Genomic DNA, 126,115 nt, shown 5'->3' with positions numbered 1-126,115 from the left:
GCCAGAAAGATATGAGCTGCACTAACGCCGTTTATTCTTATTGAAATCGTAATTGATTTTTGCATTGTGCAGCCCCAAAAAATGTAAGTTCTGCATTTTTAGAGGATACTGCAAGTAACGAATCCATTTACCTACCCTTTTGGAATAGTTATGTGCGCTGTACTTTTCATTTTCTTTTACTTTATAGCTGTACTGGAAACAAATGAAATTTTCATTTTTCTAAATTGTTTGATAATGCTTCTCATGATTGGAGGTCCATTAAATAATGCCAGCATCCTGAGTTGTGCTCGATCATCGGCTGCGCTGGCATTATGTTTCTCTGCATCAACTTTATTTTCAGCTTGCTGCCTAAACAAATACCATCATACCATGGTCATATTATGCAGAGTATTGTTATCAAATGACAGCTGAGCTCGTGCGGCTTTTCTCGCATTCTGGGCTTTTGCAGCAGTGCACATAATTAAAGACAATAACATGTAGGAGACCCACGTTAACGGCCCTGCATTTCAGTACAGTAGGCAGTCGATGGTGCATATCCATCTGGGTGAAAGTTCCAAGGCAATAGTCTTGTTGGCGACTGGCCTTTGATTGTTAGCCTCCGATTTTGTCGACGTATATGTGTCTTCGGGTGTGTCGCGTCAAGTGTTGAACTGGTTGAATTCTGTCGGTTTATCGACTGTGCCGGCACTGTTGGTGCGAGCGCGGCTGTTTGCAAAGGCTAGGCCTACGGTCGGTTTGTTACGTCACATGATCTCGGGTTAGGCACAGGTTCAGCGTGGTGTTCGAAACGCACAGATTACATCTATACAACGGTGCATGTGGAGCAGTTTGTGACGTTTGATTTCGGGAAGGTGACGGGAGTTTACGTGGGTGTCTAGTTTCAAGTAAGAGAGAAACCCCTAGGGGGGCCGGTACGCTTTTTCTATCAGTTCCTAAGACGACAGTGACACCTTTCTATGAACGCGGTGGTTATGCAAGTCTGCTAGGTGAGCTTCGCAAGCCCCAGTAAAGTTGGACTTTATGATCCACGATTCTGGGCAGAGCGTGGAGAGGTGATACCGATTCCAGGAAAGTCCATGACTTAGGGAGAGGTAATCAGACTTAGCTACGGCTTCTTCATTAAGGTTCTTAACCTAGTGCGTCCGTTTTGCTTTTGTGGTTGTTCAAGTGCACAGAGCAAACATTCCTCGTCACTATTTCAGTATGAGATGTGAGCGTACAATAAGGTGGTCAAGATAGTATATATTAGACATCCATACTCCCATGCCTGCTGCGCTCTCACTGATGGTGCTGGCACGTAAACGTGACCACCCCGATTGGATTTCATAGTTGTTCATATATGCTGTAGGTTGATGCAAGAACTTGACATATTCTTGTTTGATGGAAAAGTGCATCTGCTAGTGTTTGGTTTCTTGAATCAACATAGTCTATGATGGGTCTATTACCGGGCAGCGCCAGTGTAAGCGGTGCTTTTTTTCTTCTTAAATTATAAAAAAAAATTTGACATGTAATGCTTGATTGTTTTGATTTTTTCACACTTTGCCATTCATTGAGGCACAGGCACAGAGTTATACCGCTGTCACACGGGCATTTCGAAGGCCTTCGAACCGACATCCTATCGATTTGAAGGCCCTCGAAAGCTGCCACACGGGCGTTTTCAATGGCCATTGAGTCGATAGTCTATCGAGTCAATGGAACAGCTCAGAACTCTATCGAGATCTCGAAGGCCTTCGAACATCGCGCAAGGTTGCTATCGTTGACCCGAGGAGCGTCACGCACACACGTGCACAGCGCGTTTACGATACAAAAGCGTGAACAAGCGCTATTATTTTATATCTTTAATTTACGCGGTAAAATAATAATACCCGTAATAATTTTAAAATAGCATCGCTGTTTTTTTAGGCGTATTACTTATGTAACCTCATGCACTGCCGAGAAAAACAAACACAATGAAAAGCACGGTCGTATGAACGCCAACGCCTTAAAAAAAAGTTGTCCTTGAATAACAACTAAACACCTGCAGTAACTAAAAAAAAGGTAACAGTTATATTTTATTTTGCATTTATAGAGAGATTTTATTCCTTTAAGCAAAACCGAAAGCAACGATATTGGCGCCATAAAAGTTTGGCGCCAAACACCAGAACTATTTCAATAGCCTTAGAGTTTTGCCGTGTAGCAGTGGCACAACTCCTTCGAGTTCGATCGCGATTGAAAATCTCGAGGGCTATCAACTCAATCGCCTTTGAAAATAACCGTGTGACTGGGGTATTAAAGAGCTGGTTTAAATGAATATTTGATAGAAAGAAAAGATGATCGACTATATGTAATCGGGGGCACAGAGAACACATTCACTGACTCGGCTGCCTCTGAGGTCGCCTGCAACGGCCATGACCTGGTGCTGGGCCTAAGGCTGCAGATGTGATTTCTCATACTGTACTTGCAAATCATCGTGCTGTGAAGCAATTGTGAACAGTAGTAGCTCTGGAGTACAGCTATTGCGATCGACGTATTCCTGGCGAAGTTTCGCATGTGCGCAATGTACCATAGCTTTGAATCACTTCTTTAGCGAGCACTTTTTTGTAGTAACAAGCAACAAAAAATATGCACACAACATATAGCGTCAGGATTCAGAACAGTTCCTCACTGCTGCTGTGGGTAGGGCAGAATGACACGGGCAGAAAAGTATTCGAGTCTCGCTCCGATTTGTTCTTCAAGAGGGCACGCTTGACTAAAACGCCCACATGTACTTCAAGCATGGGCGTGGGCAGGGGAATATAAAAGAGGCACTCCTCCCCTACCCCCTCTTCCCAAGCTAAAGCGAAGAGGCTTTGGGGGGGACAATCTCTGGCAGACTCCCATGTCTTCAAGTTTGCATGCTGTGGGGAAGCTGCCGCTGCTATTTTAGAGTTTGCTGTGCACCTGCTGACCTCCTCCATGTTTCTTGGCATGCTTGGCTGGAGTTCTTGTCATCACTCCATCAACCGGCCCTGGTCCTCCATGGCACCTCCTTGGCACCTTGTTTTTCAGCCAAATAAAGCTGATTGGCTCTACTTGCAAACTGAGCACCCCTCCCCCCCCCCCCCCCCCCACCCTACCCGGCTCTTCCAAATCTCATTGCAGTAATTCAACATGAAATGTATGTTGTGGAATCGAAGAGCAACATTTAGAAAAAAAAAAAGGACACTACTAAACACAATATTCTGCTGAGTGTAACATAGCCATGCCTTTTCTGTATCGGAAATGACACATCCTTTCTAAGGAAACCCAGGTGCTCCAGCATATAGCTTCAAAAAATATACTATGAAGAACAAACTCTGCCTTGGCGGACATACTTTTTTGCAAAACTCTTCTAACTGTAACTAAAACGCTCATATTTTGATTAACGCAGTCTGGTTAATGACAATGGGGAGTTTGAGGTTGTGGAAAAGAGTTTTTGAAGTGAAAAAAAAAAGAATCTAATGTCCCGCAACGCGAAGAAATCCAGGTTTTGTTCACAAGAAAGCGAAACTGGACGCACGCGAATTAGTTGCATACGTGACGTCGTCAACGTCGCTGGCTGAGATGTCGCAGTGTACACGGCGCCAAATTTTAAACGCGTGCTCTATCGTGCCCTGTCATGCACTCCAGGCGAAAGCATTACTTGGCTCACGAGTGGCGCGGAGAGGAAGTGTCCGCAGAAAGCGACAGTTGCCGCGCCTCACTTGCGTCAACTTTCAGTTAAACCGCGCGCAGTCAGCATCGCACACGCTGATTGGTCCCTGCAATACACTATAGTCCTGCGTATAGAGTCCACTGGCATTTAACTGGAAAGTGAAGGTAGTCGTCCATCCACCGAAGCGGCGGTAGGTGTCCGAGCCTTTAATGGCCCATGCTGTCGGCGTTCGTTCGGTCATGCGCACCGGGCAGTGTTCCACCAGATAAGGAGGCCCCCTAGTCCCCGCCCCCGGCACGCAGGCCTAAGGGACGGGAACTGGGACCTCCGCTACAGTGGCTAAAACTGTACCTCCGCGATCAAAAGCAGGCAGAGGTCTTAGTTCTTCGCGACTTCTTCCGCCAGGCGGATGGCTTGTTGCTGTGAAGCAGGGACCTCGCTCCGCAACAGGGCTTCCCAGGCTTCTCTACAATTTATATTTGCTTTAGCCCCCGGGGAGCAAACACATTCTCAGACTATGTGATCGAGGGCCCCTCTCTCCCCACAGGGCTTGCACTTATCGCTTTTTCTATCGTCCATTTGGACATAATATGCCCAGACCGGGTTTGCGAAGTTCCCAGCTTGCAGGCGCCGCCATGCGACTGTCTCCCTATTGTTTAGGCTTTTATCCGCTGGTGGCACCAGTCTCCTGCTTTAGTTGTAATTTTCGAGAATCTCTGTATAATTTTGCAGACGCTCGCCCATGTTCCGGCAGCCGGGCGGCTCGCTTCTCCCTGTCGCTTCATGCCAACGCGGTTGCCATGGAGGCCACCGCCGCTTTTATCTTTAACGCGGTCAATGAAGAACTATAGTCAGTGGTAGATATATAGTGATCGATAATGATAGTGATGGTTAGTGATAGCGATGATGATAATGACAAATGTGCCGCCATCATGACATCACATCCGGTCATGTTAATACTCGGAACTGACGTCACATCCGATCATGGCATCATTCATGCCTGGCGTCCAATCCAGACATCCGGTGGTGGTTATAACATTTATTGAGGGAAACGGTAGATAACAAGAATTGGTATGGTTCCTGATCCTGGTTGGTGTCTGTCAGGCCATGCCTGGCAGCGACCGCTTCAGCCCAGTCAACCAGCATCTGCTGGGTCGGAGCTGGAGCCGGCGTCGACGATTAGTCATTGAAGCCATGTTCTTTACTGTTACTTGAAAGTGTTGGCCGCCCATATGATGGGCTCAATGAACTTCGGGTAAACCCGCTATTGAGGCCACCGCGTCGACGACGGTCTCTGGACTGGTCCTAGCAGGGATCGACTACATCGAAGACCAACGTCGTGGGGCCTCAGGACCCCACGACGTTGAGTGTGTCATGGCGAAAAAATCATGGGACGCGCCTAACGTGAAACACACAGGGGCGCCCGCTAGACATCTTCACCGCAACTACGATTTCGCTCATGCATATGCAAGCTTTATAGAGCACACACCAAGAACAAAAATTATCACTTATTGAAGCTACGGTGTCTACACATCCAACATACCACCCTTATGGAAGAGCGTGTACGTCTCCCTTTCGAGTGCAGACGCGCCCTCCACGTACACCTTCCTAACATGACACGTGAAGACCACAACGGCCGGTACCTGGCACGGGCGGAAGCCTTGGGCCGCCATTATGGGTCGAAACCCGGCATTTATTACGTGGGTGGCCCCCACCATGGGGGATGGTATACGGCCGTATTGGTCCACCAGTCCAAAACTGTTAACGGGCTTACATTTCGCGCCCGCGACAGATCTCCCGCGGAGGAGGTCGCCATTGGGCTACCCACACTGATTTCAAAACAATTATCTCCGACTCGCGAGGGGCCTGTCGGAACGTCGAGCAAGGCTGGGCTTCATACTTAGCCTACCGGCTACTTCAAAATTGCCTCTATACTATACCGGGGACCCCGCTCACCGGAAAATAGTATAGGCTCCTTCTCATATGGGTCTCGAGGGGAATGAGGCAGCCGATGCCGCCGCTCGCGCGCTTTCTTTCCGGGCTTCCCATCTCGACCCCCTAGATCAGGATCTCGAATTCGGACCCGCGTATTCCTTTAAAGACATTGTTCTTTATTATCAATCTTGCCATAGCCTTTACCCTCGTCCTAGTAAAAGTCTAAAACTGAGGAGCGGCTTCTACTCTGTCTCTACCAACACTCTGCTGGGCCCGGCAGCACTCAAACATTTTAATCCTTCCTCTACGGGAAGTTGTCCGCACTGTGCGAAGAAGTATTCGAACATCCACCACATGGTGTGGGCTTGCCCATCCAACCCAGTTATTCCTCCTCACCCCAACCCCACTTGGGAGGACTGGGAGGCGACCTGCTCGGATGCTATGATCTGCAGGACCAAAAAGCCTTAGTCGTCGAGCGCGCCCGGGCAGCGGCGGACTCCACTGGGGTCCCGTATTAGGGACCCCACTATTTGTAAAGGATGGATCTTCAAAGATCCAGCACATACATACCTCCACCTCTTTTAAATAATTAAACGTTTTTCACCACCACCACTATCCTAACTTCCCAGTTGTTTTTCAAAACGCGAGCATGTTTAAGGGCGTATCCCAAATTTTGCATGAGATAAGTTTCGTACGATGCCTGAAATTTGAATCGATGGTGAAAATAGCAGTTTATCCCTCCTGATGCTTAACGTGTACTGTTAAACAAAATGCCATGCGACTCCTTTCTTTTCTCGAATGCCGTATAGCTGCGCCCAGAGTGTGTTCGGACATGCCATTCTTTTATGAAAGCTGCCATCATCTCTGATGTTTGGTGTTGCGGAGAATAAAAAGGCGTGGTAATTATCTCCTCCAGAATGACACTTGCAGCAAGGAAAAGGAGCAACGACAAGAGCGGACAGGTGCATAACCCTCCCGTTGTGGTTCGTAAATGAGAAAAAGAAATTGGGGGGTTTCAGCAATGCTTAAACCAGGTTTACGCATTTCTTACACCTAGTGATACGAGCGAAAACTGCGAGTAGTCACGGCAACCGCCGTAACACCGTCTTTCAGTCGCGATTTTCTTTAAATGGGTTTAGAGGAAAGGAACGGTACAGTACTTGTCACGCTTATGTTGCGGACACTTGACCCGCGCCCTAAGGTAAGCAGGAAGGTGGAGTGAAAGCGGAAATATAGAAATGGGTGGTGGTAAAAACATTTATTGAGGGAACCAGGGTATACTGCAAGAATTAGGATGGTTCCTGATCCCGGTTGGTGTCTGTCAGACCCTGACACCGACCGCTTCAGCCCAGTCAACCAGCATCTGTTGCGAGGTTGGGTCCGAGCTGGACTCTGGAGACCGCGATCTCCCAACCCTTTTGGTCCGTGAGGCCCCAGTGGGGCGGTAGCTGGAAATCTCTGCATATAAACATTGTATTATCGAAGGTGGCTCTAGGTGTGCCGCATAGAGGGTATGTGGGGTCGTACCGCCCTTGCATGACAAAGCCAACAAAGCTGGGGAGGAAAGTATTTTGACTTGTAGCTGTCGCCAGATTATTTGATGGGGTTTTGAGAGAGAGGTGTGAGGTGGGGCATAGAAGAATCTTTGTTCTCGGTAGTGAAGAGTTACACCCTGATAGTTGAGAAGCCTGTCCCACGTGCTTCCCCAGTCTTCGGTATGCCCCGCTCGACTGTGCGCTTGAGCAGTTGAGTGGGGTGCCTATAGCTGCCGGGGTTGCCTGCATGGCCTGGTACCCAGACAACGTGAATCGGTCGGGAAGCTGTGGAGCCAGAGGTTAAGATTTGATCGACGACTGGGTATGGCTTCGCGCGGTTGCATAATGCATTCTATAGTCAACCACCAACCAGCCCGCCTTCGTCTGTTACATGGACGACTGGGTGTATCTGCCTTCTTGTGAAATTTTGGATGGCCGGTTTAGAATCGCTGAAAATCAATTCGACAGTGGAAGAGGAGATGGTTAGCGCTATGGTTGCCTTTTCGGCCGCTGTCGACGTTTTTGCTTTGACAGGCGGGAACTGTATGATGGAAGTTATACCAGTTATACGAAGGTACACTGATGGCATATGCAGCGGGGTGACTATTCGACCGCGTCTACGTAGGCCGCTTTGGTGTCAGTCGCGTGGACTTTGTGTGATGCCTTGGCTGTCGTGCCTTGTGGTGAGCAGGATGTATATTCTTAGGTAGTGGTTGTATGGTAAGGTCCCGGATGTGTTGGGGGACTGGGTGGCTGTTATCGGAGAGTGGACCAATTGTTGGAGTTTTAGTGCGGTGAGGGGGAACCTACCAGAAATGTTGATTTGAGCGGTACGATGAGCTTCCACTAGTTCTTGGATTGTGTTGTCGACTCTTATGCTTAGGAGGCGTGTGTAAGGAGTATGTTTCGGTAGGTGAAGTGCTGTTTTGTATTCCTGACGAATGAGTGCGTCCACTTTCTCCGTTTCTGTCTTTATAAGATAGAGGTATGGGAGGGAGTAGATCATTCGGCTGATGACGTATGCCGGTACAAGGCGCCGAAGATCATGCTCTCGCATGGTTCTGTGCTTGTTCGCTATTCGTTTGATGAGTCTGATAGTTTGATGGGTGATGATAGTCAGTTTGAGGACATAGTTTGTGTCGAGTCCATTGTTTTGCAGGAACATTCCCAGATCTCGAAGTTTACTGACCTCGGGTACTGGGAGTCCATCTATGATTATGTGCATGAAGACATGTTTTTGCTTGGTAAGGCAGGGGTTTGGGTGGTGCAACCGGAGCTCGGATTTGGTGGGGGAGCACGCTAGAGTGATGGACGCTGCGTGGCCACTACGTGCGCTCCTGCTTGAAGAGTGTCCTCTGTTTCCTACATTTCCCGTGGTTGTCCATAGGATAATGTTGTCCGCGTAGGGGGAGTGGGAGAAGTTTGGGTTATGTCTAGTGGTTTGCCTGGTTTGGACTGAAGATGACTTGCGTGTGTCCATTCCGGGGGAAAGGTACCTGCCTTCCATTGCTGATTGAAAAGGTCTGTAACTGTTTGGACAGAGTTGTCGTCGAGGTTTCGCAGCGCTTTGTTCGTTATCCCATCTAGTCCCGGGGCAGACACAGTGAGAAGCTTGTGCATCGCTGCCCAAACCTCCCATGTCGCTATGTCTGCATCGAGATTAGGATTGCTTGTCCGTATATGAAGGGAGGAGTGTTCGTGGCGTAGTCGTGAGGCATCTGGCTTTCAGTGTTTGTATTAAAATGGCCTCATGAATCCATGTTGAAGCCGTAGTTGAGACGAGTTACGTTGCGATGTTGAGAGCTTTTGGTGTGATTAGGTTCTAGAAGACACTTCAGAAGCTTCCACGTGTCTAGAACTCCGAGGTTGCCTTCCATGCGGTCACACACTTGTCCCCATCTGTAGCCGGGTTAGCTGCGCTGCATGTGACTCTGTGTACTTAATCAAGGCTGAGATCCTTCTTTTCAGGGATCGGTTATGCTTTTTGAGCCATCGCTGTTGTGTGCCTCCCGCATATGTAAAAGGCGGCTATCGGCCACGTCCGACTGTTTGGTGTTCGGGATCTCAGACGTGGCCGCGGCTACGTCGCGGGTTAGGTCAGTGACTCAGTTTACGAGGTGATCTTTTTGAGCGGGGCCATCATTTCGGTGGTTTCTGATCTTGTCCCAGTCTATGATTTTGAGGCGCTTTCTTGCGTATGGGGTGATAGAACTTAGGGAGAAGGAAGCTCGGGACATTCAGTGGTCGCTACCTAATGTGTTATGCTTGTTCGACCACTGGCATTATGTGAGATTTTTCGTAGGTGTGAGATCAGAAATGGTGTTTTGCGGCACACTGTTGCCATTACGCGTGTGTTGTTGCGGTTAGTTGACCAAAGTAAAGCTCTCCTTTTGTAGGAGCGCCCAGAGTTGGAATCCTTTGCGCAATTTGATATGTAGCCCCAGTTGCCGTGTCGAGCGTTTAAGTACCCGCTGGTGGAGTGCGCTGATCTGTAATACTTTTCGTTGTGCTGCCTTGAGGGGAGCTACTTTACCCTTAGGGTGGCTATACATGTTTAGGATAAAGAGACTGGAGCTCGTTCTAGTTCGCGGTAAGAGTTCAATGAGATGACAGAAGATGTCTTCTAATTCCATCGGGTGATTCTTAGCGGTGTAATTGCGGTGTGCCAATGTAGCTACTTTATGTACGGACGTGTTATGTGGGGGGAGGGGGGGGGGGGGGGGGGGGGAGTCTTGCTGGGTGTACTTGTATCAGTGTAGCCAGGCCGGCCTGTGGCCGAGGTGGCGAACGCGTGCTGGGTTGCCTGGGCGTGAGTGGCTTCGGGTGATTCAGCGTTCGAGCTCCAATAGTCCTAATCCATTTCGGATCGGTGTCAAGTCTTTCAGGAGTGACCGCTTCCCCGTCGGCTTAATGGGCCATGCTGCTGCGGGTAGGTTCACGTATTGGCAGAGGGTCCAGTTGCGGGAGGCGAAGTCGCCTACACGAGGCCTAGCGAGCGGCCGCTGCTTCGGGTTGAAGATGGATGTTTGCCGACAAATTCGTGCTCGAAAGTCCCAAAAGATAGTCGTAGGAGGTACAGAGCAGCTTCACAAAGCGTCTGCAGCGCTTGAGTTCATAGGGAGTCGATCAGACCGCATAAATCAGCTGAAAAAGTGTGGAGTCGATGCGAACGCGTCCGCATCGCTGGAAAGGGGGAGTGATGCCTGTTGGAAGTAAGGTTGAAAGTTGGGCGAGTTGAATCTGGTTCATTTTGAAGGTAGCGCGAAAAACGAGGAGCGCTTGTGTTGTGTCCTTCCACTCTTGGTCCTCGTTTTTCGCGCTACCTTCAAAATGATGCCTGTTGTTGAAGGAATACTGCTACTGACTTTGTAGCTGAGCCATTCCTGCTGCCTCGTGCGGACAGAGGAGAAAATAGAGAAGAAAGAGAAAAAATAAGAAAAGGGAGAGAGAAAAACGCGCGTCGCACCAGCCTTCGTCCGCCACCGAAGCGGTGGCGGTTGCAATGACGGTCTACAGCAGGCACAACCACCTGTGGCAGGCGAGCCCCCGCTGCAAACGGCGGAGACCTACCATTCCCAGCCCCATAGGGCCATGAGCAGCCACTCCTCTCCTCCTTGATTCATGCGATGTCAGTGCGCGTTGATAAACTCTAGATGGTCCAGAGTCCTCCACTATGGCGTCTCTCACAGCCTGATGATGGTGGTGGTGGTGGTAAAACTTAATCTCCAACAGGTACAGGATAAGCATCAATCTATCAACCTATCCACCTTCACGGCGGTCTGGAGCCCTTGGACCCGGGCGGCGTGTTCGGCCAGTCGAATTACACCTAGTTGAGTGTCAGGGTGTGAGCTCAACAGTACTCTCCCAAAATTCTTCAGGTTCACCATAAGAGTGTGGCGTCGACGCCACTTTAGACCACATTACATGGGGTGCGCGGCCTATGTGCCATCCGCCGATTTGCTACTAGCTCCATCTAATGGAGGAGTGGGAGGCCGTGCTGCGCTGCTCGGACCCGGCCATCCAGGCTCGGGTCACTGAGTGGGCCGAAGAGATCACCGACAGGACACAACTGGCGGCCATCTGGCGCGGCCAACAATCAAACTGAACCCTCACCTCTTCAAGCCGATGAAAATAAATGTTTTCTCATCCATCCATCCGTTTTTGTCTGTTGATTTATATTTTCGATTTCTGGACAAGTCCATATCATATGTACCAGATCCGTATTATCCTGACATAGTTTGCACCTATCCGAGAATTGTTCTGGGCACCACTGGCTTAGGGTAGCTGGATTTGGAAAAGTACTTGTTTGTAAGCGCCTCCAAATGCTTTCTTGGATTTTATTTAGTGGCCTATCTGCCGGTGGGTATTCTACCCTGTTTAGCCGATAGTTATCAGTAATCTCTTTATAGCTGACTAGCCGGTCTCTGCTAAGAGTGTACTGAGGGTCAGAGCTTACCCGGAAGGTAAGACCACGGGCAAGCATATGAGCTCCCTCATTTCCTTGAAGCTGGGAGTGGGCTGGTGCCCCTATTAGCCAGATTATTCCGTCATCCTGACACGTTTTAAGTATCTCCTTTACCTGTGGAGATACTGTTCTCGAGAAAATTGCATATTGCTGTTTTCGAATCACTTATAATTGTAGTAGCCATCGTCCCTGCTGTCGCAGGGGCAATGACCATCTTCAGCCGTGTGAGCAAAGCTCGTCATGACCAAGCCGCTTATTCTTAAGTTTTGATCATCTGCCACTACCACAAGCATAACATGCCTGCCCTCATACTCGGTGGTGTCAACATAGACCACGTCCTGTCTTCCTTGATATATCTTCTGCAGCGTTTCCGCCCTTTCCTTCGAGTCGCTTTGATACTTTAAACCGTACAAAACAAACAAGGTATTCAAAATTATTCCCCAGCCTTCCACTATGGCAGCTCTTACCTCTTCTTTCACTCTCTCCTTCCTCCCTTCCATCACGGCGCGGTTCAGGTGTCCCCACAAAAGTGTGACAGATATTGCATTTCCTTGGCATCACCCTAGAACGGCGTTCGTATGGAGGGGTCCCAGACTACCCTCTCCACTCCTCCTCTACACGGACGCTGGCGTGGCGCTCGTCAAACATGGTCACGTGGTGCACCCTGTTATGCAATGCATTCGCACCGTTGCCATAACGACCGCCATTTACGATTCGCAGAATAACGCAACCTTTGCGCAAGTGAGCAGTATAGCTACGCTCTAAAAAGGATATGTAACTTCCGAGAATACAATTGCGTATGTGCATTGGTGTAGTGAGGAAATAGAACTACCGCACAGGTGCCACTCGACTGGTGTTGTGTACGTCCACTGCAGCATGTATTCGGTGTTCTAAACGCAGGCACTCATGACCACGAGAGCGATAGATGCTCAGATGTGTCAGAGGCACTCGCTTTTACCCTCTCAGGCACTCATGACCATGCCTCGCCGCGGTGGCTCAGTGGTTAAGACGCTCGACTACTGTGCCGGAGTACCCGGATTCGAACCCAACCGCAGGAAGCTGCGTTTCGATAGAGGCTTTTCGCCTCCATCGAAAAGCGGCTGCCGAGGCCGGGATCCGATCCCGCCTCCTTGGGAACAGTAGTCGAGCGCCGTAACCACTGCGCCACCCCGGCGGGATGCCGACGTTGATTTAAAATTCATAATTTATGCACGGTACAACCCATAATCCGGGGTGATTAAATCATTGCTTGTGTATGCACCAAACCCTGTACTATCTACCCCCCGTGGGCATGTATCATGTCATCAAGAGGCCAAGAAGAAGAAGTCAAGAGGACTTGCCGAACCTGCGCAAGTGACCTGTCCGGTCTCGACCTTAATTGTTTCGCCGGACACAAAGGCTATCCCAATCCAGAACTGATTCCGCTCTATACGTTGCATGGCGGTGTCGCTGTTCGTGCGTACCCAGTAATGGCTCTGACATTTCAAGAAGTGGCCATAAAGCCCCAGCTGCGCGCGATGCGAGGGCTACTGACAAACTAATATGTTATGCATTAGCGCACACAGCTCTTTCGCTCGAAAAGTGATATGACGGCGTGTGGTGCCGGGATAAAATAAAATAGATACTTAAGCTCTGCGTTTAATTGGACAGTGTTAATGGCTCCCGCTTGCTGGCTCCCCTTGGCCTAATTCCATTTAAAACAGGGTGGACACAGCCGCGTTATAGCCACTGCTCTTAAAGCGAAGCTTAAGCATCCGCCTAATGTTCTACAAGGTATCCTTGTTGGCCTGAAATATATAATACTTGTAGAACATCTGAGTTCGCCAGTAAGTGGACATGACAAAGGCGTTTAATGGATAGAACTGATAATTAACAGTCAGTTAAGCAGAAAGAGTAGTTTAAGAAGGGCAAGAATACGTAATCTAATCGGCCATATAATATGCTTGGATAAAAAGCTTACGAAAATTGGTTCAGTTAGTGGGTCGCATGGCTGGATTTGCATTGAAATAAAGGGACAAGTATAGGTGACGGAAAGGACGCTGACTCGTCAGACACAAAGTCCGTCACCGGAAGTTCGTCCGCAAAGTGCGTCGACCAGAAATGATTGATTGATTTCCACGAGAGAGCACACATACATCAACCAGATATATACGACAAATATTTCACGGACGTGACGTTACACGACGTCATCGCGACCGTTGTGACGACCGAAGTATGCGTGACCCGCAAGACGGCAGCCGCCGTACGCAGCGAGGTCCAGTGCGTTGTCCTATAGCACCGGCAATCGTTCGTGCCCTCGCCATCAACGGAACCATCATAACCACAAGTACCAATCATAACCACAAGTACGGACTCTCAGGTGGCACACCCTCCAAAGCTCGAAACCAAAAATAGCCGCTCGCATACTCACCCACTGCGTGTGCACCCGAACACACCATGACCACCACATGCGGGCCTGCGCACGAGAGTATTTATTTACTGTGATGAAGGCATCCATGCGCATTACCGAGAAATCTATCTCCACGGCACCGATGGAATCCTCTCCCAGTCCGACATGCGATGGCGGACTTCACGACTACCTCGTAGTCACATACCTTAGGCAACACACACGCCGCTACTCGCCGCCCCGCCGCTTTCTAGATACGAATGAAACGCGATCTGGAGACAGCTTCGGACGAATGTGTACCTATAACCCGTAGTGGCGCACCGAATACACCCCTCCTTACACCTCTCCTGCTGCACCACCTGCCAAACCGACACAGCTAATATATTACGTATATCATCCAGCTGAACTTAAAGCATTTGCAAAACTCATTCCCGACCCCATTGTTTTAATTTTCGACGCTATATTACTCTTCTGGTCGTATTAAATGGTTGTGCCTTCCATGAGTAGTATTTCCTTACTGGTTTGAATGCTTCGCAGCGTTTTGTGAGATTTTGTTTCCTTCCTATAGGGTGTCGAACATTACCTTAACACACTATATTAGCGCGTTACCAATAAAAGCCTCGTCGCGAAGAAAAGCCGCGCCCAGTGTAGTATTTTGCACCACCTGTCCCACTTGCCACCCGTGGCAGGTGGGAAAGAGGAAATATCCTCCACTTATAACGAAGAGCAGGGACAAGCCGAAATGCGTTTGGCAGGAAAAAGACCAAAAAAAGACATACATATGTATTAATAAAGAAGCATTCTGCGTTCAGTAATGATAATGACTCCGCAAGAATGAAATCAGAATGACTGAGCAATTTACTTAGGATGGCCCAGCAAAAATGATGACAAAACATGACTCAACAAAGAGCAAAGTTGCTCAGTTAGTACTTCAAAACAGCAAAGAACCTATAGTGAGCAAAATACACGGCAACGTATACCAGAAAATATATGATAAGTAACCATCAGCGAAGAAATTAAAAGCAAGGACAAGACCTAATGCTAACGCAGTGTCGTCGCATAATGATAATTTGGAGCTCCCTTAATTTTATTATTTTTCTCACACACCGTTTTGCTTCTCTCGTCTCTGCCCTCGGCCATCACCTGTGCTCCCTTCTACGAATCACCCAGTAATGTGAAGTTTAAGAAACTACGCAAATCAAGAAAAATGCAGCTTCAATTCAGCGAAACCCATAAGGGCTCGGTAGCATCGCACAGCCTTCAATAGCGTGGGCGAACTCGAGCCACACGGCAGTCCGAACACTTCGGTGGCATTTTGCAGACGACGCTGACGGTGCAGACGACGCTGGCGCTGCAGGCGTCATACGAACAACGATGGATTCGTCCGATGGCGAGTAACGGGTGGGCGCGGGATTTCAACGAGTCACGCAGGTGTCCAAAAGTGGGAGTCTAATCTTATCGTAACCGCTACGCGTTTAGTGCGATATAGATCTGATTAGTGGGGTGGAAACTGTTCTTGAGCACTTCGCAAGATTCTGCGCTTCAGTCGTGGTTTTGTAGGCCGACGCTTGAAGCTGTCTGGCCACTCGTCTACCGCGTCTGGAGTGAACTGAACGCCTCTTCGCGTGTGCCACGGCCACGTTCAGCGCGGTTGCATTGCGTTCTTGCCCAGCGAAACCGATTCTTGAGCCCGTAAGTCGTTTGCACCTGCGGTTTCCGCATGCCAGAGTTTGGTGATTTGGTTCATAACTGTGGACTTGGTTGCAGATTTGAGCGATGCTCGTGTGTCATTCGTCGCTGTCTCGTTTCTTGCCTTGCGCACAGTGTTTAATTTGCCAACGCAACTTAGCATTTCTGGCATGTATTTTATGGTCGTTGCTTACTTCTTATGCTTCTGTGCAAAATGGTTTTCGTAAATTGCGATTAGATTAATGACAATGTAGTACGGAGTGCATATTTTGTGGTTGGGCGTTTGTGTTGAGTCGCTACGTTAAATATGCATTTGTTTTCGTTTTCTTGGTTCTCTTGAATGTTGATTGTCCTGACTATGAACATATCACCTTTCGGATTTACAACTTCTCTTTCTTGTCACATGGAGTTGTTCGGCAGTTTTTTTAATGCTTCTTTCTCTTTTTTTTTTTTTTTTAGTTTTACATAGCTGCACAGCATACCTTGGAACGGAGGGATTGGCTGTAGGGTTTAGGTGTCGCACTAGTTCCTTTCAGCCAGCCGTGCTTGAAGAAACATTATGAAAATAGGGAAATGATGATGGATGTGTTTTCGGTGCCTCCCAAATCTCTTCAAGATGTCCTAAACTACGCCTAAAGAGGTAACTGTAAAGTGGGCGTTAAGACTCGCGGCTTTGCCTTTGACCAGTGATGATCCCAATCCGCAGACGCAGCTCATATGTTAAGACAATACCGAGCTTTCCTGTTTAGGCGTTATTTCATTATAATATGCCTATGCTGAAGTCGGTCTGGCTAGAGTTACTGGAATCACTAGAGTTGGTCTTGCGCCAAATCGTACAGTAGCCATCAAAACATGCCATGAAGATCTGCAACCACCTGTCCTAAAGGGTCCATGAAAAGATGATTACGAAATCTACAAAACACTCAAGGGCAATAGGTATTCCATCAATCGTCACCTCAAAGCAAAAAACCCTTAAGCTACCTTTATTAGCCCCCAAAATACGCTCGATGGATAATGATGCTCCTACTCTCCTTCCTCAACTCATCGCGACGGCGCCTCAACAGGCCACGCGTCCTGACCGCGTAACTTGCGTCCGATATTTGAACGAGCGCGCTCAGCGAGCCCATATGTGAAGTCACATGGGAGGTTTGCGCGTGGTGCGCGCGACCTGTCGCCCCAATCGTTGGCCAGGGATCGCTAGGAGTACCTTTTAAAGATTTGTAAGTTATATGCTCACACGCAAAGCTTTCAGATTTGACTCGAATGCTCATAAGGACCACCTTTATGGATTTCTTGCATTAGACTATCAGTGCATATAATATTGCAGGGGCCGTTTGAGGAGGAAGCCTTTCTTGGCTCTCGGGCTGCGGGAGTGTTCGCAGGATAGAAAAATACTCTCCATCGGGAATCGAACCACCTCCGATCCCTAGCCGAGCGCGCAAATCACTACTCCACGCCGGGCTTGTAAGAAACGGAACGTAATTCTCCTTTCCTAGCATAAAGACGATAGTAGCGATGACAATGACGGTGCAGTTAATGATAAGGAAAATGATGGCAGTAGCGATGACAGTGACGATGCATTTAGTTTATAATGATAGTAGCAATAGGGATGATGATGATGGTAGCAGGGATGAGAATGACTATGCAGTTAGCGAAAACTGTCAAAGTGGTTGGCTTCCGCCATTCGCCCTCCTATGCAAATTTGAGCGCAGGCCTGTCATTTTTCAGGTTCACGCGCAAAAGAACGCATTCTTCATATGTTGCGCTGGAAAAAGTGAGCCTGTTTCTAAAGAAGAGCGCACCGCATGAACTGCGGAATGTGGCAATAGTCGGCACATCTGGTACCGCGTGTAGGGTACCTGTATTTCTTGATCCTTTCTCATTTGGCTGTAAACTGCTGCTCAGCTCTAAGGGATAGATTCGTAAGCTGAACGTGGCGAAGCGTGGGATCATTTAGGAGGTGGGAAAATGATATCACACCGGAGACAAATCAGCAACTATAGTACCCAAGTCCACTTAGCACACGTGACGTAACAGGACAAAAATGTTGGGATTAACGCCGAATTTGTCGGAAACCTTCTTGTGACCGAAGAAAAGTCAATGAGCTGAAAACTCGGGTAATTTTGCAGGGTGAGAATAGAACCTGGTCCTGTGGGTTGCGGCCCAGGGCCATGGAGGCTCATGCTCGCTGGTCCAGGCTGAATATGGGCGGACCTAGTGAATGCGCGGTGCTGTCAGTAACTGTGACAGTGAAGTTAAAAACAATAAATAAAAGTAACTAAATGAAAATCACGATGAGACATTCGTGCCCCAGCCTTCACAGCCCGTAAGCACTGTTAAGTGTCTGCCCTCAATTTTCTCACATTTATGCATCCTAAGAAAGCATTAAATTTATGTCTTACAGCTTACAGAAGCATAGTCGTAGTGTCGCAAACGTTCTTCAGCACTTACGTTAGCATTGGGTCATAACTGCTAGCAAATAAGTGTAGTTTGCGTTCGGTCTAATGGATTGTTTAACATTGGAGTAATAATATTCAGGTGCTTCATTGTTTAAGAGGAAAATAAGAGGAACTAGGAAAGACGTTCAAGCTAACTTAACCGCGTTGAACGTCATTCCTGGCTCCTCTTATTTTCCTCTTAAACAATGCAGCACCTTAATATCATTACTGGAAATTAGCATAGCTTACAGGAAGAATGCAGTGATAACTCGAGATGTAATTACACTACAGACAAAGGGCAGAGGTCCGTTCCGTAATATGCTGTTGTGAAATAAAACCAAGAGCAGCTTTCTGTGTTTATGCTGTGAAGGCTAGGCTGGAAAGAAAAGGGGTGCGGTGGGGGAGCTTTCGAGAGACTGTGCGAGGTCCGTAGCACTGAAATAACCCATTCTCCATGGGACGCGGACGAGAGCCCGTGACCTTCACTTTCCTGCCTAGCCTTCGCTGTCTACTAGAGCTGCAAAATGCTGTCAGCGATTATAGTTACTGGTTCTACTTGTTAGTACTATAAATTTTTAAATATTGGTGTGAGTTTGTATGCTGGCTGTGGCTAGTATTAGTTATGAGCTGTACTTATTACTGGTTGTGCTACGGTGTGAGTTGGTATACTAGTTTGGTTTAGTATTAGTTATGGGCTCTACATATTAATGGCTATGATTCTTAAGCCGCATTCACACTGGCGACTCGCGGAGGTCGCGCGATCCGATTGGTCACAGAGGGGGAGACCTGAATAAGTCGCCAGCGACCGGTTTAAGGGTATGGCTCACTAACGGATTTTCGCGACGTGGCTTCAAGTTGCAGAACTGCTCAGCCAATACGCGGCGCTTCCGCCTCCTTCCTATGGCGGGAAAATTCAAAGTGCATGCGCACGCAGTTGTTGGGCGCTCATGTCAAGGATCACCGTGAGAGTGAAGCGCGCTCACTGGTGTTTGTACTTGTATGCTTCGTAATGCGCTCGAAGCTGGACATGAGGCGATTTCATGATCTGCTACTACGCGAGATCGCAAAAGGGGCGAGCAAACCACCGCTGCTTCCGTCTTCGTCAAACTAGATGTGTTTATGGCTGCCGAAACAGCCATGCATATGGACACAGCCATATTAGATCTTCCTCGCTGTAATAAATGCGCATATTAATACCTGAAAGGAGTCCGAACTTATTTGCCCTGAGCGAGGCAGCAGGAGAAAGGGGGCGGAAATGCTCGGAAGTCTGCTCTTTGTTCAAATCTTGTTCGGTGCGAGGGTTGTCGTGAACCGAGTCGGTGACGACCGGCGCTTGTCGCGGTTCGCCGAAACTCTGTCGCGCGACCTTCGCGAGTCGCCAGCGTGAATGCAGCTTTAGAAATAGCAAGCGACTTTGAGAATAAATGTGTTGAGTGGGATTATCAAAGTTCTTCAAAGGAATACGCAAAGCAGATGTAAAGTGACATCGAATGAAAACGTAGTGAAGGGAAGGGGCGATAATGATTGCGGAGTTTAATCTAATGAAATGTAGATCGTGAGGTCAAGAAAAATTTGCTTTGTATTCAAATTTGAATCGGTGAATTCTGACAGCTTTCCTTGGAGAACTATACAGCCGTGCTCTCGGGTAGCGTATTTCGAAGGTTTGGTTTGGTTTGTAAGGTTTGACGCCCCAAAGCGACTAAGGCTATATGAGAGACGTCGTAGTAGAGGACTCCGGAAATTTCGACCACCTGGGGTTTTTTAACGTACACTGGCATCGCACAGCACACGGACGCCTCTTCGTTTCGCCTCCATCGAAACGCAGCTTCTGGTGGTCGGGTTCGAGCCTAGGTATTCCACCACTGTAGTCGGGCATCTTAAACACTGCACCACCAAGGTGGTGCCGTATTTGGAAAGGTCACTCCGTAATTGGAAGAATTCACTAAAAAGAGTTCACCAGCGCCACCTTTTATGTAGGTAGATGACCATTTGGCTATATAGAAGAGCATTAATGCGAGCTCTTGTGGAAGAGAAATTAGTAAATAGCGTCATGTTCTTCCCCAACACACGCTAGCACCATTTAATAGGGGCTTGTTCTGTCCCTGTGTAAAGCTTGGGATGAAGATTCATGACCAGTGAAGCTATGTTTCGGTCCGCTTGTATGTAACTGCATTTATTATAACCCCGTTTTCCCTGTTTTCACGAGATGTCCATCTCGAGAGAAACTCACTATGAATATTTATTTTCTTAGAAACTTCAAAGCGCCATCTATAATATCAATGAACATTAGCTGAACAATTTGCGCTACACACGGTAGAAAATCGCGAGTTAATTTTCCTTAATTTGCTCCATGTAATGCAGAGAACTTTGCCAAATCTGACTTCGAGCTGTTTGGTCGAGTTTCCGGCGAGTATACATTAAGAGACTGATGCCTCACTGACATTAGTTTCTATGTATATATAGAGGTAATGTTCTCAAGAACGAAACGGTCAGCCCTAACATATTCACACACGCAAACAGCAACAATAGAAGTGCTGTCGGTCTATTGACGCTAGGGGTCAGTTTCGTAAGAGTGTTCAGTATCCAAACTGTACTGTATACTTGCACCCTATAGCACAGTCAGCATCTGTAGTGCGTTAGCATGTAGCATAGATGTGCTACGGTCGCATGGAACTCAAAAATAAGATGAAAAATGGTCATCTAATGAGGATCTTCAGCTACTGGCACAAACCTATTGTTATGGCGTAGTGGACAAACCGCCCTCCGCCTGCTAGCATGGTATCTGGCAGGTAACCGTCTTTGCCATAAGTAACCGAGCAGTCACGCCGGTGTCCGGAGCACATCCTCAGCCAAGCGAAGGCACTGCGGGCGCTGGTCACTGCTCCCTGGTTGATTGATTGATTGATTGATTGATTGATTGATTGATTGATTGATTGATTGATTGATTGATTGATTGATTGATTAGGTGGCTGTAGGAAATGGAAGGGGGAATAACACTGACCTGCGTGATAGCCTAATCGCCACTACCAGCTTGCTTATAGGAAAAGGTAGGACATGGGAAAAGGGTGATGGAAGGGAGGGTATGTCGCATGCCGCGCCATGCCAGCGACATATGACACCTGTTACTAGCCACTGAGTTATAGTTAGCCGTTTAGAGACCAGCGTCCTCCAGAAAGGAGAGTCGAACATGCGAGACTGCATGTTGCACATGACAGCCGTTTACTTCTTTAGCATGTAAGAAAGGAAGGACATTCCCATCCCCTGTGAATATTATCTGGCCAAGAAAATCCTCCAGGCAATGACAGCCCAAGGGCTCGGTGGCCGGCCCTCAGAATTGCACGCTGCGTTGCGAATGCGGGCCACTCACATATGAGGGGCTCCTGGGTATCGACGGAATGGCCGCATAACAAGCATGCCTGAGAGGGAGAGAAGCCGCCCTCAAAGAGAACCCAACACGCGTCTTTGCTCAGCCCTGCTCCCTGGCTGTGAGCGTAAGCTACTATAGTTGACGTGCGTCTCCACCCTCTCTCTCATTCCTTTCATGCTAAATAAGTAAACGGCTAGCATATGCAACATGCAGACTCGGATGTTCGGCGAGGGCGCTGACGTATTTACACTCGTATGCAGGGTGCCAGGGTCAAGCGCTGAGGGTCGAAGCGACGATGCTCGGTCTCGAGCCTGCCCTGGCCGCCACCATAGCTACCCGTGGTTATATTTGCAAAAGACGCTATACACACATTGACCGCTACGTCAGAAATGTATATCAGAGGTCACATGTAGGGACGTTTGCTGCCTTTTTCTTGTCTAATATTTGGTTATCGCAACCAGCGTGTCCAGCAAATTTCACCCGAGCTTATCTACGATCTGTAATTGTCATTGTTAGCATATCGTAACGCGCGTTCCTCTCTCGTGATCGGTTTATGTTGGACCGTATTCTATCTCGCATATGACAACCTCGCTCTAATCCGCGCATGCTCAGTTGGCACCTCACTTAAGTGGAACGCTGTAACGCATCATGGTCGTACTTTCTTAGAACGATGGTTTTCTCTCTCGCGTTGACTGACCCTTGTAACTAATGTTCACACGATAGCGTCATAGGCCCCGGCTGTTCTCCAGACAATCCATGTATCAATCTTGTCGGTGTTGTGAGCGAAACATTTCGGGCATGTCTCTGGCAGGTGTTATACTTGGCAAGCGGCACGGCAGAGCGCTGATTGATCGCCGGCTTTTGTGACGTCACGGAACAACTATGACCGAGTTTGCAGTAACTGCCAGCTCTAGTCACGGCTTTAAGGTAGAAATCAAAACATCCGGGGCCCCTGGATACAGATGGAGACACACTACTCTGCAGGCCTCTTACGTACTGCTGTGTAAAGCGGGACTTTATATTCACATCGGAGGGTCTTTCACGTAACGTGGTAGCTGAGGAAGTCATAAGGGCAGTACAGCACTCGGGAAAGCAAAGAAGTGCTTTCTAATGAAACTCATTTATTTTGTTGACTTACGCCCACTATGAAAACTCGGCGGCGGTGATAGTAACAACCATGCTCTGCTGTTGTCGAACTATTGTCGGATGCTCTCGGAAAAGATAAATTTCAAAGCCGGCAAGGAAACAGCCAGATAAAGTCGCCAAATGGAACAATGTGTAAGCAGTTGCGTGTGGCTACGATCCTTTGAGATAAAGCCATGGGGACGTCTTGCGTAACAAAGGAAGTGATAAAGCCGAGCCCGGTGGCTTTGAGCGTGAACAAGCAAACAGAACAAAACTTCGCGGCACTATGCTGATGTGTATGCATGAGACAATAAGTCCACATATTAAGCGAACAGCAAAATGCATATTCGTGAACGAAAATTCACAAAGGGCGCCGCAGACTCCTCCATACCCTTAGCGACAGAGCTTAAGTGTCCCCGCAGTTTTTCCCGTGAAGTTGGTCTCTTTCTGGCCTGCAAATAATAGCAATAAATGCTAAAGCATCTAAAATTTTAGTGTAAACTTAAGCTCGGTACGATGGGGCATCATTAATGGCTTCTGTCTGTGGCTCCACTTGGTGACCGTTGTTCTCGTACGTGCATCTTGCTATTCATTGAATCACTCATCATTTAATTTGTGCCGCTCTTATCCCACACGTACTGTCGTATCCTACCACACAATGTGAAAAGCCACCCAGCCCCGCTTAACAAAGCCGTACGAGCGTGCCTTCGTGACCAGAGGGGTAGCGTGCCGTAACTTTGCATCCAGTTGAGTGTCCTGCAGGGTTAGATTGCCATCTCACCCTCCCACTTAAAGAAGCTGCCGAAGCTGTCAGCTCCTGACAACTCGGTCAAGCCATGTGGTCTGATGACGACGGACAATTTGCCGGACAGTGGCCGGCAGTGTGGCCTGCTGCAGGGATGCTCGTTATTAAGGCGAAAACCTAAATTGGTTATGTTTACGAAAACGTGTCCGCAAAATGGGGAAGCAATATGTAACATGTGATATGACGTCACATTAAGGTAAGACTGATAGTCATGAATGTGTATGCAGTGACAAGTGGTATATAAATGTCATGCCATGCCTGTCGTGTCATGAGGTATAGTCTAGTTAGATCGGAGATTCAATGTGCATGACTTGTGTATAGTCAAAGTCGTGACCATAATTGTTGTCTAGTCGTGACTCTCGAAAGTGCTGAATCATGACACTCTATAGGAGCTACTAAAGAGCAGCCAACGCGCATGCTTTCGCATTTCTCAAATGCAAATCTGTACAGTGCTCTGTTTTTTTTTTTTTATCCTTCACAATGCAGTTCTTTTTTTTTTTTTTTAGAGGGTGTCTTCAACACTATCTCGTTAATATATTCCATCCTAGAGAGTTGTGGTATGGCGTTAGCGTCACGACTGAAATAAGGGATATTACGTTAGCAGGCCGCAAGCAACAATTAGCCCCAGATAGTTTTAGTGCAGCGTTCCGAAGCCGTTAAACGCGGTCTACTTTTCATGCAGGTAAAATGCCCTTTATCGGTGGCTGCTGCTGCTGCTGAGTTGCAAATATGCTGACCATTTTAGAGCCACTTAATACAGTAACTCATTTCCGTCGTCATAATGCTCAAGCAATGTCATAGCAACCAAATTATGTGCAATATGAAAAGTGAACCTAGTGGGCCCAGTTCAATAAATTCAATAAATAAATTCCACTAAAAAAAGTATACTTTCGGATAACATGCAATGCTCAAAATATTTTCTCAATTTATTACAGATTGTCGTAATAAAGGAGACTGCAGCCATGAAATTAGGAGACGCCTGCTTCTGGGAAAGAGAGCAATGGTTAGCCTTGACCGCCTAGTAAAGAGTAGAGACATTAGTCTGCCAACCAAGATCCGTATAACTCGTGCTATGGTCTTTCCAGTTGTGATGTATGGATGCGAGAGTTGGACTGTGAAAAAGGCTGACCGCCGAAGAATTGACGCGTTTGAATTGTGGTGTTGGCGAAGACTCTTGAGAGTTCCTTGGACTGCCAGAAGATCAAATCAGTCGATATTGTCGACCATAAACCCTGACTGCTCATTGGAGGGTCAAATTTTAAAGTTAAAGCTCAGCTACTTTGGTCATCTGATGAGAAGAGAGGAGTCGCTGGAGAAAGAGTTGGTGTTGGGAAAGGTTGAGGGTCGCCGGAGAAGGGGTAGGCAGCGAACGCGATGGTTAGATGGCATTCTCGAGGCACTGCAGATGAAGTTATGTGATGTTAGGAAGATAGTGAGAGACCGGAAAGCGTGGCGTGACATGGTCCATAGGGTCACGAAGAGTCGCACACGACTGAACGACTAAACTGAACTGATATAAAAAAGCCCCACCACAAGCTCCAAGCCATTTCTATTACCTCCTACAAATCTATTGTGCACCGCTCTGAGTAGCTGCAGACGATAGATGGAGATTTCATTCGATTTCCGGGGGCCATAATCCATGATGTGTCTGCAAAAATGTGCGCAATTGAACCTTAACGTGGTCGCTGAAGAAGGTCATTCATAGCAAAAAGCAGCAACGCCAGTGGCATTGGCAAAAGTGTTAGACACGCCACGACGACTCCTTAAGTGTTAATTATTCAGCTAAAGCAGGCAGCTCTCGCTTCTAAGGACGCCGTCATATTTTCACTCTAAGTACGCAAAAGCAGCAAACCTAACTTCTGAAATTTTCGTACATATACGCAAACGTTAGTACTACGTTAGCGTTCTGCGTATGTCCACTTTAGGCCTGTTATTGCGCTAACATGGAGGAAGGAAAAAAATATGCCTCGCTGTTTATTTTTCTTACTCTAGTATATGTCTCTCACTGTATGCACATAGGCAGTGCACGCAGCCGCATGTTTCATCAAATGCCAAGTTTATTAAAAAATTGTTTGTTCTTTAGTTAGAATTATGTGAAATCTTTCTTCTTAATAGCATCAGATGCGAAAATATATTATTTTTTATCCCTATTGGGCAGCAAATATGTTTGTTCCCGATGGTTATGCGTATATCTTGGTTCATGTATATGTATGTGTAGCGCATATCCCATGTCGGCATCTTCTAATTAACTGTAACATGCGATTACTTGTTGCTGGTCGCATCCTAATTATTTCAGCACCTCTGCGCGTAGTCTCGCTCACACGAGGCGTCGATAGGATTACTCTGACAGGCGGGTTTGGTCTGCGCGATTGCGATATGTCTGTTTGATATAGTATAGCCCCTGCTGTTTTTGCTGGCCCAGTCGGTATACCTTTCTTTGTGGAGTCACGTCTCCTAATAAAAGTTTAGCGATCGCTTCTGCGCGCGTTTCGTTTCGAATGACGACGGCCGCGCTTCTTCGATGCTCGATCTAGGATAATGTAGCTCGTAGTGTCGGCGCGCGCCTCAGACGACATATGTATCTTGTTACAAACGAAACTGGGCACGGTTTGCGCGTCGGCAGCCCTCTCAGTGGTCGTCGGTTGTTGGTAACTTTCTTCAGCGGTCTCAGTTTTATTTTTACTTCGATCGCCTCTCAGCATCTCGACTCGTATCGCATTTCGGCACATCTGCGTGGCGTATGTCCTGCGTAGGTGGTGGTGGTGAAAACATTTATTATTATAATACATATAGGTATGTACACTTTTCATCGCGGTACGCGCGCGTCACGGCCCATATGTTGTACAAGGCGCTTTCGTGGCGCGCCTGTAAGGTGTCAAAATCCGTATATCGTCTACTACAGGTTTAGCGCCGTGGTTCCGATGTCCGTATACGTGTTTAGATCGAACGACCAGGGCCGTGCGCGCAAATCGTCAGAGCGAAGGCAGGATGCATATGTGCTTGCGATTACATCGCGTCAGGGGCAAAGTCGTTGCTCCTAGTTAGTGTAGGTTAACTTTTCGAGTACGCGCACAAACACCCGATAACGTAATTGCCGGCAGACCTAAAATTTTTGCAGCATTAGTACTTTGCCAAAATTAGATATTGTACGTGAGGGTTAGGACAGAGGAAGACAGAGACGAGAATTGCTGTTTAAGCTAGAACAACCTACAACAGACAGCGGGAGTTGTACTGCCATCGGGTCTTCATCATCATCATCAGCCTGATTATATCCACTGCAGGGCGAAGGCCTCTCCCATATTTCTCCACTTCACCCGGTTCTGTGCTAGCTGCATCCACTTGACCTTCTTAACCTCATCTGCCCACCTAACCCCTGCTACGCTTTCCTTCCCTTGGAATCCAGTTTGTTACCCTCAGCGACCTTCTCCTTAATTTCCACTAGAATGTCGGTAACTTGAGTTATTTCTCTGACCCACTCTGCACGCTTTCTATCTTTATGGAGCTTATCATAGGAGGTTGCGGCCAGTTACTGCATCAGGGTGGCCTACTCCTGTTCTGGTGAGGGAGGGCGTTGCCGGAGGTGTTCACCGGCATCAGGTCGCACCCCAAACCTGTTTTATGCAATTGCATCGACACGCAGATTTCTTTCTTTTTTTTTTTTTTCATCCTGTGGAGAATTGCGCGGCACCGGGATTTGAACCCCGGTCCTCTTGCATGCGAGGCGGATGTTCTACCGCTACGCCACCGCTGCAAGACCGCTGGGTCTTGCTCGGGAATAAATAGCTACATATGTGCTCTTGGTCAACAGCACGATGTACCGATGAGCAATTTATCAAGTTCCGGTGGCGCGGGGTATGCATGCATGCATCATTCGCACTGCCAAGTTACGCTCACTTAAGCTCACTTAATTTGCAGACTCATTAAAACAGCAGGGACGTTGCAAAGAAGACCTCGCAGTAAAATTGAAATTTGCATATTAGTTTGGTTTGGAGAGTTTAACGTCCCAAAGCGAATCAGGCTTTGAGAGACGCCGTAGTGGAGGACCGGAAAATTTCGACCGTCTGGGGCTCTTTAACGTGCACTGACATCGCACAGCCCACGGGCGCCTTGCTTTTCGCCTCCATCGAAAAGCGGCCACCGAGGCCGGATGCCGCGCCCTTGGGAACAATAGTCGAGCGCCCTAACCACTTGCCCACCACGGCGGTGAAGTTTGCATATTGGATACGGGCACTGAACAGCAGTGTAGCTAGGAACGGCATCTTTCTGTAGAACTCTTAGAAGAGACGTCCGATCAAAATCTTCTTTGCGAAAGTGTTTAGAGCACACACGTGTTTCGATGGCTGCCGGTCTGTTCCGGCATATCGAACTGCTTTGCCCAGCCGTTCTGACGTGTCGTGTCTTTAGGAAACCTTTTTTTTTTTTGTTGTTGTTGTTGTTTTGTTTTATAAGCGCGAAAATGGCTAAGCCATACAACCGTGCAATAAATTCAAAATATGTGTACACCTTCAATTTATTTTCGTTCGGTGTTGCAAAGGTGAAGCGAAAGAAAGCGTATCTGATTGGGAAAGATGTACCGAGCATGATTTTTCCTTAATTACGTTAGAAATGCCAATCGACGAGATATGTCGCCTTACACACTGCGCTTTTACCGTCAACGCGTATTATCATACATATGCGAAATAGCAGTTTGACATGTGCTTTACTTCGATTTTTTCTGCCAGACAACAAAAGCGATAATACGCGTGGTCAGCGACGCCCAGGTCTTTACGCGCTGCGCGGGACGTGCGGCCTGACACGCTGCAACTATAGGCGTGGTTCCGCTCAGGCGGTGGTAGAAGCTCTGCCCGCCTAAATGTGATCCCGCAGCGGGATACGTAACGAGACCTTGCAACTCGTTTACTACTGCAGATGAACGCCAGCGCTTCTCGGCTACGTCGCTTTACTTTCGGTTAACAGAACGCGTTGCGCGAATGGCGCGGAGAAGAGCTCCCTGTACAGACGACGCGCCGCTACCGCTGTTTTCTATCGGCGTGGTTCAAATATGTTGGCGATTCTTATTTCATTTCGGTGCATGTTCTCGCCTGGACAGCGGCCGTCTGCTCTTTGGCGTGCGCTGATCGGATGTCTCGCTCGCGGCGGCTATTCGACACTCTCCATCAGGGCCTTTTGGCACATGGGCCTTGGCCATGTGTGCTTTCGGCGAGTCGGCGCCGTTCGGGTGGTTCGGGTGTGCCGCTTTTGTTTGTGAGGTTTTGATAGTTCGCTCGGTGTGTGCAGTTAGTACGCAGTGTTTCGGCGAAGTGGGCGAACGTGTGGGATGTATTGAAGGGTTCTTGTCGGGTGGTCGGCATAGTGTTGTGCACCTCGATCATTTTCGCTCGGTGCTTATCGTGTGTATAGATCTACTGTGCTATAGAGCTGTGTGCGACGGCGACGGAACAATGGGTGAGCTGCAGTATGTACAGTGCTGAATTTGCGCGGGAAGGGTGAAAAAAGAAAGGAACTGTTGTTTACCTGTGGGTCGTGCACATTACCTGGAGAAAAAGGACAGGAAGACGGCAGTATAGTTCGCTTATTTAATTAACACTGACGTAGAAACCGAGCAAGTGCGTGAGGAACTTGCTGTCGAACCGCGCACTGCGCTGGAGAATGGCACAGCATTGGGTTTAATTCACAATGTAAGATGTCCTTGAAAATAACTGTTTTTCGAGCTATAAAAAGTTCGCGGAGGTGCATGCTTTCTTTACGGACTTAGCCCGTGCTTGCGCGTACTTGAGTGTCAGTTGAAATGATAGCTAAAAGTCGTTTGCACCTTTGTTAATTCCCCTGAGCGTGTTGAATGCTATGCTTGTTTATTTTCGCGTATATTGTACACCTGTTCAGTATCTGCAGAGCTTTGATTCGAGAGGGATGAGGAGGTACAGTCACGGACAAGAGAAAACAGGGCATATATATTAGTTCAGCGAGCATGAATTGCAAGAGATAAAAATAACTAAATGGGGCAGCCTATAATTATAGGTTGGAAATCGTGAGCTTTGGTTAAAGCGTTGTTTCAGGCGGTTAGGTGGCTGCACTTGTTTCTAGTATTCAGAGCGATTGCTGCACCCAAACTTAGGAAACAGAAGTGGCAAAAAACGATAGCGTTAACGATAAGTATGGCACGGTGTGAATTCAGATGACAATGTGCTTTATTTATGTGAGAAAGCAATTAAAATCAGAAAGGAAGCCACATTGTGGTATACTAACCTTGAGATGACAGTCAGTAAGACATAATGACATAACCAAGCGGTAGGGCAACACTTTATTCAGTTGACAACTGTAATTTGAGCTGCTCAGACCAGCGCTGAATTCTGGAGTGATGAGAAACGATTAATGTTATTAACTGTTAATACCAGAAGGAAACAACAAAGAACCTGGAGCAAATGCACAATGAAAATGCATTGTGATTTCAGTCTCGCTACCTAAATATTAAGCATACACGGGTAAGGAAATGAGGAGTTGTTGACGATACACGCACGCTATCGTTGGCGTGTTTCCTTTCTTCTGCATGACAATCATTTAACTCTGAGGAAGAAATCGTTACACCGCCAATTTCTGATTGTTGAACACCGCAAATAATAATAATAATAATAATAATAATAATAATAATAATAATAATAATAATAATAATAATAATAATAATAATAATAATAATAATAATAATAATAATTTTATCATTTTCCGCGTACTTTTTTTTGCTTTTCAGTAGATGCTGGCTTAGCCCCTCAGAGGGGAAGGGAGGGGAGGAGGCGGGCGATTATGCTCTGCTGGTGTTGAGGCTGGCGCAGTGCGCTTGTCTCAGAGTCGCATGCAGTGCGGCGCAGTTCGGAGCTTGTAGACGGGGTCTCATTTTGCTCACGGCAGTACTTAACTATTTAGGCCCCGCCGCGGTGTTGCAGTGATTACGACGCTCGACTGCTGACACCGAAGACGCGGGATCGAATGCCTCGGTAGCCGCTTTTCGATGGAGGCGAAAAACAAGGCGCTCGTGTACTGTGCGATGTCAGTGCACGTTGAAGAACCCCAGGTGTTCGAAATTATCCGGAGTCCACCAATACAGCGTCTCTCATAGTACGAGTCGCTTTGAGACGTTTAGCCCTACAAACCAAACCAAGCTTAAATGTTTACTGTCTTATTTTTATGCAGTATACAATCAGTATTGATTGTAAAAACTCTAAGTTCCACGATAGGCATTGATAAACCTGTTCAATAAACCTCTCAACTTCAGGTGACGGACGCAAACATGGAAGTGACACCGGCAGAAGAGAGCGGTCCAGTGCTGCCATCTTGCGAAGTTGAAGCAATTAGTAGCAGTCCCCGCAGCAGCGCGGCTGCAGTTCTGTCCAGTCTCGACCAGTGGTCTGCGGCACCGTACGAAGTCGAGCCCTCGTCGTTCGGTCCCTGCCGCCCTCAGGTGCCTCAGGGATCTGCTCCGCAGGCGGAAGACAGCGCTGCCTCCCAGAACACCGTCCCACCGCAACAGCAGCTGCAGCTTGCCGTGCAGGGAAGCACGACGACCACACAGTCGATGGCCACTAACAGGTGAGCGGGAACGATTTCTTCTTGCACTGTCCGCTTACGTGAGATGACAACCCGGGGATAAGTTTAGTCGAGTGCGCTTTTTGTTTGCGAGTTTCTGTTCTCAGGGATAAGCGCGTCGTAACTCCTTTTCTATTCTCGGTATGCAATAGGGAACCATGTGCTAGACTTTTCTGCTTCTGCGCACTATTAGCAGCGCCGCCGTCTTGTGGCCGTCGCGCGATTCGCTACGACGCAACGACTGCGGCTAGCCCGGCAGCTTCACAAGCAAGCGAAAACGCTAGCGGTTTTCACCGCTGCGACGCAAAAACCTGTTTTCAGCTGCCGCGGCCGTTAAAGCCTGGTTCACATGGAAGTGAAAACGCTAGCGATTTCCGCCACGGCGGCGCAAAAACCCTGTTCTGAGCTGTCGCGGCGGCTCGAGCGGCGAGAGCGACGTAGTTCCAATTGAAAATTTTTCGCTCTTGTCGCTGCCGCTTGCCACTCAGTTCGCTCAATCGCTTGCATCGCCGCTAAAATCGCTCAATCGCTTGCATGTGAACTAGCCTCCAAGGCTAGTTCACATATAGTGAGAGCGCGGTGAGAGCGACGCAGTTGCGATATGCTGGAGAGTTGTCGCTCGCTCGCCGCTGAGTTCGCAAAATCGCTTGCATGTGAATCGCTGGGCGCTCGAGCCACCGGGACAGCTGGAATCGCCGCGGCAGAAGTCGCGAGCGTTTTCTCTTGTGTGTGAAACAGGCTGTACGAAATGGGAAGCGGCACAGCTAGATTCGTGAGGTTGAAGGAGTACGAGATCGTTTTGCTTGTCGTTTGTGCGCTGCTTTATTGCGCTTCATAATGCGGCATCTATTGTCGCACCGTAGGTAAATGACGTTTTGTTTATTCGCTGGTCTTATTTGCGCAGTCTCTGGTTAGTGTGAAGAGCGCCTATTTGAAATCCGCCCGAGTTAGCGCTTTGCTCAGACTGATTAGACTGTTGAGGTGTCTCGTACTCTCCCGTGGGCCGTTTCGAGGTGGGCGGGAATTAAGTCGCAGTGAACAACAGGAGAGTGGTGTGTGGATTTTGAAAGCATTTAGACAGCACACCGAGGCAGACAATGGCGTATGCAAATACGCAGTATTAGCTACGTACATACGTAATGCACCAACCGGCATATGCGTTGCGTTGACATTTTTTTCCTGCTATATACCATCGCAACTCTCATAGTGATCGCTTATTTTTATTTTTTTTTCGGTAATGAACAGCTCCCCATAACTGCTCCCCGACTATTGTATGCTGTTAGCTCCGAATAAAATGTATGTAGCTTATTCCGAAAGCACTTTTTTGTTTTCAGGTTACTTAGACATTCGAGTTTCACCTTGCTTACAGGTTGCTAAAAATATTCGTGCAATATTTGGATTAGCGTACTACGTACTTACGAATCTCTGGCAACTAAGCAGATTTTCTTTCATCAAATCCGGAGCGCTGTGATTGTTGTAAATATTGTGCTGTAGGCTGGTTGCTTCCTAATTAATGGTAATTTTAAGGCATGTATACTGCTAATTGAGGCATCGTCGTTTTCCGTGTTTGTGGCCGCGAGATTCTCTACGCCGGATTTTTGGTCGTAGAGGGTGCACGCATGGATGGCGGGGCTTACGTCAACGTATACGGTCGTACACGTACGTCACACGGGTAAACTGATGACTGCCGTATACTTATTATGCAGGGAACAATGCATAGTAACTTTAGTTTTTAAGTTTGCCATGATTCTCTTCTGCATTCACCGGCATTGGATGCAGGTTATTCTTGGCTTTTAGAGATAGAGAACGCATGCTAAGACTATTACAAGGCTTGGAAACTCTCCTTCACGTTCTTAGATTGCAGGCCTCCGACAACTGGTGCTCGTTGTTTATCAACATGATGATCGCGACTACATAATTGCTTACAGCTAGTAAGACAAAAGAGAGTGTTTCAGATGAATAATTCGCCATGGATCTTGGTGCTATACGCATCAAATAATAAACAAAAGACCATTAAATCCATCTAATTATAATCTTGCGTGGTCGTAAACGTAAGTGTTGGAACGCGACTACAGGTTTTAGTTTTTCTACAGATGTGTTCTATTGCTTTGCTCTCGCAGACACTGTAATATATTGTAGACAGTGTAGTTTATTGTATGTATTGTATTACAACAGCTGAAGTGCAGGCCTAGTGGGCAATTTTTTTTTTTCTCGGTGAAGCTGTTTCATTACACTGGAGGGCGCCCGCTTGTCTGAGAGCACTTTCGAAGTGCTCTTGAGTGCGCCTGCTCTCCCACTCGAATTCGCCAATAGTAGGGCACAGTAGGGAGTGGCCGGGATGTGTGGCTGTCCGGGGAAGGAGCACCCTCCACCCCCAGTAAAAAGCGATTTTGTAAAATTTATATCGACTAACAACGGCTGCGAATACCCAAGCAAAAACTAAAATTGAAAAAATGAAAAATTGAACGCCAAAGTATGAAAGCCCTTCATTCCAACAGAGAGGATAGAACTGGCAGAGCTATCAGAGGTAATCAATAGTTGCACAGTGTCCGATTAGGGACACGTAACATGGAGGAAATCGAGCATGCTTTAAAGAACGGTCGCATAATTAAAGCAATGAACAGGAAATTAGGCATAGGCAAAATTAAATGTATGCGCTAAAGGACAAGGCGGGCAATGTCATCACTAATATGGACAATATATTCAAAGTAGGCAAGGACTTCAATACTGATATATAAAATAGCCGGAGTATTCAGGACAGTAATAAGATTGACAGTAGTGAAGAGCAATCAGACTTTCCGACAATAACGAACGACGAGGTTAAGAAAGCTTTAGGAGCTATGTAAACAGGGAAAGCAGCTGGGGAGGACCAGGCAACTATAAATTTGTGGAAGGACGGGCTATTATCGTGATATAAAAACTGGCCGCCCTGTATATGCAATGCCTAGTGACATCGACATTACCGGATTCATGGAAGAACACTTACATCATACTTATTCATAAGAAAGGGGAGGCTAAGGACCTAAAAAATTACAGACCAATCAGCTTACTATCATGTTGCTTTGTGATGGAGCCGAAATGGAATGGCGTCCTTCTGCTGTTCGATATCAGTGCACGGTAAAGAACCCCAGGTGGTCGAAATTTCCGGAGTCCTCCACTACGGCGTCTATGATAGCCTGAGTACCTTTGGGACGTTAAACCCTCAAAACCAAGCCGAACCAATCAAGGTATCTACTGAGGTAATCTCTAATAGAATCAAGGCAACCTTAGCAGACCTCAATCAACCAATGGGTAAAGCAAGTTTTTGGAAGAGTACTCTACTATCGATCGTGTACACATTATCAACCAGGTCGTAGGAAAATGCTCGGAATTTAACCAGCCCTTATACATGGCATTCATTGATTACGAAAAAGCATTCGACTCAGTCGAAACCTTGGCCAGTCGTACAAGCATTACGAAATTAGTGTGTAGACGAGCCGTACGTGAAAGTGTATTGTAATATATCTATAACGGCTGAATGGTTCTGCTTTAAGAAAGTAATAAAATTGCCGTAAAGAAATGTTCACAGCTTTCTTAGAGGAAGTATACAGAGGCTTGGAATTGGGTTGATGCAGAAAACCTCAGTAATCCAATTTAGCCAATTTTACCTCAGTAATTTAGCCAATTGGCTTTGGTTAAAAAATAAAGCATTTGAAGTATGCCAGGGAAACCATTTGCATACAGCTGCCAGCCGTCTGATGCACCATAGGCAATTTTTCGCTTTGTAATTAATGAACTGGTAATTAAGAATTCCTGCGAGGAAGTATCACGTCTATGTTTTTTCCAAGCTCCGAAGCAATCCCGTGAAATGCGGAAACTAAAACGTGACTATAGAGCATTCGCGCGCCACGATTGTGGTTCGCTCAGTCGTGGCTTCAGTGAACGAAAATAGCTTCGGCCGTGACTCGTCAGTCTAGTCCCAGCGGTAGACTGACGGCCCGTTCACACTTGCGACTCGCACCGGTCGCGCGACCGTTTTGGTCGAAAAGTGACAGTCGCAAATGGTCGCATCGGTCGAAAAGCGACAGCCGCGGGCCGTTCGGGCACTGCTCGATTTCCAGTCGCGCGACTGCTGGTCGCAAACCGCTAAACCAATCAGCGGCTCAGCTGACGTGAACGTAAGTTAGCTTTACTCTATGTGGTGAGCAGTCAAGAGGGGCATTTGTTTAACCTACACCAGCTACACCAGTGTAGGAAATCTCCTATATCTACAATGCATTTTTGCTGCGCTAGTGTAGCTAAAAATCGCCCTAAGGTAGACACGATGTGGAAAGCAAGTCGCATTTGCAAGTGTGAACATCGGTTGCTCTCTGGTGGCATGCGACTGCCGGTCGCGCGTCTTGCGCGAGTCGCAAGTGTGAATAGACCTTGATATGTTGGCCGATGGTTGGAGCTAGCTCACCGCGCCCGCTGTAACTTGCATCGTCACGTGCGTCGACTGGCTGACGCGGACGAAGAAAACCGTCGCCGATATATTGGCCTGCCCCTGTAACGGGGCGGGGGAGCCACGGCCGCAGCGTACTTTGTTCAGTCAGACGACGAGTCGGAGTGCACGATCGTGGCGCGCGAATGCGCCAGTCACGTGGTAGCTTTTTTTTTTTTTTTTTCTCGCTAGGTTTCTTTGGAGGTCGGCATAAAAAAGGTGCACCTGAGGTTTTCTTTATCGCAAATAAATGGAATGGGTGTTTCTGAAGGGGCCGTCCATCTTTGCAAATCACATTTATTTCCTAAAATCAATATATATTAATTTATAAGAATTACCTTCCTTACTTAACAGCTAGCTGCAAAACAAAAAAATTGCTTTGGGCTCTATGAAACTGGTTCCCTGGCATACCTCAAATGCCAATTTTTTTAACCTTTCGCTGAAGTTAGCCTGTAAGTACACTGTGTATAGCATTTGCATCTTACCTGTGGGGTTGAAACGTGGGTGCTAACGAAAAGAGTTCTCTAGCTGACAACGCAGAGAGCCATGGAACGGAAAATGGTAGGTGTAACGTTAAGAGATAGGAAGCGTGCAGAGTGGGTTAGAGAAATAACTCGGGTTAATGACATTCTAGTGGGAATCAAGAAGAAATGGGCATGGTCATCTAGTGTGAAGAGAAGGTAAGCGATGATCGCTGAGGGGAACAAATTGGATTCCATGGGAATGAAAGCGTAGCAGAAGCAGGAAGTTGGCAGGAAGTTATTTGGGCGGATGCGTAAGAATTTCGCAGGGGTCAAGTGGATGCAGCTAGCACAGAGTCTGGTGGAATATGGGAGACTCCTTCGCCCTGCCATGGGTATAGTCCTACTGATGATGATGGGTGTGAAAAGTTGGGCATCTGCCTTTTAGTTTCGACGGGTTTTCTTCATCTAGGCGCATTTATTCGCCGCATTAGGCAAACCGCACTAAGGTAGTCGTCGGTGCATCGCAGGTACAGCAGAGCGCGTCTATTGCGTTACGCGCCGCAAGCATTTGCTACTTAGCAAATATCCGTATGGATTCCACAGCCGTTTTAATCGCACTACCTTGGAATACGGCTGTCCGCTATGCACAGCATGATGCGTACAGAGACTCTTCTGCACATCTTACGCCAGACTACGCATTTGCTTGTACCATTTCACTATTGCGACGACAGACCCAGACCTTTCGCAAGACAAGGTATAATGGCGGGCTGTGACACTTGTTTTTGGGAGGACTGCTTTAAGTTGTGGTCAATTACATCAGTAGAAGGCCATCGGAGTTATCGCGGGAACGATTACGCCCCATTAACTGGAGCGTGTCTCGGCTGGTAACACCACCGACGTGTCCAGATGGCCATGACCTGTCGGTATCATCCTGGCATGAACTAGACCCGGTCGCGAACAGTGAGTCATCGCCCGCTTTCCTATTGCTTGCTCCGGTTATCCACCGACGGCGGATCCTGTTGCGCTTCAATGCTTCGTCACCTAGCAAAGCCAGTGCAGCGTCCGTAGATAGCGCATCGTTATCCTGTGTTCGGTGACTCAGTCGTGCTCGCTACCAGCTCGTGGCCGTATGGCTAGTCCTAATATTCTGCCGTTGAGAAGAGCGTTCAGTTTACGATGTGGCTTTTCAGCGTCAACGGCAGCCGGCCTGTGATGGGGCCCAGCAGTTCTGGAGATCAGCAGGCGAAGCCGTTTTACACTGGGGACATTGCGGACGCCTATGACGAGTCTTTCAGCTTCTGGAACATCTTGGAGCAGGAACTGGAGCCAAAGGTGCGCTGAAACCGACTCTGTCGCTGTCGTCTGTCGCAACGATAGGGTGCTTTAAGAAGCATCAACATCCAGCGGTCTTCTTGTACGAGCGATTTGTCAGAAGACGGCGATCTGTGAATGATTGGTTTCATATACTAGCGAGATACGGTTAGGAAACGCGCCAATGTTCGAACATTTTTTTTTTTATAACAGTCGAGAATTGCTGTATGGTGCCGAGAACAGTATCCTAACGTAACGACGGTCTCTTTAGACTCACTGTGTAGTTACAGCTCTTGAAATAATTGAGCTAATCATGCTGCTGGCAGTTTCGAGCAATAAAGCTGCTCGCCGCGGTGAAGCTGCCCTAGACACGGCTCTTGGTGAAATATCGTTGGGCCATGTCACTCATGCCAGCTATGTTTATGTGACGCGGAAGAACCTTGTGTGATCATTGGGCTTCATTTGTATCGACTTTGTTGAGCGACAGGCATTAGCGTTAATTGGCGGTCCGGCTTGGCCGCGACAGTGCGTAGCGACTGGCAGCTATTACTGACCGAGAACGTGCGTCCTGGCAACCGGCAGTATTCACCAGCTTTAATTAGATGCTTTTAGCTAAGCGGGGACCAACTAACGTAGGTGCATACTCTCTTACGCTCGTGCTGTGGACGAACCTTGCCCCACTGCTGTCATTGCGCTCGCGCACGAAGCGTCCGGTAACCGATATATGCACATGTAAATTTCTCCGCTACGCAAAATAGTCTGTATGAGTAGGTCTTACGTTTACATGAAAAGTTGCCGTGCTAGTTACTTCGCTGAGAAGCGGTTAAACACTTCAAAAGGACAGACGTTTTGTTAGCTTGCTCGGAGTTAGTGCTCTGCTGCTTAAAGGTACCAGATATGTGAATCTAGTGAGCCCAAAAAGTTCGATCTAATCCTATAGCTGCGGCAATAGCATATAGATGGAGGCTAACTGCAAATTCTGCTGTGTGCTTTGCGATGTCAGTGCCTGCAAACACCTTGCAATATTCGGCATTTGTTTGAAGCTCTCGAATACTGGTGTATGTCATTGGTTGACACTTGCTGAACTTCCGGATATTATAAGCCACGAATTCCTCGACGCTCTATGGAAGGACGTTTCAGACCTATTTGGTAGTGTGGTACTATATTATTTTTTTTTGCGTGCTTCTGCCGTTACCAAGAGTGTCTCCCGCTGAACAGAGATCGCATGCAGTTTATCTCCTAAACGTGATTGACCTCGTCTATGAAACTCTCTCGCCTCCTGTGTTCTAAGTAGGCTTCTCTTTTCGCAAGGAGATCAAACTGGAGCCGCCGTCGCCCCCCTGGACGGAGGCGGACTCGACATCGTGCTCCCCTTACGGATCTTTCGGCTCGTACTCGACGCCCTCGTCGGCCTCTCTCGAGCACCACCAGACTTTGCGATACAGAGACAGGCGACCACCAGTGGTATCGGACCTTGGACAGGGAGCGGCGACCACGGCAAGCTGCTATTACGAGCTGCAGCCCCCGCAGCAACTGCCAACCGCTACCAGGGACCCGATAATGTGTGCCCCGGCAGCTAATTACTGGCCGGTAGGTATCACTACCTTTCACCAGAAGGTCCCCAGAGATTTCAGTTCGCTTTAGTGAACATTTGTTTGATCTGATCATATGGAATTATCTGAAATATATAGAAGTCCAAATGTTAATATCTTCTCTGTATAGTTTTCTTGTTCTTTCCATAGTGTTTCTATATTGCCATGCAAAGTGTGTATATTTCCATATACGTAGCCCATATGGTCCATAATCACTCCATGCATTCCGTATGCTGTCGATATAATCCATGTGAAAACGTGGAATTATTGGACTCCTAATTAAAAGCTTCGCTATGGTGGAGGGTCATTTACTGAAATAGACTTAAATTTCCGGCAATAAGCGGGTTTAATTAAACTATTTCCTTGAAAGCTCGAGAAAAAAAAAAGTAGATCGCAGCTCGGCTGTAGAAGTAGACCGATGGTAGAAAGTGATCTATGGTTAAGGAGGGGCTGGCCCTTATTAATGTAGTCTCAGCGTTTCCATTTCCGTAACGTCGCTTTGAAGTAACATTGTTCGAGGCCTTCTCATGGAACAGGGTGGTGCCGCTTGCTGCAAATTCATTGCTGTTTTTCTTTTTAGCTCTTTCGGCCGTGTTTCGACACGCACTCTTTGCATGCTTGCAAGAAATTTGTAAAAAAAAAAAAAAAAAAGGACTTGTAGACTTTCCCGTCTTTTAGAGTAGCGATGACCATTAAATTCATTCCTGGGAAGGCTTATACTTAAAGGTAGCCGCACACTTCTACGTGCCAGGGCCTTTTGTTGTTGGTCGTGCCCCTTCGCGTGCTACGCAAAGCGCTTCCTGGGTGCTTCCGCGGATCGAAGAGCCCGAACCACCGTGGCCCGAACAAAGGCCGCTTTTCTTTACTGGACAGATAACATGCTGTGCTTCTTTCGCGGATTTGAGCGCTTTACGCGTCGCCACGTTCATTCACCTCCTGTTCTTCGGGATGGGCAGCGTGTGTCAGCGTCATCCTTGCCGGCTGTCGTTACTTGGCACGTCGTAGCGTTCGCCCGCTCTTCATCGGCCCCGACGATGCGCTTTTGGCCGTCTTCCTCGCCCTCTCACAATCGTGTTAGGCTACAGAAAGCTGCCACAGCCGAGCCGCTCTTCACCTTGATTCAAGCAGCTTAATACGTCACAGCTACGGCGACAGCATACCGGCTTCACACTTTTCGAAACGCGGAACGATAAAGGAGGCGGAAGGCGAAGATTTTTTTAATATTTAGCGCGTGAGGCCGCGAGTTAGAACAGTCCATGTGAGTGAGGGTGTGCATAATACATTATTTTTCTTTATCAATTATCACGTATGACTAAACTGGCCGATTGCTTTTTGAGCTAAGACACATACGACAACTAATGAAGATCTCCTCGGACAAGAAAACAGACAGACTACGATGCAAGGCCGCAACAGCGTTTCGGCGCACGCCTTCTTTCCCGCCACTCCCGTGCCGTGGGGGATGCCGGCGAGGAAACACCACCTGCCTTGCTCCACTGGGAGCTTGAAATCCGTCGGCCGCGAATCTTGGTTAGCCGGGCTTCGCTGCGGGCGCTTCGGCTTTGTGGAGTACGCTGTGTCGTTGCTGTGGGCAAGTGAGCGGTATGCACAGCAAAGCGACCGTCTGCTGACTGTTGCGTTAAGCCACTAAGCATAGCTCTGCTAATGTTTTCTCCTTGCAACCAGAGCCGTCGCTGCATCGTTATTGCTGAAATGATTTATTGGATTTATTGTTTTGGCGTACACAAAACACTGGAATAAATAAAAATCCCGTCAGATTATGCCTGGTTCGGTATTCTGAAGCGACGCAAAGTGGAATAAACCTTTGCTAAAGCGGGAGTTAAATATTCGCCCTAGGTGGGCAGCCTCAGTCCAGGAAGCCGTCTCCATCCCCACAGTCCGGTCCTCCTCTCCCTTGTCCATAGCCCTAGGGACTTGAGCCATCTCCTAGTCCGGTCGATGAGACTACATTGATCATTCAGGCTGGGGCTTGACAGCTGGGTCTCCTACTGCTCTTCGGTTAGGTCCCCGGTGGTTACGGTACCATGTGATCCCTAGAATCCCCGCACAACACGGTGTAGGGCGTTGAAATTGTTTTAATCTTTGATCGTTTTTTTTTGTCTTCGTAACCAGATGGACCTCTCCGTGCGAATGGGTGGCACCGATCCCGTTTACCACAGCCCGCTTTCGTCGACGATGCCACCTCCGAGGTTCCACCACAGCGCGGCAGATTGGGGCCACCACAGGGAGCAGCAGCAGCAGTTCGCTACTGCCAGCGCGGGACCTCCTCGCCTCTCGCCGATGAGTCGCAGCCTCCAGCCCTCCACTTACTCCGCACCCGACGACGCCTACGGATTCGAGATGGCCAGCGGTTTCAGCTCGAACCAGGTTGGTAACACGGCAATCCTGTAATTAAACATTACAGTGAGCGGACATTAGCAGAGGCACTGAGCGAGGCGATAACAAAGAATTGCAGTTTCTATTTCCTCGATGCAGATACAAATACGATCAGCTAATTTTAGTCAAGAGTTATAAAATACCTAAAGCATTTCAGGGGGGCCGGGGAAATAAGTTACATGGAGCTACCAGCCGTCTTGCGTACCACATGCATTTGCTTTTGCTTTGCATTTAATTAGTCACTAAGAATTTTTCTATATGACTAAATATTGAGTTTACACAGTAAATGTGATTTGCAAAGTTCGAGAGCACCTTCAGAAACTCTCATTCCGTTTATTTGCGATAAAGAAAGCCTCACGTGTATCTTCCGATCTCCAAAGGATGTGTGCGGAAAAAAAAAAAAAAAAAAAAACCACGTGACTGCTGCATTCGCGCGCCACGATTGTGCTGCGTGGCTCCATGGCCTTGTCGCAGTTCTTTACCCGGACGCCCGGGTCACCCTGCCGGCGCAAGTGCCGGTGCAGCTTGTAGTGAGCTGGCTTCGACCATCGCCAAGATATCAGCCTACCGCTGCAACTGGGCCGTTGAGTCACGCCGTAGCTTATTTCGTCCTCTCAAACCACGATTGTTGCACGCGAATTTCGCGGGCTTTGTTTACAGCTTCGATGGATGGAAAAACTTTATTTTCGCCAGAGAGCATGTGTGGTCGATTCCGTGTTAGATGGCCATCAACCCATGGCTGACGGCGACCTGGGTGGCCCACTCCACGGCCCTGGTCTGGACAATCCGGTCTGAGCTGGCCAACACGGCCTCCCACTGCTCGAGGGAATGATCACGCATAATATCCGTCGGTGGCGGTGCTATGCTGCAGCTCCATAATATGTGGTCATAGGTTGCCAATTCCCGACACCATTTGCACTCCGGCTGAATGCCCGGGTAGATTTTGCTCAACACGTATGGGTTGAAGAAACATCTAGTCTGCAATCGTCGCCAGACGCATTATCGGAAGTAAATGAAAGGGGGGTTTTAAAAGGTGCTCTCCAACTTTGCGAATCACATTTATTTTCCCAAGGCAATACTTAGTAAATGAGAAAAGTTATCTTAATTAATGATTAGTAAAGTGCAAAATAAAAATTGCCTGTGGTGCGGCAGACGGCTGGCAGCTGTATACAAGCGGTTTCCTTGGCCTACCTCAACTATTTTATTTTTTTAACCTTTGGCTCAGGTTAGCCGAGACACCATGTATAGCTTCATCGTACCCTTAGCATATCAGACCGTGCTATGCCAAGCCTTAACATGCCTCATCAGGCTGTTACTGAGCCGTTATAACGAGCGCATTTGCATTTCATTTGCTTACAGGGTTGGCACGGGCAACAAAGCGCGGGTGTCTCGTCGGTATCTGGCGGCGCAGCTTGCGGGACGCTTTCCCCAACGGACGCCTTCCTCAGGCGCTTTCCCTACGTCGGCTCACGGGAGGACACCGCGGCGACTTCTCACCAAACTATGGACGAACTTCCGCATTTACTGCCACCAGCCTCATCGACCATGGCGTCGCACAGTACTTCCACGGCGCAGGGTTCCGATGACTCACGGTTCTACCACTGCAACGGTGAGAGTCGCAGGAAAGTGAGCGCGTTTCTTCGCCACAATTAGGCGCATTTGTGGGTCTTTATGTATTAAGATAAAATTACGAGGGTCTTTATCGAATAAAGTAGTGAAAGGCGAAAGCCTGAGTGCCGCATTGAGCTACGCAACTGGCGCTAAATATGAGATAATTAATCGTAAGTAGGTAATAAGTAATCACTTGATTGCTCATTTTAGTAATCAATTAGTCTTTAATTAGTAATTGCTCACTGATTGCCATATGGCCATATAAGGCACGCATTCGCGCGTGCTGTGGTGGTGCTCTGTGATTGGTCGATACCTACGACGCCATTCTGCCTCGGCCAATCAAAGCCGCCTCAAAAGCGGGACACATTTTGTCCATGACAGCATGAGCCATTAGAGGCTTTGGCCCAAAAAGGAACGCCGACAAAAGGTTGTTCAGAATACGAAGACGTTTCGGCTTCAATAAGGAAGCATCGATCACTGTCAAACAAGGCTTGCGTATGGAAGCCGAAACGTCTTCGTATTATTAACGACAACCTTTGATTGGCGTTCCTTTTCTTAATACGTGAATATACTACCCGACCCGACGAGTTTTCGTCAAACCTTAGATTTAATTATCGGTCGTTATCAGACACTTTCAGTGAAGCGTAGGCGCACATATTCAATGGCACTGCGCCTGCTGATAAATAACCAGTGTTATAGTTGCCGCGGTGTGAAAGGGGGTGCTTAGCAGTGCGCATGCTATTCAGAATGCGTTGCGTACGTTCAGGTCCTGAACGAAATCTTCAGGCTTGGTAACAGGGTTCAGCAGCATAGTTCCAACTAAAGCGCCAAACGCATTCTCACGCTGTACCGCACGCGGTCAGCGTGGAACCGAACTATCGTCTTCAGATCGGAAACTATATGTACGAAAATAGAGATTCTCATTAGCATCAACGGAAATTAGTACAGTGAGAAAAGAAAATGACTCCGAACAGAAATTGGTACAGTGAGAAGAGAAAAGGACACCTGCGGTTTCATGAGGATGTGGCGCTACCCAGGCTTTAACAGCACGAAGTGTTGTCGTTAACAGTAGGAAATTCAGTCCACTCTCTAAACGGGAAGTCTGTGAATACTGCAGTAGGGTCGCATCGAACCTAAGCATGCACTGGTGGCACAGTGGGTCTAGTTGAGTTTCGAGTGGGCAACGTCTTTGGTGCGTGTTAAATTCGTATGTTTTAAACAGCAGGTATACTAGCGACCTTAAAATGCTTTGAACGTTGCAGGCAGAGCAGCATGCACTGACTTGCATATGCTTTCGAGTGAATTTTTAGCACTCTCCTTGAGAAGCGGTATCCCTTCTTCGAACAAATTACGGCAGGTTCAACACCCTCTTGCATGCTACTCTTCGACGGCAGTCTTCATGTGCTCCTCGTCTATTTTATTCCACGATACTAACAAGCTCTTACTGCATCGATTTCGCAACCAAATGAAAATGCGCTGCGACAGAGAAGTGACCGAAGTTGTGTGCTTTCGCAATAGCAAGCTTGGAATTCTGCCTGACGAGATTTCGGCGCTGGCTTGAATCACCAAACGTCGATGCAAAGACTGAAGGAACAAAAAAATGCAATTTCTTTAGGCAGCAAGCATTGTTGAAACTGCTGCCGCTCTCGAGATGGCTTGCGTATTGCGGAAACGGCGCCTGTCACTCCGAGGCCAGTGGGACAAGTTTTCGCATTCTCGCGCCACCACTGTGACATTGAGGCCGCAGGGACGCTGTTCGTTCGCTGACCGCGCATAATCTCTGCGTCGCTCAGCGGTGGCGGTTGTGTAAGCGCGTCCTCGACCTTTTGCATCGCGTCAGTGACGGGACTTCGTCTTCGTCGTCCGAGGTTTCGTAACGGCCGAGAGGTCGTCGTACGCCGCCCGGCTTCGTACTGTTTAGAGCGTAATGCGCTGTGGTGAGGTGCTGCTTCCATGCCTTGTTCGTCTGTGCTTGAAGCTCAACGCTGTAATGCTCCGCGCACGCCGAGTTTATCGATCGTTCCAAATGAGCCGCGCGATTGGGTTTTTAAAAAGAATGCTGAGAACACTGAAATTGGCCTGTATAGGTTATGCATGGTACCATGTTCTATTCACAAATATATCCCTGTAACGAAAAACACAGCTTTCATAAGCTAGAAAAGTGGAAAAAAAAATTAAGAGAGACTTTAGCGACCAAAGTAGTGAAAGGCGAAAGCATTTTCTACACAACGTCTAGAAATGTCTAAGTATAAACCACTAATTATTCAATAATTAGTCATTACTATTTCATTAATGATTATTAATTAGACATTAACTTAATAATTTATTCACTAGTAATTGATCATTGATTGGCATATGGCCATATAAGGCACGCATTCGCGCATACTGTGGGGGTGCTCTGTGATTGGTCGAGACCTCCATGACGTCATCCCTTCTCGACCAGTCAGAGCCGCCGCAAAAGCGGGACACATTTTGCCCACGATAACGATGAGGCATTAAAGGCTTTCGCCTTAAAATCAAACACAGCCGTCGCCTTCGCCTGTCGATCTTAATACGTCCGCACCTGATTCATTCACGGATCTCGAGAGTGCATGCTTCACCGAAGTCACTTCAAAACGATGATCGCAGAGGCTATTTTGGTTTTGACGTCAAGAGCTTGATTCGGCTGGCATTTCGCTGTAACGAGTGCTTCTCTTACTACCCCACGAATGGGGACTTAATTACGCAGGAAAACCACGAAATTAATTTGTAGCGAGAACCATAATTCGACGGTTTTTTTGCGTTATTTTAATCGACAGTGCGCCGGCTGGATATCCGGCTCCTTCGATCGAAGGCATTTTGGTGGAAGAGGGATCAAAGAACGTCATTGCGCGAAACGTAGTCTTGTTACACGGCGCACAGCCTCCTCTGGCGGAAAAAAAAAATGCTGCAACGAAGAGGATCCACGACGTTCCACGCGGGTGACAGGACACCAAATAAAGTTATTCCTTCTCCTCATGTGGCTTAGCTAAACTAAGCTCAGTTACGCAAGCGAAAACGTTATGATTGGTTAGGCTGTGTCGCTAAGCCAGGTTAGACTCGTATCGATAACCTAGCTTGCAGAGCGGAAGCTCGATTTATTCTGGTCAGATACGGTTTGCGGTGGTTGAACTCCTCCAAGGCTGTCTGCGAGCCTCAAGGATACCACAGCCGGGTCTAGACGACTCGAAGGTGTCCAGGGCATTTTGAAGGGACAGGTCCCAGGAAGCGAGCTAGATGGGCAGTGGTGGCGATAGAGGAAAAGGGTAGGCAGATGACTGGAAGGCTACGTGACGTTGTGTCAAGCAATGTTGTATATTTGTGGAGGTACGTACCGGTACGAATGAAGTTTTCCAAGTGTGTGAAGAACGTGCAGCAGGTAAGCGAATTAGAAACGATGCAGCAGCAGCAGTAGAAGAAGCGAGTGGCGCCGGTTCGGCGCGCCGCACGTGCGAACAAGAATTGCGCGGCTCCGGCTCCTCGTGCCGCACCTGAGGTCAAGGTCATTCAGCGTGCACATGGCGATGAACACATCGGTGGGAAAACTTTATTTCGTCAAAAGCACGCGCATGTTAGATGGCCATCATTCCTCGACTGACGGCGACCTGGGCGGCCCACTCCATTCCACGGTACGAACCTGGACGGCCGGGTCCGAGGAGGCCAACACGGCCTCCCACTGCTCAGAAGAAGGATACTGCAGCAGAGCCACAGGAGGCGGCTCTTTCTAACTCTCTCGACTACGCCTGTGAAGCTCTCGGAAACGATTCGTCGGCGGAGGCGGTTTAATGGGCCCTTTGACACGTTGGCAACGACTCTTAGTTGAATTTATGGTAAATAACATTAATCGTTTGCTTCAATAGATCAGTGTGATAAACCCGACAGCGTTATTTTGTGACACTCGATATAACTCAGTATATCGCGTACAAGCAGCACGCCACAAGAGGGAACACTCTGTGCTGTAATGTTGCGATTTCATTACGGTAACACGAAAAGCTGAGCTAATTGGTACGACATTTTGTGGGAACAGCGCGAAACGCAGCGGACAAGAAAGGAGACGCAGCGAGCGCTCGTCCCGTCTTCTTTCTTGTCCGCTGTGTTTCGTGCTGTTTCCACATCATCATCATCATCATCATCATCATCATCATCATCATCATCATCATCATCATCCTTAGTATACTACTGCAGGGCGAAGGCCTCTCCCATATTTCTCCATATTTCTACAAAACTGATTAAAGTATATGAAAAAACGCATGCACGTACTCGAAAGATAGTCAAACGACACCCATCGGGATAGGAGCGCGCAGCTGGATGACACTGCATGCATTGTCGTTAGTGAAAAATCACCGTGCACGGCCTCTCCTGCGACCAAGATTTCTTTTCTCCGATGTCGTAGTGCTCAGCTTATCCATGGTAACGTAGACAGTCTCGTAAGCAGAGCCTTTGTAATCTAACGTTGTCTACTCCATTAAAGACGGTTGTTCCGCTGGGGTCGATTAGGAAACTACTTGTACGATCCCACTGTCATGCTTGGGGTGGGAGTTTTTCTCGTGTGGTCCAAGATCAGACTTCTCGAATTACAAATAATAAAAAAAAAGGTTCAACGCTGCTGAACCGAATGTCGAGCGAAAACTTTTGGCTGCGAGCTTTGAATCGAACACAACGAGCGTTCTGTTGAACGCATCAAAGTTCACCGCGTTCTGTGCAGAACCCGCTTTCAAGCATGGTATGAACGTGCCTGCGTGGCATTCAAGTGTCATATGGCAGGCTAATTCTAATGTCACCCTCCCACATCAAAGGAGAGGCCCGAGTTGGCGCTTTTTCAGACACCGGCGAAATGGTCAAGGGTATAGCGTGGTGTAGCTTTCGCTGCAAAGGAAGAGCAGTGCAAGAAAATTGGTTTGGCTTCGTTTGTGGGGTTTAACGTACCAAAGCAACTCAGGCTATGAGAGACCCCGTATTCGATCCGGGATTCGATCCCGCGTCATTGGGAACAGTAGTCGAGCGCCGTAACCACTGCGCCACCCAGGCGGGGTGCAAGAAAATTGTTTCCTCGTGGAAGTTATGGTCAGATTTTATACGGGACTGCGGGAAAGTCCCGTATAAAATCTGACCATAACTTGCACGAGGAGTCGCTGGAGAAAGATTTGATGTTGGGAAAGGTTGAGGGTCGCCGGAGAAGGGGTATAGGCAGCGAACGCGATGGTTAGATGGCATCCTCAAGGCATTGCAGATGAAGTTATGTGATGTTAGGAAGATAGTGAGAGACCGGAAAGCGTGGCGTGACATGGTCCATAGGGTCACGAAGAGTCGGACACGACTGAACGACTGAACTGAACTGAACTGCGGGACCGTATATATATGCATGTACTACGCTGACAGACGTCAGTCAATAGTGAAATGCTCAGCTGATGAAATGCTTTTGTAGTCGCAACCCGTTTTGATGAAGAAAAAGCAGAAATCCGGGAAAGATGATTTCTGTAATGAAGGAGCGCAATGCGTGAGGCGAGGCCTACATTGCCGAACGCTAAATATGCGGCGTGTTAAATGAACGATGTGAAGGTCGGGCGATTCAACGTGTTCTGCAGCGACACAAATTATGCGTAATTGCTAAACTGGATCGCAGCAACCGCCGAGGAGGTATCAGGTTCGATCTCTTGGTGATACCACTCTCTTCTTGTTTCGTGCTTCCACCCGCCTTGACCCTGCCGGGGACGGAGAAAAGCCCAACCGGATCGAACTGGTCTAAGAAGCCAGAGGAAAGTGCCTTGTTTACGTTACTAGCCTCGCCGCGCCTCTCAAGAGTGTGCTGTGTCGCGAAAGGCGACCTGTCGTCGACAGTTTACGCACTTGTGAATAGTTTCAATGCGTGTTGCACAACAGCGGGCAAAAATGTGTTTGCTCGATTTTCACTACGCGATTTAAGGATTTACTTCTTGTGGACGTCGTTTTATGGTGCGCCCCGCCGCAATTCGTATCATGGTGGGTTGTGTATAAGCTACTCGGAATTCGGATAACTTTGTCGGGCAGTGCGGACTAAAGGGAAAATTCCACCGCTGTGGTTCTGAATATTACTAATGCCATACCTTAGCTACCTGTGGCTGCAATGTTTATCAAGCATGTCCGCCTTCTAGTGCTCAGGCGTTGGTCACACTGATCTAGCTATGCCCATATTTTCTTACCTTTTACAGCCTTATCCGATTCTTTTTTTACATATCAAATTCGTTGTAACGGAGATTTTTTTCCAAGGTTTTACCAGGACAGATAGTTGAATCAAGGGGGGGGGGGGGGGGCTGCCGGAAAAAGCTTCCACTTAGCGCTATCTCCCTCCCGCCGTCTCCTTGTTTTCATTTGGGTGCCTCTCATTTAACCCCCTTTATAAGTTTGAGTAGACTTTTATATACCAGCAGCAGCCGTTGCCCCCGCGGAATAAACTACTCTTGCAGTGTTTTGAAACTGTTGTCTCATGAACGATTCATTAACTATTCGCCCCATTTTTCGGCCTTTTCTTGTTATCTTCGTTTATGTCCTCCCGACTGCACGTATATCTATATTTCTCTTTAAGCCCCGCCCTGACGCGAAATTGTGGAGACAAGGCTTTAGCCTTTTGTCGGCACCGCCACCATTACATCGCATAGGCAATCCCCTGGGACTTTGTAGTTTTTGGAAAATGCTGTGCAATAAGCCTAAGACAATCAGTGGAGTGATGCACCCAATCTGCCTCACGCACGCACCGTTCCAATTCGTCCGCAATTTTTGTGTTGGGCATAAATTATTCTTATTGGCTGGCCGCTTTGAGCAATTCGGCTTACCGCAGCGCCCATGGCGGAAATAAATACTAATGGGAAAAAAATACTGTAACCGTGCATGATGGATGCTCCACTTGGAATCCGCTGAGTTAGCAGTGAAGAACCATGGATACAGAATGAATGCAATTCGATTTAATTCGAATAATTATGTCAGAGATAGCACATATTACAGCATATGCATATACAGAAGGAGATTCCGGAGTCACTGACTGTATCGGGACCTCCTATTATAAGTGACAGGTCAAAATCAATGCACGAAGCAGCAATGACTCATAGTAAGATAAATGAATATTATATGTAGATAATATGTAGAAAGTAAACGAACGAAAGATAACGAAAGAAACAAACAAAAGACAACTCTGGTGTCTGTTCTCGTCACCCGTTGCATGGGTCAGCTTTATCTCGCTGCTGTGTTCGCGCCGTACTTCGGCGGTATTCAGTCCGCAGGTTTGGAAACACTCCGGTACAGTCGCGTTGGGCTTCTGGGAAACGGTCGATTTTTGCTTCTGGTATCGAACTTCAATGGTATCCGACATTATTTAATGCCAAGAGGTTTCTGAGTATGACAGCCACGTTAGCTCAGAGAATCGAGACATGCAGATTTAAATCAGGGAAACAAGTCCGTGTACCGGGACATCAAAAATACTTATCCTACCACAATTTAGCTTTTTGTGCGAAGTGCTGGAGATTTTATGCGGCGGTCTAACGTGGTAACAAGTTTAGTGTAAATGGCTGTCTAGCCTGTCTGCCTAAAAAAAAAAAAAAAACCCAACCACCCACCAGCGTCATCATTTAACTGTACCGGGATCATCTAGACGTCTCCAAGGACGCAATATTCGTGGGTCATTGCGTTGTGATGCTTGTAGAAACCCTGCCAGCCACCAGCGTCATCATTCACTAGTACTAGAATCATCGTAGATGCCTCTCCAGACGTAATGTTCGTGGGACATTGCTTTGATAATATAAATTACCCGTAGACCTGGAGAGACATATTAAATATACATTTTGTGTCATTTGTAAAGAGTTTAAGTTGTCAGCCGGCACTCTTTGAAGATGTGTCAGGATACTTGGTATCGCCTAAAGCTGCAGACCGTCGTTCGATTTATATTGACTCCGCGAGCACCTATATGGCACGTGGACCGTATAGTCTATTGGGAAGCGATGCCCTTGCGAATGTCGCCGAAACCGAGAATATGCTCGCAACGCCTCTCGCCCTCCGGCCCGACAGGTTTTCAATGTTTGTGTCGCCAACTCTTCCTAGCGCGCCTGATAGCATCTCGGCGACGGAGGTACGCGGAGACCTCGCCGGCTTCCTATGAGCTCGTCCTCAGTTGGCCAGCCGGCGAGCCCATGCATAAGACTCAACTTACCGTATTAACGCGCATTGAATCCTTACTCTCTTCCCCCACGTCGCGAACCCTCGAGTTGCAAGGAACTATTTCCGCATCTATGCTCGCTGAGATCCAGCAAAGTGCTTCGTTGTACGTGCCCTCATAAAACGACGGATATGTCGGAGGAGGTGCGAAAGGCTTATACTCGCTTTACTACGGTATATGTCAAATACCATGTGCTTTGGGGCTCCCCGGTCATCGCTTGTTTTTCTTGGCAACCGCAGGGGTTCTATCGCGCGTCTTGGGTGGTTCTTTTTTTAAATTCACTCGTAAATATCTTGCGCATACCCGATTCTCAAGCCAGATTTGCACGAGTCGTTTTTTCAGCCTGAAAGCCTCTGGCGTCTTCTTTTTTTGGTTCCCCCTGCGTCACGTGTCAGCCTTGATCTGTTTTGCCGCTAGATGGGCGTAGTTCGCATAACCTCAAGTGGCCTCCAGTGATTTAACTCGCTTTTAGTGGTCAGCACAAGAACTAGCGCTGCCAACGGTCGGTAAGGTTAATGACTACAAAAAAAAGCACTAAAACCTCTTCTCGTGTAAATCTAATTTTCACATGACATCACATTTATCGGACCACTAAACATTTTTACACCTTTTTGGGTGCAAAAATGGTGCTCGAGTGTTCCCGGGCTAACACCCCACGCGAAAAACGGGGTAAGGCAAGGCGGTTAACGATCAGGGGTTTCCGATTAGCTACCCTGCATTGTGTAAAATGGAAGACGGGAATACAAGAGAAAGCGAAATAGAGAAATGCGGTCTGAAGGCCAGAAACAGCTGCAGCACTTTCCTGAGCACTGTGACGGCTGCCGCGTGATGCGGCCTTAACAAAACACAGCATTCGCTTTTCGACGCCAAAAAATGACATCTGCACAACGAAGGATGTTCAACGGTGAAGCAGTGCTGCTCTACTCATAAGGTGTTTGCCCGGGGACAGCGTTACACCTTTATGGGTGTAAAAAGGTTTAGAGTGGCGCGCGCGCTAGGTCTACTCCTCCCTATGATTACCCCCTTCCTTCCCAGTATTCTTCACACTGATATCATCCTCCACGTTTTGTTTTTTTTTGCCCCTCTTCCTAGGTCGTCCCCTGGGACTCTTTTCTCCAGCTATATTCTGTGATACTCATTAGGAATACTGTTAATAACAACTGATCTTACACACCAATCGTAATTTTGTTGCGAGCGACTGAAAGCCAGGAAAGGCTTAAGACCGGACCACAAGGGGCCGGGCGACTGGTGAATGGATTTTGTAGCGGAAGCTTTACTCTTTTGGCCGCGACTCCCATGTTCGCCGAGCGTCAGCGAGTGACCTATACTCCGTTTCATACAAGTGCGACACTGCCAAAGCTAGAGCTCTTGTTTGCGCTCCCCGCATCCGCGATGAAAAAATAGTGCCTGTTATTGACGAGAGGAAATAATAGTTGCTTTGTCTGCAAGCTTAATACATCTTACATTTGCCATCAACTTCATAAAAAGCACCTTCTTTTAGGGAGAAAGGATCGGATTCGGAGAATTTGTGTGTTTTGTTTGTCGTTTTCTTTCGTGTAGCGTTTTCGCTGCCCCGCAACCCTGCCAGTGGTGCCCTCCGCGCTGCGCAACGCAGCGACCTCGACTGCCTTTACGGAGCGGATTTTTTTTTATAAGATCCGCACTACAAAGATGTCCAGGCACGCGAAGCAAATTATTGCAAATGTGTATGCTCGGAATAGAGCCCGTTTCCGCAGAAACCACTCGGCCACAAAACGAGCGCGTAGTGATACGCTTCCTTTTTTTTTCTTGCGGACTATTTGCGTAGCTTTCGCTGCGTTGCACCTGATGTATGATGAAACGGAGTATAAAGCTCATCACGAGGCCCCAATTCGCGTTCTCTTACTGAAGGCTCTGAGTGGGGAAAAGGATATTTTCTCTCCGAGGACTATACGCACAGGATATGCGCTCGCTACATTGCATTAAGTATGTTAATTGAGGCGTATTGCCATTAGACTCCGAATGTTTCAGGAACCAGTTTCTTTAATTCTTTACCATTGAGGCGCCTATTATCGAAAAAGTGCCTGGCCTTGGCGCTAGGCGAGCAGCGCCCCAACCTACGACCATTCTCCCGCTACCCCCGTAAAAACCTAGCTGCGCCCCCAAAGGCCTCCACTTATCCCCATTTTACCCCCAGAAGACTGCCACCACCGCCCTCATGACACCTCCAGAAACGCACGGTGAAAGCAAACGGAAGGACGCCAGTGGGTCTTCTAGACGCTCGTGATGCCGCATAAATCTTATACATGCAGCTGTGCGTACTGGGGATCCAAGATTATAGCTTTTTGCAGCAATCTTAAATTTCAGGCACAATAAATAGATAAGGCCCAATGTGGCGTCACGCTATGGTCTGAAGTGCTGGTGTACATCATCTTTTGCCTTTTTAGCGATAGCTTATGCAGCTTGTTCGGTCGAAAAGCCGTCGGCTTAGTACAGTCGTTGTAGTAGTCGGCACCTCATGTTGGGAATAATCGGGAGCTGCGCAAAACATTGTATCATCGTAATATGGTTCTAGTTATTGATTGGTCTGGGGTAGATTGTGAAGAGAAATGATATTGTATTAATGGATTATTGGATCAATTCAAGAAATGAAAGAAAGAAAAATTGGGTTCAGGGGTAATGCTCAGAACGAAAAGGTAATGCTTGATGATGCTCATTAAGAAATATTAGACTTTGTAATTGATCAATTAATTAAATGAAATGATAAAATACGTTAAAAGGTGTTCAGCAGATTGGAAAGGCAATGTTTTGCTGATGCTGAGTATTGGTGTATAAAAATCACAGAAAAAAAAATAAAAAGTGAAAACGTCCTCCATGTGCGTGAAATTATCGCGTCATACTCCTAACGGCGGAGTTTAAGTGTCCCGATAAATTTTATTTTTTTCGTATTTGTTTGTAGCGCTCGTATTGGGATTGAATGTTCGAGATCATATTAACGCTTCTCAGTGGAAGCGTATTATTTGTAACGCCCCGCCGCTGTGGTGCAGTGGTGAATGCGCCCGACTGCTGTACCCAAGGGCGCAGGATCGAATTCCGGCCGCGGCGGCAGCTTTTCTATGGAGGCGAACAGCTAGTCACCCGTGTGCTGTGTGCTGTCAGTGCACGTTAAAGAACTCCAGGTGGTCTAATTTCCCGAAGCCTTCTAATATGGCCGTCTCTCATAGCCTGATTTGCTTTGGAACGTTAAACCGCATAAACCTAACCTTATTTGTGTCAATCCACAATGTTTCCGACCCTGAACTGTCGTGTAAATGCAGGTTCATCGACCGAAAGCTCCAGCCACGACGCAGGACAGACTCGTACTTACCACGCACCCATGCCACCTCCGGGGACGATAACGACTCTCCTGCCCACCGTTCAACAACAACAACAGCAGCAGCACCAGCAGCTAGTTAATGCGGGCAGCATGTCTTCCCGCTATCCGAGACTTACCTCCGCGCTGGAGAGGCAACCCCTGTCGCAACCTCCGAGGTCCTGGGTTCGGCACCCGCCTGTCGCCACGCCTTCCCTGGTTGCTTTGAACGGCCCTCATGTCACCGTCCCTTCATCTCCGGCCGGCATGTACCCGGCCCGCTTCGCCCCCGTCCCCGCCTACTACAACGCGGTGCTACAGCCTCTGCCCGTCCTTACTCCGGTGAGAGGAGCTGCGCACACTGTCGTTACTTTCAGAGAAACAATGTATGTGCACGTACGCTTTCACTCTTCCGTGCCCGTAGATTTTGCCCGTTCGTTCGTGCGTGGGCGAACACATTACCTGCGTAAGAATTTGCAGCGGCTACGTTTACCTCTCTCTCTGTGAACACGAGGTTGAAAGAATGTTAAGAGGCGAGGTGACAGTAGAGTAGTAGGCAACGAAGATGTCTGCCCTGCAACGTGTAAGTTTTTGTACGAGGTCCGATAAGAAGGAAATATTGACGTAATTTTGCACTCTAGTGTACTACCGGCCGACGATAGCGCGGACTGAGGGCAACCTTGTCGTAATTGCCTTAAGTGTGTGCGAATAGCATAACGCGTAGCTCTCGGCTGGCATGCCTTTTAAGATCCAGAGGAGTGCAAACTGTCAAGCTAGTTAATGTTTGTGTATTGCATGGTTTCAATTATTTAAATTATTGTTATTTTGCTCTCTTATTTTTCAATACACTCTGATGCCTTCTATCCATACTATAAGAACATCGTAGTTAGACTCGTGGTAGGGCCCGAAAAAAGTGAGCACTTTTTAGTGCACTATCGGACGCTGGCCAGAGTGGTCTCGTGAACTTCTGTCTGACCTCTTGGTCATGACAGCGAGTGGTCATAACTTTTCTTGACGCGAAGTCACGTCACAATTACGGCATGTCCCGAATCCTTATCACGTGAAATGACGGGTGAATGGACTATAGAGGGCGGTACAGGAGACCTCGAGTTCATTTAGTCATCCAGCTTTATATTCTCGTGCAGGCACCTACAAGGAAGAACGCTATGGATGCCTCTTCGCCTGTGCCATCGAAAGTGCAGGTTGCCAGACCGAGTCGGCAGCACTTGCCTCCGCAAACGTTTCCCAGGCCGAACTTGACCCTGCTGCTGACGCCCACCACGAGGCCGGCGGTTTCTGCGGCGCCCACCTCCATACTGCTCCACCGCCCGCAGCAGCAGTCATCCTCTCAGTTCCGGCACACAGTGGTCCATGGAGGAGGAGTCGCCGCAGCAACGTCAGTCCACGTCGGCCGTCTGCCTACCACGCAGCACCAGCAGCAGGCCTCGACCTCCACAGCTACGCCGGACTCGGCGACGAAGCCACGGCGCACAGCAGCCGGTGACTAGGGTTCATTGTTGCGATGCTACGCTAATGGGGTTTTACCGTAGCGGGCGACATGTTACAGATGCCTATTTTTTTTTTCTATTCACTTTCTCTGATTCAGAACGATCTCACCCAGCCGTCAGCTACGCCCTGCGTTCTCTGAAGATCGGACCCTTCATCGTAAGTCACGCTTTCTTGTGCTCCCTTTGCGCCGAAGGCTGTGCGACAACCCATCTCTGAGGCAAGCCTCACTTAGACCTCCTGCCAAAGGCTTGTCGACAAGGCTGCCGGAGAGTTACATGAATTGCGGACATTAGCTGAACGTTTTTGCATTTCATAAATTGATGATGTCCAGGCGCGCTCTCGCCCAACGGGAGGGGGGCGACGGTAAGCAGGCGGTCTCCTCAAGGTCATTGCGTGCACTACGCGTTTGAAGAGCCGCACTGTTTTGAAAACGAATGCCAGGACGTGGCATGTTTCCAGTGGCATAGCCGCATGCAGCTGTGAACAGCACGGTGCGCAAAGTTGCTTGTGTGACGCTTCGGAATATCACTGCCGTCTCGTGCATGTACGGATTCTCCTCCGGTTGTGTCATTTTCTGAGGAACAAAAATGTCCGCGAAATATCTGCCGACACACAACATGTAATAGGTGCAGATGATGTTCGTACCATTAAAGCTATAAATTTCCTGCGAAATTGGCAGCTCAGTCTGGGGGTCAGATGCACGCATTTGGGAAAAACTTAATCAAGGTCTTCAGTGTACGCAAATCGTGGTGTATGCGAATAAAAATACACGAACCCTTGTAGAATACGAAATCTGCGGGGTTTTTCATAGTCGCGAAATTTCTGCAAGAACCCGTAGCCTTAGACACAGCTTCGGGTCATTGCTGCACTGTGTCATTGAACAAAACGGGTGCTTCAAACTGCAGGTGGAAGCCGGCCATCCCACCCTGCACCTGGCGTACAAATTCAAGATAATATTCAGCAAAAGGTAAGCGGCGTGTGAGAGCTCTCCCTTTATCCTGGCATATCTACGCTCTCCTGAGACGACAGGTGATCGAGACAACAGGCAGAGTAACCTGTGATAACGGGGCTACGCAAGTAGTAGTGCCGAATGGAAGTGTCACGTCTTGCACGAATAATTTTTTAGATTTCTTACAGCGCGAAATATTACGGCAGGGTCTTGATTTTGCATACTCGTTTTTAATTCGACTATGTCCAGTCTTTCGTATCAGGAATGATATGCCAAAGAAACGCACGTCTAAGCTTGGCTTGGGTTCGAAGGCTGCTGGCTCTCTGTGGGTGTGTTCGCGTGTTTGTATGTATATGCGTGTGCTTGTGTCCAGATGTTGAATGCGGTGACGCTAGTATATGACAGAGGGAGCGAGAGAAAAGCAAAAGTCTATTACCGATGTTTTGGCCATCGTCAGTGCGACTATATAGTTAATGGAAGCAGACTTGTAAGCCGCTAACATTCACTAAATGTTCACTCGAATAGCCGCATCTTACTGGCGCTTACGTACGGGGCAGAAACATTGAGGTTGGCGAAAAGGGTTGTGAACTTAAATTGAGGAGAACACAACGAACTATGGAAAGCCTCATGGCAGTCGTGATTCTTGAAGACCACACTGTTTTATGAAAGAAAACACGTGTTGTTGATACTGCCGCATTTCTAACCATTCCTGTGGAGCTGCTTGACATTTGGCGTCGCCTTAGTTACGCTGGTGTCCAGTGACTCTTTTTACTCTCTCGAACTCGCTGCTGCCTTGCGCGCGCCCCAGAACGTCTTAATAAAGCTATAGTGGCTGTAATGACTCTTCAACGGCGATATATTTGGTGGAGGTGCGGGGTGTTGTGCGGGGTAATAAAGGCGGTCTTCTCCCGGTCGCGTTCATTCTCTCTCTGCCGGCAACTATTGCATAATTCGAGTGATGAAGAAAACTATTTGGCGTGGCACAGCCGGTAGAGGGAGCCATGAATGCGCGGCAGAGAATATAACACCTTTTTTTTAGTAAGTTTGTTGAGATGCCGGTAATCAACGCAGAACCGTGGTATCCCATCTTTCTTGCCTGCTGGGACAACAGGCGATGTCCAAGAGCTCGTCGACGACTGTATCACATTACCCTGAAACATCTCCTGAACTTGCCGCCGAATTGCAAAACCTGATAAGGCGACTGACATAATGGTATCTGGCTTTCGTCAACTATATTTCGATGCTTTGTAAGCGGTGTCTAATCTTGGAGGTCGATGCAAACGAACCACGGGAAGAGTCGGTAATGCTCTCCAGGTAGTGTTTTTGATTAGGCAGGAGGTCCAGATTGACGTCTGTTTTAATTGGTCGATTCTTCTTATGACTCTAGTTTCGGGCAATGCCTATTGTCGGGCACATTCTGCGAGCTCATAAGAATACGCAATCGCTGTGTCTGTCGTTAAACATTTCGGTTCATAACCGAAATTCGTCACCAAAATTTCGGTTCGCCTGTTTTTCAATTCAATAAGTCCGCGAGCTACACATACTTGCCGACCCAGGAGTAGCGGCATGTTGGCTGCAGCGATGCCACGAGCTTCGATGCTGCTATCGCACCCTGCAGTTACAAACATGCTGGCTATCGACGGTGCGGTCAATCCTGCTGTGCTAAATAGGCATTTCGCAGCTTGCGTTCACCGTCCAGCTGGTTGAAGTGCGCCACACGATCGAAACTGGGCGAACAGTCTTAACGTCTTCGAACCCATCACCGCGGAACGAAGGCGGTGAGCGAGGTGCCAGCAGGACAAATGGTGGCACAAAGCCTGAAGGTTAAGCATTTTGGCTGCCCGTTGTAGAAGTCATGACTGTTGCAGGTACGTGTTTTCAGGCCACTGAAACCAGGCTGTAGGCCTCACAGGCGGCTGGCCGTCTTGTGGATGGGTGTTGTGTCCACGTACGAAAAACTCGCTTCAATGGTGCCTTCGAAGTCCGCGTGCATGGGACGATACCCACGCGGCTCCGCAAAACATGCTACCTTCAAACAGTTAAAACAACCAAGATAGCCTTGCTGAGACGTTCCGGGATGCGCGCAAGGAAGCAGCGAACACGAGGGAAGACGAAGTGTCACTGGCTAGAGGTGTAAATAAGGCAAGACCAAATGTCAAGCAGTGCAGTTTGGCCGTGCGGCATTGCCACGGGAACAATTAGGAATGTGGCAAGATTCGAAATAAAAATATGGGAATTGGAAGGAAATTCAATGTGAAGGCAAGATAACCTATGGTGGCTAATTTGACGTAGTGGATTCCAAGGAAAGGCAAACCTATCAGGCAGCGTCACAGGGGCAGGAGGTTGTATGAGATCAGGAAGTGCGCTGGTACAGGGAGCTTGCACGAAACGCTGAGAGCGCCATTTTCCTGTACAGTGCAGCAGTCGACTGCGGAGTGGGCCGCGCAAATAGTGTCAAATCGATGGTCTACTGTGCGGTCGTGGGATAATAGCCGAACGCAGACTGAAGTGCAAAAGGTGAAGTTCGGACAAGACAACTTCGGGTTTTTCAAAAAGTGGAGGGCTCCTGAGTAATTTCGACCACTTGGGGTTCTTTAACGTGCACTGACATCGCACAGCACACGGGCGCCGCGCTTTTCGCCTCCATCAAAAAGCTGCCGCCGGGGCCGGAATTCGATCCCGCATTCTTGGGAACAGTAGTCAAGCGCCAACCACTGCGCCACTGCGATCAAATTTGGCCTGGTAGACGGATGTACTACATTTCTTCATATCAGGCTTTGATGTGCTTCATATGTATTGGCACATTTTACCACACCACAGGAAACTATACTTTCGCCTTACAACGTGGCTAAGCCATGGTTAGTACACATGAATGATAGGGGACGTAGCTGAATTGTTTGTTGTTCTCGCCATTTTTGTAGTTTACCGGCCTTAGTCAGAATACTTGAGTTACGGTAAAGAAAAGAAAAAAATGTCTTTGCATCTGAAAGTCTTCAGGTCGCTAGGCACGCAACTTCACGCCCCGGCTTTTGAGACCGATGGCCGAAAAATTTGCCCCAGAGAATTGCCGTCGCCGATGCGAATGGAGCAGTCACTTCGAAGTCTCATCCACCTTTGCCTTTTTTCTCGGCCTTGTCTACCAGGTACCTGGTCCGCAGGGTCCGAGCTAGACTGAAATGCTTCCCGCTGCTCCGGCGTAGGGTGCTCTTTGTTCGGCACTTCCACATTCTCTTGGCGAACCCGTATCGGGCGGGATCGTGTAATAGTGGGGCGTATTGCCCACGCTCTGCAGTTGTGGGAATACACTGGGGTGCGTCATGACTACAGTTGATAGCAGTTGACCTGTCTTCCTCGCAGGCGTTTCATGTACGAGTTCGAGAGCATGTCGCCCACCCAGGAAGAGGGACTGCGGCTGTCCTGCGTCATCGTGCCTTTCCAGTCGCTGCAGGCGCTGCGCTGCGAGCGCGACTACATCCTCGTCCAGGTGAGCGCCGCTGCTGCTGCTCGGAGTAGCCTACACTGCTACATGGGTTAAAGTTCGTGAATCTTCTGAAAACAATTACAAGGGTTCGACGCTGCTGAAACAAATATTGAGCGATAGCATTAGCTGCGGGTGACCGAGCATTCTTCTTTTTTTCTTCTTCCTCAGCCCACATATAAAGCCACGCTTTATATGTGGCTTATATGAACTCATATGAACGTGCCTTAGTGATCTATAGGGGTGAGGTGTATACCAGGGTCCTAGCGGGCTGATTCTGACATAACCGTTCCATGTGAAACGAGAGACCCAAGTTGGCAGCTCACGTGGGGTGTGAAGTCACAGCGTCACGTGGGTAAGACGTAACTGCGGCCGGGTCACGCGAAGGCTTGAAAGTGCGAGTAGTATTGCTTTCGCAATAAAATTCATTCGAGGAGCATTCGCTAACCATAGATATATGCAAGGCTCTAAAAGTGACACGCCAGTCCCCGTAGGACGATGGGATCGTCATAGCCTTATTGTAAAAAATGTGGACACTCTCATGCAACCTTCTAGAAGAAAGCTCATGGTATTTCAGGGCGGCCAGGCTTCAAACGGAAGATGCAAGAAACCCATGTGTTTCATCGCCACCTAACCCTTCCATATTCTGGTGCATGGCAGACTTAAATGGCTCATGGTCGCGGATCTTCAGGTCCGTCCGTAGGGCCGTTCGTCCGTATAACGCTTTAGTTACGTGGGAGGCGGTAGCTGGCAGTTGACATCGTCGAGCACTAACTGGACATAGGGCTTCCTGATATTATGTTTGGCAGGCGTTGGCAACTCGGGCCTCTCCTTTCATATGGGAGGGTGATATCAGAATCAGCCTGCCAAGACCCTTTTTTTTTTGCCTTTTATTATTCCTCTCAGAATATGACGAAAAAAAAAATGTAAAAGAAAGAGAGAGGGAGCCCGGACCAGCAAGGCTTTGCCAGGCTTAATCCAATTTAAGATAAAAGAAAAGGAGCTAAACGCCCAAAATAAAAAAAATAATTTAGATGAAAAAAAAAAACATAGACATAAAAATGTAAAAAATGTACATTAAAGATACAAAAGCAAACAAAGATCATAACTGCCTAGTTACAATAGATATATGCAATGGAAGAGAGAAAAAGCGAAAGAAATGCACAAAAAGATAAAGAAGTCCAGGAAAGAAGAAAGCAGAGAAGAAAATGTCCGTGGGTAGCCAGAAACTGCAAAAGAAGAGAGAACAGAAATATAAAAATTGTGCATTAAGGATTAGCCAATTCGCAAAAAAATATAACTGTAAAGTGAATATGCGAAACACACTTCAGCCTAGAAAAAATAAATATATGTGTATAAAGCGGTTACCAAAGTCTGCAATGAAATGAGAAAAAATAGTATTGAAAAACGTCGCGAATACGAAACTAATGGAGGCACAAAGAAACGCAAAACATTACGCATAAAATCCTTGACAGCTTGAGAAGACGTCCATTACTATGAAATTATAGAATAAAATTCTGTCCGAATCGGTTGGGAGAAAGCTGTACATTACGTACACACAAAAAAAAAAGAAAAAACTGAATTCTGAAATCTGAAAATATAATATACCGGTCTATGGAAAATAATTAAGGTAACATGAAACTGGAAAATGCGGTTAAATGTATAAATAAGAATTGGCCACAAAGAGGTGAACAGAGAAAAGAAAAGTAATAGTAATTACATTAGTAAATACCAAATGACAGATTTAAAAGGAAAAGAAAACAGAAAAGAAAAAGACAGAAGAAAAATGTTATGCAATACAGCTGATATCAGAAAATAGTACAGTGCTGCATAAGAAAGGAAGACAGCAGATGCGCTGTAAAGGGCATGCCCATTAAGAGCCTTTGTCGATCTCTTGGGCTCAAGCCTTGGTGAAGGAAGGTGCGTGGTGTCGGCATGATTCTGCCGCAATAAGGCAAATCCGTCAGGCGGGAGTGACTGCTGCAGCTGAGGCTCTAAGGGAGCACTTCAGGTTAGGGTCAAAGGAAGTGCTGTCACGATCACAATATTGTGGGACGTGGGAGAGCGTGGCAAAACTGCGTTCTGCGCCTTCTAACGGCGCCCGTCCGCTCCAGTTACCCTCGCAGGCTTCTCTGTACCCTTACTCCTACCTTGCGCTCAGCAGACGCAGATCGAAACGGGCGCCAGGTGACGCTTTGATATCTAGCGATATAAGGATTTTTTCGAGGAGCCTTATAGCGATAGCATGTGCCCCAGCCGCTGTGATGAGTGAAGCACATGCTATCGCTAGATATCAAAGCGTCACCTGGCGCCGGTTTCGATCTGCGTCTGCTGAGCGCAAGGTAGGAGTAAGGGTACAGAGAAGCTTGCGAGGGTAACTGGAGCGGACGGGCGCCGTTAGAAGGCGCAGAACGCAGTTCTGCCACGCTCTCCCACGTCCCGCAATATTGTGATCGTGACAGTACCTTTGCAAGACAAACAGAACCACCTTTGCAGGCTGCGAGGTTCGAAACTGGGTTTGGGCCCACTGCGGAGGAGGGGCGCGCAGCGGGGTTTACGGAGCTTCTCCCAAACGCACACCCCTGGAAAAGCCGAGCGCCAGGCCGGGGGACGCTTGTACCCATTATTACCGGTGGGGGTCCGGCGGTGGGTTTCGAACTAACCACCTCCCGCAGCCGAGACGGGCGCTCTAACCACTAGGCCAAGACCCTTGCATTCACGTTATCCCTAGGCCACGCAGGTACGTTCATACGGCTCGGTTAAAGAGAGTACTTATACTATGTGGGCTGGTAGCTTACGCCATCGCGTCATCGCGAAGGTGGGAATGAAAACAGGGAGAAAGAGGTGCCGTATATTGGAGGGCTTCGGACCACCGAGCGATAGAGGTTTTCGCCTCATCGCAGTTTAGTAAAATGAAAAACGCCACCTAGAATTTTATTAACGCAGCAGCCCGAGTCAGCAGCTCCTTCCAACTCGAACATACCCTCAGGTCTTCTGGCGACTTCTGTGAGCAAAAGAAAAATGGGTGCTGGCGCGCCATTGTACCTCCGGCCAATCACTCTCCAGCCATGTTACCCGCCAACTAGCACCTGCCATAAGCATGCTCGAAACTGTTTGAAGCGGAAGCTTCACTACGCCAGCCAGCGCGCGTGCTGGCCAGGAGGAAAAATTTTGTGTTTCTATAATGAACACATCCCATTTCATCCAAGTCTATTGCTAGGAGAGAACGCCATTGTCGAAATTTCTTCGATTTTTGATTTTTTTTTAAAGAAAAGCTAATAAGCAAACTTTGACTTATTTTTAACAAGAGCTGCTTTACCCTGAGTTTGGCGCATGATGGCCTTAGTTGCCTATGCGCCATAAAACCCAACACAACACAACACTTTAGTGTCGATGAGTGCCTGAAAGAGTGCCGGCCCGGGCCTCTGCTTTCATATGTGACATCAGAATCAGCCTGCCATGAGATTTGAATTCACGTTACCACTGTGCCACGGGCCAGAGCTGCCAACTCGGGTCGCTCCTTTCGCATGGGAGAGTGATATCAGAATCGGCCTGCCAGAACCGTTTGCAGTTTCGTTACCCCTACTACGCACAGACACGTCCATACGGCTTGATTGAAGCGTGTGGGTTGGTAGCTTACGCTCTCGCTTCATACCCTTAAAGGTTCAGCCTAAGTGTTCCCGATAATGTAGCGCCCTGCACTGATAAATACAGCGTGATAGGGGAATAGTGTAGCAGGCAAAAGAATATTCCGCTTCCATCCAGGTTTAACCAAAGCTAAACCGCAGCAAATTTTTTAGGCAGCAAGGCTTTAAACTGTCGCGGTGGATACCGCCGGAGTAATCTTTGCCGATATGGCGTTACTAATTCTCTCGAACAGAAAGTCCGCCAGGGTCATGTTCGTGATTTTTCAAGTCCGCGTGGCTTCAAGCAGTCTACACCGACCACTTTTTTCTTTTTTTGACATGCGGGTATTAACGCAGTAGGCGCCCGTATGAAGTGCGATGTCAGTGCGTGTTAGACATTCCAAAGTGATCGAAATTATCACGGGTAGCTCTACTTATTTATTTAAAATCACCCCCGCCTTCCTCCCTTCCCTCACAGCGCAGTTCAAGGATCCACCGAAAGTGATAGCTACTGTGATTTTTTTGTTTTTCAGTGCGACTGTCAGGTTTTACGCACGAGTAGACGTGCATACGAAGTATGAGAGAAAAGGAATAATTACATAGATGAAACCGTAACTAATAAATATAAAGACAAACCAGGGCTATGCCACCAAGAAGCCAACACGAGCTTTTATATAGTAGAGGTCCCCCGAATGATTTCGATTGCTCGGATATCCTTAAAGCACCCTGATACGGCATTTTGGCCTTTCTTCTCTATCAAAACGCAACCGTGACCATACACAACCTGCATCTTCGAGTTTAGTGTTGAATGATGGCCGCGGCTGCCGCTTCTCAGCGGAGGTGAAACGCCCCGAGCCGGCGAATTCCGTCTCATAGAGGGCGTTGAGGAGGTCCAAAGGTAAGGGCCTGCCTTTTTTTTTTTTCTTTTTCTCTGTCCTTGCACCTCTGCAGGTCCACTCTAGACCAGTCATGTTCCTGGGACGGCGCACTCTGAAAAGTGGAGCCGGGAACGCTGCCTCCACCTCATCTCTATCCGACCACCTGGAGCGCTACCCGGTGCACAAGGCAAGCCACACCTTGTTTTACTTGAATCTCGAAGCCCATCGTTGTTCCCGTTTACATTTTAAGGTAAAAGCCGTTAATGGCTCATGCTGTCGCGGACAAAATGTCTCCCACTTTTTTGGCGGCTCTGATTGGCCGAGGCGGGATGACGTCATAGGTCTTGACCAATCGCAGACCACCACCACACTGTGCACGAATGCGTGCCTTATATGGCCATATGGCAATCAATAATCGATTAATAATAGTTACTAAATAATTAATTTTTTAATTAATGGCTACTTAAGTAATTCTTCAAATACCTAATTTTTTTGTTAAATAATTACTGAGTAGTGCCAGTTGCGTAGCAGAATGCGGCACTCAGGCTTTCGCCTTTCACTACTTTAGGCGCTAAAATTCCTCGTAATAATTTTATGTTCAGTTGATGGAATAATTCTGAACGACAGTGTAGCGTCGTGCGAACGCTCTGGCTTCTGCAAATGACCTGATGAATGAACGTCGTCCCAGCTTGGCTATGCCGTCGTGCCCCAATGGCAGATCGACAAAGGTAGCAATTAATGTGTCTAACCATAACTGGTGACGAAGAAATTAGTCCCTGCGTTGCCTCGATTTCTGTGCGAACTTTGCATTAAAGCCAGGAGGACTTGCTGGCAGCGAGTGGTACTGAATTAGCCGCTTGTTTTTTTCGCGGCAGGGGAGATTTAAATCGCGAGTACCGCATTTTGTTTGCATAATAGATGCACTTTGTTTAAAGAACTGCTAATTAGGTCGATGTGTTCGTTATACTGAGGAACATATTCAGAAAAAAAAAAACTTTGAATCGTGAAGGAAGAGACGAATGAAGGCACGTAATATAGACGCGAAGTCGGTACGACTCGCCGAAGGTTGCGCCTTGCAAAATTATTTGTTACGGTGTTGGCATTCGGCAGGGACCCCTGCTAGCATTCACTTTAACGGCAACAAACTACGGCCCTTAGAAATTGAGTGTGTTTATTATTAGAGAAAAAAAAAACTACATTGTGTTAATTTAAGGAAGGCATGTATTCATTATCTGAACGCATCCATTATGCGAAGAAACACGGTACTTGTGGCTCGTAACTGACAAGCTCACTGCTGACGCATCACGAAATAAGTCAGGCTCTTTCCTTTTTTTTTTTTTCGTGGCAAATATATTTTCTCATACCTTAACTTCACCAAGAAACCCATGTTCAAGTTCCTGGTCGGTTTAGTGTACGGCCTCCTAACACTCACCTTGAATCGTTTTGAATTCACTACTGCTGAAAGGGCGGTTATAGGGTTACAAGGAAGGCGTGTAGGGTGTCATCTGCAGTTGACGGCCCAGCTCGTAGCGTCCGACCGTTGGCTCAGCTTTGAAAACGGCCCCGCAAATTATGCGCGGATAACGGTTCGAAGTTTCCTTAGTAGCACGGCTTGTTCCGTAACCAGTGTCGATCGCAAATAGCAGTGGAACAGAACGTAGCTCGGACATGCGACATCTGCTTGGCCGTAGAACTCGGTCATTCGTGCACTAACGTGGCCCGGCGCATCTGCTACGCGCTGCACCTATTCCACCATGCCGTGCCTATTTGCTCATCCCGATATGGGTAGTTTCAATAAATGTTTGTCACTCTCGCAATTTTCACCAGGCTGCTCGTTCATATGCCATTTTCACCGTCTATGGTATAGCGGTGGTGAAAACATTTATTGATGAAATAGAGTTTGCGAGCCAAAGAGTGGGCCCGCTACGTAGTCGGAGTCCGGGACACCGCATGCCGATCGACGCCCCGTCTCGCGCCCTCAAAGCTCGTTGAGACTCCAACGAAGAGCAGTTGAGGACGAGTCTGCCTTGCTGCTCGGGAAGGGGCGAGATGGAGATTTTAACTGCATGCCCACATCATGTAGAAAATATCACAGGCCTCCCCGCAGGCTGGCGTTACTCATCTGTATTACAATCGTAATGTCCGATGATTGTAGGACAGAACAGAGTAGCTGTTTGCGGACGCCTTACAGTTCGCTCCCCCGTCTTAGTCAGGCCCCTAGCAGAAGCCGGGAAAACACGGTGAGTGTCGATATGTTTTTTTTTTCTTAATTTCCGTGGGCGGAAGCGCAGAGTGTGCTGGTTTGTGCCCAAGCCAGAAGCGCCGTTTTGATGAGCGCGGTGAGTAAGCGCTCATACAGCCGTGTCAACGTCCTCACTATACCTCGTAAACCCTGGCGGCCAGGAGCCCAAAGGGTTTTTTTTCGGTTTTGGATCAATCCGCAGTAGAATTCGACTGGCTAAGGGGGCGATCTCCCCTGCCAAGTAATGACCACATGCTTTTCGAGAGTCCGTGATGATTATTCTTGAATTTGGGTCCGCGACAGCAAGCGCTATCGCTGTTTCCTCGGCTCGCGCTGAATTATGGGTTCGGAAGGAGACTCCATCAACGCGATTTTCATGGCGGGCTCTAGCGCCCGTGTGGAATCATGGGGGCGACGGTCCTGCTACGTCGGGAGCAGTGTTGTCTCTCAAGCGCCCAAGCTCGCGCTTGTCTGCTTTCGTGCTTGTCGGTGTCCATGTTAAGGGGGTGCGGATAGACCTACAGCTTGTAGCACCCCGGTTTCGGGACACGTTTCCCTTCCCTGGAGTGTAATTGTGTTGTGTAAGCGGCTCAGTAGGCGGCGCCCGGGTGCCGTCCGCATGAGCCGCGTGTGTTGGTTCACGCGGTGGGCCTCCCGCAATTCATGGTAGAAGTTGAGCATCCCAAAGCATCGAGTTTTGTCGTCATAGGTAGCCATTAGGAAATCTGCAGGGCTCATTTAGCTACAGAAGATGGCGTCTATTCGCTCGTCGTCTTGCTTAGTAGTGCGAAGGTTTGGCTTGGCCGGCTTGGTGTTAAGAGCATTTTCTTCTTAGCCTGTCAGATTACTCCGATTTTAAGTTTGCAGCATTCGCTCGGACCGTGTACCTTCGTAGCAGCGAGGTCGTCCAAACCCTTGCAACGCTCTATAGTTCTTTGATTGATTATCGCGGACTTTACGGATCCTGGGCATTCTTCGCTGGTGACATCCACTCAAGTTAGTGTGGGCAATCAAAAAGGAAACAAAAGTTACGTTGCTCATATCGCACCGCCAAAGGCACAACGGGCTTAAACCAATGTAGAAAAAAGATGGGGGAAAAAAAAAAAAAAAGAAGACACCCACTTTAGAACATGAATTTAGAAGGGATGCTTTCCTAGCGTGGAGCACAGGGCATACACGCCAGCATACACAGTGACAAGCCAACCCCTGCAGTCGCTGCGTTGGGTCATTTGCCAGCGTCCTTCTTTCTTCTGCTATGAGGCTGCCGCCGGGTGACGGGTAATGGCGTCATCGTCCTCCTCCCTTATGCGCCTGTCCTGTCACTTTCTCGTCGATGTACCGCCGGGCTTGCTACGTTGCACGTGTACACACACAAACACACAAACACTGAAGGACACAGGACGACCAGAGGGCGACAGGCCTTCATCGTTGTGTTCGGTGACGCTGGCGCCTTCGTATCGTTTTCCTGCTGTCATCCTGTGAATCGCAACCATCGACCTCGCGCCTGATCTGCTGCTGCTGCTGTACGTTGGAATACGACCCACCTGTGCGACTAAAGGCACCGACTTGAGACGTTGGCGACGCGCCTACAGATTGACCAGCTATCGAAACGGCTTGCGACCGGCCACGCTCTGCGCAACGTGTTGCGGGCCGTCAATTAAGTGGTTATTGATCTTCTGTATTCGCTTGAGGTAACGTTTTTGCTGGGCACAATTGACGTCAGCAGGATGAATGCAGGCGTCGATGTGTCATCGTGTATACTCCTTCTCAGGGGGTATGCCGACATTTCATCTCCATACCCAGAAGAGAAAAACAAATATTAATATGCAAGCGAAAAACTCGCTTTCGTTGCGTGATGTAGGTGCACAAACCCGAAGCAGCAGAGATTATTCGGGAGCCGTAGATGCCGACAGCATGTTCACAGCAGAGGAAGCCGAAATAAAGCACCATGGTTCCGGGGGGAGTACGTGTAACGCAAACATTAACAGATGATCTTATCATGGTCGTTTTAAAGAACTTCATGTCACGATGCGGCAGCGCCGGGTTCGCATCGTTTGACCCATTTTCTGAGTGGTTCGCAGGTACCTTCGGACTTTGTTGCTAGAGTCTTTATGAACGTCTACAGCTTCGCTTGTGCCAGGAATGCTTGAGACCGTATGAAATGGATGTATCCACGCTAAACTGAAACCACCCCAGAATTATGACAGCACTGTACTTATTGCGCACACGGCCTAGTACTTCTGCAGAATGATTTGCCTGGACTGGAAGCGGTTATTGAAATACAAACTGCTGTGCACTGGACAACATAGCGGACCGACCCCGCCGTGGTGGCTGGTTAGGGCGCTCGACTACTGTGCCCAGGGACGCGAGATGGAATCCCGGCTTCAGCGGCCGCTTTTCGGTGCACGCGAAAAGCAAGGCGCCCGTGTGCTGTGCGGTGGCAGTGCACGTGAAAGAACCCCAGGTGGTCCGAATTTCAGAAGTCCTCCACTGCGGCGCCTGCCATAGCAATCAGGGCTGTAATAAATTTAGGAAGAAAGATAAATCGACGTAGGAAGAAAAACAACGCGCCAGTGGTGGGAACCGAACTCGCCACCTCGAATTTCGCGTCCATTGCTTTTGCAGTAGGTGTGTGTGTGTGTGTGTGTGTGTGTGTGTGTGTGTGTGTGTGTGTGTGTGTGTGTGTGTGTGTGTGTGTGTGTGTGTGTGTGTGTGTGTGTGTGTGTGTGTGTGTGTGTGTGTGTGTGTGTGTGTGTGTGTGTGTGTGTGTGTGTGTGCGCGTGTGCGTGTGCGTGTGCGCATATGCGTGTGTGTGTGGGGGGGGGGGGGATTAATAATATTTACGAGCATCAACAAATCAGAAAGGGTCCAGCTTTTATCAGCTGGAAGTCAAGCTTCGATGACTGCATGCAGGTTGCTTTTCAAGCGTGTTTTGTGCGAAGCACCGCGGCTAATTGTCAATTGCTGGCTCATGCTTTTCCGATAAGCCATGTTTTTTTTTATATTCGTCCACTGTACAAATTCCTTATTCATTTTGATTGACGTTAAAGTATCTCCAGGGCAAATATTGACCGGCTGCCGCTCCATATTCAGGTAGTCCGTTATGAAACGACAGGCGACGATTTCTTCGCTGTTCTTACTTATTCTTCGCGCCATCGAAACTGCTTATATCGAAAAAATGGGGTCATGGTGAAATTGTAAGCAACGCCAAATATATCTGAGCCCGGGAGCAGTCCATCGTAGTTGCTCTATATTGGCCAAACTGACGCGCCCGGCCACTTCAGGCAACGAAAATTACCAGTTCTCCCAAGCTGTATTTCATGTACGGCTGGCTCGATGTGCTGGAGACAGGCTGCCAACAAAGATTTGTTCATTTTGTGAAAAACCTTTTCTGGTTAAATGTTAACAATGAACGCTTCTGACTATTACGATCCATTGCTCAGGTTTTTGTTGAGGCAACTTACTTTTCAAGTCTACTTGTTGGAGAGGATGCACTTTTACGTTTTGCATAGTTGAAAAGGGGAGGTGAAAGCAAGGGATCACTTAAACAATAGCTTTCTTGAATTGTTCAGGATTGTCGAACTTAGAAAAAACACATTTTTCACCCTGGCTCTGGCGCATGGCGGGGTTGTTTAGGTGCTCTAACGATCTCCAGCGCTCCCGTATAAAAATACTAGCGGGAGCTTGAGAGCATTCCTCCTCTGTCCCCATCTGATTGTTATGAATAACACCAAATCATGCACTCAGGACATTCAAGAAGAAATTACTCATTATCGCCCAAGTGAACGCAGCTGCAAGAGAAAGCTTGCTAGCCGTCGTGGTGACCTCATTGGTAGAGCACTGACTTGACTGTCCCGTCCATGCGTTGGTTCGGAGTATTCGAGCCCTCTAGGAGGACGAATTTTGGAGGACGAATTTTTCCTTACCCCGCCGGGGTGGCGCAGTGGTTACGGCGCTCGACTACTGTTCCAAAAGGACGCGCGATCGAATCCCGGCCTCGGCGGCCGCTTTTCGATGGAGGCGAAAAGCAAGGCGCCCGTGTGCTGTGCGATGTCAGCGCACGTTAAAGAACCCCAGGTGGTCGAAATTGCCGGAGTCCTCCACTACGGCGTCTCTCATAGTCTGAGTCGCTTTGGGACGTTAAACCCCACAAACCAAACCAATTTTTTCTGAGCTTCAAAGTTCGAGAAATCTGCGCGGCTTCCTCTTGTAGTTATTTGGCAGCGCTCATGTGAGCGTACACGACTATTTGTTGCCTCGAATGAAACCTACTCCACTTAAGGAGATTTCCTCAAGCAGATTGTACCACGCGAAATATGTACGCGACAGAATCCCACCGTATGTGGCTGTGAAGCTGAACCCTCAGTTTAAAAAAAACCATTTTTCTTGCAGGTCCAACTGAGTGAGTCCGACGTGGTGCGTGTGCGCCACCTTCTGTGGCAGTACAACCCGCGCTTCCACGAGCTCATGCTGCGCCAGATGAGCGAACAGGAGACCAAGCTGGACGACCCGCTGCCGCCGTACGGGGCACCCGGGAGAGCCGCCTGGCGCAACGAGGTCGCCAAGGCAAACAAGGGTGAGTGTAGCACCAATTTTCAAATGCTGCCTATTGCGAGGACCGGGGCACATGCACGCGAGAAGAAACCTGGAAGCAATCACGCTAAGCACCCCAACAGGCATCACCGCGAGTCCCATGGTGGGGGTCCATGTTCCCGTACGAAATGGGAGCAGCCATGAACCTGGAAGCGACGCTTGCTTGTAACGTGCGTCATCGTAATTATTCAGAACTGCTGACTGTTCCTTCAACGTGCCTTAGCAGCTTACTTTTATAAATTTTCCTTTGAGCAGTAACGATTTTGTCTTGGTAACAGCAAGCTGTTGCCACTGCGGAACTTGTGTGGCCGACCACGCCTGGAATGGCGTGTGTGTTCATGCAGCGATATGAAGAAAGGTGTGGCCCCGAAAAGTGGGAGGCAGCGTTTGCAGATCGCAACCACACAGCACAGGCCGGCGATTTCTAGGTCTATTGGAGTGTTAACTGTCGCGCGAAGCTCTCTCTTCCACTCTACCAATCACCGGCTCTCCGCCAAGGCCGTTGAGATGGCTAAAAGAGAAAAAGGGCTGGGAGCGGAACCAATACAGCGCATATTGCGGCGTTTTTTCGTCTCTATTTCGATTACGGTTAAGGAGTCGGTATATATTGTCATGGAAAGCAGGTCTACACTTCGCGAAAAAAGGCAGGCGAGGCTTTGTGAGCAAGCAGCGTTCCGCCGACAAGCGCGCGAACCAACTTCAACGTCCTTTTCTTTCAGGCGCCACCTGAGAACACCAGGTGGCATTACTCCTCTTCCTTAAAAAAAAAAAAAAAAAAAAAAAAAAAAAAAAAAAAAAAAAAAAAAAAAGTTGAGGCTGAGCATGAGAAATCGGCGGTAAAAGCGAAAAGAAACAATCAGCACAGGAATAGAATAGACAACGGAGGCGGGGAGGCACATTGCACATTACCGCGTGAAATACGGCTTCATGCGGACAACGTGCGCGATCTCGGAGTGCGGTTGCCGACGCGAGGGCTGCATAGTGCCAACTGGAAGGACTTCGTATGTCACTTCCGTAACACGGCGCAAAACTTTCTAAGGTCTGAAGTACCGTGAGATCAGTTTCTGTCACACAAGCCAGGCAGGCGCACAGGGATCCACACCTGGTGTTTCTGGTCTCAAGTGGCGCTATATATATATTGTGAAGGAGAACAAGCAGAGACGCGGCCGTTCTTTCGAACGCCCAGCTTTATTCTCCCTTCATCGTCGTCTTCGCCTTTGCTCCTGCACTCTTCACTTCGTCTTCGGCGGAGTACATCACACTCGGCCACGACTGCGGTCCTTAATTGCCTCACCCCACATCACTGCGGACCTGAAAAGAAGAGACAGCAGAGTCCTAATCAGTCTTGCTGGCGAACGACTCTTTTCTTTAACCGCGACACGTGCACTGCGAAATTGTTCCTCCTCCGCCCGTCCGAGCCTGCTTGAAACGCCGCAGTACACACACGCCACGTATTATCACCTAAGCGCTCAGTTATTACGTAGGGCCCATCATATTTCGCGGTCAGCTTACACCCTGTTGATTGTAGGCCGCGTCGCACCCAGACCTCATCTCCAACTCTATAGCGAGGAGCTGGTCGATGTCGGCGGTCATAGTTGCGTTTTTGTGCCTGTTGCGCCCGAGACGCTCTTTTCCGTGCTTCTGACCTGATGAGCTGATAAGCTGCCTGTCGCGGTACAGGAGTCCCGATGTTGATAGGTGATTCTAAGTTGCACGTTCCTGCAAGTTGAGGCTGTTGTCCGTACACAATTTTATAAGGCGTCGTTCCTGCAGAACTTTGCACAGAAGTGTTGACAGCATAGGCCGCCGCCCGGAGGTGCTGGTCCCAGTCTGCCTCGCCTTTTTTGTTGTTCATGCAGAAGGGAGCGAGTCGCGATTGTATGGTCTGATTCGTCCGCTCGGTGAGACCATTCGCTTGAGGGTGGTACGCCGATGCGAAGTGGTGTTCAACTCCCGCCCGGCGCAGGTAGGCACGGATTTCGCGACTCCGGAAGGTGGCAGAGCGGTCTGATATTAGTTTTCGTGGAAGCCCATGCCGCCATTCGAACCGGTCTTGTAAAAATTCAACGACGTAGTGTGCAGCGAGGAAGGGTACAGCAGCAACCTCTACAAATTTTGACAGATAATCTACAGCCACTAATATGTACCGGTTGCCCACTGCTGATGTCGGCAGAGGTCCAATGTGGTCGATCCCTACGGTGTCAAATACAGTCTCAGGCAAAGGGATTGGCGTTAGAAGCCCGGGTTGACAGCCTGGAAGACGCTTGTACTGCTGGCAGACCTCGCAGCTGGCAACGTACGTGCGGATGTTGCTGCTCATCTTGGGCCACCAGAAGCGCTCCTGCGCCTTTCGCAACGTGGCTCGGTGACCAATGTGCCCTCCTGTGGGGGAGTCGTGAATAGCGTGGAGCACCTGCCCGCGGAGAGCAGCAGGAAGTACGAGGAGATGCTGTTCTTCCTTGCGGTTTTTGAGCCAATGTCGGCGGTATAACGTAGCATCCCGCAGCACAAACTTGGAGTTGTTTCCAGTGTCCCCAAGGGAAGCCATGATAGCCGCCAAATCTCTGTCTTCGCTTTGGGCCTTCTTTATATCCTGCTGACAAAATAAGAGCCAACTTTCGCTGTGCCGAGCCCGAGAGTAGCCGTCACTACTGGGGTGTCGCGACAAGGCATCTGCAATACAGTTAAGAGCCCCTGCCCGATGTCGCACATCATATGTGTATTCTTGGAGCGTGATTATCCAGCGAGCGAACTTGTGCTTGAGGTGCTGCTTTGTGAGCATCCAGGCGATTGCGGAATTATCAGTTACGATGGTGAATTTCCGTCCGAAAAGGTAGTGGCGAAACTTATCGTCGACACTCCAGACCACCGCCAAACATTCCAACTCGTTGGAGTGGTAATGGCTTTCAGCAGCGGACAGTTTGCGACTAGCGTATGCAACGACGTGCTGAGCACCCTGTGAGTCGCGCTGGAGAAGGACTGCCCCGAGGCCGACCTGGCTGGCGTCAGTGTGCACTTCCGTGTGCCAGTCTTCGCGAAAGTGGCTAAGTACTGGGCACTGAGTCAGTTGATCTTTGAGCGCTTGAAAGGCTCGCTGCTGCCTTTCACCCCATATAAAGTTCTCACCCTTCTTTAACAAATTTGTGAGGGGAGCTGCTGTGGTGGCAAAATTGGCTACAAATTTCCGTAAATAGGAAGCCATGCCAAGGAACGTCTGCAGCTGGTTCACACTGTTAGGCGTGGGGTAATTTGTGACGGCCTCTATTCGCTCTGGGAGCGGGTGAATGCCCTCCGCAGAAATTTTGTAGCCGAGGTAGGAGATCTCCGACAGGCCAAACTTACATTTCTCCCGGTTTAGCCGGAAGCCAGCTTGGTATAACGAGACAAGAACATTATCCAGATTCCGGAGATGCTCATCTTCGCTGCCGCCGATGACCAAAATGTCATCGAGGTAGACCACACAGGCGTGGTCTTTGAGAGAGCCGAGCACCATGTTCATAGCGCGCTGAAAAGTGCTTGGAGCTGTACGTAGCCCGAAAGGCATGCGATTGAACTCGTACAGCCCGGCAGGGGTGCGAAAAGCAGTCTTATGCTTATCCTCTTCGGCGACGTTGATCTGCCAATACCCGGAGCGCAGGTCTAGAGATGAAAAGTATTTCGCGTGTCGGACGGCGTCAATTGTGTCGTCGATACGAGGAAGCGGATAAGAGTCTGGTATCGTGTGTTTATTGAGCTCTCTGTAGTCGACGCAAAACCTCAGAGTGCCGTTTTTCTTGCGTGCGAGAACAACAGGGGCTGCCCAAGGACTCGAGGAGGGTCTTACGACGCCAGCAGCCAGCATGTCGCGTACCTGCTCAGCGATAACTGTTCGCTCACGCTCTGCGTAGCGCCGCAGCGGAATGGTTATGGGCGGGTGATTGTCGGTTGGTATACGGTGGACAATCAAATCAGTGCCAGGAAGCTGTGCACTAGTCTCCGCGAAAATGGCCCTGTGCCGGTGCAGCAGGGCACTCAAGGTTTGAGGACCGGAAGGCTCACCTTTAGCATGCTCGTCCATGGGCGGGCTAGGGACGGTACGGCAGGTGCTGCTTTGTGAGCATCCTGTCGACTGCGCCATTGTGAAGGAGAACAAGCAGAGACGCGGCCGTTCTTTCGAACGCCCAGCTTTATTCTCCCTTCATCGTCGTCTTCGCCTTTGCTCCTGCACTCTTCACTTCGTCTTCGGCGGAGTACATCACAATATATATATATATATATATATATATATATATATATATATATATATATATATATATATATATATATATATATATATATATATATATATATATTGTGAGGCAGGAGGAAGCACCGGCAGGTTCACGTTTCTATTTACAGACAAGCTGATGCAGCAATTATCAACATCAACCAGCAGCGATTCGTCCACACTTCGTCTTTTCCGGTTTCAGGGAATATTAAAAAACTGTAGACTCAAAACAGACACAAAATATTTGCAGCAACAAACTCTCTGCACCAGTGGTCATCGTAGCATGCTGCAAGATGCCGCTAATTAATCATACAAATAACGAAAATTCAATAATTAACTTCTTAGTTATCGTAGCTGGGTGGTTATTCCCAATGGCCAATGAGCAGTTTGATGCCGTGAACGAGACGATGCCATATCTGTTTTTGAAACGAAGACACTCATTTCCTAGAGCCATGCAGCTTGACGCAAATGCGACGCTTTTCTCCGCACGCAACCGAAACTGAGCGCGCAAAGAACGTGTGCAGATTTCCCTGGCTAGGGAGCCTCGGCGCTTGATCTTACCGCGGCAAACGTTATCGTCTCGACGTAAGGAAAATGATAGTCATCGTCAGCTATGGCGATGGCGCTTTGGAAACGCTGATAACCTCTGGCATTGCGCTCTGCCTGTCCGATTACCTTCGGAACGTACTTGTTTTATCTTTTTAAATTCGTTGCTACCATTGGGAAAGAAATAACGCCGCGCTTCTGTGACAGCGTGCAGATTGCTGTTTAACGCTAAACGGTGCCGGTATATTGACACGCATTTCATTATTTTTGTCGAGCGTCTATTTCTTTTACGTGGTATTGACTTGACAGCTAAAATAAACGAGAATGTCTTCTTAAGGTGAAGAGATTGCTGAAAGCATTGGCATTTTCGTTCTACGCTGCTTTGCACAGACTAGCTCGGTACTATTGCTGTGTGCTGTGTGAGGGTCTCGTGTTTTATGAACTGATAGGCCTTTACGGCCGATGGTAAGCATGCACTTTCTAGATGCCTGTCTAACAATCAGGAATAAACGAAATTTTTTAACATTAATGACTCAGTTCGTTGCAGCTCCATTTGCATACGCAACTAATACTACTTGGGATGGCAGGAAAAACCCAGAGTCTCCTATGCTAATCTGCAGGATTTTTCGTTTACCGAAGTTGAATATTAGTAAATACGAATTAGCCATACTTAATTATTGCCTCGAAAGAAAACGTGTCTATGCAAATGTTGCAGATCTTTTCGAAAAACGGCTAGCTACGTTTCCAGCACGCTATGACTTACGCAACCCTATTTTAGGCCTTCAAGAAAGCTGTCACGTGACCAGCTGTTGTTTTAAATCGTTGGCTAAGTGCGTACAACCAGTTTCATCGGGCCAGAAAAGCAGGTTTTGTTATCTTGGACGCGTCTCGGTGCTGTAAAGTGGCGCAGCAGTCACGGGGAACACTTTTTACAACGCCAGGGACGTCGTTTTCGGCTGGTAAAAAAGATCACTGTACGAAAATAATATCTTGATGGAAACAACATAGCTAGCCGTTTTTCGAGAAGAGCTACAACTTTTGCAATTCCGCTTTTTCTCTCAAGCCAATAATTAAAAAAATGTCTAAATAGTCGTTAGTAATTAATTAGCATTTGTGAATGAAAAATACTGCAGATTAACATAGGCGACTCTGCACAGCTCTTAATTGGTTTGACTGTGCTAGGGCTCACCGTATTTTAAAAACCTTAGTTACATTTAGTTGGTTGGTTTGTGGGCTTTAACGTCCCAAAGCAACTCAGGCTATGAGAGACGCCGTAGTGGAGGACTCCGGAAATTTCGACCACCTGGGGTTCTTTAACGTGCACTGACATCGCACAGCACACGGGCGCCTTGCGTTTCGCCTCCATCGAAAAGCTGCCGCCGAAGCCGGGATTCGATCCCGCGTCCTTGGGAACAGTAGTCGAGCGCCGTAACCACTGCGCCACCCCGGCGGGGTCTTGAGGTCTTACAGCTGGGACACCCAGTATGTATGTATGTATGTATGTATGTATGTATGTATGTATGTATGTATGTATGTATGTATGTATGTATGTATGTATGTATGTATGTATGTATGTATGTATGTATGTGTGTGTATGTGTGTGTGTGTGTGTGTGTGTGTGTGTGTGTGTGTGTGTGTGTGTGTGTGTGTGTGTGTGTGTGTGTGTGTGTGTGTGTGTGTGTGTGTGTGTGTGTGTGTGTGTGTGTGTGTGTGTGTGTGTGTGTGTGTGTGTGTGTGTGTGTGTGTGTGAAGCTGCACGTCCGCTCCCTCTGTGCTTGCATCGCTTTACATCGATATGCGTCTGCGTGCAACGCAATGTTACTTTGAAATCAGTGACCACGTTACTGCTAGAAGTGGATGACCCTGTACGTACAGGGTCATCCAACACGAGTTTGCTGACGCGGTCTGCGGACGCGGTCTGCGGACAGAAATCTGCGAACGTAGCGAAGTAATGCTTCCGCGTTAATAATTTAGTGCGTGTCGCACGACTGGCGTACAGTACATGTGCAGGCGATATCACAGTTTGGACTGTATTCGCAACTCCAGATCATTCCTGGACACCAGCGGCCTCCGCGAGAAACCTCCGAATCACGGTCGGCGCAGTAGCGCGCGATATGCATGTTTCTCGTGCTTTGTGAAACGGCATCTCTGATTTTTCGTCACGTGAAGGTGAGAAAAGTAAAAAGTGAAAGTCGTAACAGCTCTTGTGCTTTCCATTTTACGTGCCTTCGCACTGAAAGTCCGCTCAGTGTACTTTACTGGTTCAGGAGATAAACAGACTGCGCATCCCGGAGCGCGTTATGGTTTAATAAGACGCTCTCGAAAAAAAAAATGGCAGTGACTTAACGCAGCTAAGCCAGGATATACAAAGTGAAAGCAGTAGTAGTCGTGGATGAGACCTAATCCCTTCTCTGCTGGAATGCCCCGCAAAAAGCACGAGCAACGCATTGCTTGGCTATATGTGGCGATTGGATTCTTGAAGTGGGCAGTTTCGGCACTGCAGTCTTTACGGGTATAAGCGGGGGAAATGCACTTGCCGCCGCGTCCGAATATGAACGGGCTATTGGGCACGTCACCGTCAGGTGATCATTACCGCAGCGTCGGCAGGGTAGGGCACAACCTTCGCCTTGGTGACCGTGGACACCACAGCGCCTACAATAAAAGGCGCCGAGCACTGCGCTGGAAGGTTTTCCGAGGAGTCACATCGCCGGCAAACACGCTGCATACCTAGGTAGTCAAGGTTACGCGATGACCAGCGACGCGTAGGTATAGTTGCGGACTGCTGACGTAGACATCTACATCCGCACATATTGCGTCCTAGTCAGCGCCCTTGCGCGAGCCCATCTGGCCCGCAGTGACAGACTGGACTTTGCCATGTTTAATAGGACCTGGGCGAGCGTTCTGTTGGTAAGGTAAGGCGGCAGTAAAATTCAGGTCACGGTGGTCACTTGAGGCTCAACAGGAGCAATGGGTATAGGCTCACTGCCAAGGCAGCCGGCGTCAACGATTAGAGTAATTAAATCCATGCTCTCTCTATATATACTGTTACTTGGAAGGGCTGACCGCCCATATACTGGGCACCGTAAAGTTCGGATAAACCCACTATTGAGACCGCCTCGTCAATGACGGCCATGGGATTGGTCACATCAGGGTCTACATGGAAGACCAAGGCCTTTGAAGGGCTCCACGGCGTTGAGGGTGTCATGGCGACAAATTCACGGGACGCCCCTAACGTGGCTCCGGCTAGGAACCTTCCCCACAGCGCAACCACGATTTCGCTACTGCTCGAAACAATAGCAATACAATTCAACATAAATTAAGCATGTGCATTGCATCAGCTGTTTAGAAAAAGTTTTATTACATAGCATTAGACATTCACATGAGCGGCGATAAATGACCAAAACAGGAAATGCACATGATTAACAACAAAGGAAAGTCAACAAGTCCGAAAACTGCGGCCAAAATTCTATACTGATTTTGTTAACACAAATTGTGCTGTCGCAACTTCTTAGTTATTTTTAAAAACGCGCGCATGTTCATGAGCGCTGCCCAATCTTTTCATAAGATAAGTTTCGTACAATGCCTGAAATTTGAATCGATGGAGTACATAGCAGTCTATCCCTTGGGATGCTTAACACTGTTAAACAAAATGCTGCCTGTGCGGCTCGTTTCCTTTTTGAAAGCCGTAGTTGCGCCGAGAGCGCAGCGCGTTAAGATATACCATTCTTTTACGAAACCGGTCATCGTCGGTGATGGGTGTTACGGGGAAATAAGAGGCGTGGTAACTATCCCGTCAATGATGATGAATCAACATTTATCGGGCCCGAAATAAATCGGTGGTGCACGCAGGAACAGACGGGGTGGTTCCCTATTTGTGGGACCCATATGTTCCCAGCAGCTCCTGGCCCCTATCTGTTAGTGCGAGCTGAATTGACAGGGCGGGGCTGGATAACAAGGTCTCCCATCTGTGGACACCGCAACCACGCCGTAAGGGGAGGGAGGAAGGTGGGAGTGGAAGTGGAAAGAGAGAAAGAGGAGCCGTAGTGGAGGGCTATGGAGTAATTTCGACCACATGGGGATCTAACGTGTGCTGACATCGCACAGCACACGGACGCCTCTCCATTTCGATGGAGGCGAAACGAAGAGGCGTCCGTGTGCTGTGCGATGTCAGCGCACGTTAAAGATCCCCAGGTGGTCGAAATTACTCCGTAGCCCTCCACTACGGCTCCTCTTTCCACTTTCACTCCCACCTTCCTTCCTTCTCTTACGGCGCGGTTGAGGTGTCCACAGAAAACAAGTGAGACAGTTGCCGCGCCTTTCCCTTCCTATAAATAAATCATCCAGAATGGCATCTGCAGCGAGGAAAAGGAGCAGTGACAACGACGGGCAGGTGCATGGCCCTCCCGTTGTGGTCCTTAAATGAAAACAAAAAATTGTGGGGGTTTAAGCAATGCTTAAGCTTAGTGACACGAGCGAAAATTCAGAGTAGCCATGGCAATCCCTGTAACACCGTGTTTTCAATCCTCGATTTTCTTCTTATTTATATGTAAGTTGGTTCTTAAATGAACAAGAAGCAGTCTACTGGCGGAAACTGCAAACTGGAACCTTCCCTAATTTACACATCTTAAGCAAAATGTTCCCGAACCAATACAGGAACGTTTAAACGTCTATGGGGCGGTGCTATACCCACCCTATATCACATCACTTGGGAATGCAATAGAAACAGAGCCGTTCCACAAACTAGAAAATCCGAGTGCGGGACAGTGGGAGAGTATGCTCTCCAGCGTCAACCCAATCCTCCAAAGAGGACTGGTCATCCATGCCCAGCGAGCAGCAAAACTCAGTGGTGCCCTGGAATAGGGGCGCCAACCCTGTGAGGCGGAGCCAAGCCATCGACGAAAAGAGGATGGAAGAACTCTGTCGGCAATAATATCTGTAAAGTAGAGCAATAAAGTTTATCTTATCCTATCCTATACAGAAAAGGAACGGCGCAGTATATCTCACGCGTATTCTGTGGACACTCGACAGCGCCGTAAGGGAAGGGAGGAAGGTGGGAGTGGCAGTGGAAAGAGAAACAGCAGCCGTGGTGGAGGGCTACGGAGTAATTTCGACCACCTGGCGATCATTAACGTGCGCTGACATCGCACAGCACACGGACGCCACTTCGTTTCGCCTCCATCGAAACGCAGCCGCCGAGGTCGGGTTCGAACCTAGGTACTCCGGCACAGTAGTCGGGCTTCTTACCAATGCACCACCCCGGCGGGGTAATATGTAAAGAAGGGCGTGTAGCTTTCGCTACAAAAAGTGCGACATATATGTAATGAAGGGCGCTATATATGTCGCACGTTTTGTAGCGAAAGCTACATTGATCACGAACCAGGAGTTTCGCGTGGCGGGAAGCACAGAGTCGTTGCCTAGCATCCGCCGCTGCTGGCGGACGCCGCGCGCTCATCGCGCCGTCTGGAAATCAAGGAGCAACCAGAAGATGAATCGCCTTTAATGCAGATTTAGATTTATTTATAGGAAGGGAAAGGCGCTGTAATTGTCTCACTTGTAAGCAACAACATAGCACTGATTTATTTATAGGAAGGGAGAGGCGCGGTAACTGTCTCACTTGTTTTCTGTGCACACCGCAACCGCGCCGTAAGGAAAGGGAGAAAGGTGGGAGTTAAAGTGGAAAGAGAGAAAGAGGAGGCCGTAGTGGAGGGCTACGGAGTAATTTCGACCACCTGGGGATCTTTAACGTGCGCTGACATCGCATAGCACACGGACGCCTCTTCGTTTCGCCTCCATCGAAACGCAGCCGCCGAGGTCGGGTTCGAACCTAGGTACTCCGGCACAGTAGTCGGGCGTCTTACCACTGCACCACCCCGGCGGGGCCAGCTGGTCAGACTCTAACCAAGCCCGCCACGTTGGGGGAGGTGGGTGTGGAAAGCGAGCTGATTTAATTGCGACAGGGCATGAAAACATGCAATAGTCCAAGTTTGCATAGTACTCAGAACAATTTGGACATGCTGGGGTATGTCTGATTCGGTATAGAAACGATCGGGCAGGAGTGTGTATTTAGTTGTAAATTTAATGTAATTTCCATCATATGACATTTGTTTGCGGCCACACGAGAAAATATAATGACATTCGATGAAAACGACATTAGGTATTGAGTAAGTTTAAGGAACTCATTTGAATGCGACCAGCGAGGACATATGTTATCTCGACACCAGAGACTCGGCGTGAATATACACCCAAAATAAACTACAAAAGTGTCGCAGGCATTATAATACTACTGTTAAATAATAATAAATTGGTTCACAGGAAGGGAAAGGCGCAGTAACTGTCACACTTGCTCTGTGGACACCCGAACCGCGCCGTAAGGGAAGGGAGGGAGGTGGGAATGAAAGTGGAAAGAGAGAAAGAGGAGCCGTAGTGGAGGGCTACGGAGTAATTTCGACCACCTGGGGATCTTTAACGTGCGCTGACATCGCACAGCACACGGACGCCACTTCGTTTCGCCTCCATCGAAACGCAGCCGCCGCGGTCGGGTTCGAACCCGGGAACTCCGGCACAGTAGTCGGGCGTCTTACCACTGCACCACCCCGGCGGGGCATAATACTACTGTTCATTTACAATTTTGTAGCTAGTCATTACATTATGTGAAACATACCAAATAGCATCGCGAGAAAAAAAAAAAAGGGAAAAAAACTTCAATCATCGTTACCAGCCAACCAGTCAACCAGCCACCGCATTCAGCGCGGGCGGCAATGGCCGCGGCTACCGCAATCCATCGGCGCAGGCACAGCGAACAGCGGTTCCCTTCCGCCACCGTCAGAAATTGATTGATTGATTGATTGAATGTCCTTTATTGAATGGGAAGGCTCATGGATAAGGATGGGGATAAAGGGGAGTAGACATAATCTTCATTGTTTAGGTCGTCACTCAAATCATATTGCTCTAACCAGGCCACTAAGCCAGCCATACTTGGCAAATATCATCTGTGCGTTAGCATCAGTTTCTAGAAGGGAACGGTAGTTCAGGCGGTAGGGTTCGATCTCGGGGTGTCCAGTAGAAAAAGCAGGGCAATCCCAAAGTAAATGAGATATGCCGCCGCAGGTTAGAGTCGTACAGTGGGGGCACGTAATCATTTTCTCCGTATACTGACGCCAGCGGGCCATAATACTTGGCGTGTAAGCCGCATGGGCGATGAGCTTAGGTGGGTTCTTCTCGTAAAAGGTGGGTATGGTGTGGCCACCTGCATGCGATGCTGACTGAGGCTACGAAGACTGGTCCGAGTATAGTGCATAAGGGCAAGAGAAAGGGCGAGTTGCCCGCCCGAGGTCGAATAAGGATGAAGCAAGGGGGGTGGGGAAGTAAATGTGGACATCCCACCTGCAGAAAAACATGTTAAAATCTGTTCATCTTAAATAATACGCGCTTGGATAAAGCAATCTAAATATATATATATATATATATATATATATATATATATATATATATATATATATATATATATATATTATATTTCAAACAGATGTACTTCTGGCGACGCATTAGCAGCAGAGCTACGTACTACGTACAGCACGAGACCGGCGAGCTGCCTACCGTCGGTGCTGCGGCTGCTACATGGCTGAGGGCAGAAAATCGCTCTAGTTACTTATCAACGGTATGCCCTCAGCCATGTAGCAGCCGCAGCACCGACGGTAGGCAGCTCGCCGGTCTCGTGCTGTACGTAGTACGTAGCTCTGCTGCTAATGCGTCGCCAGAAGTACTACATCTGTTTATTTATTTATTTATTTACCCTCAGGGCCCGGGGGCATTACAGAGGGGGGAGTGGGATACATAAAAGTATATGAAAGTACAGCAAAGTTGCAGAAAAAAATGCAGTACAAGTACACAAAAAACATGCGCCAAAAGAACAAGGAAAACAAAACTTCACAATGCAGTGGGGATAAGTAAAAACTATGTCAGGAAGTTAAGGGCAAACAACATCGTAACAAGCATAGATACATTCAAAGAAAAACAATGTCTTTGCGAAGTGCGTCGTTATCTGTTATACATGCGATATCATGGGGAAGGTGATTCCAACTGACACAAGTTCTAGGTATGAATGAGTCATGGAAACATTTTGTGTGACTAGATGGAACCCCAACTTTATGGCGGTGATCAATGCGTGATATGTAAGATGGTCTTGTTAGTAATCTTTCTTTCAGGTAGCTGTTGTGGTAAATTGTGAGAATTACTGTGAGAAAATTTATGACACAATTGAAGTTATAGTAAGGCAGTTCCACGAATAGGCAATTGGCCATTTCCAAAGCGCCGTCCGCTGTGGCTTCGATGCGAAACCGTTTAGGCCGTGACGAGCGCACGGCCAGAGCGCCGTCGTCCACCGCTCTCGCGGGCAGCACCGTTTCGGTAAAGTCGCGACATCCGTACGGAAAGTGATGCGATTTTGTCTGCTTTCTTGATGAGGCTGGGGTCCGGCATTTTTCGACGGGCAAACGATCTTGCGAAGACGGGACTCGACGGGACGGGGCTGTGGTGCGCTACGTTGCCGGGCGATACTCGAAGGTTCTATAATAGCGTCGTCGGTCAGTACACTAGACGCTGCCTATTTTACGTGTTGAACTTGGATTAGTGTGCAAAGTGTACGTTGTTGAAACAATTCGTGCGTTTTTCACACGGCGGCTGCCTTTCGATGGAGGCGAAACGAAGTGGCGTCCGTGTGCTGTGCGATGTCAGCGCACGTTAAAGATCCCCAGGTGGTCGAAATTACTCCGCAGCCCTCCACTACGGCTCCCCTTTCTCTCTTTCCACTTTCACTCCCACTTTCCTCGCTTCCCTTACGGTGCGGTTCAGGTGTCCACATAGCAAGTGTGACAGATACTGCGCCTTTCCCTTCCTGTGAACCAATTATTATTATTATATTTTCACACGCGGGCGCCGAAGCGCGCACCTTTCCTACCCTTTCGTAAACAAACGCCACCGGCGCAGGTGCTTGTTTGTTTGTTTGTGAGGTTTAACGTCCCAAAGCAACTCAGGCTATGAGAGACGCCGTAGTAGAGGACTTCGGAAATTTCGACCGCATGGGGTTCTTTAACGTGCACTGACATCGCACAGCACACGGGCGCCTTGTTTTTCGCGTCCTTCAAGCAGCGGTAGGTCTTTAAGGTCCTCCCCTGATGGGGCTGGGTCAGGTAGGTCACCGCCGCTTTCGGCGGGGGCTAGCCTGCCGCAGAATTTTTATCTGTTGTAGGTCGTCATTGCACCCGCCACCGTTTTGGGTGGTGGACGACGGCTGTTGTTGCGGCGCGTGTCTTTCTCTCCCTCCTCCTTTTATTTCCTCTCTATTTTCTCTTCTGTCTGCACGAGGCAGCGGAGCTTTTCCCTTCCTATAAATAAAAGCAGGCAGCGGAGGTGGCTCAGTTACAGAGCCAGTAGCAGGCCTTTGCATTTTCTTTTCCTACTTTCTACAGCCACAACAACAGCAGCACACGGGCGCCTTGTTTTTCGCCTCCATCGAAAAGCTGCCGCCGAGGGCGGGATTTGATCCTGCGTCCTTGGGAATAGTAGTTGAGCGCCGTAATCACTGCGCCACCCCGGCGGGGTACCGGTGCAGGTGTAAACATCGTAATGGGTATTCGTAATCAACACGTTGGTTACGAGTCATTAAAGACGCGAATATGAATTTAGAGGCTGCTTTCGTTCGCAGCGCTCATCATTCTCGCAACGTAGTGAAGGCGCACCGATATTTGTGTATCCATCGCAATTGCCATCATTTGCAAATGACGTTAGTTTTGGTCGTGTAGCAGCGCGTCGAAACAAATGACATTGAACAGAACAAATGTCATTAGGTGGTAATGACATTGATTTTCCCGTGTGGCATGGGTATGCGTATTTGCGTGGTAGTGAGAGATTTATCAGGAAGAAGTAGTGCACGAAGAGTTTTTCTAATGTTGTCATAGTGAATGTTGATTTCATTTTTGTAGTAAAGAGTAGTGTCCCACGTGGGTAGATAAGGCAAGCGAATCCCAGGTGTCCGGTGTTGAAGTTCGCTGGCGAAGTTATGCGCTACCGCATTGCCTGGGATTCCAGTGCGGCCAGGAATCCACCGCAGTGTGACAGTGTTGGGACGTAGTTTGGTGAGAGCTCTTTGTAGATCATCCTGCCGTTCTTCAGGAATGCGACCCGTATGAATGGCGCGTATAGCCTGTATTGAATCAGAGTATATGGTATATCCTGAAGGGTTAGGGGGTACTTGTGCGAGTTCTTGAATACTGGCGACTATTGGCAGGGTCTCGAGAGTCGCTGTAGGAGGAGGATCTATGTAAGGACCGAGGGTCACAGCCTCGTCACTACCTCGCTACAGCTCTCAATTGAGTAAGCAGCCGCTCCGACGTTAGTTCGTGATACATCTGTGTGAACGATCGTGGAGTCAGTAGGGTGAACTGGATTGCAAAAGCGAGAGGAACGTCTACCTGGGTTAGTATTGGGTGCAACGTTGTTTGGAATGGGGGTTACTATGAGGTTATGTATGAGCGAGGAAGGAAGGGTAATTATAGGGAGGTCGATAGGTTTGAGTGCAACTTGCTGTAGTATCCAATGAATTTGTTTGGAGTGAATAGCGCATCTTAATTCTCCTCCTCTAGCGTGAGGATGATAGTAGTGATGATGATTGGCTATTCAGCGGCCTATTTCGGGCGAGCGTGTACTCGGCATTGGACAGGTTTGGATTGAATTGGACAGGATTGGTTGGATTGTATTTCACTGGAAGACACTGTGCTTGATTGGACTGGATTTGATTAGACTGGATTGGTTTAGATTGAATTAGATTAGACTGAATTCGATTGGGTTACGCTGGATTGGATGGGATTAGGTTGGATTGGAGATGAGTAGGCAGCCCAGCCCAGGCACAGATGCTTTCGCTACATATATCCTGGCCTAGCTGAGCTAAGCCACGGCTAATTATTCCGTGGACACCTGCCCCGTGCCATAATGAATTTGCACATTCGCCCCTCACCTAAATACGCTAAACTCGCTCTAAATATTTGTCTTGTAAAAGTTGACCCGTAAACTTTCATAGAGTGTGAAATCTGAGTTGGTATAGTAGTACGCTTTTAGCGGGCTGTTTCAAGTATCAGCTAATTGCTAGAGGCCGGCTTACATTTATCTCTTACAGATAATCTAAAGCCTCCCTACACGAACAGAAAACCGTGTCTCACTGTTAGGAGCCACCGATAGCTTTTAATGGGGACCTTCTCATATTTCTCCCGGAGGGGAGCCTTAATCGCTTTCAGAGAAACTGCACTTATCACTCAGTGTAGTTGTGCGCAGCTACTCGGCCAGCTGAAGTTTGGTTAATTTGCTAGCTATGCTTACTGCACGCCTTTTTTAGACCACTGTGAATACTCTTTCTACTGGGGCAGCCCTGACCACGGCGGAATACAATTATCCGTCGCCTGTTTTCCTGCCCGTGCAACGGCGTATTGCACGACGACGGAAATAGTTGATTTTATGTTTCATGACGCTTTGCTTGAGGCTATTTCGTGAGGTTCTAGTTGCCCTAGCAAACGGCATCTAATAGACTACGACAAAACCTGGTCGCAAAAAATATATATATACAACTTAATCATGTCAGAAATGTGACAAAATATTGTGCACTTGTGTCCTTACATTAAGCTTTTGTGTACTTCTGCGGTATGTTTCTGTGCTGACTACGCAAAATTCTGATGTCACTACAAAAATTTCTGCTGTCACGGCAAGTAGACGCTCAAAAACCGCACATAAATTCAGATACAGCAGAAATTTCCTGTAGTTCTAATTTTTTTTTTTTTTACTAAGAAACTGATACGCACACTATTCCACACCATAATTTGAGCGTATAAAGGACTTCTACAATCGGAGACTCTAGCATAGATCCAAGTGTTACGGAGCAAAACGTATGGGCGTGCGAGCCGTGGCTTGCTGTTGCATGGGCCGTTATGAAGGCGCCTCTCTCTGTCGTGTTGTTGCCGCGTGTTGTCCTGTCGTCGACAAAGACTGATGGTACCGGAAGTGATCGCTCTATGAGTTTTCCTTTGTGTATTCTGCCTTATATCATTGGGGTCGACGTCGTATGTAGGCCTCGTGAGGAAACAACCACGGGGCTCCTGGAGCGCCGAGATGAATATGGTCTCTTGGCTCGCAACAGTCACCGCGCGGATATGCTTGACCGCGCTGCCTTAAAGGAGAGCCGTTGGAAAAGACGGAACTTGTACTTCGTACGCATATAGCGTAACGGGGAAAATAATTTCTGGCAGACTGCTCAACGTCATCGCGTCGCATGCCTTTATTTCTTGGGCACTGCTGGACGTTCGTAAACAGCCGTGTTTATTTTAAGCGGGGATTGTGATGCCCTGATGCGAAGTTTTCATTTGGACTATGCGCTTGCGCACGTCTGTGAGAAAAAGACTTCAATTTGCTTAATTTACTTGTCTTAACCGCTGGATGTTTTCCATGTCGAGCCAGGCTTGCTGTATGTTGCGCAGCTTGTGAACTCATGCAACAGCGACCGCGAAACTGGAAATGCCAAGCCGGAGTAACCTGAGCATTTATCACGACCTACGTTTGTTTGTGCAGTGATCTAATGTAAAATTTTTAAATCAGTATGCACTATCGCTCAGTATCTGCTTTCATGGTCGTTCTAAACTTTCGTCTCTTACATCGCTTTCGTGTAGTGAAGCATGCAGTGCGGGCTAAAAGATCTTCCTAATTGAATGGCTTTTAACCACCTGAAGAAGGAAGGAAAATAGTTACGATTTAAGCTCATAGTTCTCAGCGCAACGGCACACGGCCAAAGAAAGAAGGAAGGAAAAGAAGAGGGACGAACAAAAAAGTGTTCACTCCTCTTTTCTTCCTTCTTGCTTTCTTTGGCCGCTGTGCTGAAAACTATGAGCTTAAATTGAGAATACCAACTTGCCCAACAACTAACTCTACTGGAAAATATTACAAAGAAGTCGCCGTAGCCTACACAGGAAAAGGGTTGGGGTAAAAGTATTAAGTGGACAACGTATCCTGCCTAGCGGGTCGACTTTCGCGGACGAAGGTGCACATAATCGCATTTAATATTCAGAGAGACTTTGGAACCCTAAGGTGAGACCGTTTGCGTATTGCCGTTATAGCTTTGTGTGCTTTCGCACTGTCTGTCATACAGTGTGATACTGCTAAACACGCTTGTCGGTTAGTTTTCAATAATTCAGTATCGTTCGCGATTTCGAGCACTTCCCGCAGCAATTTTTTCTGGTAAGCCTAGCGTGGTTATCGACATTCGCTGTGCCGAGTTGGCCGCGAAGAATTTGCGTCCATCTTCGCAGCCGTCAAGAGGACTCCCACTGGACGTCGCCGTGGCCTGGTGGCACGCAGCAGGGCGGGCGAAAGCGCAGCCAGCGGCGAGCCGACGGCGGCAACGCCCGGCACTCCCGGAGACTCGTCTCTGGCCCTGGTTCCCTTCTCCTCCTCGGCGGAAGGCAGCGCTGGCTCGTCGCAGACGTCTTCGCCACCGTCGTGCGCATGCCGCGTGAGTTGCCGCGTGGCGCGGTGCTCGTGCGCCAAGGCCCGCACCAAGTGCGACCCGCGCCGATGCAACTGCTTGGCCTGCGACAACCCGCTCAACTTGCTCGAAGCCGTGGGCATCGCTCTCAGCGAGGCCCAGGCGGACCACTGCCTCATGCAAGCAGTCTTCCAGGTCGGTCGGCGGTGATATCTTCGGCGGCTGCTACGGAGTCCTTTCTTTTTCGGCAGTCTTGAGGGCCGAGTAGCGAACCGGTTCTGATATATTGCCTAGTGCAAGGGCTTCGCAGCCCTTCATGTACACAGAATGCCCTCCTGATGGTCATTACCCTGTATGCGCAGTTGCGCAAGCTGATCTCTGGGCGGCATTCCAGGATCGAGTCTCCGAAACTGTGCAGCTTCTGCATTCATTATGTATTTGGCAAAAGCTTGGCCATAGTACCTGTTTGCTGAGGCGGACTAGTCTGGAGCAATACTGCATGTAAAGAGTGCTTTTTAAATTTGGTATCAACACGTAGCTCTAGAATTAGGCATCAGAACATAGCTGTAAAATAAGGCACAAGAACATAGTCACAGGCGGTTATTTCAGCGACAGAGCTTTATGCTATAGCATCGGGCTCCTTTGTAGTGTCCTTTATGCTCGCGCCACTGTCATATGAGAGGATCAAGAGCTGCCAGAACTGGAAATGGTTTCAGGTTGATTCCTACTAACTCGCTTTCGCGCAGTCTTCTGTAGCGTAGTCACGTGCTTTAGCGATTATGACCACACCTCTCCGGAAAGGAGTGATGTACGCGACACTTCCACTACTGCACCTTAAGAAGGGGGCGGCGTCTTGTCGCTTGGTGTGACACCACGCAGGTGTCGGACCTGCCGTGGTACCTGTGCCAGCAGGTGCGGCTCAACTGCTGCCCGGAGTCGGTGATGGTGCGGGAGTGCATCCCGGGCCCCATGCCTTGTCCGCGGTGCAGCCAGCCCGCCCAGTACTCCTGGTGCGCCAACACGCTTTTCCACGGCGCCACCAACCACTGCTCGATCTGCGTGCGCTGCAACCTATTCGCAGGAGAGCACTGCCAGGTATGCGTTGGGAGCATGGTCTTTATTATATCTCCTTGCCCTTGCAAAAACATCCGACCCTGTCTTGTACACTGAATTCATTATTAATATAAACAGCGCGAACACGAAGACAAGGGACAAGAAACAAGAAAGCCACAGTACAAGCGCTTGTACTGTGGCTTTCTTGTTTCTTGTCCCTTGTCTTCGTGTTCGCGCTGTTTATATTAATAATGAATAAGTACCAACTCGCCCAACAAAGTATCTTGTACACTGAAGACGTGCTTAATGTTCTCCATTTATTGTGCTCCCCGGAGACTGCCTCCAGCGGATATAAGAAGCATTATTTATTCCTGTTCGGTATTGTCGACGAGCGTACACTGGTAAGTGGCCTGGCATTCCGTATCTTTGAAGCGAAAGCGAGCGTACTACATCCCTTTCAATTCTTCGCTATCTCGTTTTGTTTCGTCATCCACGACGTCAATGTGAACGTCTCTCTCCTTCACCACTTGCAAGTCTCAATCCCTTCCGTTTTCACATCAAAGCGCCTGGTTCTGGGCAACCATGAAAGCAGAGCGTATTCACTAGGCCAAGGGTGTAGCGCCGCGCACAGACCATGTAGAAAAACCGGACGTACTGATTAGACCGAAACTCAGAGCTATCATAGTGTCATACCGACTGCGGCATTGAAATGAACTGCATGCCCATCTCTGCATCTGCTGCATCCTAAGACCATGCGGGCACGTTCATTGTCTAATAATGCGGTTGCCTGTGAATGCACAATAATGTAAGTAAGTATGTAGTAGCGCTACGACGACAGGACAACAGAGCTAGACACACACTTGCGCTCGCTTTCGACAGGGATTCGCGCTCTGTGGTCCCGTCATCTTAGCGCTGTTTCACCCTTACCGTCAACATGGGCTAAACAGCCCATTATTCGACCTGTTCTGTAAAAGGTAGCGACTGAATGAGTAGCGAAGTGCATGCACACAAGCGGAGATCCGCGAGCTGGGGAGTGGGCTACACGGGAACCATTAACTCTGTCACGTCGCACATTTAATTAGGGCAGAAATCAAATGGCCCCCCACTTTTTCTATCGTTCTTGTTTGGCAAAGCAATCACGAATGAAGCATATATGGAACTATAGTGTTGATCCTCGTTCATCTTCCCTGTTATATTTTCAAATATGCGCCGCTATGCTCAGTATGCCAGGTGTACCAACTTGGTAAACTCCTTTTCCACATCGGTGCTTTACGCAGGCCTGCGACTCTTGTTACTACTTCACGGGCAACGACAAGGACTGTCCTCGATGCCGGCGCACTCGGAGCATGCAGATAGTACAGAAATACACTCTGACCTCTGAGCCAGCAACAATGGAAAACGCGGAGACAAGCACGATGCGGATCGTCTCCGTAGAGAGCCTTGCCGGCGAGCAGCAAGCGCACATGTCACCGGCCACGGCTCAGCCTCTGTCGCAGTTGATCGCTCTGCCACCACCGCCTCTGGAGGACGCGCGAGTTCCAGAGCATCAACAGACGGGCGTTGTCATAGAAGAGCTACCGCAGGAGCCGAGCTCTGTCACTGTGATAGAGGATGAGGACGACGCACCTGCCGCGTCAAGCGAGAAACCGGATGTCGAAGAGCCGGAGATGTCGGGTCCAAGAGCCGCCACAGAAGACGACAGAATCGAAATTTTGTCGGGAGACAGCTTGCATAGTGACCCCGAACAGCTCATCATGGACTGTTAATTTAAGGATGCAGCTGCTGAACGCGATGGCTGCAAGCTGCTGTTGTCTATGTACCTGGTGAATGATCGCAGTTCTGTCATATCATTTTTTTGTGTTTTGTGTTTCCGCTCGATTAATATGATCCGAGCTTTGCTGTCTCCGCATAGCGGTCATCGTTCCTCCTCTATAACGTTGTAAGGTAGCTTTGCAGATTTTTTATCACAGCTGGAATTATTAGGCAAGGTTTGTGCAAAGTTTACGTGGTTAGGAGTTGTGAAGAAATACCAAGAAGTTGGGGGGGATACTTCGGTTCACAATCGCACAGTTTCGTTTAGACTTGTATTTCATAAACCCATTTTTTGTTCTAGTCCATTTTCGCATTTTTCTATGCTGTAGACAGACCATACAGGTTCAGCAAAAACTATAATTGCTTCACTGTTTTCTTGAATGTATGTGGTCATTTTCTTTGTTGTTACTTTGTGACACTGAGCACAAGGGTGTCTGTGTTATTGTCTGTGCCTTGCGTGCAAATATCTGTCGAAGGTTGGTGTATTTTTTTTTCTTGGAAAAGACATTTCAATTTTCTTTGCTTTCCGTGTCTGAACTGGGATAAGTGACCTTTTTGTTGTTCCGTGGCAGGTACTATCTCTTCTGACAGCCCGTTTTCTCTGTTTTTGTTTCTTCTTATCATTGTCATTCAGTATGTGCCAAGCGGTCAGAAGACCTTTAAACTCAGCTGTTTTCAGACTTGCTCAATTTTGAAAGTTGGTCGCGCCGAGAATATGCGTAAAGTTGGCTGTAATGGGCCATTAAGCGCAAAAGCCTTACATGTCTCGTGGTCAGCGTAGAACTCTTCGGGTTGTTCCGTGTTCTTTTTCTCGTATTCTGCAGAGCATTTTACTCTAGCTCTGGCGCTTTAAAGAAAACTTGATAGCTGGAAAGAAACAGCTGTTCAAACTTTGAAACTTCGATGTTTTTGTTTTATTTCATGGTCTGAAAGAAACATATTATGTTGGCCTTTTTTCTTTCACGAGCCGCCCGTGATGACGGCAATTCATGTTCCTTTGCTGAAAGCATTCCATAGTGATTTCTGTGACGTGATGTGACCCTCCCACGAGTTGTGGAGAATGTGATCTCATTTTTTCTGTAATCATTCCGAACGGTATAGTTCAAACGATTTCACCTACGTTGTGTTCATTTAACGTTAAGGATTCGAGTACTAGTTTTCAGTACAAGTGTTCAATGATCTAGTCATTTTTTTTTCTTTTTGGCGTCGTTGCTTAAAATGGGGCCTGTACTTAATGCTCTTAGTGGAGTGGCTATTAGCTCATGAGACTAGGGTTAGCAAGGACCGTCGCTTTTCAGGAAAGCTCTTGTACACCATCATCGGTCTTAATTCAGGAAATACCTTTCTTGCATTTTCTTGGAAAGTGCATACGCCCATTGTTTTATGTTTAATTATAAGGCCCAGAAAAAAGTATTTCATGTTACTTTCTGTTACCATCTAGAGATGTGTTTTTGTGTTGAGTGACGGTACCTGATAATACTCTTTGTGACTCTCATTCACAAGCTGCTTCAGCGACCAGTGACATATTATAATGCGTCGTTTGTTCATGTGCCGGATAAGCAAATCCGAGTGCATTTTGTTCGAAATCATTGGTGTGTACCAGGACTTTGTACACTTTTGTTATTAGCATTAAATTCGCAATGCTTGTGCTTTTGAGAGCGTTCCATCTGTTCGTCCAGAGGTGCTGTGGCCAAGTGTTGGCTATATTTTTTTAACGTTAAATCCATAGATTGTACGCTTTCATTTACCTATCAGGCTTCACACGGCACCGTGTCTGGATTCTAAAACCGAGGAATTAAAGTGAGAAGGGGGTCTCTATTGGGAATGAATTACTTGTGTTGTCTAATGTTATGTCGCTAATGGCGTCCAGTGATCTTGCTTAGAGGTGTGACGCCTTATAAGGTGTCCTAAGCATATCGCTGGCAGTCCCGTTAGCGTCTCATTTACGTTCTAGACGATCGCCGGGGAGCTGCTTTAGAACGTGGGGTCATTACAGCCACAAGCAACATCTATAAAAACCGGCTGCCGATCATTTCTACGATTCTTCTCCAGCTCTTTACAAACCTCTCGTGAAATATTGGGCTGTGTGCAATCTGCTCCGTGTTCCTTCCGCACATCACCTGTTCCGCGCTGCAATTATCTCCGTGACTATTTGTATCCAATCTTGATGCATTTCTACAAAATAGGGTATGAATCTCAGTACCTATTTCCCAAATACCACAAAGTTTTCCCAGATTTCTGCTCAATTTGTGGGGAAAATGGTTAAATCATCGTTATTGACCTCGTTCAAATTAAAAATATTAGCTGTCACGCAGTTCGACCATGCTGACGTTTAAGCCATAAATTTCAGCCATAGCAGAATAAAATATGGCGCGCGATCACCGTGGTATGTGATTGTAGCGGTAGCGCTACCCAATGGCTGGCTCGTAGTACGTTTTGTCTCAAACTTTTTTTCTTGGCTGTTATAAAGCTAGTTTTGCAGTGTTATTGGCTTTAATACAAGCAAGCCAAATTGTTTAAACACTCCGAGGCATGTCCTCTCATCTTTGGTAGAAGCAGGAGTCAGGCATGACTTAGTTGAGACTTCATCTTTCCTGGGAGAGACTCTGTCCTCAAATCTCGGCGACGGCGAACTGAGCCACTAATACCCTTGTTACACGGGCAGAGTTAACCGCGGTTAGCGTAAGCGCGGTTACGCGAAACCGTGGTTAGCGCATGTTACACGGCGGACCAAACCGTGGTTGCGCCACTAACCGCGGTTATCGCGAACCGAGCTTTGCGACCTCGGTTTGCGTCGTTAACCGAGAAGATGGCGGCGTCCATGGACGGAGGCAGTGCGACGGCAGCGGCCGCGCCCATATTACAAACTTTTCCAAGCAATAAATTTGCGACACAAAACATACTCTTCACAGAAATCTTGTTTTATAAAAAATATCTTCTAAATAACGCACATATTTGCATACGGCATTTCGTTCCGCCGAATTGTTGCGTCAGTTCGTCTTTTACACCCAAGGAGGCGTTAGCTGCCATAATCAAGTAAGGCTTCCTATAACCGAGGACTCTGGAGTGCTGTGTAACAACGACGAACCACCATTTGAGATATAACACAATTCAGTTCGGTATCCGCGGTTAACTCTGTCCGTGTAACAAGGGTATATTAGGGATGGTGGTTACTGTTATTTCATGCTCTTTATACAGGGAGCAAGGAAAAGCACCTTAAGGACAGTGCCATAAATAAGGGTTTGCCTTGAACACCACAACAAATTGTATAGACCCCTTCCAGGGGGCACCACCCGTAAGAGTGAAAATAAGAGTAAAGCCGAGTATACCATTTTTGGTTTCGCGCGGCCTATTCCGCTCAGTCACTAGTGGTAGACACGACTCGTGCCTGCAGAGCGAAGCATTGCATCTGCCTACAAATGTCGGTCTACAAAAGGGCTAACTGTAGACGGACGAACAGATCACAGGGCCACACGGCGCCAGTGCTATGAAATGTCTAACCGCCAGCAGCGCTTCACTTTAGCCGCACCTAATCTTACGCAGCGTGCGCAGACGTATTTATAGGTTGTGCGATGTTTAACAAACCTAGCCACACCTGAGCTACATTACCTTGCCTTCAGGGGTATACATACCGCGATATGGGGGATCTTTTGTTTTGTTGTTTTGATCTGTTGTTCCAGCCGAACAGAGCCTGGCGTGAGGATCATTAACTTTTAAATTAGACGTCACTACTAATTAGATCCGACAAGCTGCTAGTTATCCCCTCGTAATTCATAAGCTACTTGCAAAAATGTGACTTCGGAGCAGTTTAATTTAAGTAACTTAGACCTCAAGAGAACACTTCCTTAGCCGCGTAATAGTGCGTAACCAAAGAAACCTGTTAATTCAGTGAAGCATCACTGCGTCTGCTCTGGCAAGAAGTTGTCTTGTACTCTTGACGCCCAAATGGCAGCCACTATCTCGTGATCGTAAATGCCCAACTCCCTGCCAATGCCACCTGTTCTAGGTCGGAACGTTTTTCCTGTATATTTCGTGCTACGAAACGATGTGTATACAAATTTTCCTCAACTGCTTATTTCTTTCTGTCTAAGATGTCGCGAAGAAGGGCTTCTTGGAATGTTGCCGCAATTATGCAGCGCGTTCTCCGAATCCCTTAACCGGCTCCCATAAAGCGCGCAGTCTGAGGTCCACTTTCAAGGCTGAGAATGTACGTGACTGATATGGTGCAAAGAGGAACAAGACTGCCACTAAATTCAACGTCGTTTATATTGGCCAAACACACAGGGCTTTCAACCGTAAAACCCTCTTACCTGGCGTAAAGACTGCCGTTTTCGCTTAATCCTTCCATCGGTAAATCTAACATAACTGCCAACAAGGACTGTTCGTAAAAGAAAACGCAGATATAAAAGTCGCCACTCAGCGCTTTATCGAGGCCGCGACAAGGTCCTAGGTCAACTGTTGGGAAATCCGGTTGTATGATAATAAAATTATTTCGAGACTACAACCAAACAGCCTCTCTCATAGACTGAGTTGCTTTGGGACGTTAAGCTTCGTAAACAAAACAAACTATAAATTGAGAGCATTTGCAGCAGCAAGGCATAGTTTCTTTGCTTGTTATTACGATGAAAATTGAGCGCGCTTTTTCACTATCCCCACCGTCAAAAGAGGTAAGTGGTGATTCGATCTGTGACAAATCAGTGAGGACGCGTTCATGTGAAAAGGTTATCGACATGAACCTTACCAGACCCGCTGAGTTCGTTCTGCGAGACGAGGGTTTTGACCTGATGGTCGTGTGCCAATTGCCAGGTTCCAGAAATGCTCTGATGCGTGTGGCGTTCATCAAACAAGCGATATGACACTGCACATTTCATTTTGGTCATTTAAAGCACAACCCGGTGCCACCTTGTTAAGCGTGCGACACTATATGTGTAACTTCACACGCTTTACGAACATACTGGAGCTTGGTTTGCTTTATGGGTTTTAACGTCCCAAAGCGAATAAGACTATGAGAAACTTCGTAGTAGAGGGCTCTGGAAATTTCGGCCACCAAGGGTTCTTTAACGTGCACTGGCATCGCACAGCACATGGACACCTTACTTTTCCTCAATCGAAAAGAGGCCGCCGAGGCCGTGATTCTATCGCGCATCCTTGGGTAGTAGTCGAGCGCCCTAACCACAGCCACCGCGGCGGGTTGCACATACTGAAGCTGTGGGTGCCTCAATACGCCAATCCGCTTGGTCCCACTGACGCCTAGGGACCTTTAAAATCTGGCCTGTTTCTGTCCGCCTAACGCCTTTGCTTGTTCTTGACTTTCTTAAAGGGGTATTCTAAGAGCTTTCTTGTTGGATCAGGTGCTCCGTCGTGCTCAAACATTGCTCAAGGATATTATGAATGGCAGGTTTTTGCCCAATATTATGCTTGTCGGCGACATGCCCGGAGGGATTGTGCAAAAAACACAAATACGGCTTTTGAGTCGCTTCAGGCTTAGTGTTCAGAAGAAGCAAATTCCAACGAACTTGATTAAATCATGTATTGTTGTAGTAGTATCTGCACATTTCTTTGTTCCTTCCTAGACGCAGCATGCACTCGGTTTCGCAAAGCGTAATGTTAAACAAAACGTACCACGGAATGCGCAGTTAGTCTCAAGGTCGGCGCTTGAGCGAGCCGGCAATTTAAGTAAATGAAAGCTTGCAGGAGTTTCGCAGAATTGTGCCAGACACGGCACAAGTGATTTGCGTATAGAGCTGTAGTGCGAGTGCTCGGTTGGGGGCCTATCGTCCAGTGGTTTTGCATTCCAAGCGGGTTGTGAAAACTAGTTTTTCTTACCTCGAGCCGCGCACTTTATTTAATTTATCGCCCATGGTCAACAAGTCCGCGGGCTTGCAAAACGTGGACAGAAAGCCAAAGGTTTTCTCGGGTGTGACAAGTGCGCACTTGCTTATTTATAAGACATCTGGACTTCAAAGTTATTCGGCTCGTCTTGAAGGAAAAGGTGGTTTAAAAGGTTTTAATTAAAACATTTCGTAGTCGACTGCGACATTAAGACAAAGCGAGACGGGGAAAAAAGACTTTGTACCGAGCGCAGGAAAAAGTCTGTACAATGGAGAGAGTAGAACTTCTTTTGTTTGAGGGAACCTCAGAGTATAGCCAGACTGTGCTAGCGTCCGAGATTCCGTGTGCGATATAAAAATCCAGCTTCAGCACTAAATACGTTTAGATAAGCGAGGAAAAAAGTGGCCTTTAGGCTACGCTTGTTAACACACGCACGTCTACGAATAAAATTTGCACGTACGCCCAGGAATTCACCTGAGTCTTTACTGAGAACAGGTTTAAACTACCTTATGGACGTCTGCAGTGTTTTGAGCGCTGTAACTAAAAGGTTTTTACTGAGACGTTGTCATCAAAAGTTTTGCAAATCATATTTGAATAAGAAATACATATATTACAGCGTGAACATTCGTGTGGCATATAATTTATGTATAATGTATATTTAGGCGTTTTGCGAAAACATACTCGCCAAATTTTACAGCGGAGAGAAGCAGGAAGAGTATATTCCTGACAACAGAAAAAAAAAAATGAACAGAGATCAGGGGAGACTCTCAACATCCAAAGTTTCGACAAGAAGACATGCCTTCGCGTGGTGATTGCGCTCGTTGAGTAAGGCTCTACCGTGATCCTTACTGATTTAGTTTTGAAACCGTTAATTGCAGTTTCACTAAACTTAAACAAAGCATGGTATTTGTGGTTGACATCATACTTCTAAGAGCGAAAGCTATTAGCAGACGAAATCGGCGTTTCCGATGTTAGGTTTTCAGAGAAAGGGTGTGGATGAAAGCCTAGTGGTGCAGAAAAAAAGTAGACCAGGGGTGGAGACTTGAACGAATACGGTCATAAAAATGTACAGTCGAGCGCGATTTGAAGGTTATCGCGCGAGTGCCGACCGGGAACATGAACAGCGCCATGGCCCAGAATTCTCTGCCGAGGCGAGGGAGGTATTAGACCAGCTTCCCTCACTCTTTTTGCTGTTCCTTCAGCAGCCGTCACTCCCTCCGGGGACGTCAGTTTTTTTTTTTTTTCTTTTGGTTCTGCGAACAGGCAGTGACCGTTGTGCGCACGACGTATTCTTCGGTATTATCTGAAATTGGACTCTTTATCGCAACAAATAGAAAGCTTAAAATAGAGAGAAAGAGCAGTGAGTTTGTCGCGGGGGTGATGGTTATTGTATGGAACAGCGAACGAGGGAGAGAAGAGTGCGAAATGATAATTTTTCTTGTTCCAAACCCGGCCGCCAGGTGCCTGGAGGGCTAGGCTGGTAGACGCTCGCGCGATAACATTCAAATCGCGCTCGACTGTACTAAATGTATCAGCGTTTTGGGCTTCCAGGGTGTCCGATTTTAAAGCTACTTGCATTCCGAAAGGCCAGGGTTGCATTGCGAGAAGGCCCGTGAAAGTTGTGATGCTATTGAAATTCTTGGAGGATGCTGGTCTCTCGGGCCAATGTTTAGAGTTATGGTTTGCTACAGCGTAAAATCATTGACCTGTGTGTCTAATGTAATGTTAATTCCACCTTCCCCTTAGCTAGACCCTGATCTGCTGACCTAGCTGCGCTGTCAGCGTTGTAATAGGCGGACCTCGTATTCCCAGTTAATGCGGTTATCAGCTCATTGTGCCACCTAGTTATTTTTATTTGTTGTGCTTTTAGACCTCTGAATCACATAGCAAGGTTACGTTAGTGCCACATGGCGTGGATGTTCTGCACTGAAGGCCCTAAATGTACACTTTTAGAAGGATACATCCGACTGTGTGGCTAGTGTGCGAATGAAACCGTAAAAATCATATTTCCGAGGTTTGTATTGACATCGTTTAATGCATAAAAGGTACTTTGGCGTTTGACAATGAAAAACAAAGATGCTGTTGTTACAATCGTGTTCAAATAAACACCATCTCACAGTGTCAGCAACAAGGCAAGGTCGACCATTGAAGTAGACAGGGCTCAAAAATCATCTATGTACGCACGTCGATAAGTTTATGGAAAACACATGTATGCATGAGAACTCTGGACAGGATAACAACCTTCTAGAAAACAACAATGTCACATAAACAACATTGCTGCCAGTACTTTGCGTAGCATTTACAGTAGAATGTAAATAGAAATCCAGTCACATTTTTGACTCCTCGCACAGTGAGGCTTCCTCGCAGTACTTAACTATGATCGAAAGTCTGACCTTAGTACAGACACATGATGGTATGGAACCAATCTTTGCATATACATCATTCACATGCGGACAACCTCACTGTTTATACATGCGAACAGTTCCTTCACACGTTTGTATAAAACAAACCAAATTAATCACTCTGGCCTTTGTTAAAACAACGACATCTTGATTTCGTTTTTTTTTTTTTTTTTTTTTACAAACTATGCCTCACATTGCATCGTAAAACTCACCTCGAGATATAACAGCGAATTGAGGCTCGAATAATTGCCGCAATGCACAATTTGCATATTCATGAATTAAAATTATGTTTGCATTTTTAGGCTATGCGCGCCCAAGGACCTGAATATCGTTTGTGTACTAAAGTGCATGCGGAAATAAAATTTTGGATGCAGTAAGGGCATGCACAATTTTGAAAGCTGAAATTTCGCGCTGCTGCACACGTGAGAGCCACACCAATATTTTATGGGTGCTTTGGACGAAGCTTCACCTTGCTAGGCCGCTGAATAACGCTCTTGGTACTTGCATGCCACGCATTCGCGTCAAGCTGGGCGTGGAGCCAGACTGGGGTGCTAGAAGCCAACTACTTCTTTCGGAAATAACTTGCCATCGTGAACGCAAATGCGTGGATGCCCGACCGCAGCTTCATGCTTGCACTAAGCCCATACCGCGCCTACGACGCCAGTCAGATAGTCAACAGCAGGCCTGCTGCATACCAGAGAAGATTTGAAGGACGAGGTTTTCTTGGCACCTCGTCAAATAGATTTTGACATCGAAACCATCGCTAAAGCCATGATTTAGTTCATGCTGCCGCTGTCATGAGCTGCGCAGCACCTTTAGGCTGGTCTTGGACCGAGCATAATTAAGAGCTCTTGCTAATTTCAACTTAAATGCGCACATGTCACTGCATGCTTCATGCTCCATAAAACAATACCAAGAGGACATACCTATTTACAGAGCGACATAGTATCCGACAAAATTACCAGAGCAGGCCAAATGAACACACATCACTGCGCGTGAGTGCATAGTATATAGAAGGCAGTTCAAATTACCTTCTTAAGTTCATTTGATGCGTTTTTCAAACTGTGTTTTAAGGAAGGCGTAAGAAACAACCGTTTATTTTTTTGGTCTTGAAGGCTTGTAAGGCAAACACGACAGTTGAAAGCCTCTGAATTCCTTTATAGCAGCCTACGTGCGACCATACACAGTTAAACACATAAATGTGCATATAAAGCTAGCATTGCAGCATATTTTTAAAAATGAAATTGCCTGACATGAGATCGCCGGCGTTCACATCAAGCATAGTTATCATCTAGCTAGTGACGAACTTTTATGCGCCACCTGACGAAAATTAGTAGAACGTTAATAAACACACAAATTTGCATTCTTCATTTCACACTGCCCTCTGCAAACTACATGCGCATGCGACTATGTCGACGCACAAATAAGCAGAGGGAACACTGTGAGGACGAATTTTGTGCTCACAACATAATGAACGGACAAAAACATCACGCCCGTTCATCAACCAGCAGGCTCGAAAATTTTCGCTCAAAGGACGACTTGCTTTGTATCTCACACACATTCACACACATACACACTCGCATTAAAAATGCAGCATTTACATACATCTCGTGCAGCTTGCTGTGCTTTAATGCTTGCACAGTGTTGTCTACGATATATTCTATATCCTGGCGAATTATTTTCAACCGCGTGTTATAAGGTGGCGTTACTACGAAGTGCAATACCTACAGATACAGCGTCGTTTATTTCAATTTAACGGCGCTGTTATCGCGCTTACAGATAGCGTGGTGAAGATGAATGTGAAGCAGCCTGCGACCAGCGCTGGTGCCTTCCCGGTTCAAACGAAGACAGGCGTGACAAAATAACTGTTTTCCTATGAAGAAAATCTCCCAACATGTTCTCGTAACTTACTGACACTTGCGACTTATGCAAATGTGATGCCAGTGCAAGTAAAACGGACGATTTCACGAGGTGCATATTTCGGACAGCACATTTTTAAGACCTGCGAGTTGGGCGTAGACCGATTCAGCTCAAGCTTAACTGAAGACAATGTTATGAGGTGAGGTGTACTTTCAACTAGCGTAAAATCTTATCCTCATAAAATGGGTTGAAACTGATGCGTTGATGTACACTGCATTCTGTTTACCTTAAGCTGAAAAGGCTACACGGTTTGCACTATGTTCGTCTGAATCCAAGCCATTCATAATGCACTAGGCATGGAGTCTCAGCTTGGTTCCGTGTTTCTGCTGGATTGGCAGACATGCAGGAGAAACTTCGCCAAACACGGGTACATGTTGTTCACAGCGAGTAACTGATGTGGCAAAGGTCCACAAGCCGAGTCCACACCCTCGAGTCCAAGTCGAGAACACTGCCCTCGGGCCGTATTGCACTCCGCGTTCACTCCTCTCACGGGTCGAAGCTGTTCTCGGCGTCATTCGGGTAGTCGAAGGGTTCTCTGCTCTCCACTTCGGGGTTTCCGGCCGTCGTTGGGAAGGGTCCCTTGGTTCCTGGGCAGTCGCAAACGGGGCAGCCGGCGGGATTGCGGATCTTGGTGCATGGAGCGTCGCAGCTCTTGAGCTCCTTGCATGGTTCACAACGGCACATGCGGCATCCGGTGGCCATCTGAATCGAGGTGCAGCCGAAGCCTTCCTTGGCCACACATGGTTTGTCATCGCAGGGAACTGCATCACAGAAAAAGGGTAGAAGAGTTTAATCACTGCCTAATTGTTTTTAATGCCCATTTATTTCCTTGATTGACTGACTGATTGGTCAGTACATAAATTTACGATAGGAGACACTGAATACGACATTCTAACCAAGTTAGGTCGGCGGAGGCTGAACAGCACACCAAAAGATTTTGATGTGCTGTGCATGTCTGTAAATGGTTGATCAATTCACCAATCGATTGATCAATCAGTTATACACTGTCAATCGCAAAGTGCAAGTCATCTAAGCATTTTTGACTGCGAATGAGGACTACGAGAATAGTTTACATCTTTGAAGGCTCTTATTGTAAGGCGCAGCTCACCGCATTTGCAGATGGGGCAGTTGTCTGGGTGCTTCACAACTTTGCACGTGTAGCCGATGCCGCAGTTTGGAATGGGAGGGCAGGAGTCTGCACAGAAGAAAAAGAAAATTTCATGATTCTCTGTTTAGCGTTAAATAATAGCTGTTGACAACACATGCACTGAATTCACACATATCCACGACAGTCTGTGAGTGGACGGCGTGCATTTCTTAAAAAACAACATATATAAATATTGTGTTACAAAGCGTGTTTGTTATAGAAATGAATTTTTATATTTATCTGGCCGTCAATGGCCTACACGAGCCATATTAACAGAATCCTGGCACAGATATAGGCCAATAACAGAACGAATTCGAAATGTTTCTTTATCTAATGTGGTATCTTTCCTCCATATACTATATGTCACCAAAAACTGAACGCTGTGTGCCATGGTCTTGATTACGACATGCATCCTGGTTGGTTCCAAAATGGCAGCACATTATGACATAAACACTGCGAATGCGGCTGATTAGAATAACCTGTTGTTATCACTACACGTTTTATTTTCTTTTGCGCCTATCTACGAATCAAGAAAGTCCGGCAGTGCTCATAAAAGCGGCTCGCGAAGGCTCTCTAAAAGCCTGACTCTCAGACTGCGTACCTAAATCGCCGTGTAGAAGAGCGCATCGAGCAATCGAGGCATCGCAAAAGCGCGTCGCAAGCCTACTCCAAGTTCACGTCTCGTCGTCGGTATGCAAGGTCTCTATATTTAACCGCTATTTCTCTCTACGCTCGAGCTCATGATCGCACCATACGGGGAAAATCCGCGAAGTGAACGAGAAAAGGCGAGACAAAAAGCTATTAAAGCCAGTCTCCTGCATTTCCAAGAAAGAAGAGAACGCCGCGTACACATAACAGAAACCTTAAACGTTTGCGCAAGAGGAAAAGTGTAAACAAGCAGCAACACAATAAGAAAACATATGTCAAGATATGAAGAAGGAAACGGGGAACATCAGCGGCACATCGGGTAAAGACGCAACAGGATGTGACTACGCGAAAACGGGAAACTCGTAAACGGGGAAGGCAGGACACCACGGTGAAGTCAAAGAGGAAAGAAAAGAAATACAACAAAAAATGCACGAATCTCTCGTTCGCTCGCGGAGGTGGGCTGCCACGAGGGATGCTGATTGCTGAGAGTCGTACGATGCTGTCCGGGCATCGGGGCTTCCCACCATATGCGCGCTGTTGCTGCTGATGTTCCAGAGCTCGCTATACTGTTCTTCCGCGTACGCCGACACAACCCAGAGACGCCCGAAAGCTTTGCGCAACCATTAGCCTCACGTAATGCGCGTAACGCAGATCCCCGATGCACCGCTATGTCATGCAGCTTTTTTGTTCGGGCTGGGACAGGTAGGTCACCGCCGCTTGCGGCGGGGGCTTTCCTGCCACCAAATTTTTATCTGTTGTAGGCCGTCATTGCATCCGCCATCGCTTCGGTGGTGGACGACGGCTGTTGTTGCCGCGCGCGTCTTTCTCTCCCTCTTCTTTTTCTTTCTTCTCTGTTTTCTGTCTGTACGAGGCAGCGGAGGTAGCTCAGATACAGAGCCAGTAGCAGGCCCGTGCAATTTCTTTTCCTTCTTCCTACAGCCACAACAACAACACCGTTCCCATCTGCGCTCCTTTCATGTCAAGGCTGGTCGGTCGATACGGGGTTTTCAGCAGAGCCATCTTTTCGGACACAGCTAGACGATGAGACGATGGTAGTTCTTGGTTCTTGAAGCGCCTATTTGCCCTCAAGATAGCGACATCCGGTGGGTGCCACGCGACAAAACCTGTGGTTACGAAGCCATTGCTAAGGCTTGCCGCTTGGAGCTATGAATGCGCAGATCCGTCAGCGAATTTCTACGTATTAAGTAATTACACTATTATCTATTTGATCTTTGAGTGTCTTGCACTGTCTGCAATGTTTTTGAGTTACGTACTGAAACTGGCCGCACTAAACTGCACAAGAGCCAACCCTGGGAACTTTTGACCAACTTTGAGCCACCATTAACCCCAATTTCATCATCGACAGAACGAGCGTAAGTTCCTGCAGTGCGCAAAGTGTGCGCAGCACAAAACATCGTCTCAGCCATTGTGATTCGCCTACTGCATGGCGCCAAAGACGATTGATTGGCATCTATATGAACTTGCGGAAAAATGTCTTCCTGGTCCTTTCGTTGCATAACTCTTGTAGAGGCTGCTGGACACCGGAAAACGCCATCGATGACACAAGAGGGACGTCGAGCAAAAAAAAATATATATATATGAATAGAAAAGAATAAGCTAAGCATCACCGAGTAAGCAGCGAACGAGATAGCGTTGCGCCACCTCTCGCCGTCAGTCTTGTCTTGTGGCATAGAAACTACCGGCAGCAGCAGCGGCGTGAATAAGACGCGAGCCCTCCTGTCGAAGGACGAAAACAAGGAAGAGGAACCTCCTGCAACTTTCCCATTCGCTTCCAGGAGACTAAGGACGACTACAATTGCAACCCACCTCGAAGCTATAGCAAGCTGAAAGATAAGCTTTTTTTGTTTGCGAGGCAAACAAGGGAAAAATGACTTCGTCGCAAACACGCTGCCAGTGGAGGACGATTTCGATTTCGAACTGTCGTTTTGTTGTTTTTGTGCTCCGTTTCCTTAGCTTCTTTTTATTTATTTATTTCAGACCAGCAGGTAACCTTGTTGACCTCACCGCTAGAGGCGTGGCTGTGTTTAGTTGGCACAGCCGCAGATTTTGCTCATTTGCCAACTAAATGCAGCTGGTTCAGCGGCTAAGACAAACGGCCAGCAGGAACGAGATCGCAGATAGCATTGTTCGCCGTTTAGAGGCAGCCGGATTTAGCTGGACGGAGGCCAAATCTAGAAATGCTGTCGTGCCGGCCTTCTTTGAATAATGGAAAATGGAAAAGCGACGACTAGAGAAAAGGAAAAGCGACACCTGATGTTACGAAACAAGGCACGGCGGAAGGGGTTGGAGAGATTTAAGAAACTTAAGGTCTTGTGTAACACGCAGCAAAGTCATAATACACTTATCTCTTTACATTCGGTCTAGGCTCTAAAGTGCGCAATTTTTACAAGGGCTCTCCTGCCCGGGCTATATATATATATATGTTTTGTACGCTCCAGGAAGCAACGATGTTGGGAAGAGTGATGCCGTCTAGTTCTACATAACAGGGCAGTTCATACTGTGTGCTGTTGTATTTGCACCATTAAGTTGCGAGCTGTCTTGCATGCGGCCACAATGACAAAATTTCTTCCATAAAGGATAGACGTCCACTTCATTCGGCATGGTATGGGAGAGCTATAGGCGAGTTAGTCAGGCAGACATTTGTCGGTGCGATGTGGCGTGCGAAAAAAAAAAAAAAAAAAAAACACTGCAAGGGTGTTCATCGTAAATTCCTTATAATCTCCATCAGTGGCATTCATTCAATCTTCACGCCATCTGAAAGGACAAGGAACTGCTCTCCCAAGAAGTCGCCTAATGTAAACGGAAGTGTGCAAATATAATGCCCTCAAATTTACATCTTACAGGTCCACTGAAAAATCGTTTGGTCCCGTATGATTATAAGTGATTCTTAAGGCATTTACGTCACTGAAGAAGGGGCCAACAATGTCGTTCCGTCCCAAGAACGGATCTTATATGCTCCTGAAGCAGTGGTTGCAGAAAGAAGTCCGCTCCAAGTTACTACCAGGAAATGGCCCCGTGTTTGTTTTCCTTCACTGCCATCCATACGGTTTGGTTTATGGGGTTTAAAGACTCAGAAGGACTCATGTTATGAGAGACGGTGTAGTGGAGGGCTGCGAAAATTTTTACAATCTGGGGTTCTTTAAAGTGCACTGACATCGCAGTACACGGGCGCCTTGCTTTTTTGCCTCCTTCGAAAAGCGGCCGTCGCGGCCGGGATCGATACCGCATCCTTGTGCATAGTAATCGAGCGCCCTAACCACTGCACCATTGCGGCGGACTGCCATCCAAGTGCCATAAACTGCTCGTATAGTAAGCGTCGAGTGACATGAAATACGCAGTGATTTAATATGGTGCTAAGTTTCGGAGAGGGGACTCAAAACCTCGCCCGGTTGGAATTCTGCTCAACACATTTCTGGGACACAGCGGTCTCCCGACGAGAATGGTATACTCGCAGCCGTAAGGAAAAACATATTAACAGCCCTAACGCTGCGCGTGAGAAACAAGGAAACGTCCATATTTCCCGCGCCCTACAATCTTAACCAGCTCACGCTTGCGGAAGCAGATGACGACACCGAGTCACTCAAGCAAGCAGCAGCACATAGAATAGATTACATCATTCCAGTGGATGCATAAGCAGGACATGAGAAGTCTGTGCCGATAACACATAAAACGAGAATCCCTCTCCTTTCCTCCCTCTCGCCAGCCAAGCACATTACTATGCCTCGCCTGCTGGGGTAAATGTTTTGTTTTCCAACGGATGTGCCGTTCACGCACCGTGAAAAAAGCTGCGTTGTAGGTAGGTCGGAATAAACCTCTTCACGCGTGCTGGTTTGCGAACGTCTCCACTCGATGAGGTTACGCATTTGCTTTTTAGAATCCGGGTCCCGCCCTATTTCCTCTAGTATGCACTTGGTACTAGAAGAGAACTGCTGTTTCTTTAGCTTTAGTTTTATTATCAGTGAGTGCCACTAGGAAAAACACGTTAGCGACACGCATTTGCTGACTGCAAGCATCGGTGTTTTTATATTATGTTTTTTAAGAGACCGAAAGACAGTTTAAAAAAAGCGAGCACATACTCGGGTGATGCATGTGCCCGTTACAGAACAGCTGGATCTACGACAATGTGGATAATGTAACACTCTCTCGCATGCGAGGCGAGCGTTACACAGATAACTGCAGTACCCGGTTATGTGAGCTGTTCTCTAGTTCTTTTCTTCTTCTTTTTTTAATCGCTTGCCAACACGTGGACAAACGCTACGACTAAACAGCGTGTTGGCTCGCCACTACTTTTTCTGTGACAACAGGACAAGGCAGCTGCCGTGCTGTCATGAGTCACTTCCGTCTGCAAAATGCTAGAGTCCGCACCACCGTGCGCGCAAGACCCATTTGCCTCCACGATTTGTCTTCCTTTTGAACACCTGTTTCCCCCTCCATTGTCAGACAGTAGCAAGAAAAAAAAAATAATACACTACTTATCAGGTAGAGGTGCACAGTGCGCACCGGTTATTAAAGGTTTCAAGGCGTTCCGCAAACTCCACTGCAGAAGCGCCGCTAGCAAACACAGATTGCGTTATGCGGCCTCTGTAATGCATGGACGGATTCTCTCGATCGCCTCACCATGAACTGCAAGTCACAGTAGTTAAGGGTCTGTTCCTACGTTTGCGTGCGTGCTTGCATATGCGTGCGCGCGCGCGCGCGCGCGCGCGCGCGCGCGCGCGCGTGTGTGTGTGTGTGTGTGTGTGTGTGTGTGTGTGTGTGTGTGTGTGTGTGTGTGTGTGTGTGTGTGTGTGTGTGTGTGTGTGTGTGTGTGTGTGTGTGTGTGTGTGTGTGTGTGTGTGTGTGTGTGTGTGTGTGTGTGTGTGTGTGTGTGTGTGTGTGTGTGTGTGTGTGTGTGTGTGTGTGTGTGTGTGTGTGTGTGCGCGCTTTGGCCTTGTGTGCACACACTAGCTTGGTTAAAAAGCGCTGTGCATGGGAGCGCGGTGTCAGTATTGTACTATGTGGACGCGAGGAGTTTCACCTTAAAACAGGTGTGCAATATCTCTTCAGTCACACCGGCCTTAAATGAAATTGGCCCCGCCGGGGTGGCGCAGTGGTTACGGCGCTCGACTACTGTTCCCAAGGACGCGGGATCGAATCCTGGCCTCGGCGGCAGCTTTTCGATGGAGGCGAAAAGCAAGGCGCCCGTGTGCTGTGCGATGTCAGTGCACGTTAAAGAACCCCAAGTGGTCGAAATTTCCGGAGTCCTCCACTACGGCGTCTCTCATAGCCTGAGTTGCTTTGGGACGTTAAACCCCACAAACCAAACCAAACCTTAAATGAAATTGCGCATGCAATGCAGAGTTCCTTTCCTCGTCAATATTGCGAGGCTCGTTCACGAGGCCGCGTTAGAAGCGATTGAGAATAACTGATGAATAAGGGGATATCTGTTGCAGCAACAAAGCTTCCGCAGATAGCCAAAAAGAGAATCAGGAAATTTGCTAGAATAACGTGTTTTAGATTGGTGAAAGGTAAGTCCTTAACACGGCAGGGTATTCCAGGCTGAGTCTAGCTACCCCACAGACGTATTTTTTAAAACTTCACTTCTGCGCAGAATGCCCCCCCCCCCCCCCCCCCCCCCCAAATTCTTCCGATTTTTTACATGTTCCGGAGGTCTCTCGACAGCATCCGCCGATCGCCAAGTCGCCCCCTTATAAAAAAAAAAATACGCGCGATAACATTGGAAAGGGCGCAGGCGATAGCAGGATAGCAGTCTATGCAGGTTTTCATACCTAGCGGACAAACCTAATCGGCAAAACTATAATCAGCTTTTATCCCCTTCTATCATTTTAGCGCTCCCAATGGCAATGACGAAGACGCCCTCGGCTCAGTCTAAACAAACGGTTAATCACAACGCACGTCCGTTGCATTGATGATGAGTCCGGCAATCGCTAGTGCGCACGTCTTTAGTGCGGTGTCCATAGAATACAGTGACTGTATATACCGCCCCTGGAAAGTGCCGGAAGAGCTTCTTGATTCGTCGCAAAGCAGTGGCGACGAATCTCTTCAAGGTTCACAGCTGCGGCGCGGCGTGACTTCTTTTGTCGCCCTCTGATGATAAGTGGCGCTGCTTCGAGGAGTTGACAACGGCACGAGCGCGTTGAGCCACGCAAATCCCGCAGCCGTGCTTCTCGCTACACGAGTCGTTCAAGCGATAACTACGAAGAAAAGCCTTCCGGAGTCACGTACGCATACACACACGGTCTCGGGCGCTAGCGGTGGCGTCACTTGCACGGCACGCTTGAGGAGAAAGGGATGGATCATCAGCGTCTCCGTGGCGTACTCGGGTAGTCGCGTCAAGGAAGCCATCGACGAAGCGAGACGAGGCCTTGACGGAGAAATGACGGGGTCGATGCAGGATGCGGGTGCGAGGTGCATGTTTTATGCAACCGCTGTGCGGAATCCTGAGTGGAGTCTTTCTCCTTTGCACCTAGCTCTCTTTGGTCGCGGCATCGTTCCTGATGCCGCCCTCGATCGTGTCTCCGAGCGTGCGAGCGTGTTCCGCCTGACTAAAGTATGACCGAGTAGTTCCGCAAAGGAAGCCTTGTGCAAGCATCCCTCGTTGCGGTGTAACTTGTCCGTGTGGCACCGTGTCAGGGAGTCGGTTAAACTATGACCCTGTTCTTACTAACTAGCTGTAAACAGGTTTACAGTTAGCTTTCGCTTCCAAGTTCTCTCCGTGCCAAATGCAAGCGTAAGACGAATCTTTCAAGTTACTGTCCCTAAGTGTGCTGTAAGTAAAAGCTCTATAGCATCACTGTTCGACAGAAGAAATGTGTTCTGCCACATAGCGTCCAGATAAAGCGCATACGTGCATATTGTTCCTAGCCGCTTCCTCTTCCATAAGAAGTAGAGGTAAGAACGTTCGTTTTCTTCTCTTTTTTTTTTTTCGAAGTACTTGCCTCAAAAGACGCAGTAAAATATCGTATTGTGGTATAGGTGTAATATGGTATAGTATTTGGAGCTGACATCCCAGGGCTAAGAAAGAGACAGCAATGGATGGCATCAAAATAATTTCGATCATAAGGAGTTCTTTAACGTGCCATGACATGGCACGCACACCACCATGGCGCGTTTGCCATTTGCGTGTATCGATATCTAATTGTCGTAATTGACCCAGCCACCTCAGGCCCAGCAGCTTGACGCCGCGGGCACTGAACAGCTGCGGCGAGTGGCATAGCGGGGGATCAAATTATTGCTTGGTAGCAGAACCTGAATCAGTCGTCGTCACACTCACTGGGCGTAAATATGTTATTTGAAGAAGGTGGTGCCAGACTAACATGCCAACCTGACGTCAAGGTTTAACTACCACTGGTGCATACAAAAGCTCAACCGATCTGAAAGAAAGTGAAGATAAGCTGCCCTGCTTTGGCTCGCTCGCTTACAGTCCAGCTCAAAGTCATAGACTGTAGGCTGCCGTAACCTAGCGACATACGCACTTAAGCACAATTTTATGATAGCTATTCCGTTTATTCGTGCGGAAAGATATCAGCTGTGTTATTCATGCACATGTTCCCTTTTTCACCAGCTCTGAATGAGATGTAGAATAACCATGACAATTTTAGTCATATTTTTATCTATTAGTGATTAGGCATTGGGTCTTGTAACGACTCTTGAATTATGGACCTAATTTTCCTCGTTCAGATATGGCCCAGTTCCTTCATCTGGTTTGCCTGCTATAGAGAGCGTAAATTAATGGTTGTGAGCAACGCATGCACTTCTTGTAAACATCGCATGACATGCCTGTAACGCTGTTCACCCAATGCACTTTAGAGACTAAAATTTCTCGTACGCGTGAGCGACAATCGAAACCTATATCTCTCTTCCAGCAGCAGCTACCGACCGCACTTGTACGTACAAGTGCGGAATCGCATGCTTTTCATCTTTCGTAATGAAAAGTTACCGGGTGTGGTACCTGTGCGTTCAGATCGCTTTTCGCGCGTCCTGAAGACGTTTTTCCTTCCTCTGTAGCTCACCATCGTCTCCGCCGTAGATGGCACACAGCAGGCGGCCGTAATGCTCATCTGGTCATTACTAGCTGTTTCATATGCACCTGGCTTATCATCACGAGAACAGTTCATACCGTTAAGAATCTAACGCAAATAACTTCCCTCAGTCACCACTCACGTCATTTTCGTTGTGAAACCAGGAAACAAACAAACAAAAAAAAAACGGCTCCCCCGTCTTCATCTCTCTTTGCTTTACTATTTTTGCAAGAAAAAAGCAAGACGGTGCTGAATGATATAACAACATTGGGGGTTGTCGCGAAGTTTGCTGCACCTAGCGTTGCAGACAGGAAGTGAAATGAAGCCACATTTAAACATGCACCCAACGAGTTCCGCTCATGCAAATGAGTCGCCGGCGGCGGCTCCTACAAAGGGTCGAGACGCTGACGTTTTGCGCGCCTCAAGCATGTAGTCCTCGTTAAGGGCGGTTCCCAACGCTCTTTGCGTAACGACGTTGTAACGTGTCGCGGTGACGTGTCGAGGTTCCCCAGACACGCAGCTGCATCTATCCATATAAGCAGGTGACCTGACGGCGACTCCGTAACTAATACCAACTGAAAAGCAGCTTCATCGCGAGGCTTCTGTATTGAGTTCCGGTCACGTCCGCATGTGTAATGACGGATAGAAAACTAATATCTGGCGCGCACGCGCGCGCGCGAATGTTTGCACGTGCTCTAGCAGGAGCGCTGACTATTTATTCGTTTATTTATTTGGCAAACTGTACATTCCTGGCATCATTCATAGGAAAGCTGGGATCGTGTCATGGTTTGAGCATATTGAGATGGTTATGTGGTGCTGATTTAGGCTAGACTGTCGATTTATTTGCATTCAAAGCATAAATAGCAGTGCTGGTCAAATAAATTGCTAACATATACTCCTATTTTTCATCTACAGGGAAATATCTGGTCATTTCCACTCGCGTTCACAAATATATTAGTTCACACCCTACCTACATACGACGATAATTTGTGTGTGTATATCGTTTGCTGAAAGACGCTTGGAGTTTTTGGCAAAAATTGTTCGTTTCCACAGTGACAGCGACGAAGAACGGATTAGGGGCTGTTGCGGCAATACAACGACGGGCTCATGCCTTGCCTTACGAGTCCCTCTTTCTAGCTTCGCCTGTAACGCACTCTCTAGATCCCCGAGCCATAATTTGAGCCGTCCACATACACGCTCATTCTCTGCAACAACCCTTCATGCTCCATATGGTTCCTCTCCGCTGCGAAGAAAAAAAAAAAACACTCTTAGGTTTTAAAGCGTTCGACCCCGTTTCCCGAGGATCTGAAATACAACTTCGTCATGTCCAGGCCAAACTCAAGTCTCGGCTGCTCCGCAAGCTCTGACAATTAGAGCGCGTCCACTTTGAAGAAACCGCCGCCGATCTGTGCCAAGTTCGACTGATTGTCAGCTTCGGCTGCAGTGTCTCCTACTGGCATTGCGTAAAAGCAAAAGAATTTCATCTTTCTTGTCTGCCTGCCCGTCCCTTCTTCGTTTGCCCTTTGATTCTCGCCGGCGATTACGGGTTCCTGACGCGCGTCGCGCTCGGCGGAGCGTGAAACGAGATGCGACGCACGCGCACTCTAGGTTGTGCCGAAATGCGGGAATCCTGCTTCTCGAAATTCCGTCGCGAACCCAGCAGCAAATGCCTCTATTCGATGCGATCTGAACGCTCTCGCAAAATAAACCACAGTGCTGGGGTCTTCCGAGAAACTTTTCCTGCTTAACATTCTGAGTTGCGAAGCTGGGAACATTCCCAGGCTGTTGCCGTGATGCGAGCACGTGCGATCTTGTTATCTGTTAAAACCAGGTGGTCCTTGTAAGACATAAGACCGTTAGATTCTAAACGGCAGTTTGTAAGCTGGGTGACTAGCCGAGTAGCTGCGGACTGTTAAGTCTGTGAGCTGTAAACGGACGGGATCACGGTCAGACCAGTCTGCCAAGTGATTTAACTATATGATCGTAATAGTTCAACCTTGCACCGTCAGCTTGGGAATAGCGAAAACTTCCCACGAAAAAGCCGTGCGTAAGGTGCGCACTTTAGACCGAAGTTATTGCTGAAAAAGTTTGGGGCGCTGATCAAACATTTGAAGACGGGTCGTCATGAACAAAAAGGAGTTGCACCGAGGTGTTCTCTTAAGTTCTAATCAATCAAAACCCAAAAATTTTCTGACTATCGGGAAACCATGCCATTTGTGGAATGGAAAGATATGTAAATGACGTACCACCTGCCAGTGCTGCAGCGGAAAGTCTATACGCTCCTGTGCACGGAACACAGACAGAACACCAGATGACTACAACCTGCATTTGCGTTGCCGTATATCTCAGAAAAATGTCCAAAGACATCCAATTGTTCTGTTATTAATGTAATCATGCGCCTTTCACGTCATAAACTGTTTCCGACCTCGAAAAAACACATGTGTCGAGAAAACTGTTGGAAAATGAGATTTTAGAGAGCTTGCAAGACGCTTCGTCGTGAAAAGTTCGCTCTTCCAACTAATCAAGGCGACAATTGCCAAGACCGTTGCTTGAGCGTTTGAGAATGACCTCTGCGCCGATATTCGACATCACTTTTCAGTTTCTGCATGCAAGATATTTTTTTTTAATTTGTACATTCGCTATGTAACTTAGTGGGATCAGAAATATGATGCTTCGAAAAGGCGCTTTCACCTTGCGTACAAGCGCGGTCTACAGCGTCGAGAGTTAGGCAAGTTTTAAAATACCCAGCCACCAACCCTTGTGCCATTGTGTCCATACCATACTGAAATCCTTAGCTACGGGTTCGTGCACGTCATAGGCATTAACCTCTAGCCGTAACAAATTTCCACTGACCTGGTAGGCTCGGATAAAAGGGCAGTTGAGAGGCAAGGCCTAAGAGAGGACCACGCACGAGAACCCACAAAAGGTTACCTGGACAGAAAGGTAGACAGCCAGAACTGAGATAAGAAAGATAAACACAAAAGCAGTAGGCTCAGTATCATTGCACGTAAAAAGTAACGGAGCCTCAAAAATTAGAAAAGCGTGAGGAAATAGAGTGACGCATATAAATACCGATTTCAACAAACAAACAAACACATTTAAAAGAGGAATTGAGAAACCACACCACCAACCACGTAATTATACGGCCCGCTCTCTGAGACAACTTGCAACCGAAATGAAAAAAAAAAAGATAGTCCATGCCAGAAAAATGTCGCAGCGAGGACCGCGGGGTAAATCCCGGACGGTGACCGAGAAATTCCAGTGGCAAACAAACAGCCTGGGGTGTATAAGGTCCCGCGTTCGAATCGCGCCAGATAGGCAACGCGATAGCTACCAGGCGATGTCGGTGGCAGGAAGCCCTTTTAACATCCCGCACCGCTTTTCTTTTTTTCGACGCTGGGGGGAGAGCTCCTTCGACGCTGGCCTCTGCACTCCCTCTCTCTGCCCCCTCCCCCCTCACCCCCAGTGTCTTTTCATTTTCTTCGGCTCTCTATCATTCTCGGCACTCCTCCCTTCATATCCCTGGGCTGGTATTCATTTCACAAAAAATAAGAGAGGCACAAAAACCGGCACAGCACGTGTCTCTTCTTTTTTTATGTGGAATGATTTCAGGTTGGATCAGTTTTGTTTTTATTCTTACCGGTGGTTCGGGGAAGAAGAATAAGAAAGTGGAGCGAGTCAAGTTGACCTCTCTGCCCAGAACTATCGTTAGCTTGGCATTTTTTTCTTCGAACGCTCTAAGAAACCCGTGGGCATCGGAAAGGGAGGGTCGTACACGGTGACAAGGGAGACGTGGCCTGAATACCAAAATGCTTCCTCCTGTCCGCCTCACTCAAACCTCTGCCAAGAAGCAAAACGAATTCACTGCATTGTTGATAAGCATGGCGGGAATTACTAGGTATAGCGTGCCCAGACTATGTGCGCTTGAGTTCAACGATGCCTCGCTTGAAGTCGATCAGGTCAACTGAAACTCGAAGAGAGTTCAACTATCACGAGCTTCTCGGTTTTTTCTTTACGCCTGCCGGGACGTTCGGCGTAATGACAGAACTCTCCCACTTGTGTGTCTTTCTTTTTCGAGCTTATAGATAAGATGGCCACTCGGATCCTTATCTAGCTCTGGATCTGTCTTTTTCCTGTGCCTGGGCTGAGACGCTATAGAGGTTTGTATTGAGACTGCTTGCGGTGATCTGTTTAGTTCAACAGCCTTAGTAGACCTGTCCTGGACCCCCGTCCCGTCCGCTTGGCCGCGTGTTTTCATTTATTCAGAAATACACATATACCTTTCGGAATGCACTAAATAAGCAAGCCTCTCGCGCTCCGTCAACAAGGTCAGTGACCTTGAAGTGGCACTGGCTTTGTTGCATTTGAAGAGCGCTAGCAGAACTTCAGTGCATGTTTATTCCTTCTGAGCCATTAATTCCTTGACCAGGCTTGTTTTAAGGCATGCCTGACTAAGCTTACGTGTCTCCGTTCCTCAGGGAGGGATTCGCTTATAACACAGTCATGTAGGATGCCGGGTCATGTATAAAGAAACTTTTTCTGACTAGAGACCTCCGGCTTGACCAAAATGTTGCTCACGGAAAGAACATAGTTCCTGCGGCGCCTTATTTTTTTCTTTCAGAGATATCTGAGACCAGCCTTTCGCTGCCCTCAACAGAAAAGGAAGAGAAAAATTAGTTGGCTCTTCACACAGAGCGTACCATACATCTAGCCTTCAAGTCACAAGGAGGATGTTGCGACTATAGCAATCGTTAGTAGCGAACCCAGCGAGCATGTTTCATTTAACGCGACCCCTCTAACTATAGACTTTCTTACTCTTACCTAGATGAAAAGCTGGGCTGCCATCTATGGGAGTTTACATGGATTTTCCTGACGACCGGTTCAGCAACCATGGGCGCTCAAAGCATCATGGGTCAGATAGCTACTGAGTGCAGAACTACAACTTTTGGTCAAAACTAATGCAAAGATAAACGTTGTTCTACCATAAACAATAATGTAACATTCAATTTTATGACTATAAATTGCAATAAGAGAGAGAAACAGCATGTCAGTGTGAGATTTATCAAATATAAGCGATGGCTCTTTCTCCTATTGGCTTAGTTTTGAGCAGCACAAATACCAGTATTTCGCACTTAATAGGCACGCTTTGAAAGAAAAAAAAAACGTTTTGGAAATATTTATGGTTGTGCAATTACTTAAGAAAGTTTTCAGTGGCATTTCGGGAAACGACACCTTTTATTGGCGACGTCTGCTTTTGCACCTTCGCTACTATAGCTTTTGCGGTCTATGTACGCACCTCGAGATGATGATGATGATGATGATGAAAAAGAAACATCATAGTAACGCCACTCCGTGCACCCGAGAAAAACCGACCGTCCCGCATCAAGTAGCACACCGGCCCATAATTCTTAGCGCGCCCATGGTGGCTAGTGCAGCGCCCTCAGCTTTCCCTCTAGTTAGTGTAAGAAACTCTATGTCTCTAACCAGCTGCGACCACCGACCGCAAACAACCTGTCGCCTGGACATTGCGAAGAAACCAATCTGACTCACCTTCAGCGTTGCATGAAAAACAAGGAAACAAAATATAATTTCCAGTATGGAAATTCAAGGTGCGATTCCTGTTTCAGATATGGCACCTTGCCGAGGTTGCCAACGCGAGACGACAGTAATGAAGAAATAGCTTTGCGTGGAAACGAGCGCTTAGCGATGGAGCGCACCACGCACACGAAGGAGAATGTATGAAGCCCATACCAAGAGAACGGAGAGTACGCGATTCTCGCGGAATCTCGATGTGCGGCGAATATAGTATATATATCCTCGTTCGCGCTCGTATGGGTAGCTCAAGGATGTGCGTGTCCTCGGATCGTTTCGCGGAAAAAACCCGACGCCGTGGCCAAGTGCGCACTCAGACAGAGCGAGAAAGGAGAGGCGAGGGACAAGCTGGTCGAACCGCACTCGTTCCGAGCCGCTGTTTTATTAAACCCCCTTTGCGATCGTAACGGTCGCCTGTCTAAGACCCAAGAGGCTTTATTCTGAAACAGTAGTCGCCGAGGGCATGTGCCAGCCTTCATTAAGTAGTCTCACTGCACTGGCTTCATTAGCTGCTGCCCATGAGCTGGTACCACGAACTAATGCCCAGAAATTAATCTATCTGAAGTCAACGCACTGGTCCTCGTTGACTGGTTTCAACACACCGACTTGTCACCATATATTAGACTTCATCAATTGAAATCAATGTGTCGGTTGAACCGCACTCGTTCCGAGTCACGTCGCAGTTGTTTTATTAAATCCCTCTGCGACCGTAGCCGCTGCATAGAAGACTTAAAAGGTTTTATTTTTGGAACAGAACTGGCTGAGGGCATGTGCTAGCCTTGATTAAATGGTCTCATTGTACTGGCTTCATTAGCTTATGCGCATGAGCCGGCCACCATGAAGTATTGCCCTGAGATTAATCTGGTCTCAAGCACTGGTCCTCGCGGACAGGTCTCGACGCACTGGCTGGTCCTAATACATTTTAGACACCATCAATTGATGCCAATATAAAGAGCTCACTGTGCTGATGTACTGGTTTCCGCGAACTGGTCTCGATGTACTGGCCCTTAAACACAGATGTCATGCACTGGCGTTCGTGTACTGGTGTCCATGTACTCGTATACATATCGGCATTATAGAGGGTAAACTCAAGGGTCTGCGGATTCATTGCTACCACGCTCCCCAGGGCAACTGCGAAACGACGAATGATACGAAGACTGAATCCATAGGCATCTTTCTTGTCGTGGAGGCTGACAAGGTGCGAAAAGACGAAAGACGTATCAACATTGCTATTGCCCCAGTGACGCCTATCTCTGAAACGCGAGCTGTATAGGTTTGCGTAGAACAAAAAAAAAAAGATAGACAAAAGCAGGCGCACAGAAACCAGAAGCCAGGAAGCGAGATAGATGTATCAGTAAAGCAAAGCACACGACCCGTGTATGACAGCCGATACGTCCGTCGGCAGACGAAGAAGAGATATGCAGAAGCCTGGAATCTCCCGGGGAAATGGTTGGAAGCCATCACGTACGGAGACGACGGAAGCGAAGGGGTCACGGCATCATATGAGCCGGATAGGACGTAGAGTGACGATTCTTGTCACTTCCCGAGCTGTACGAACTGCCTGGCGTTGCTCAGAGCTGCCCGTGGATATACAGTACAGCGCAAGCTGTAACACAAGCGACAATATTGCGTTATATAAACGTCATACTCGTTCAGGGTCTTTAGGTCTAGCGTCCGATGTGTTTTGAGAGCGTTTTGACACAAATACGCCACTTATCCCGGCGTCTTGTTTACATGATATTTTATTCCAGAGCTCAGCTCTACTAGCTCGGCCGCCTCGTTTCTTGCCGTTTTCTTAGCTTGTACCATGCATAGTGTGACATTGCAGAGATTATTTGAGTTACGTTTGCGGACCGCCGTGTTATGTGTAAGTTATCCCAGCAAGTACTGCAACCAAATAGATGCACGGAGGTTTATTTTTCCGCGAACCACCACAATTGTTTAGCTGACCAGCTATCGTGGCCCGATGCGGAGTACAGGTTAGAGGGTCCAACTCATGTCTTCAATTTAGCGGGCAAGAAAGACATTAGCGCATTGAGGTTTCTAGTCGAGAGTGATAGGAATGACCACAAATTTCTGTCATTATATTGTGTCGCATAACCCGGGAGTTGTTATACTTACAATTTTGTGATATCTTGTTTTACCTCTTTAATGAGCTGTGCAAACAACAATCACCGCGGAGTCGACTGTGCTTTGGCCTGCATTAACTGAGTGTTGCAACGCTAATATCGTTGATGATGCTCCTGATATGGTGACGATCCTGCATCCGCCACTTAATTAAGGCGCACGCAACAATCTTCGAAATAAACGCAAGCTCTTGTTACAAGTAACCGCATCGATGTAATCAGCAATAAAATCGATATAAAGTACAGCCCACTATGTCACCTACTAATGCGCAGAGACGCGGTCTTGCGAAAGGGATGTCATGACAAAATCATTGCGAAGTGCGCTGGAAAACAGAGCTAGTTTCAAAACTGCAGTAGTTATGGGGGCCCCGCGAATCATTATCAGTGGTATGAAGACAGCAGAAACAACTACAACTCTCAAATGACCACCACTTAGGTGACAGAATAACCGCACCGTCTTTAAATATACTGTCGATACAGTAGGCCAACCCTGGCCAGACTGTGCTCTTCTTGGCAATCGTTAGCACCATGACAGCGACCGAGTGCGACAGAGGAACACTTTCAGTCAACAAAAGAGCTTGTGAAGCTCTTTGCGAGGCAATCCGCATTCGAGAAGTTCAGGAGAAACCGGTGTTCCCAGTCGTGGAGGAACAAGCTCTCGCCAGCGATATCAAAAACACTCTCGTCCATCCTGTGCACGGTGCCAGGTGCGCGCAGTTCCTTTCGAAAACAGCTGATCCCGATAAGCTCTGTCCTTGACTCGCACCGACAGGGAGGCGGAGGGAGAACCAGCAAACGAGGTCGGCGTGATCCAAGACAGTTGCGCAATCCTGTGGCAACGAGCACCGCTAACACCGGAGCCACAGACATATGTAGAGAGACGATAAGACACATGTCCAGAAGTCATCTCCTCACCTGTGGCGTTGTCCGTGCTGTCATCCTGTTCGAGCGCGTGGCAGACTGCCGCGACTGCCAGGCAGCACACGGCAACCAAAGCGCACCACCGGGGAACCGAGGACGTTGCGGCGAGCATCCTGAGTGCGGAACGGGCAGACCTCGAATGCGGCTGGCGGGCCTTGTGGGCCTCCTCCTCTTTCCCTCCTCGGTTGACGCTGGCGACGCCGGCGCCGCTACGTTCGCAACGAGCGCGTCAAAACCCGTTTCCCGATTGGGCCTGTCCCCGTCACGGACGCTGCAACGACGCTGTCTTTGAACGAGAATGAGAAGGTTCAGAAGGAGAGGTCTTTTGCCGGCAGATGGAAAATCGCGCCGGACGCTTTGGCTACCGTCCGCTTTGCGGAAACGCTGCGCAGAGCGGTGAACGCCGAGGCCGCCGTGTTGGTGGGAACAGGAAGAGCTTTGTGGCTTCTTCTCCTTAAGAGGGAAGGGAACTTTGACATTGAGAAGGGCAAGCCACTGGCTTTATGCAAATTGAACTGAGGGTTGGTAATCGCCCTATATTCGACTCGCCTTCAGTGATGGATCGATGAATCTGTTGGAATCATCGATCTCAGACATCATTGACATCGCAGGATTATGCAACACTGACGTCAACTTGCTTCATAAGGCACGTCTTGCTGCTTCGGGCAGCTGTGCGTTAGTTTTACAGCGATGCACTTCGGCACAATGCATGCGTACCATACACAACCACTGGTGTATCGCCGGGTCAATGACTGACGCTTGTCCCCTCTCCAATTTTGCAAATCTACAAAATATTGTAAATTTTATTAGTTTCACTATGCAGCATGCGGTTGTAAAAGTTATGATGAAGAGGGGCTTATGTAAAGAAGTTGTGATCCTGTTATAGAGTTTCTGTGCACTGATCCCGACCCAAATTCTAATGGTGCAGAAGCCACTGAATTGGTTCTGCACGTAAATAAATGTGAAGTTTAAAAGCTGAGAGTGGATACTCAAGAGATGCGCCAGTTTCTCAAAACTATACCACGGAACTACCGCTTCTGGCATGGCCACGCTGAAGAATGTATGACAACAGTTGACGGCGTAAATGTCATATGTATCCTGCATCACCAACCAGAGATGGCTTCATTAAGTTAGCACTCTCAAACATCAGTAGCCCAAAGGTTCCCCACAAGGATATAGAATGATCATTTAAATCCTCGGTATTGCTAGCTATTGCTATAGCAAAGCATGAACAGCTATACATTGGTTTACGGAACGAGTCAATGCCGGTTTATTCTTTATGCCAGCGTACTTTTGGCAGGCTACGATCATCTATACTGCAGAGGTATTATTTTCATCGTGGTCTTTGTATATTTGAAGATAAAGAGCTACAATTTCTAAATTTATTTATTTGTGGATGAATGCGTCCTTTTCAAGCAAGGGCTGAAAAAAAAATAAATAAAAACGTTTTGCAGCTCTCCATGACAGCAGGTTGTTATCGCAGAATCCGAATGGAAGCAGGATCAGACAGTGGCCAGCCACTGTCCGGAAACTCCAGTTTCGCGAACCGATGAAACGGTGCTTCTTTGTTGGCTTTACGTTCAGAGAACTGAAACGCAGGAAGAGAAATGCAGGAAAGAATGAAAAAGGGCGCTCGTAAAAGCATGAGAAAAAGTAAGGCCTTTCATCGGGTGGAGATAAGGCGTCATAAAATGTGTCAAGAAAACGAAGTGGCATGGATAAGGCATCAGTAAATACATTAATGATATAGCATAATTTATTGCTACCCATTCTGTAATAACGCCAGAAAAAAAGCAGAGCGTAAGCTCTGATCGGTGGTCATGATTCGCTAATACCTTGCTAATAATTCGCTAATAATTCGTTAATAACCATTAATATGGTTCGAAGCATACCCGTCTTAAAGATACCAGTGTGTGGTTCCAGCTGATACAGAGGATTCATCACTTGTACCTATGCTACCAGGTGAGGCTAATATACGGAACAGCGCATTAAGATCTAAAGAAAGCAGAAGCTGAAAAAATTAGCACCCTCATCCGCAGAGCCATCAAATTCGCAATTGGTGTATCTGAACACACCTCTACACAACGCTTCCTCCACCTTGGCTTTCGCAACACGTGGGAGCAGCTTGCCGAGGCCCACAAAGTCAATTAATTTGAACGCTTAAAACTATAGCTTAAACAGGATGGCAACCCTCAAGAAATTCGGGTACAGAGGAGGCGTTGAACCAAAGTGCAACAAGCTGTGAATCCGTGATGAGATCAGCTCATATATCACCGTAGCCCCCATCCCGCGAAATATGCGTCCTACACACCACAAAGACCGTCGCCAGGCAAGAGTCCGGGTCCTTAGCTTTCGAACGGAACGAATTCGGAATCCAGATATAATGACGCCGCAAAATATTCGGGAAGGCAAGTCCACCTCATTAGCGTCATGGATTCAACATGAACAGAAAAGATCTGTGCAACTGTTCAAACAAAGAACCGCGAGGCAGCAGAAGAGGCTGCAAAATGGCCTTAGCCCTCTCGACGTGTAATGAACATGCCATAATACTTAGTGATTCGCAGTCTGCGTGCAGGAATACCAAAAAGGGAAGAATTTCCAGCACGGTACTTGAAATCCTTCGACGCACCAGAGCATGCCACCTCCCAGACGCATACGTCAGGCTCCGGTATACATCCATCTAGAAGGAAATGAGGCGACCAACGCCTCAGCCCGAGGATACCCTAACCGGGCCCCACTTCCAGAGGGATTCCGGAGAACACAGAATGTACCCAGGAAGTACGTGCACTGGAATCCTCCTGCATTACAGACTTGACAGAAGGAAATATTCCCCACAACACTCTAAGCTAACCAGAGAAAAAGCACTCACCATCCGAAAAACACATACCAACAGTCACGTCTACCGGCACCATATAAGAGGATATCGCCCACCACATACGAATATAAATGCACGTTCTGTGACATGCCAAGCACCCTACAACATATGGTGTGGGGATGCAGGGGACCACAGGGTACGATAACCAAAAGGGGCCTAACGGAAGAGCAGTGGGAGACCCAGGTGTCAAGCCCCAGCCTGGATGACCAGCGTAGTCTCGGTAAACCGACTAGGGACGCTTCCTGGATTGAAGAGGCTGCCCATCTTGGGCGAATATTTCACGCCTGCTCTTAATTAATAATAGTTTCTCTCTCTCTACCTGGTATAGTGCCGGGATCTGTTATGGGTCCTCTACTTTTCTTGATATATTCAAATGACCTTGCAGTTCATACAAACAGCCATGTTCGATTATACGCCGATGACTGTTGCATTACTCTCGCAATTAATTTCTCATCGAGCAGCCAATATTTTCACATTGATCAGAACTGTGTTTTGTTGCAACGGCATTCCAGAAAGATAGCTGTCAGCCTGCTTAAAAATAAGATTAGAAGGTTTAGGGCATAAGACCAGGATATATTTACAAGTTACGACATGAATCTAACTTGGAAGTTGCAGTTGAGTACAGATTTTAGGAGTTGCTTTCAAGCAAGCATCTGGGAGAAATTGCATATCTTTCAAGTATGCGACCCATCTGTAAGCATGCCTGCAGTGCCTAAGATCTTCTAAGTCGATTACGGAAGTGCTTCAACGAACAAAAGCACGCACCCGCTTCGGGACAGGCGGGACTTCTCACGAGAATCCCGAAATACCTCTAAATATTTTGGGTGGCGTTCACTCGAAAAAAAAAAATATGCTTGCATTTATCGCTATGTTATATAATACCCCTATTGAAGAATAGGCATAGATAAAGAAATGTGCTTAAAGAACCAACTTATACATCCGTGAGTACCGACGGTCATTTTAAAAGTCAACAAATGCAGGAGTGAATACGGCTTCTGGAAAAAACTGTCTTCGCGCTTTTTTCATCTTTTGGTCCCAACTCTAGAATATTTTTCTTACGTACTCATCTTGCCCTGAATGCCGTGTTTTGTAATTGAAGGACGCAGATGCTGCAGTAAACCATTGTGTTCTTCTAATCCTTTTGTTAACACGAAACTGGCTTTAAGATGCCATCTGTGCTGCAATGTTCACTCTTCGTGCCTTATGTTCCCGCCTACATTAATGTGCGTAAGGTAACCGCAGGTATCTGAATCGTTAAATAAACATTCGAGGAATGAAAACGCTTTCGACTTGAAGCCCACCCATGGTGCTGTTAAAATTAAAAACGGAGCAAGAAAAAGAAGCATTTTCGCCCACGATATCTTGTTACAGCGAAAAAATAGGTTTGTTAATTGTGCACATTTAGGCTCAGCATACTCAGGTACTGTTGGGCATTGCACAGGTTTCAATATTTAGGCCGTTTTCTTTCCTGGATGTCACTGATGACTTATTAATAAGAGTGAGAGTTAAATTTAAGATTATTTGCAGGTGTCTACATATTATGTCATTAGACTAGTAATGTAAATGACCAGATAATCTTCAATGCGTCTTAAGTAAAGCAGAAACAAGGTGCGTCGCGGGCACATCACTATTCACGCAAAAATAACGGTAGGCTGTGATAGTCATGCGAAAACAACCAGATTACAGTTTGAGTGATACATATGGAGCACTCGCCTTTTTCCGGCTATGGGATGAAAAATTTAGACCTCGTAATTACATCAGACTTAAGGTAAAATGAAGATGTATCCTATATTACATAACACGAAATGCGCTGGCGAGC

The 126,115-nt window shown here is 47.8% G+C and overlaps 2 protein-coding genes across 4 annotated transcripts; one reads left to right on the top strand and one right to left on the bottom strand.

The window, feature by feature from the left end:
• The first annotated feature begins 15,499 nt into the window (after positions 1-15,499).
• Positions 15,500-94,608, top strand: LOC146175982 (uncharacterized). 2 transcript variants are annotated; one of them, XM_084582340.1, is made up of 16 exons: positions 15,500-15,665; positions 30,665-30,978; positions 37,092-37,233; positions 38,527-38,802; positions 40,935-41,189; positions 42,558-42,807; positions 54,306-54,682; positions 55,486-55,840; positions 55,947-56,005; positions 56,755-56,816; positions 60,156-60,282; positions 64,854-64,967; positions 71,415-71,598; positions 89,751-90,121; positions 90,806-91,021; positions 92,257-94,608. In XM_084582340.1, exons 2-16 carry the CDS (start codon positions 30,680-30,682, stop codon positions 92,743-92,745), a joined length of 3,576 nt encoding a protein of 1,191 aa, XP_084438466.1. In that variant the 5' UTR covers positions 15,500-15,665; positions 30,665-30,679; the 3' UTR covers positions 92,746-94,608. The 2 variants fall into 2 exon arrangements, with proteins under 2 accessions (XP_084438466.1, XP_084438465.1); XM_084582339.1 differs by having other exon boundaries at positions 38,524-38,802.
• A 6,021-nt stretch (positions 94,609-100,629) lies between these two features.
• On the bottom strand, positions 100,630-121,686 carry LOC146175981 (uncharacterized). 2 transcript variants are annotated; one of them, XM_084582337.1, is made up of 4 exons: positions 121,416-121,686; positions 115,636-115,713; positions 104,054-104,140; positions 100,630-103,706 (listed from the first exon to the last, which is right to left on the bottom strand). In XM_084582337.1, the coding sequence occupies exons 1-4, from the start codon at positions 121,531-121,533 to the stop codon at positions 103,432-103,434; spliced, it is 558 nt and encodes a 185-aa protein (XP_084438463.1). In that variant the 5' UTR covers positions 121,534-121,686; the 3' UTR covers positions 100,630-103,431. The 2 variants fall into 2 exon arrangements, with proteins under 2 accessions (XP_084438463.1, XP_084438464.1); XM_084582338.1 differs by lacking the exon at positions 115,636-115,713 and having other exon boundaries at positions 121,416-121,685.
• Between the last annotated feature and the right edge of the window lie 4,429 nt (positions 121,687-126,115).

Source organism: Amblyomma maculatum, chromosome 10 (assembly GCF_055883805.1).
Source record: "Amblyomma maculatum isolate TAMU_Amacu chromosome 10, ASM5588380v1, whole genome shotgun sequence".
Lineage (NCBI taxonomy): Eukaryota > Metazoa > Arthropoda > Arachnida > Ixodida > Ixodidae > Amblyomma > Amblyomma maculatum.
This window is presented reverse-complemented; position numbering and strand designations above follow the sequence as displayed.

Excerpts from the sequence above, each read along its gene's own strand:
- LOC146175982 (XM_084582339.1), top strand. The coding sequence starts at position 30,680 with ATGGAAGTGACACCGGCAGAAGAGAGCGGTCCAGTGCTGCCATCTTGC. Across the intron at positions 37,234-38,523 it reads AGCAGGAACTGGAGCCAAAG|GAGATCAAACTGGAGCCGCC; the intron begins GTGCGCTGAAAC and ends TCTTTTCGCAAG. Across the intron at positions 38,803-40,934 it reads CGGCAGCTAATTACTGGCCG|ATGGACCTCTCCGTGCGAAT; the intron begins GTAGGTATCACT and ends CTTCGTAACCAG.
- LOC146175981 (XM_084582337.1), bottom strand. The coding sequence starts at position 121,533 with ATGCTCGCCGCAACGTCCTCGGTTCCCCGGTGGTGCGCTTTGGTTGCC. Across the intron at positions 104,141-115,635 it reads CTTTTATCCGAGCCTACCAG|ACTCCTGCCCTCCCATTCCA; the intron begins GTCAGTGGAAAT and ends TCTTCTGTGCAG. Across the intron at positions 103,707-104,053 it reads CTGCCCCATCTGCAAATGCG|TTCCCTGCGATGACAAACCA; the intron begins GTGAGCTGCGCC and ends TCTGTGATGCAG.